This window comes from Schistocerca americana, chromosome 6, assembly GCF_021461395.2.
Source record: "Schistocerca americana isolate TAMUIC-IGC-003095 chromosome 6, iqSchAmer2.1, whole genome shotgun sequence".
In the NCBI taxonomy this organism is placed as follows: domain Eukaryota; kingdom Metazoa; phylum Arthropoda; class Insecta; order Orthoptera; family Acrididae; genus Schistocerca; species Schistocerca americana.
The window spans coordinates 631,463,801-631,607,979 of record NC_060124.1 but is presented as its reverse complement, the minus strand read 5'-3'; the positions used below and the strand labels follow the sequence as shown (position 1 = coordinate 631,607,979).

At 39.9% G+C, this 144,179-nt stretch overlaps 1 pseudogene; it reads right to left on the bottom strand.

Moving 5' to 3' along the window:
• Positions 1 to 33,196: 33,196 nt before the first annotated feature.
• On the bottom strand, positions 33,197 to 97,632 carry LOC124620350 (annotated as a pseudogene).
• Between the last annotated feature and the right edge of the window lie 46,547 nt (positions 97,633 to 144,179).

Sequence of the window (144,179 nt, the reverse complement as noted above, 5' to 3'; positions counted from 1 at the left end):
GATGAACCAGCTAAATCTGGACTTTGCTGCCACAAATCAAGAAGCAATGGCTCGGAGACAGCATGAGCTCATTGTCCAACTGACGGGTGGAAGCAACGCAACAGCAACAGCAACACCAACACCAGTCACACCACCAGTGAATATACTAGAGAGGCCCTCAATACCACCGCAGTAGTCCTCGAGCTGGAAGTGACAGCTCCGTGGAACAAAGATGGACCTTCGAAGCTGGTGGGTCCAAAATGCAATCAGCAGCAACATACACGAACAACTGAGCCTACTGACTCACACGGCAAATGCAGCGTGCTTTTACCAACACCAGTTCTGAGCATCGGTAATATGAGGGAGCATACAAACAATTCTGCAGCACCTCAACTACACAACACTACCCCAGCCGCTACGCAGAACACTACACCGACTGGCTTCCCACTGGTCATAATACACAATTACACTTGCCTCGGCAAGCTAAATAAGACATTTGTAGAATGTCACTCCCCACAATATACCAAACACAAAACTCACAAGGGACCATGTATCACTGTATGTATGCAACAAAACAGATTGCACAAATCTCCTGAAAATCGTCAAAGCTGGGGGAATTGAGTATCATAAATATAACACCCAAGGGGGGAAAACTCGAATGTACATCGTGAAAGGAGTTGACACCACAACCCTCAATGACATTCTTCATGGTATAATCACAGCTCTCAGCTGGGACTGTGAGAGCATGAGATGAATTCTTGGATTCGTGACACACAGATTGCAGCCAAACTATTTAGTGGAGTTCGATGACACAGCTTACTCCTGCAACTTTCTGACGCAGATGCTCCTGCTTCACATGGTCGTAGTAGAAATATACACACTTCCGTGTGTCCCCCAACAGTGCCACCACTGCCAGCAGTTTGGCCATGCGGCACCCGATGTGATCTGGCACACGGTGCCGCAAATGCACTGGTAACCGTGTAGCACGACACTTTAAACTTGGTACAACTATCAAATGTACCAAATGTGGAGGGGTCCATGTGCAAACTACAGATGGTGTGCAGCATACAAAGAAGCTCTAAGGTGCAAAAGTGCCAAAGACAGACAAGTGGTAACCAGAACAGCTCCAAGACACTCCCCACCCCCCAGCCAGTAAGGTGTGGAACCTCTTTTACTGGCATTGTCAGTGGAAGTGGATGAACTGAGGATGCACAGAGCTCCACAAACTCACGGCACACTCCCACAACAACAGAACCACAACCCACACCTGCAATGCTAGAAACTGCCCCTGTACTGATGACAATACTGCCGGTCCCAGACAACACCAAGTCAACTCTGTCTAGGCCAGATTGTGACACTTGTGATATCACAGAAGACACACCCAAACTAGGGCAACCACAAACACACGAAATAAAACAGAGGTACCCAAAAAACAAAAGAGGGGACACTATCACACCACAACAAATACACCAACAACAGACCAGACAAACATAGGAACACATTAAAAGGAACAATGTAACTGTAACTCACACTCTTGCCCCCCTCACCACAGCAATAACACAGGTGACCCCAGATGAAATACGAACCATGAATAACACACAAGCCAGCCCATCCAGTACACCAACATAAGGACCACCAGCCACCAACACCACCGCCAGCACCTTGGCTGACATAACAAACATTCTCACCACAATCAGAGGCATAGTGGAGACACTATACCCCACTCACATGGCTTAAGATCCTCTTGAGGCTCTTCATCGTAACACATGCACAAACTCATGACGGCTACACACAGCCAGTGCATGGCTGCTATACAAACTGCTATCACCACACTGCCCACACACTTCCATAGGTAATACACCACAAAACACAAACAACAGTACTTTGACCTAGATGCTGTTCTGGAATGCAGATGGGATTGGCAACAAAAGGGCAGAGCTAGCTGCATTTATGGAGGAGAAGGGAATCTGGAATGCTCTCATGAACGAAGCTGAGCTCCAGTCACACAAACAACTACTCTTCTCAAGATATTACATCTACTGTACTGACCACCTGAAGGCACAACTGTGGATGGAACAGCAATCTTCATATATTGAGACAAAGAATACACAAATATTAAGATCCCTGAACCTGAAAGACTAGAAGCCACAGCTGTTAGGGTCAAGTCAATTGAGTGAACACTACATTGATATCGATATACAATTGATCTGGTAATATCATAACAAGCGATATCAGCACAATACTCAACATAGCATAGTGACTAATAGCCACTGGTGATCTTAATGCTAAACACTCTGCTTGGAACTAACAAAGATCAAACACCAATAGCAAAAAAACTATGCGAACATGCACTGCGCCCAAACTACATTACACTAGTGCCAGCTGAGGTGACACTTAAAACAGGGAACAGAGACTAAATGTGATAGACATTAGATGTGATAGGCATTATAGTCACAATCAACATTGAAATTATACATGATTTGGCCTCATCAAACACCTGTAATACTTTACTCGCAAGAAACACAGCAGTATGATGAATCTCACAGGATACTGAGCTACAAGCGTGTGAATTGGGCATTGTTCAAGGAAATGCTTGAAAAGTCGTATCCCACAAATTCCCAAAATTACACAAAGCAGGAAACTTGTTGAAGCTGTCAAAGCCCTTACCACCGCAGTTCAGGATGCAATAGCAGGTACCATTACAGTACTTATACCACAAGAATGCTCAATGGCCCTGCTCCCAGAAATACAGGGGCCAATGTCAATGAGAGATCATCTCGGGAGATACTGGATGTACAAACAGCATATTAGCAGGCTCCAGGGGATCATACAGGCTAAATTAAAACTTTTAAAACCACAAACTGGGACAATAGACTCGCAGGGCTGCACACCACATGACCTGGAGTGTGGCAAATAGCTGTCCACTCCACCAAGAAGAAATACTACACACCAAGTTTACAAATACCTTACAGACCAGCATACTCCATGGAGGGGAAGCATGAGCTGATGACCAGAACACTAGCAACATCATTCACACTGAATCTGGCTCCTTCCAATCCAGCACTGCTACTTGAAATGGACCAGGAGGTTACATGGCCTGTAACCCAGCCCAAGTGCAATGTAACAATACATACTGCTACACATGAAATTACACAGGTTATTAAGCACAAAACAACTAGAAAAGCTCCTGGTCCCAATCACTTTCAAAACCATGTCACCCAGGAGTTCACGAATAAAGCTATAGAGCATCTCGCACATATGATGAATACCATTCTACAACATCAACACTTCCCTGTCCTGATGTTCAGGAAGCCAGGGAAATACCACTCCCTACCACAAAATTATGGAGCCATCAGCCTGCTGAGCTCCCTGAATAAGATTGTTGAGAAGATGATTCTCAAACATCTTACTATGCACTGCAACACCAATCACTCGCTGAGACTGGAGCAATTTGGATTCAGCAATCACCACTCCACAACACAACTCCTCCGTGTAGTAGAACATATTACACACACCCCCAACACCATAAAGCTACAGGAGCACTGTTCCTGGTCTTCAGTCATTTACGGAACAATCGTCTCATTCGCAAACTCTGCACTGCTAGTCTCTCCGACGAGCTCGTACACCTTACACACTCATATCTCACTCACAGAAGCTTCAACACCGACATTCAGGGCAAACAGTCAACACAACACAGTATACAAGTGAGAGTACTCCAAGGCAGCATCCAAGGGCCCCTCTTGTTTAATCTCTACGTCAATGACTTTCCAACTGAACAAAACACAATGGCAACCATCTACGCAGATGACACTACCATCCTAGTGCAAGACTGGAAACCATCAGGCATAATTCGCAACTGCAAACAAAACTGCCTAGCTGGAACGACAGTGTGTTAAAGCAAATGCTGACAAGTGTGAAGCAGTTCTGTTCACTGACAAACCATAACAACTGCACAATCATTAAGTGTTCTGGCATACCCACAAGCACTGGAATGAAAATTAAGATCGCAAGAGCAAAGAAGGCAGTGAACACACCGTCAGCGAATAGCCCACTGGCAAGGACCACACCACAATGGGACCAGGCCCCTAGACAAAGAGAATATAAGTGCCACTCCTGCCAGCCTCGGCCACTCAGTATTTGGACAGGATTAGGACAGTATACGGACAGGCCTAGCGCAGAATGCTACAATAACAGTTATTAGTGATCCACAAGCTGTGTGTGAAACTTGCACGAACATTGTATATAGCAAAGGACTCGGATTTATACTGCATGTCGCCTATTGCTTGCGACACCATTGTAAATTCCAGGTCAAGCATTGTCAAGCTTCTTATTTGTAATAAAAACTATTAATGTTGTTTGCTTGAATTGTTGTATAGCATTTTGAGAATGCAGCATCCTTTAGGCACCCTATATGAGATGAGTGGGTAGGACCCCACATTAAGACTGCAGACAAATAACACTACACACACGCCCAATACGTTTCAGTGTGAAAGTCAAATACTTCAGTGACAGGCCAACTGAGCAAATGCAAGGCTCAAACAGTGTTACTCTAAGCTCAACAGGTAAAGCACACTGAATAGGAGGATATCGAGGTCCGTGTACATGATACTGATTAGACCCATGATGATACATGCAGCTGCAGTCTGGGGTTACGTGGCTCTGACCGCCTGTGCCGCCTACAGGTGATACACAACGAAGTGCACCACAGTCCACACACACTGTCGACCTTCACAGAGAATACTGCCTTGAGACTCACACACAGATATTCAAAAAACTCACCACACTACTGTACAGGAACTTGAGACACTCTGACAATCACTTCATTCTTAACCTGGGAAACTACGACCACAACCACGGGTGAAAACACAACTGCTGAAAAACACTTCTATCTAGGGACAATTAATCACCTGTGGACAGCACAAACTCACAGACAAAATAAACACTGGTGAATCCCTGCATTACAGCAAAACTAAATGGCATTGCCAGCTGCAAATATCTAGCTGACCAACTGGCAATACGGGAAAGCAGTATTGCACACTAAACATAAACATATCCAACCAAACCTCTTTATGGCCAATTGACCACTCGTATAATGACCTTGGCATGTTACAAGTACAGATGCTGCAGGTGGCCCAGGAGAAACTCAGGTGCACAGCCCAGGAGTACCCCTCCTCAATAGGACTGACACCCGTAAAGAGCTTAGGGTTAAGAAAACTGTTTTATATTCAGGTGCAACACCCTTTTAACATCTCCCAGCCGAAATTAGGAGCAATCTGGAAATCCCCAAATATTCAAATTTAAAGTAAAAAATGTTTTATTAGCCAGTCCACCAATAATTTACCTGGATATGTGAATTTACCTACCTGTCCCACCTCAGATACACAACGCACAAACACTTTCTAACAGAAAACCATATTTAGCCATGCAACATATTCTCTAGGAGCAGACAGGAATGGTAGATGGTTTACTCCACAGAGGGAAGCTGGCAGCAGCTTTGGAATGCCTTTTGAAGTGGTGATTCCATCATAATAATAGCCTATGTGCAGGTACGGCTGGTTCTCCACGGAACAGAAACTACTGTACTGTTCCCAACGTGGCATTGACAGCATAAAGGACATTGCACAGGAAGGAAGTATATGAATTTATCAGAATAAGTTTAGATGACAGTGTCCTGTGTAGAATTAAATGCCCATTTAGCATGAAGTATTAAATCAAAATAGTGGCAGAGCAGTTTAAGTAGCAGAGCATTGGCTTTTTTCAAGTAGTTGCTTCTCTGCATATTTATAAAAATAAAATGATGTAGAACTGATCCCCTTGAATAATGATTAATGTGAGCAGATTAGTAGTAGATGAAAATGGTTGTTAGTAGTTCAGTGGCACTTCTCACTTACTCGTTTTACACCCCTGAAGGCTCTCATCGGTGATGGAGCTGTTGGAATATTACATGTGAATGAATGGCTGAACTCGATAATTTTCAAAGTATTCAATATTCTTGTACAGTGCATTCAAAACAAAGTTATATAAAAATGAAGAGGGATGTGTACTTCATAAACTGGCTTGACAACAAGCACTCAACAAAGCAGTGTGATGTAGCTTACTCAAGCACCTCAGTTTCGCAGGAGACCCTGAGGCAACAAGTACACGCATCATGTTTGTTCACTGTTTTTTATTGCCTGTGCTCGAGCACAGTATGAAATATATTAATTTCCTTCTCCAATCTGTGGCTGCTTCCCATCTCTAATTAATTTGTCGTTAACAGGATGTTAATTGTAATATTCCCTTTAATGAACTCATTTTCAGCAAATTGCTAAGCTGGTAATCTTCCTTTTTGTATTGAATAATAATAGTAACTCTGACATTTACATGAAGAGGCATACCAGCAGCAGCAGTTAGCTGTCTTTTAAACTTCATTTGATGCATCCAGAACATTGGAGATATACTGCAACGTCAGTAGGACATATTTACTGAGAAAAATCATACACGACACACTTGCCTCCACTGAACGCATCCACACCCATTAATGTACAGGCAAAAATCCACAAAACCTAACATTCTAGAAGTGGAACAAAATGAATAATATTTTTCAAATACAGTGCTTAAAAAAGTTTCACACTGCCCCCACAGCTTGCATACTTTGTCTTTAACCCATTTGTAGGCACATTTTTTGTAGCAGCCCTGTAAAGTTAATTGTTTTGGTATCATTTTAGAAGTTTCAACTAAATTTAATTTTTGATTATTTTATTTTTGTGATTTAGGAGCAAAAAACTATAGTAGTAAGTATACTTCCCACTGTCTTTAGTAAGCTGTTATGAGTTACTACTACATGTGAAAAAAAGGAATTTTCTGTTTTTATTTGACTATCTATTTTACAATCCTAGAAACTTCATTTAACACTGCTTAAAGAAACGAGCTGAGACAAGTCACAATAGCATATATTGCAGAATGAAACAATGTGTTCTGTTGTAACAAGTGACAACAGCACTGATGTCATGACAAACAGACACCAGTTGTTTAGCATATTATCACAAAAGGTCAACCACATCCAGAGGAGGTACAACATTTTCCCAAGAGCATAGTAAAACAACTAAATTAGTGGTAAGTATGGTCAGTTGGTGGTAAGTATCTTTTCTGCAGTCCAAAAAAGAAATTAATTTTGTGGTAAGTATATTCCCCTTGTATCACGGAAAAATTACTTTGGTAGTAAGCATACTTCCCAGTGGCCTTCAAAACAACATTATTTGGTGGCACGTATATTTGCAACTGCTTCTGAAAGGAACAAGTGACATTTAATGACAATTAAAAGCTACATTTCATAACAGACAGAAAGTTCAGCTGGTGCAGCAAACTAACATCAGGTGCCAGGTGCATACAGAGCTCGTATGATGTGTTCTCAGGAATACAGTAAAGAAATACAGTTGATGGGAAGTACACTTCCCACATCCTATGAAATGGTTAAATCAGGAACTTCTCTCAAAATATATCGAGCGAGGTGGCACAGTGGTGAGCTCACTGGACTCACATTCAGGGCAACTAACAGTTAAAGTCCATGCATTACTCTCCTGTGGCAACCTGTTCATCTCAGAGTAGCCCTTTCAACCTGAGACAATGTAGGTCGAATGAATGACGATACAGCTACAGTAGTTTGGTGCGTGTGGTAAACTTAGCAGTTAAGCTTTACCATGTAGTCATTGCTATGCGTTAGGCTCTCCATCCATATTTATACTAGAGAGCCTTTTTCACGTGCGTCGTCTGGTTTGAATTGATTGCTTATTTTTCTTTGATCTGATAAGTGCCGTTCTCTTTGTTATAGGTGTTTCCGTCACTCTAAGCTCAAAACGCATTATCATACTGTGCCGTGCATTGTTTGTCGCATTCTGATTATGCGTGTTTACGGCCTGTCGCCGCTCGCGGGATGGCTTGCTTTTGCGCACGCTACTGCCGCTTACAATTAAAAAAAAAAAAAAAAAAAGAGAGAGGAATCATCTCATCAGTGAAACAATGGCAAGAGACTGCTATTTGTTGTTACTTACACTGCTGGTTTCTTTGATAATGATCAACAAGAACCATATAATAGACTGCATATGATAGATGTTCCAAACGAAAGTTTAGCAAAAAATTTTATCCGTTTGAAAATTTTTGCAGACGCCTCTTTAGTGCATTACATTCTGCACAGAAATTAGAGCCATCTTAGGTTTAAAAATCTAGTCAGTTGCCGTGCTTCATTTCTGACTATATCACTATTCAGCATAGGAATAATACGAATATAAGCATGACATGATATATATATTCTTCCGCGTTTGCTGTTGTCTCACTCTAGTTTCATAGTTTATTAGGAAGACAGGATTTAAATGAGATAGCAGGAAACATGTAGGAATACATGGCAAAATGTTTACATTCGAATTATTCTTATGGTGAAGAGAATACTGGATGTGATTCACAATTCATAAAAGTTGCTATTAACAACCATCTCTTGTCACAGGTAGGACAAAAATTCAGAACGTAGACTTGGCCATATTGACAAACATCCCAAACAGTCTTCCAGTCGGATTTTCATAGTACATTGAAAGGCTGCAACATTCGGAGATGAAGAATACGAAATTTGTATTTACTTCGTTGGATAAAGTATGGAAATACAGTGGTTGAACCTTGGGGCAGAGAAAAAAGCTCATCTTCCACCCCCACCCCTGTTTTTTTTTAGTTTGTTTACTGACGCATAGGTTTTGGCGCCAGTATTTATCTTTGTGCCTGCAAAGCATGCCTGTGTAGTGCTACATATATTCGACGGCAGAAGTTAGTTGTGGCGGCACCTACCAACATCTTTCAGAACTTCCGCTTACTTTGCACTTGATTCTAAGCCGCAGGCAGTGTTTTGGATTACAAAAACCGGAAAAAAGTGCAGCTTAGATTCAAGTAAACACAATATGTCTTTTGTGAATCTCGGGAAGCATACTTGCCAACCACTTAGTGGTTTTACAAAGCTTTTGGGAATATATATTACCATCTGTAGATGTACCTGGTATCTTGTGATAGTACACTGTACCAGATGCATAAAAATTGCTACAACAAACAGTTTTTGTTTATTGTCAGATCACTACTATCGTCACTTGTGTAGTTGGAAAAAAAAATTGCCTCATTTTCACAGAGGAAAATACCAGCTCACAAAAGGGCTCTAGGAGAAATACACTACCACTACAGTTTTTGTACTAAACCACAAAAATAAAATTACAAAAATAAATAAATAAACAAACTGATCACATGTCCAATATAACATCAAAAAATTTGACGTTGCAAAGGGATTAAAGCGTTAATGCTTAAAGACTGCCCAGGCATTGTTACTTTACAGTAAGAATGCTTGTCAGCATGGAAAGTTACCACACAATTGGCAAACGCTACAGCGACATCAAATGAACATTCCACAGCCTTTGCAGTAACAAAATGTTAAAAATCAGCACTACAGAGATTGCTCAGAGCCAACAACAACTGATGACTGCTAACTTCAAATTATAGCTGACAGGTAATACCTCGGGAACTTACTGTAACTGCACTGTGACTTTTTTTGCAGATAATGGGGAGAGCTGTGTTGACTCACACGGTACACAACCATCTCGACACATTCAGTGGGGTCTCTAGGTGTCCATTATGTACTACAGTACAAACCCCCGAGGAATGTAGTGCACAAAGAATCGTGGTGTACATGGAAACCGGTGGATGGCAAGCGACAATCTTTTTAAGGAGCACTAGTGAGAAAATTTAGAGAAATGGCTGTTGACGCTGACTGCAGAACAATCTACTGTGACTAACAGGCATATAGACAAGTCATTTTGCCCTCACTCTGTTTGTGGTGCAATAGGAAAGGAAATTACTAGTGGTGATACAGGGTGTCCTCCAGCGGAACTTGGATCAGTGGTATTGTATTCCTTTCACAATAAGTGAAGCATTTCTTTGATACCTGATGATCCTTGTAGAAGGGTGCGGAAATGGCCAGGTACCAATGCATGTCTCAAGTGTGAAGACCCACAGATTCAGCACATAGTTGAGTCAGTCTGGTTTTGGTCTGGTGTCACCTATGGATATCAAATTCCTCTAACAACTAGTAAGTATAATTTGAGAGCTGTGCAGTATCAGAACTGAATCCTCCAACCTACTGTCTTGCCAACATAATGTCAAAATTTCAGCAATGGGTCTCTCGACTAATAGTGCACTATGGCATAGGTCCTGTTCTTAGCATGCATTTATTGTAATTTCCTGCTTAATGCAAAGTCCTAAGCAATTGGAAAAAAGCACGGTAATTCCTGTATATAAGAAGAGTAAAAAAATGGACCCACAACATTACAATCCAATATCCTTAACAATGGTTTGCTGCAGAATTCTTGAATGTATTTTCACTTTGATTTCCATGAGACAGAAAAGCTTCTGTTCACAAATCAGCACAGATTTAGAAATCATCGTTCGTGTGAAACTCGACTTGCTCCTTTCTCACAAGATATCCTGCAAATCAGCGATGAAGGGAACAGGCAGATTCCACATTGCTGTTTCCAGAAAGTGTTTGCCACAGTGCGCCACTGCAGACTGTTGATGAAGGTCTGAAATTACAGATTAGGTTTCAAGATATGTGAATGGCTCGAGATGACTTCTTGTGCAGTAGAAGCCAGAATGTCGTCCTTGATGGTGAGTGTTCATCAGAGGCAGGGGTATTGGGGTTATTCTCAGGAGTGCCCCGGGGAGGTATGATAGGATCACTCTCATTCTCTATACAGGATGTTACAAAAAGGTACGGCCAAACTTTCAGGAAACATTCCTCACACACAAATAAAGAAAATACGTTATGTGGACATGTGTCCGGAAATGCTTAATTTCCATGTTAGAGCTCATTTTAGTTTCGTCAGTATGTACTGTACTTCCTCGATTCACCGCCAGTTGGCCCAATTGAAGGAAGGTAATGTTGACTTCGGTGCTTGTGTTGACATGCGACTCATTGCTCTACAGTAACAGCATCAAGCACATCAATACGTAGCATCAACAGGTTAGTGTTTGTCAGGAACGTGGTTTTGCAGTCAGTGCAATGTTTACAAATGCAGAGTTGGCAGATGCCCATTTGATGTATGGATTAGCACTGGGCAATAGCCATGGCGCGGTACGTTTGTATCGAGACAAATTTCCAGAACGAAGGTGTCCCGACAGGAAGACGTTCGAAGAAATTGATCGGCATCTTATGGAGCACGGAACACTCCAGCCTATGACTAAGCAACTGGGAAAGACCTAGAATGACGAGGACACCTGCAATGGACGAGGCAATTCTTCGTGCAGTTGACGATAACCCTAATGTCAGTGTCAGAGAAGTTACTGCTGTACAAGATAACATTGACCACGTCACTGTATGGAGAGTGCTACGGGAGAACCAGTTGTTTCCATACCATGTACAGCGTGTGCAGGCACTATCAGCAGCTGATTGGCCTCCACGGGTACACTTGTGCAAATGGTTCTCCAACATTGTGTCAATCCTCATTTCAGTGCAAATGTTCTCTTTATGGATGAGGTTTCATTCCAACGTGATCAAATTGTAAATTTTCACTGTCAACTTGAGTGGGCTGACGAGAATCTGCACGCAATTGTGCAATCACGTCATCGACACATATTTTCTGTGAACGTTTGGGCAGGCATTGTTGGTGATGTCTTGATTGGGCCCCATGTTCTTCCACCTACACTCTATGGAGCATGTTATCATGATTTCATACCTGTGCTGCTAGAACATGTGCCTTTACAAGTACAACACAACATGTGGTTCATGCACGATGGAGCTCCTGCAGATTTCAGTCGAAGTGTTCGTACGCTTCTCAACAACAGATTCAGTGACCGATGGATTGGTAGAGGGCGACCAATAGCATGACCTCCACACACTCCCAACCTCAACCCTCTTGACTTTCATTTATGGGGGCATTTGAATACTCTTGTCTACGCATCCCCGGTACCAAATGTAGAGACTCTTCATGCTCATATTGTGGACGGCTGTGATACAATACGCCATTCTCCAGGGCTGCATCAGCGCATCAGGGATTCCATGCGACGGAGGGTGGATGCATGTATCCTCACTAATGGAAGACATTTTGAACATTTCCTGTAACAAAGTGTTTGAAGTCATGCTGGTACATTCTGTTGCTGTGTGTTTCCATTCCATGATTAATGTGATTTGAAGAAAAGTAATAAAATAAGCTCTAACATGGAAAGTAAGCGTTTTCGGACACATGACCACATAACATATTTTCTTTCTTTGTGTGTGAGGAATGTTTCCTGAAAGTTTGGCTGTACCTTTTTGTAATATTCTGTTTAGACTGGTGGTCCAAAACATTATGACCTGCTTAATAGCTTGTTTGTCCATCTTTGGGACAAAATACATCACTGATTCTGCATATCAGGAATCAGACAGCTTGTTGTTAGGTTTGAGGAGGTATGAAACATTAGATGTCTACACACAGGTCTTGTAATTCACGTAAATAACATATCACTGATTTGCATACGTGGTAATGATGCTTGATAGCGGCAAATTTGGCCACCAAGACATCAACATGACGTCACTATAATGCTTTTCAAACCTCTGTAGCATGATTCTGGCTCTGAGACACAGACATTTACACTGCTGAAAGATTACATCGCTGTCGGGGAAGACATCAAGCATGAAGGGACATAGGTGATTCACAGCTGTCAGCATGTCTTCGATTACTACATGCAAGTGCAGGAGAATGTCTCCCAAGCATAATGCTGCTCCCACCAGCCAGCATCCGTGGTGTGCTGCACATTTGGAGCTGCCATTCACCTCAATGATGGTTTTTGTGGAGACACCTACCAACCTAGTGTAGCAAAAATGGGATTCACCCAAAGAGCCAACATTTCCATTGATTGATGGTTTAATCCGAATGGTCCTGTGCCCACTGCAATCACAACTGATGATGTTGTTGGGTAGACATGTGAACATGTAGGAGTGGTCTGCTGCGGAGCTCCGTGTTCCAGAATTTACAATGAACAGTGTGCTATGGAACACTTGTGCGTGCACCAGCATTGTGCTACAAATCACCATCTATCCACATTGCAGCCAGACATGCCTCCAAACCCCAAGTACTGTGAAGAGTCATGTATGTCTAACCATTTAGCACCTAGTGATAGATAGCTCATGAACATTTGACCAGCACTGCTGCTTTTGAGATGTGTGTCACAGGCTCAGCATAATAATAATCTGCCATTTATCAAAATCACTTATCTCAACTGATTTCCCCATTTGCAGCCCATATCTTCCCTAAAGTGAGCCCCCATCTGCGTCTGCTCTATTTACATATTTTTGTTACTGCATCACATGCCCCCAATGCCACCAGGCAGCATCCAACTCGCAGTGGGCAGTGGTCATAATGTTTTGGCTAATAAGTGTACATTAAGGATCTGACAGCCAACGTGGCCAGCACTATGAGGCTGTTTGCTGATGACGCTATTGTGTATGAGCAAATGTCGCCATTGAGTGACTATAGGAGGATATAAGATGACTTGGACAAAATTTGTGATTGGTGAGATGAATGGAAGCTTACTGTAAATATAAAAAAATGTAGGTTAATGCAGATGAGAAGGAAAAAAAAATCCCATGATGTTTGAATACAGCATCAGTAGTATGCTGCTTGACAGTCATGTCAATTAAATATCTAGGCATAATGTTCCAAAGAAGTAAAACATGAAACAAGCAAAATTGGTTGTAGGGAAGGCAAATGGACAAATTGGTTTATTGCAAGAATTTTAGGAAAGTGTAGCTTATCTCTAAAGGACACAACACTAGTGTGACCCATTCTTTAGCATTGCTTGAGTGTTTGGAATCTGCACGACATTGGATTAAAGGAAGACATTGAACCAATTCAGAGATTTGTCACCAGTAAGTTTGACCAGCACATAAGTATTATAGAGATGCTTCATGAACTCAAATAGCAACCCCTGGAGGGAAGATGATATTCTTTTCACAAAACACTATTAAACTATTTAGGTACCTCGCACTTGAAGCTGACTTTAGGTCGATCCTACAGTGACCAATTTACAATTCATGTAAAGGCCACAAAGACAAGAGAAATTAGGGCTTGTACAGAGGTATATAGACTATCATTTTTCCTAGCACTATTTGTCAGTGGAACAGGGCAAGAAATTACTAAGGTGGCTTGTGGGGTATGTACGTAATTTTAATCAGCATGATAGATACATTTTTGTACATGTTTACTTTCAAGGAACTTTGTTGTGCTGTTCTTTTTTAATAAAAACAAATACAAAGCTCGTGTGGGGTATGTACGTAATTTTAATCAGCATGATGGATACATTTTTGTACATGTTTACTTTCAAGGAACTTTGTTGTGCTGTTCTTTTTTAATAAAAACAAATACGAAGCTCGTGCTTATTCACTCCATTCCTGGCTGATGAAAGTATCTATTGTAATTATCATCTTTCTCATGTTCCCAGTACCTCAGAAACTCTCTGTCAATTGCATTTCTTTTTATTTGGCATTTATGGTGTGGACATCTTGGAATTCACGAGCATCTATTCTGTTATCAGAAACATTACATTCTCTTCAGACCATTCTGCTGCTCAAAGATCTTGAGTTGAAGACAAAAGTTCACTGATGAAACACCAGAATTTAGCTCTTTCTCTCCTGCTCTCACCAATGCAGAGATGATGGAGACTTCGTTTGACAGTTCATCGAAGGACTGATAATGGGCAGAACACGAGTGAACACCTGTGAATGCTAACCAAATGCAACAGAATGGTGTCTGCTTGTGCTCAGCTACTGTTCAGAGCCACAGAGAATTCTTGTTCATTTGTGTCCGCTCCAGTGAAAAATGAGTTTCAGACCTGCAGTCCAGTCTTTTAAGTTTAGTAGGCAGATGGATCAGTCATGTTTTGGGCCAGTATGGTATACAGATGTCTGACACATATCATTTCTAATGAGGCTATTTGAGGGCTGTGCAATTTGATGACAGGATCCTCGAAACTACTGACCTGTCATATAGTCGACATTTGGATGATCATTGGTTGTGTTTCAAGATGACAATGCACAAGTACACCATGGGATATGAATGATGGAGGAAATCAAAGTCAAAATGAGGGCAGCTCAGTCTGTATTATTGTAAAATATTAGGAGAGAGAGAGTCACGGACATGATATGCGAGTTGAGATGGTAATCACAAAAAGAAATACTTTTTTGCTGTGGCAAGATCTTTTCACAAAATTCCAGTCTCCAACTTCATCCTCCAAATGCAAAAACATTTTAATTTTCATAGCACTCACCTTCATAGGGAAAAATGATCGTTATAATAAAACACAACAAATCAGAGATCACACAAAGCAATTTAAGTGTTACTTTTCCCCACACATTGTTCAAGAGTAGAACGGTAGAGAAACAGTATGAAAGTGGTTTGATAAATCCTCTGTCAGGCACTGATTTGTGAAATGCAGAGTAGTCATATAGATGCAGACATTTCATATCCCATAAGCACGGTGGTTGTGGTGGTCTAGTGGGTAGCGCACTAGACTCCAATCAGGAGGTCCTGGGCTCGATTCCCCATAAAACATAAAAGTGGGGATTTTTCCTTGTTCCAGTGACTGCAGGATCGCCCCAGGTGACACCAACCTGCTATCAGATGACTCCTGGGGATGTTTCCCAGGGGTAAAAGGAAGCTGGGGTGATAGGCCATAACCCTCTCCCTCCTAGTGCCACGGTGAACAAAGGCTGCACCCTACCTGCTGTCAGGACAACAGCCCAGTCACTGCCTGCCATCATAGACCTTACTTTAACTTTTATGTTGTATGCGTCTGAACAATTACTTTAACACAGAACAAATACAGAAATGAACAAGACCAGAATAATTAACATATTCTGTTGGATTTTCTGTTGCGGCTATATCATAAATTAAACAACAACAGAAAGACATCTTCAATCAATTTTCTAAAATTCATGACATAAAAGTATTGTATAAATCATTAAAACTCTACTGTACTCTATCGAAATTGTAATACTCCTGGGTAGACGCCAACGTTAGCATGCAGCTAGAGCCAGTGTTGACATGATTTTTAGGCTGTTGTCCACATCCAACTAGATGAATAGCAGACTGGTATGCACACCCCACATCAGTTACATGATCCTCAAACATTTTGAAAACATTCTCACGCTTTCACACACGATAATATTAGATACATACAGATACAGGGTACATACCTTTCACCCTGGTGTGGGTTGGAAGGTTGGGGGGGAGGGGGGAGGTGGCATGGAAAGGGCATCTGGCCACAATTTACCACTAATACTGCCAAATCCACATTAACATGCTGAGACTGTGATAGCAGGGGATAAAGACTAAGAAAAAGAAAAAGTAAAATGTATCAAAGTTGTGAGGTAAAAGTTTGTGCCCACTGCCAGAAGAAAATTCACTCCAGATTTAATGTTGCAACAGTGCATATGGAGTACATGAAATGATCACATTTACAGATCAATACTGCAAATGCTTCTCAGCTAGCATGTATCGACCCATGCCAAAACACACACATTAGTATGTGGTGTAGCCCTCACTGGTGACAATGCAGGCACTGACTATAGCATTCAGTCGATAGTACAGATGGCAAAAACTGTCCTGAGATAAATTATGTCACACATGCTCAATCTGTTCAGATAGTTATGTAAGAGTTGTTGGTTGACAAGTTGCACGAGTCACTTCTCATCCCATGTTCCCACATGTGCTCGGTTGGAGACAAACTCGTAGAACATGGTGGCCCGGGAAGTCACTGTTCATCTTTCTGAGAACACTGAGTTTCGTGGGCAGTGTGTGGGTCAACACTGTACTGTTGGAACAGTACATTACCTTCCAGTTGCAAGAATGCAAAAATAACAGGTGTAACATCATTCTGTATGTACCAAGTGCAGAAACACCACAGACGAATGAGAGTTGTAGTTTATCGCACCCCAGACCATAAGGCCTGGGGTGGGGCCACTGTATCTTGGACTAATGCACTCTACAAGAGAGTGCTCACCAGATTTATGTCATTTGCTGATACGACCATCACTTGTCTGCGAGCGGAATCTGCTTTCATCACTTACAACCATGGCGTGCCATGCCATCCTCAAAGAGATCCTCTGATGGCACCACTCGAACCATGCATGTCAGTGCTGAGGCACGATTGGAAGACGGGATAGATGTGTGCACGTCTGTAACGCAACTGGCAATAACTGCTTCGCAACAGTTTGTGTTGACACATCTGGGCCTCACAAGACCTTTTATCTGTGCTGTGGTAGCCGTACGATCTGCAACTGCTGCCCTTTCAGTACAACAATCCTAGTGAGCATCTGTGCTGTGTGGATGTCCAGAACCTCGACTATGTGTGTGAGAATGTTCACGTGACTACTGATACTAGCAATGTTGCATAACTGACGCAGCACATCCAACTTGTGTGGCAATTCCCCCGAAAGGACCATCCTGCCACTCGGAAGCCCACAATTTTACCCCTTTTTAAACTCACTCGTTGGCTATAAGAATCACGAGTGTGCCTTCCTGGCATGGTTGCCTGCTTGCTTCACATGTCTGCATCACACTGGCTGTGAGCATTTCCTATTAAAGGGTAGACACATATAGCACTCTGATAGCTATGCCATTACACTATCTGTTGGCGGATGACACTGAAACCATTGCCAGTACATCTACTATTCCCAGGTGACATGTGTTGTCATCAGAACAAAATTGACATTGTGTTTCCAGGTGTACAATATAAGCTGTATCAGCAGAAACATGTGACTAAAAAGATGCTAGCCTTACATTATTCTTGCACATTATCATTATCTTTGATGTTAATATGACAAGAAACATGAAAAATGCAATATTGAAAGTGAAGTTCATGGGAGAGATCTATGAACCGTTCAAAGTAAAGACAGGAGTGAGGCATGAGGATGGCCATCACCCACTCTATTTAACTCAGTTTTGGAGAAAATAATCAGGACATGGGACAAAAGAGACAGATGGGTGAAGACTGAACTGTCGCCCTCCAAGTGCCGTGCCAAACAAAGACTGCACTCTACGTGTAGTCAGATCATGTCACACACCACACCATGACTTTCGAAATATATATGCACATGTAGATAAAATGTCTGGCCTTTGCTGATGATATAGCCATCATAACAAATAACAGAAAAGAAGACAAAAAAGCTCTACAAACTCTTTATCAAATCTCAATCAAAACGGGACTACAAATCTCAAATGAAAAAAACTTGTACATTGACACAATGTAAAGAGACAGACACCCACTGGTAACAAAGTATGGGAAGATATCACATGAAGAAAGTTTCCAGTGCATGGAAGAGATTACACAGAAAATAAGACTGAACTCAACATCCAATGAAAAAAGAATCACAAAACTACATAAGGTATTCAGACTTATATGGAACAATTATAACAAAAGAAGTTTTTCCATCAATGCCAAATTAAGACACTGTAGTACAGTAGTTACCACAGGCCTTGTACACCTCAGAACAACAGCCATGAAGGGAAGAACAAAAATCAAAGAGATGGAAAAACAGAAGGAAAGATCTACAGGCCAGTTCAGAGAGAGGGGATCTGGATAAACATATTGACAAAAGAACTGTACAAATACAAACAGAGGATTAAAAACAGCACCAGGTAAAGAAGGACAAGGTTCTAGAGACACATACAAATTATGCACAAAAACAGACTTACCAAGAATATTTTTTATATAGTTATGACTAATAAAGTGAAAACCAACTGGGTATAGGAAACCATGGAGGACCTCAAGAAACAAAACATCTCCACAGAAGACATCACAGACAGGAAAAAATACAGAGTAAAAAACTGGAAAACAGAAATTTCAGCAGATATTGAAAGAGAAGAAAATGGGGAAGAACGGTACAGAAGAGAGGAAGAGGAATCACAATGAATATATGAGAAGTTTTTGAAAGACAAATGAAATAGACAGAAAAAAAGCCTTGAAAATTGATGGTGCTCTCCTTAAGGGGGTATTAATTAACAATAATTCAATATAATAATAATAATAATAATAATAATAACAATAACAATAATAAGAAGAACTAAAAGAAAAATATAGACAAAGACTAACAGAAATACTGAAAACAGAATTGACAGCAAGAAACAAGACAAAAGCTATAAATACTTATGCCATACCAATATTGACCTACTCATTTGGAGTAGTGAAATGGAGTAACACAGACCTAGAAGCACTCAATACACTTACACGATCACAATGCCACAAATATAGAATACATCACATACATTCAGCAACAGAAAGATTCACATTAAGCAGAAAGAAAGCAGGAAGGGGATTTATCGACAGAAAAAAACTACATTATGGACAATTAGACAATTTAAGAAATTTCTTTCTAGAATGAGCAGAAACTAGCAAAATACACAAAGCAATCACTCATATAAATACATCGGCTACACCACTGCAACTTCATAACCACTTCTACAACCCTTTAGATCACATAACATCAACAGATACGAAGAAAGTAAATTGGAAAAAGAAAACACTTCATGGCAAGCACCCGTATCATCTAACACAGCCACACATCGATCAAGACGCATCCAACACATGGCTAAGAAAAGGCAATATATACAGTGAGACAGAAGGATTCATGATTGCAATACAGGATCAAACAATAAACACCAGGTATTACAGCAAGCATATTATTAAAGATCCCAATACCACAACGGATAAATGCAGACTTTGTAAACAACAAATAGAAACAGTAGATCACATCACAAGCAGATGTACAATACTAGCAAATACAGAATACCCCAGAAGACATGACAATGTCGCAAAAATAATACATCAACAGCTTGCCTTACAACATAAACTTTTAAAACAACATGTTCCTACATACAAGTATACACCACAAAATGTACTGGAGAATGATGAATACAAATTATACTGGAACAGAACCATTATAACAGATAAAACAACGCCACATAACAAACCTGACATCATACTCACCAATAAAAAGAAGAAATTAACACAACTAATCGAAATATCCATACCCAATACAACAAATATACAAAAGAAAATAGGAGAAAAAATTGAAAAATACATCCAACTGGCTGAGGAAGTCAAAGACATGTGGCATCAGGATAAAGTTGACATTATACCAATTATACTATCAACTACAGGAGTCATACCACACAATATCCACCAGTACATCAATGCAATACAGCTACATCCAAACATATATATACAACTACAGAAATCAGTAATTATTGATACATGTTCAATTACCCGAAAGTTCCTAAATGCAATATAACACATACCATACAGTTGAAAGGAAGTGACGCTTTATCAAGGTCCACGTCACTTTCCATTTTTAACCAGACTTAACGTCTGAGGAAGTAAAGAATAACAATAATAATAATGACACTGTCTCTGTCTCAAGAAATTGATCTTCGAAGATCAGCTGAAGTTATCTCCCATGTCTTACTCTGCCTCTGTCCATGTGAATAACAGTAAAATTTAGGCTTATTTGGGAAAACAGCATCAAAGAAATTGTTTATTACAAATGGAACAACAGTATTATAGATTGCACATGACAAAGATTTATTGTCACAAATTGATGTTATCACCACTCTTGATAAATCCTGTTAATACAGTACAATAAAAATAACAACACCCGATAAATCTCTGTACACACGCCACATTACCACAAGTGAAAACTACATGGAGTGGAAACAGGGAGATACTACGATGCAAAATTGTTTCCATCTTATGACCTTTTTGTTGTTGCTGTGGTAGTCTGAAGATTGGATTGCTGCAGCTCTCAATACTAATCTATCCTGTGCAAGCCTCATCACCTCCACCTCTACATATCTATTACAACACCCACCCGTTTAAACCTGCTAGTTGTCGTGAAGTCTTGATCTATTTCTACAGTTTTTATACCCCTTCCCTTCCAACACACACACACACACACACACACACACACACACACACACACACTAGCCACCAAGGAAGAGCCTACAGCTTTGATTCAACCCCCTCTCCCCCCCCCCCCCCCCCCCGGTCGTACCCTCATACCTCCCTAACTATGCTTTGTTCGATACTCCATCTTCCACAATCGCAACGAATTCCTCCATCCTCCATGAGATATATACATCCTAAGCACCAATCCTGTAAAACTGTTGTCAACCTTTCTGCCACAACTCTTAGCCCTGCAGACGTCTTGGTACTTTCTAAAGGCCTCACCGTTAGCCCAAAACCTAAATTCAAGTGTGCTGGACTTGTAAAGGACCTTCTTTCCTTACCTAATCTCTGCAGCTGAAATTTCTTCAATGTGCGTTACGGAGGTATGAGGGTATGACTGGAAGAGGCGGGGGGGGGGGGGGGGGGGGGGGGTTGAATCAAAGCTGTAGGCTCTTCCTTGGTGGCTAGTGTGTGTGTGTTGGAAGGGAAGGGGTATAAAAACTGTTGAAATAGATCAAGACTATGCTCCAGACTGAATGCGGAAAGGCATAATCAGTCTTAAATGATGATGATGATGCATCCCACTAATAACAGCCAACAAAAACCTCACATAGAACCTTGCTTAAAACAGTTCCAGCCTCCCTCCCACCCTGAACCTCCCATTCCAGCCAGTCATCTCTTGGTTATCTTTCAGGAATTCATCACTTCTAACCCGGCCTTACTTTCCTTTCCTAAATCCTCCCTAGTGAGACCAACATCACTCCTATCTAACACACAGCTACCCATATCCTTAAAATCAATCCGTGCCTTATCATCTTTCCTACAGATAAAAGCTTCATCACAGTGTTCATGAATCATAGTGACTATGTGGCTGAGAGTCTTCACCAACTTTCTAACACCTCTGCATACAAACCTTACAACCATGATCACATCCGTGAATTCCAACAAGACTCCAGCAGCTCTCCAAGACCTTAAGTCCATCCCATAACCTGACTCCTGGATCTATCTCCCTCCTCACACCACTCCTTCCTTTTTACCTATTCGCCAACCCAACTACACAGGTCTCTCCACTTGCCCAACTGTGGCTGGGTACAATCCTCCCACTGAACATCACATGCAAACCATTGTCTGTAACCTCCCATCCTACAGTGAAGACAATGCTTACTTCCTTCACCGCCTTTCTGCAGTTCCTGTTTTGCTACCACATGACTCCTTGCTGGTTACTATGGATGCAACATCATTTTACAACATCCCCCATGCCCATGGCCTCACTTTCCAAACATCCTCCTGATACCAAACCCACCACCTCTTTCCAAATCCCCTTCCCCAAACACATCCTGACTCACAATTATTTCACTTTCAAAGACCAAGTCACAGGGTGAAATGCCTAAAGCTCGCACCACAAGTATGAAGTGCTATTGATTTGCGGCTTTGACTGAATGGATTGGTAGACAGGGACTCATTACTGTTACCCAATCAACAGATTGTAAAAATCCTTTCTTGCGCAGATGTACACTTTTTAAATGAAACTGTGCTTACTGACATTAACAAACTAAAAATATGGTAAATCAGAATGTCAGTGGGGTTTGTTGCAGGATTCTAGTACAGGTTGTCAATGAGATACAGTATTTTTAAAAGTTTCCACACCAATACTAGTTTGTGCCACTCAATCTGGGTAGTTGCTAGGTATGATGTTGTTTGCTTACAGTGTGTTTGTGTGTGTGTGTGGGTAGTTGCTAGGTATGATGTTGTTTGCTTACAGTGTGTTTGTGTGTGTGGGTAGTTGCTAGGCAACCTCTTCAACCAGTTATGTGGAAGTCATAGCCTAACTCTTAGCAACATAACAGATGAAACAAGTAGTTGATCCACATGTTACCTCTTGCACAATCGCATGTGGAAATGGCATTAATCGGGCAAGTGTCCTATGCATTCTCCATTGATATAGGTGTATCCCTTTCTATAAAGAGCTGCATGGAATTGATCAAGAGAATTGTGTTAACTTCCATACATGGGAATTAAGACAGGATACTCCAGCTGTATCATGTATCTTGTTTAGCGGTGAAGGAAATTTTAACAATCGTGGCCTGGTAAAGTGCTGAAATAAGCACAATTGGTCTGTTAACAATTGTCTTTGGCTGTGGCAGGTGGAATCTCAGCATCCTTGGAGTGTAAACGTGTGGTGTGAGGCAGTGAACCATCAGCTCATAGGCCCGTTTTTCTTAGAAAGAACACTGAATGCGCACAAGTATCACAGCCTCCTAACAAATCATCTTCCACGGATGCTAGAAGAGATTCCTCTGCAGACTAGGAGCAACTTGTGGTACCAATACGATGGCTGTACAACTCACAGTGCACGAAGTACAACATGGCTTCACAAACTGTTTACAAATCATTAGATTGGATGCAGAGGACCTGTATCTCGGTTGATCCATTCGCCAAATTTCATGCCTGGAGACTTTTTTTCTATGGGGAAAGCTGAAAGACTGTCTACAAGGGCATACCAACTACATCTGATGATATGCAATGATGTATTACTGCAGCCTGTCAGATTGTCCCTGCTGAAATACTGGTATGTGTGCAGCAGTCTTTCCATACCAGAATGGGAGCATATACTGGTGCTGCCAGTGGTCATTTTGAACACAGCCTGTGATGATCAATTGTCTCATTACTGGTCACAATCCACATAACTAGTGTATGGACTTGGACTGTTCTTTGGTGTGTGCTACCGCAGCTAATGTACAAGTGTTGGTGTGGGAACTTTACAGCTAATGTACAAGTGTTGGCGTGGGACCTTTTCAAAATATGATATCTCATGAATGGCTCACACTAGACTCCTGCAACAAACACCGCTGATAGACTAATTTACCCTACTTTTAGTTAATACCGATAGGCATAGTTTCATTTAAAAAAGTTTATGTTTGCACAAAAAATGCACTTTCTAATATCACTACAACCTGTTGGTTGGTTACTAGCATAAGCCCCCAACTACCAATCCATTCTGTGAAAACCACACATCAATAGCACTTTCCATTTCTGCAATGTTTGTAGTACTGCCATGGGTACTCGCATGGTGCCATCCTATACCAGCTTTTATATTGGCCATCAGGAGAAGTCCTTCCTATCCTGTCAACACCTAAAACCCATTGTCTGATTCAGAGTAATTGAGACATTTTCATGATCTGGACTCATGGTATAGACTGCTTCTTCCATAACCTAAAAACCTACTCCCAAATCATCTTAACCTGATTATTCTCAACTCAATGCGCCATATCACTAGACATCGATATCCATAAATACATGTCAAGTGGACCAACCACCAACAGTACCTCCCTCCACTTTGACAGCCGTCACCCATTCCATGTCAAAAAGGCTCTTCCATGCAGCCTTGTCACACGTGGACTCACTATCCCCAGTGGAAAGCAGGAGTTGTCTAAATATGGCAATAGCACTACCAGAGCCACAGTATCCTATCCGTCTCATTCATAAATAGATCTCCCGTGCCATCTCCTCATTTCACACCTGTAACCCTGCTAACCAGACAATGGTCAGCACTCATCTAATCACCCAGGCCTTGAAAAGCTCAACCACATCCTTCACTGGAGCTTTGGCTATCTCAGATGGGGTATACTGTACTCAAGATACTACCCTATTCCTGCAAAGTAATGTTCCACTGCCCACACAATCTAGAGAACATCCTTGTCCACCCCTAATCCTGTGAGTGACCCAGGTGCAAGACCTGTCCCACAGATCCACCCACCACCTCCTACAGCAGTCCAGTCGCAGGAATCTCCCACCATATAAAAGGCACGATCATGTGCAAAAGCAACCTGTTAAAAATCAGCTATGCTGCAATTACCATACAATTTTCCATGTAGGGATGACAAGTAACCAACTGTTCACTCGCAGTAATGTCCAGCACCAAACTGTGGCAAACCACAGACTTGACATTGCAGTTGCCAAGAGGCTGTACACCACTTCAACAACTGCTTCACTAGACATACCATTTGGATATTCCCTTCCAGTGCAAGTTTCTCTGACCTACGCAGGTGGAAATTGTCTCTCCAGCACATCTAGTGCCATCCACCTGACCTAAACCTCTGCTAATTTGTTTCCCACTGTATCACTTCACCTTTTCCCTTCTCTCTTCTGTACCCACCAATCTTTTCCCATTCAGACAATGTACTGTCTTCTCCAATCACTCTGCCCCCCCCTCCCCCCCCCCCCCCAACCCCCCCACCCCACCCCGTGCAGCTACTGCGGGTGTGTACATTTGGGTGTTTGTGTGGTTTCCAAACTAAACCATGTGCATTTTAGATATGTTAGATCCATATACTTTACCTGAAACTAATTCTCTGAGGTACTGAGACTACTGCTTCCTGGCTCTATTTTCAGCTAACACAGAAGTATTGTCTACAAACAAAAGTGTATGGGACAGGATATTTACCAGTGAATCATTCACACGGGACACCAAAAAGACTGTTGTGTGGCATGTAGACAACCCCCGAGATGGTCCACCAAGGCAGTGTGACTGCAGGAGCATACAGCAAAAACTCTACACAAAAGATGGTCCAGCACTTCTCAGAGCTTACAGTCAAAAATTATCAGGCAAGGTGTCCATATTATGCAAATTAACGTAGGATTAACAAGTGACAAATGCAGTTACCAAAGCAAATTAGATGATGAGCATGCCATCAGTATTATAGCTCTATAGGAAATGCATTTAGGTGATAATTCAGAAGCTACATGCAAGATTACGCAATATAAAGCAATATCAATACTCCTCTCAATTGTTAGGTGCTACCACAATAAATGAAAAAAGAAACAGCTCTTGGATTATGCTGGCTTAAGCTGTCAGAAAATTAGTGATGTAGAAGTAATTAGAATAAAACTCAAAGGCCTGGTTATTACATCAGTCCACAAATCACCTAACGGAAAGTGTCTGACACTAGTCTTACACACAGCAACTAGACAGCACGTATATGTTTAAGATTTTAATTCCAAAACACAACCCGGAGATACATAAATAGAGACAAACATAGAGAACCATTGTTCGAATGGATCAACACACAAGAAATTATCTAAGTTTGATGCCAAGGAATTTAAAACGTTTTGGGCAGGCAGATGGAAACTGATACAAAACCTTACCCATCCATCTTTTCCACTGATGAGAACAAATTACCACTGAATCACTCAATAGTGGGTACTGAAACATTTTTCAAGGAGTGTACATTGGCTCACAAAAGTTATCATTGGTGCTGAAATATCAGTTACAAAATACATTGATAAACCCACATGGAAATTTGAAAAAGCTAACTCGATACAATACACCCAGGAAGTGGCGTCGAGTATGCAAGCAGTAGTAAATCGTGCCGTAGAAAATCGTATTACATTTAGTTTAAAGTGCATAGTCTGCCAAAACAGTATTCATAGCGGTATTTGTTTGTGCTCTTTTTCACATATATGGATCCATCTATCGTGTATGAACAACAGAAAAGTGATAAATCCGAATTGTGTATGTGGCTTTGTTAAGTGCAGTGGTCGAAAAAGTGCAGTCAAGATGTATAATGCTGGTACTGAAGAACTCATCTCTGATGTGCTGAAAGAAGAACTTGCAATAGCTAAAAAATATATGAATGACATCGAATCGTTAATTAATTCTTTGAATGTCGATTTTAATCCTTTTGTGAAAAATGTACAAAGTGAAAACTACAACACTCTCAAAGAAACCGTTACTGAAATTCAAAGTGCTCCAATATCTGCTATAGTTACGAAAAACTCGTTTGCGCCCATTGCACAAGAGAAACACCGACAAATGAAATTATTGAGAGAAGACGAGACAAAACCAAAAGTTTATATCTTTGCAGACAGCCATGGATGAGATTTAGCCACTATTCTTACGAATATGCAATCTAAATTTTCCGTTACTGCCACAGTAAAACCCGGGGCTCCTTTCCAGCAAATAATTAAAGATTTAAGCCCTCAACCAAACGATGTTTGTGTAATTATTGCTGGAGCTAACGATGTTTATAAAAATGAGGCGAAAAATGCAATCACAGCATTGCGAAATGCACTGGAAAGAATCTCGCCAAGAAAAACAGTCATCGTTAGCATCCCATATAGACATGACCTAATAAACAGTTCATGTGTAAATAATGAAATCAAATTCACAAACAGAATGTTTCAAAAGGTATGCAAAGCATTCAAGGACGTGAAGTTTTTGGACAGTAATTCCGAAGAGAGAAACCATTTTACTCGGCATGGAATGCACAGGAACTGGCTAGGAAAACGTGTACTCGCTAAAGCATTATTAGCAGAAACATTCAAACTATTTGAAAACACCACTCCTCCAATCATTCTAAAAGCACCTGTGTCCATTGAAACTGTACCATTGGAAGAAACACATACAGTGTCGTCAAAATACTCCTTCAAACCTAATGGAACAGCTGAAGGGAAGACTTCATATGCAGCAGCACCTGTATGTGAATCAACACAAACAGGTCCTTTATACAAAAGCAAGACAGCACCAGCAGTTACAACTCAAGTGGGAAACGTTAGTCCACCGCCAACTTGTGAAGCAGCAGCATTTAAGGAGGAAGAACAGTCATCAATAGCAGAAACAGCAACACCAACCCCCACAGGATCAAGTGTATAAGCCGACAGTGTAGAAACCTCACCAACAGGAGATCCACCCTCTATGGCAAAAAGGATCACAGTAGTGACTGCAGCTGCTCCACATAGGATGTGCCTGAGATCAAGAAAGTCCTCAGCTGCAAATGGGGATTTTTTATGGTACTGGGGCAGAAGGGGGAAGGTTCCAATCAGAATGTAAGTAATGTAGTTAATAACAACAAATGTGGGTGTTACCAGCACAACAGCTCCCTCTTCCCTGCAGAAAACTGTTTCTGTAATACTGGTATGTCAAAAGTAATAAAACTCAGTCCTAGCAATGGTAACACCACAACTAATCATGTAATTAAAAATGAGCTCAAAATTTTTCACCAAAATATTCAAAGCCTGCTCTGTAAGTTAGACCAATTTATTGTAAATATTGATGAACCAACAGGCGCAAATTGTGCTCATATTTTCTGTCTGACAGAACACCATATCACTTTTGGCATTGAAATGCTCAATATACCAAATTATGGTTTAGCTACCTCATTTTGTAGAAAGCATATGTGCAAAGGTGGGGCAGTTATTTATGTGAAAAACAGCCTGTCCTTTGATACAATAAATGTAGAGAAATATTGTGTAGAGAAAGACTTTGAGGCATGTGTCACAGAAATAGTAGAAGGTAACAAGAAACTGGTAATCGTAGCAGTATACAGGGCTCCATCTGGTAATTTTAAAGTATTCATGAAACAATTAGATTCTGTGCTATTGTATCTCACAAGAAAAAATAGGGACATTATAGTGACTGGAGATTTTAATATAGATTTCCTAGGAAGCTCATCTTCTAAGACAGAGTTTGCAAACTTAATGCATACCTACAACCTTGTCTCCACTGTCAGTTTTCCCACAAGAACTACTGCCACTTCCAGCACTCTAATAGACAATATCTTTGTAGATATGAGTAAAACTAATCACATCAAAGTTGAAAAAGTCATAAATGGACTCTCTGATCATGATGGGCAAATACTCACAATTGACAACTTTAATACAAATCAGAACAAAGCTAGTGCACAGTGGAAAACCATTAGAAACATGAATGAGGAAAATATCCAAAAATTCAAATTATGCATTCGGGAGACTGACTGGAGGTATGTTTATCTTGCAAATGATGTTAATACAAAATATAATTTATTTACTGATGAATTATCAGATATATTTGAAAATGTCTTTCCAAAAAAGGTCTGTAGACTACAGAACAGGCAATCAAGCAAAAAACCATGGCTGACCAAGGGCATAAAAATATCATGCCAGAGAAAAAGGGAACTGTATATAATATCTAGACAATCCAATAATCCCCTGCAGATGAAATATTATAGGACATACTGCAAAATCTTAACTAAAGTCATTAAAAAATCTAAAAGTATGTGCATGCAATCTAAAATTAACTGTTCAAACAATAAAATCAGAACGATTTGGAATGTAATAAAGAGGGAAACAGGTACTTCACCATCTGACAATGAAAAATCTGCTGTCCTAAAAATTAACGATTTGGAAATAACTGATAGTAAACAGATAGCAGACACATTTAACAACCACTTTCTAAGTGTCACCTCTCAAATAGGTTCAGTGGTGACCTAAGAGAAGCTTTAGATATTCTGAAACTTAACCTCCCACAATGTTTTAATGATATAAATGTAACACCCATAACTGTTAATGAAATAAAAAAAATAATTCACTCATTGAAAAGTAAAGGATCTTCAGGTATAGATAACATCTCTAATAAACTATTGAAAGCCTGCAGTAATGATGTAAGTGTAGTACTTGCTCACATTTGCAACATGTCTCTTTATGAGGGAGTTGTTCCAGAGAGAATGAAATATGCCACTGTGAGACCTCTTTTCAAGTCTGGCGATGCTACAGATGTAAAAAATTATCGTCCTGTCTCTCTCTTAACAACATTCTCAAAGGTTCTTGAAAAGGCAGTGTATAACAGGATTGTGGCACATCTTGATAAACTTAATATTATTAACCACAGACAGTTTGGTTTTCAAAAAGGGGTTTCCACAGAGTGTGCCATATATTCACTCACAAATGATGTCTTGGAGCCTATTAATAGTAAGAAGTCACCAGTTAGTGTCTTCTGTGATATTTCCAAGGCCTTTGATTGTGTAAACCACAAGATACTCTTGGAGAAGGTCTATCATTACGGAATCAAAGGGCCTATAGGTAACTGGCTAAAATCATATCTTCAAGACAGGAAACAAAAGGTGGTTCTACATGGCTGCAACAAAGGATCTCCTAATCTAGTGGATTCTGAATGGGGCAAAATTCAGCATGGAGTTCCCCAGGGATCTGTCCTTGGACCCTTGCTGTTTTTAATATATGTTAATGATTTACCCCTGTCCATTAGTAAAAATTGTGAATTCACAATGTTTGCTGATGATACAAGCATTGTCGTTGATGGTCAGTCTACTGCTGATATGGAGACTGATGTTAATGATATACTCAGAGAAGTTACAGCTTGGTTTTCAATTAATTCTCTTTCAGTTAATATTAAAAAAACTAATTTTATACAGTTCCACACAAAAATAAAACTCTAGAAAGTATAGTAATTGCTCATGACAACCAGGAACTAGAACAGGTGCAATCCACTAAATTCCTGGGGGTTCACATTGACAGTAGGCTCAACTGGGAACAGCATGTGTCCCTTACTCTAAAAAGGCTTTCATCAGCAACTTTTGCTCTAAGAATAATTACTCATTTTGGGGACATCAACATTTTAAAATCGTCTTACTTTGGGTACTTTCACTCATTAATGGGTTACGGAATAATATTCTGGGGTAATTCACCAGCCTCAAAAAAAATCTTAAATGCTCAGAAGAGAGCAGTCAGAATCATGTGTGGGGTTCCTCCACGAACCTCATGTAGAAAACTTTTTATACAGTTAGGTATTCTGACCACAACATGTCAGTACATATACTCTCTGATGAATGTAGTTAATAAAGACTATGCTCAGTATGAAACAAATTGTTCATACTATAACTACAATACTAGAGGTAAAGATGATCTACATGTTGAACTAAAAAATTTAACACTTGTACAGAAGGGAGTAAAGTATGCGGCTATAAAGACTTTTAATGCATTGCCTAATTATATTAAATGTACAATAGAAAATGAAACGCTGTTCAAAGGTATGTTAAAAAAATACCTGCTCGACCATCCACTGTACTCGTTAGATGAATTCTTTTCCAGAAGTAATGCCCTCCCTTAATAATAGATGTATTTAGTCTCTTAGTTATTAGATGGATGATACAATATTATGTTAATGTTATAGTGTTAATGTTATAGTTATAATGTTATGTTGAGAATTGCTATACTAGTTTAATGACAGCTTGTAATATCTATATCATTGAATTATATTACTATTCTGTAGCATTAATTGTATTTGTACAATTGTATTGCCACGTTCCACATCCAGGCGAATCACTCGCATGTACGGATCTATGGAATACGCATATCAAATAAAAAATAAAAACAACCCGCACTGGACACCTCAAAAGGCAGAACATTGGGAATTATTGTAGATGTAGCTAAATGGAATATCTGAAGGGAGGTAACAAAATAATGTGTACTAGGATGGGACAAACCTGCCCAAGTCCTCTACAAAGGATACCAAGGGTCTAAATAATGTTTTGATAACATTTTGTATTTAAAAATATTTGTGTGTATAAATTGTTCATGTTGATGTAAATTTGACAATTTAAGAAATGGTCATGCTTAGGAACAATGTAAGAAATAGGTGTTATGTAAAAGCCAGTGTGCTTTTGTTTGAAACGAAAATAGCTGTGGGGAGTGGAAAAGGTGCGAAAGGCGAATTGGCGTGCTACCTTGAGCAAGTGTGGGAAGTAAGTCACACAGTCTGTAGGCAGCAGTGATTGAGGTAACTCCTTTGTGGAGCAGAAGCTTTGCCTGCAAATTTTCATAAAAATGCCTTGGTTGAAGACTGCAAACAGCTTACAGCATAGCTGCGAGTTGTTGAGCTACTGTATGTAAAACTGAATGAAGCCAAGAAGAGAAATTGAGCCCATACAGCAAGAAACTTGCAGGCCATAGTGTGGGTAGTGTAGCCGTCATAACTGTTCGCCAAACCCAAGCCTATAGCCACCAGATAAGATTTTTTTCTATTTTTACCTTTGTACAGCATGAACCATTAACTTAAACTGTGATTTAATAATCATTCTTGAAATTTACGGAAACTGGCTCACCCTGTCATTTCATCCTAATCATACATCTGTATAGGGTTCCTTCCTGGTGTTTGATTGATCCGAGTGTCCTGTTTTACAGACTTATGAAGTGCCAAGTTAATATAAAGAGGAACCATTTAAATTGCTTTAGTGTAAATAATAAAAATGTTTTCTTAACTATTGCAAAGTGTTATAGTTTGCTTACATAAAATTCAATCAGAGTGAAGTGCCAAGAGGGGACTGATGACCATAGATGTTAAGTCCCATAGTGCTCAGAGCCATTTTGAAGTGCCAAGTTAATATAAAGAGGCACCATTTAAATTGCTTTAGTGTAAATAATAAAAATGTTTTCTTAACTATTGCAAAGTGTTATAGTTTGCTTACATAAAATTCAATCAGAGTGAAGCCAAGTTACTAGAACCTGTTAGATGGCTATACAGAATTAGTTCAAAGAATAATAGCTTTTGAAAGTAAATTCCACCAAGAAAGAGGTTTTCTTTAAGTGAAATGTTCAGTTAAAAAGTGTGTGCTTTAGTGTCTAAGTATTTAAGTTTCTTGATTATGGAAAGTGCTTTTCTAAAGGTTGTTCCCCCCATCCCCGGCTAATTTTTTTTACCTTCCTTGAAGTTATCTACTGGGCTTTTTCTTTTTTTAAATCATAATGCATAAAGATGTAGCCCAAAATTGTTTAAGTGGGGTAATTTATTCGAAGAGCCAAACTAAACAGTAGCAAGAAAGTAGGCAAAATTCACATTTCTGCTTCTCCAATACTTCACTATTTCATTGCCAGGATAGGTTGGTGACCATTAAGTACATGTTTTAAACCACTAAATGAACTTGGAAATGAGTTGTCCTAGCTTCAGTATATTATTATTCATACTGTGTTTCTATCTAGCCACTGGGTAAGATCTTAGGAAAAGAAGTGAATAGTCCAATTTACTTATCCATTAGATGCAACACACGGTAAATCCTGTAAGAAGGATAACTCTATTGATTATCTTTTCCTATAAACAGGACTATCCGTCCACAGTGTATTTTATTTGGAAACTAAACTAAATTTTAGTAAGAGGGTTATACGTGGCAACATAGGGACAGGGTTTCTGTTATTTACATAAAAGCATACTAATATCATAATGGTAGTGTTACAAGGTCCTATTAATGTGTGGTCATCACATTTGTTAAATGTCTCACCACATTCCTATTGAAACTATTTACTCTTCTTGTAAATAACACCTATGACAAATTTATACAAATGTCCACTAAGACTTTGCTCGTCAACTTTCATTTAGGTAACAGCGATCTTTTAGATGTATTTAAATCAGTACTGTTAAGAAATACTGACTAGCTTTATTTTCAAGAATCTCAAGTTTAAGTTATACATACTGTTATCCTCCAATAAGAATCATTGGCCGATTCTTCATCTTTGACAGGTTCAGCATGCCTGCAATGCAAAACATTACCTTTTGTATTAACACATGAAATCCAATTTTTAAATTTAATAAATGCTTATACAAACATAAAGTTTCTTCAAAAAATGTATTTCTGACAACTTCCTGTCACAGATAATTTTCACTGAATGTTTCAACCCAGTTATATTGCTGATGAGAAGCAAATGTTGATCTTTTCCCTCTCTTCCTTCACCATCTCCTGTTTTGTTCACCTTGACATATTTCTACCAAAAAGACTACCCCAATGGATCCACTGCTTATATTTAACACACAGTAAATTCAGTGCAAATATTTCCTTAACACAGGATGTGCATTGACGAGCTTGAATTAATCAGAAAAATATAAACAGATACTAACCATTCCACAGCTCTTACAAAATACTTGCATTAAGTAATCATCAAAGCTACTTTTTGTACAGCAAGAGGACTAACAGTCAAAATGGTGCTACATGCTACAGGCAGTGCAATACAATTTATTTTACTCATTGCTACAGCAATAAATGTACTTATAAAAATATTCAGACTTAGACTATAATCAAATACAGAGAGAGAAAATATTCTAACTAAAGAGATATAGCAGCCATAGGCAGAAACAAATAAAAAAAAGTGATACTAATCTTAGCTTTGAGGACCAAAAGTTTCTTCATCTGGAAAATGTAAAAAGAGAAATGAGACTGTTCAAGAAATAAGGATGAAAATTTAGGATCTTGAGTCATGGAAGATGGATGGTTAAATGAATGAAAAAACTAGACTGGACATGATGAAATTCAGATGCGAAAGAGCAGCAGATGATGTAATTTTAAATGCTGAGAAATAAGATCTCTTCAAGAGGAGCCACCAAAAGGTCAAATAAGTGAAGAACAAGCTGAAAATACCGGTAAATGGGCTAAAATGGTGGCAAATAGATAAACGAAACAGAAAGATAGTGCTGAAGAACAGGCAACCAAACAACAACAACAACAACAACAATAACAATAACAGCACATTGTAGCAATATATAATAGCAGTCCCACAACATCTGGAGGAAGATTTTCCACTAACAGAACAATAAATTCATGAAGCCATCAAATCATTCCAAAACTTCAAAGCAACAAATGAAGACTCCACTACAGCAAAATTATTGAAATAGTCAGAACACACAAATGATCTACAACTGCTGTTTGAGAACATTTGGAAAGCTGAAGAGATTATTGAAAGCATTAATCCACAGCTATGAAAAAAAGGGGACACACAAAATGTCAACAATTGCAGAGATGCCTGACTTCTGCCAGTGGTATACAAAATATTATCAAAAATTCTCTGGACAGAGTTGTAGAAACTTTAGACAAATAACTGGGAGAATCTCAAGGAGCTCTAGAAAGGGAAGACCCTGCACAGAACAGATGTTTATTAGAAAATTGATAATTCTCCACAGACTGTTAATCACCAAACCAATAATAGTATCACATATTGGTTTCAAGAAAACATTTGATTTGGTAGGCAGAGAAATTATGGGTAAAATCATCAAAGAATTTTGTGTTAAAGCAAACATAATCCTCAAAACACTAGCAAATAGGGTGACTGAAGCTAAATTTATGGGAGAAGTATCTCAACCATTTGAAATAAAAACTGGTGTTAGACAAGGGGACAGTTTATCACCTTTACTGTAACACTACATTCTAGAAAAAATAGAAAGTTATTGGAATTTGGAGAAAAAAAATCACAAAATTGAACCAATAGTTTTAGGACGAAAAACAAATGGAATTAAGGTAAACTGCCTGGCTTCTGCAGATGATTCTGATATACTTTCAAAAAATCTGACAGACAGTTATTAAAAGAAATCTTTTGGAAGAAATAGCAAAGAGAGCTGGTCCCAAAATTTCAGACGAAAAAACAACATTGATGACAATTTCAAACAATGCATCAACATTCTTAGAAAAACAAAAATGTAAAATAGCATTAGTAAGTAAATTTAAATATATTGGACAAACTGTACAACAAAATGGACTAGAAGAATTAACAGTAGATGCAAGAGTCAGCAAACTGGAGAGAGCAAATCGTTTGACAAAGGATATTTACAACAAGAAATGTACAACTAAAAAAAACAAATTTAAACACTATCCCACAGTGGTATGACCAGGATGTTTACATGGATGAGGATGCCTAATGATGAACTATAAGCTGGACAGAACAGAGGTTCCACAAAGGAGCATTATTAGAAAATAATGGTTGCAATACAAGCTACAGATGGCTGGAAAATGAGAAGTAATGAGGAGATATACAAAAATTTTGAGAAAATATCAGAAGTAATGGCTAAAAGAAGATTAATCTTATTTTAGAGACCTCTACTGAATGAGTAGTTCTGGAAGAAGGAATCAATGATAGCATGGATTACAGAAATAAGAAAGAAACAACATCAAACAATCAGAAATAATAGAAAGAAACCTTTTTACAGATAACATACTGAATGTAAAAGGATCATCACCTCTACAAGATCAAAATTAATTTCATCCCTCTCAATAAGACTGTGAAAACCGGAAATAAATTTCATAAATATGATACTGCGAAGCTCAAAATCAATCAAAACGTAATGGAACAATGCCACCAGTAACTGACAGTTGAATCCCATAAATGGGCAGACATTGCCTCCATGATCCAACAAGCAGCTAATACTACAATCCTGACAGCTAAAAAGAGGAATCATACATGGTGGAATGAGGTTTGTGGTGAGGTGGTGGCCCAAACAGCAAGTGCATGGAAATAGTGGAACTCTACCAGGAGACCTGATGATTTTGATGTATTCCATGAAGTTCAAAAATATGCAGCCAGAACTCTACTGCATGAGAAACAGCAGTTAGAACAGATCGATCAGTGTTTCCAGATAAACAATGTCAGAGATTTCTATCAGACGTTCAAATCGAATTTGAAAGGATACCAAGCCCCTAGTTTTTGTTTTAGAGACGAAAATGGAAAGCTCAGTGTTGTGTACATAGTTCCGCATATTCAGCGCGTACACAAATTTCCCACTAGAGTGCGCCCCGCTAAGCACAACAGCGCAGGCGCAGCACTCGTCCATCTCCCCACTACGAGATGGTGCTGCCATAGAGACGGACCAAATTCTGCTTCCGCCGATCCGCGTATTAATATGTAACGCAGCCAATGAGATTGCTGCTAACATAGAACACTTTCTCCTCGCGCATCACACTCACGCAGTGATACATGAACGTGCGAGGTATTATAACGGGTGTAAAGACCTTCGATCAGTCAGTCTGCATTTGTCTGCACCAGTCTGCATTAGTCTGTACCAGTCTGCATTAGTCTGTACCAGTCTGTACGAGTTCTACAATTGTCTGTGCCAGTCCATAGTCAAGATCCAGTCTGCGCCTAATAAGATTACCATATTCCTGTACATAGCCATGAAGATAAATGTATAGACACTTTTGTCAAGTATCCGAGATATATGTAAGAATAAGATTAACGTACCAATACCAAAGGAACTTCAGATTGTCAATTGTAAATAGCATCCAGAACCAAGTTAAATAATTTTTATATTTGTTATTATTTTAATAAATGTGTGTGAAAATTAATCAAGTTCTATTTAAAGTTGGTCACCATCAATCTGCTACTCTAAGTGTGCAAGTGGCATTTCTATCGTCTGACCTAATGGCAGAAGATAAACATGCCATGATAAGACCACGAGACATATTGCTGACACTCGCTTACTTCGTTAGAGCAACAAGTCAAATAATCTGATGGTGTGTGTACTGAAGGTCTTACAGTACGCACACCACACTCGGCCTGACCAACAAAGAGAACTGCAAGATAATGTCTCGTTACTTTGAAAACCTACTTAATTGTGATGAACCGAAAGAAAGATTCCCTGTATGTGCCCCAATCCACAAACTACCCCTCATCTCCATCTAGTAAAGAGGAGACCAAAGAGATCATCAACAACTTTAAGAATAATAAGGCAGCTGGAGAGGATTCAATAGTGGTGGAACTACTGAAGCTGGCAAATAATGAAACTCTAGATATACTAGTCCAACTTTTTGAGGAGATCTGGAGAGCTGGGATGATACCAACTGAATGGCAGTCAGCTTTAATCCATCGTATACACAAAAAAGGTGATAAATAGAATGTCAATAACTATAAGGGTACCTCATTAGTATCTGTTCCATATAAGATTCTCTCCAAAGTGATACAGAATAGAATAGAAGATCATTGTAACCAACTGGTTGGGGACTATCAAGCTGGTTTCCGAAAGGGCGATTCTTGCACAGAACAGATCTTTAACCTGAAGAGCATGATCAGGTACAAAAAAAATTGGAAAAATAACTATGTGGTCATATTTGTTGATTTTCAGAAAGTATATGACTCCATCGACTGACAGGCAGTAATGAATATTTTGGAAAAGAAAGCTGATCAAACAAACTCTTACTAACACAGTGTCAAAAATTAAATTTATGGGTGAGGTATCTGAACCTTTTCAATTGTGTCTTGGAAAAGGTCATTCAAGAGTGGAGAAAGTTATTAGCCCAAGGAGAAACAAATGAAGAGTGGTTCAGACTTGGTCCTAAGAACAAAGGGGTGTGCATTGGCTGCTTAGATTTTGCGGCTGACCTAGCCATTTTTGCTAACAACATAGAGTCAGCAGTCAACAAGATAAATAGGCTGTCAGAAATTGCTGAAAAAAGTTAGACTCCAGATCTCTATTCAAAAGACAAAACATATGACGAACATCTGTGATGGACCTGAATGGATGATAACCAACCTGGGAAAAAATTGGATGAGTTAAGAATTTCAGGTATCTTGGTGAAGTCATCCACCTGGAGAATGGATTAAAAGAAGAAGCAATTGTCGGGATGAGGAAGTTAGACCAAGCATACCAACTGACAAAGAATACTTATAACAAAAAGTCTATGAGTATATGGGCCAAGTTCCAACATTATAATACAGTTGTAAAACCTGAGGGCTTATAAGCATCCAAATCTTTGACCACGAATAGACAAGGTAAGCTGAGCGGCTGGAAAAGCGTGAGTGTAGGATATTAAGGAAAATCCTAAGGTAATAGATGGGTCGATGGACAATGGCGAATGAGAGCAAATGAGGACTCGTGCAGCAAGACAGAACCTATCACAGCATCCATTACGAAGAAATGATTGTTATTTTATGGTATCTCATGAAAATGGACGGTGATCGACTAACAAAAAGAATATGGAGTTTCATCCCATCTAAGAAAACGAGGCCGAGATGGTTCAAAAAATGTGAAAAAGATCTTAAGCAGATTGGTATCTCAGAGAGAAATTCCTGAAAGGAACAAATTTAGAAGATTGGTGACCAACTACCAAGGTTTTAACATGGCATCAACATCCGAAAGACAGTGAGGACCATTATCTGAAGAGCATAAAAAGGCACTTCTTGCAGGGGCTCAGAAGATACTGGCAGGAAGTCAAAGCTGGAGCAAGAACAAGACCTGGACACTAGAGTGAAGTCGGTTGTTACCACGCAGTCCGTAGAGACTCACCTCAATAAAAAAAATAAGTAAATAAAAATAAAAGGCTTTCAATGCAGAAGAAATAGGGGATTGAGAACAACACGAATAGAATAAAGGGGGAAAAACATGAGGAGGAGATGGACGAGTACTGGAAAAACAGGAGACGACAAGGGAAGAAGAAGAAGTGAAGTTATTACATGATGAGAGATGGTGATTGGATTTGATTTGATTCAGTTTTCATTACATACACCGAAAAAATGAGATGATTCTCGAGGGTGTGGAACATGTCAGAATGTATAACACAAAACATTTTAATATAATGAATACTACCCTGATCATTTGTCATGAGATTGTCAAAATAGGTGAATACAATACAATAAACTGGAAAAGCTAATATTTACAGAATTAATACGCTGTCAGAATGAAACATTGTTATGCACTATTAATAAATTTATCATACACAAAATACCTAATTTTGACTGTTGCAACCAAGTGCTGTCAAAACTTAAATCTAACATATTTTTACTTAAGCTGGCCTTTCAGTCTCTGTTAGGATATTCATCTATAGAGTAGAAGGCATTGCCTATCAAAAAGTCATTCAAACTCTGTTTAAACTGTGCTTTATCTGAAACCAAGTTTTTAATGGTTGCTGGTAATTTATTGAAAATGTGTGTTCCTGAATATTGGACCCCCTTTTGGACCAACATAAGTGATTTTAGGTCTTTATGTAGATTTTTCTTATTCCTAGTATTGATAATATGTATTGAGCTACTTGTTGGAAATATAGATATATAACTTGCAACAAATTTCATTAAGGAGTAAGTATACTGAGAAGCAATGGTTGGAATTCAAAGTTCCTCGAATAGGTTCTACACGATGTTCTTCAAAGACTGGTCCCAGATACTCCATTGCACCATTCACCGAACCTGATAACCCCGAGCCGTCAGTAACAAAAATTAAGTCTTGCTTAAGAGATTTACAACACTACATGCACTTGTTACCAAAGTCTCATTTACTTTTAGAGCTATCTGTTCCACTTCCTTTTTGGCCCCACTTCTCTCTGTCTTCACTATATCTGAAACAGTTCTTATTTTGTTGCCCGATACAATTATCATTTTCTCTTAATAAAGCTACTTCGATTTCTGGATTACTTGATTCAATATTTTGCAGTATTCTTTGTAATGCATTACAATTCTAATATCAGAAACGTTCCTAGATAGTAGATACAGTCTCCTTTTTGCCCCACATGATATCTTTATTCCTTGTATAATCCATGGTTTATCTTTTGACTTCTGTGTGATCTGAGTTACCTTTAGGGGAAAACAATTTTCAAAAGAGGAGGTAACTTTATTAATAAATGCTTTGCATTTTCCATTTGAGTCAGGTAAACATCTCTCCAGTTCATGTCTTTGAGCAATTTCCTGAATTCCTCAATTTCTGGCTTATTTATTATCCTCCTGTACTCAGATTTAATATTTTTTTATCCTGACAAGTTTCAACATTTAACACAAGATGCTGCACGTCGTGATCAGATAGTCCATTTACTATTGGTTTTGTGATATGATGTTTTTCCCCTAGATTTGTTCATAAAGATATTATCAATAGCAGTCTCAGAGCATTTACATATCCTAGCTGCAAAGTTCACAATAGGAACTAAATTGAATGATAGTGTTAAAAACACCAGCAACCACTATTTCCCCTTCTTTTGTTTTTTACACAAGCTATTCCTTTCGCTTTGTGAAATGAAGCACTGCCTAGTTCCAAAACACAGGACTACTATGACAAGGTGAAATGTTCTCAGAGTGCTACATGTATGATAGTAAATGTAATCAGCACTATAGTTGTTTTCTGAGTAGTTATGCTGTGTGTGTTTCATTCAATCAGATGAAATGGAATAAAATCATCAATTTATTTATTTGGGCTCTTTATCACCAAGATACATTCAATGTTGGTTGAGGTTTATCTTTTGAATTCACTCCAGTGTAGTTTGTCAAAATTTTATCAGTTGTCAATGTACTTGTAACACAGTTTCCGAATTTACTGCCATCCAGGAAAGTATCGCACTCAAATTATTCTCAGAGACTGAGAGATGGCTGAAACCGAGAGCAGAAAGCTCTGACATATTTAGTGATTAATGGAATATATATCAGAAAGGCAGGTTAGACACTGTAGGAGAGGGAGTGTCCATTGTCTCTATTGAGGTCAAAGCTGATTGTGACAGTGAAGTTATCTGGTTGCGTATAACAAGTCTAGGTGAAATCACGTTAATTAATGGATAATCAGCCACCCAGTTCTGCTATGACAGTTTTGGAGCCATTCACAGAAAGTCTACAGACAGTAGCACATAAATACCTAGATCATGCAATACTAGTTGGAGGTGAATTTAGCCTACTGAGTATAGATGGTAGCCTATGGCTTCATTGCAGGGGGTGCAGTCAATCTTGTGAAGCACTTTTGAATGTGGTTTTCGAAAATTGTCTTGAGCACCTAGTTTGCCATGCCACATGCAATGGAAATATCTTAGACCTTGTAGTTACAAACAGGCCAGATATCATCAATGACTTCAGCATAGAGATGGGGATTAATAATCATGATAACATAATAACAACTAAGGTTACAAAAATTAATAAATCAGTCAAGAAGGCTAGGAAAATGTTCATGCCAGAAAGAGCAGATAAGCAGATGTTAGCATCTTACTTAGACAGAACTGACATCACTTAGTTCCATTAAGATGGACGTAGAGAGATTATGGTCAAAGCTTAAACAGATCGTGAATTGCACTCTCAACAAGTCTGTACCTAGTAAACGAATTAAGGATGCAAAAGAGCCACTGCGGTTTAACAATGAAATTTGGAAAATACTGAGGAAGGAAAAGCTACTGCACTCTTGGTTCAAAAGAGAATGCCAAATGGCAACAAGGAAAGGTTACTACCACTGTCATACCTCAGCAAAAGATCTGGCTGAGAAGCAGGGGAATTTATTGTCCTATGTAAAATCACTAAGTGAGTCAAAGAATTCCATCAAGTCACTTGACCAGTCTGGTGTGGCAGTAGGAGATAAATGTTTTAAATTTTGCATTTAAGAAATCATTCATGCAAGAGAATCATATAAACATACCGTCATTTGACAATAGCACAAAGACACCTAACAACAATCACCACAAGAGGCCAGCACTAGCACAAGTTGTTCACATGATATTCGTTGGACTGTTGCCTGTAAACCCGTCCCATGTCAGTGCTCTTGGAAGAGAGCTGTGGCAGTGACATGGCTCTGTTGTTGTTCCTGTGCAGTGATCTGCAAAGACGCGACGGTACGGGACGGGGGGTTGGGTCGAGATTCAAGCAGTGATTAAATACTTCATAAAGAAAGGTATGAAAGTGAAGGACATTCATGCCGATTTCCAGAAAACACCAGGGGACTCTGCTCCTTTGTCTTCAACTGTTGCCAAGTGGATAAATGAATTTCAATTTGGTCAGGAGAGCTTAGATGATGATCATCCATGAATAGGTCAGCCAAAATGTGTCACTACTCTAGAAATCATTGCAAAAGTCCGCATAATGATCAAGGAGGATCACCAATTTAGAGTGCATGAAATTGCTCACGCTTGCCAGATGTCATCTGAAAGGTATTCACAAGATGGGTGCCGCGACTCTTGACGCTGTGTCAAAAACGCATGAGAATGGACATATCACAACAATGTTTGGCCTGTTTTAGGAGAAACAAACAAGATCTTTTGTGCTGGTTTGTGACCACGAGGAAACTTTGGTTTACTACTATACCCCAGAGACAAAGCAACAATCAAGGCAGTGGAAACATGCTGAATCTCCGCCGCCAAACTCCTTCAGCGGGGAAGGACATGGCGTCAGTGTTCTGGGATGCGCCACCAAATTCCTTCAGCGGGGAAGAGCATGGCATCAGTGTTCTGGGATGAGAAGGGGATTCTGTTTGTACATTATCTCCCCACTGGGCAAACAATTACTGGAGAATACTATGCTAACCTTCTGGACAAATTGCAACAAATGATATGCGAAAAAGGCCAGGTTTAATAAGGAAGAAAGTCGTCTAGCATCAAGCAAATGCACGCTCGCATGCATGTACCATCGCCATGGTAAAATTACACAAACTAAGGTATGAATTGTTGCCACACGTGCCTCTTCCCTAAACTTAAAATTTTTCTTTGTGGATGAAGATTCACTTAAATGAAGAATTGATAGCCTGAGTTGACAACTATTTTATAGGCCTGGAGGAAAATCATTGTCGAGATGGGATCGAGGTATTGGAACACTGTTGGACCAAGTGAATTAATCTACAAGCAGGGTACATTGAAAAACAAAAAAGTTTCAGTGATATAAGTACATTTTTTCTATTCTGTTTCAAGAACTTTTCAAACCACCCTCGTAAGCATCCCCGACGCCTGAAATAATTAAAAACAAATAAGTCGCCAGTTGCAGATGGAATCTCAATTTGGTTTTACAAAGAGTGCTATATGGCACTGGACCCTTACTTAGCTTGTATTTATTGTGAATCTCTCACCCAGCAGAAAGACCTAGCAACTGGGGAAAAAAATACAGAGGCGTCTCCTGTATATACGAAGGGCGAAAGAACAGACCCGCGAAATTACAGACCAATACCCGTAACATCAGTTTGCTGCAGAATTCTTGAACATATTCTGGGTTTGAATCTAATCAGTTTCATAGAAACCAATAAGTTTATGTCCACAAATCAGTACAAAGCATCGCTCATGGGCAACTCAGCATGCCCTTTTGTCATACGACGTCTGTTCAAAAAATTCCAAAACTTTGTCCATAAAATTTTCTATGCTTATCTTTTAATTACTATGGATTGTCTCCTTCGAAATACTCTCCTCCACAATTGATACACTGCTCCCAATATCATTTCCACTTCCAGGAGCAGTCTTGACACACATCTTGCTGGGTCGCATAAAGTGCCGTCTGCGAATTTTCTTTTATCTCATCTACCATAGCAAAACTTCATCCTTTTCAACTTTGGAAATAAAAAGAAGTCTGCAGGGGTCATACTATTCTCGCAAGGAACATCTCATTCTCATTTGTGAGATCCAAAAGTTTTTTTGGTCTTGACTCATGAGCCGTGGAATGAACTTGGCGGCAACACAATGCATTCCAAGATGCTGTGTCATTTCATAACATGATCCAATTGAAATGTTACATTCTTCTACAATCTCTCAGACAGTGTATCTTCGACTGCCACACACAATTTCTTTGACGTTCCTGACACAAGCGTCATCAGGGGACATCTAAGAGCGTCCTGAACAAGGATTATTTTTGACTTTTGTAAAGCCATTTTAAAACGTGTGAATAATACATAACACCAAGTATGGCTTAAGCACTCATCGCTATAGGCTCCCTGCATCATTTGGTGTGTCTGTGTAAAGGTTTTCTTGAGTTTCACGCAAAATTTAATGCAGATGCATTGCTCCTCTAACTTTGCCATCACAAAATTCACAAACCCAGATTCCATATTTCTTGATTTCCGAGAAGCATTTGACATAGTGCCTCACTGCAGATTTTTAACAAAGGTACAAGCACATGGAATAGGTTCCCAGACATGTGAGTGGCTCAAAGACTTCTGAAGTAATAGAACCCACTACATTATCCCGACGGTGAGTGTCCATCAGTGACTAGGGTATCATTAGGATCATTCCAGGGATGTGTGATAGGAGCGCTATTACTCATATTTTCTATGTGCATAACTGATCTGATGGACAAAGTGGACAGTAATCTGTGGTTGTTTGCTGATGATGTTGTGGTGTATGGAAGGTGTCATCATTGAGTGATTTAGGAGGATAAAAGATGACTTGGGCAAAGTTCCCAGTTGGTGTGATAAATGACAGCTAACCCTAAATGTAGAAAAATATAAGTTACTGCAGATGAGTTGGAAAAACTAATCCATAATGCCAGAATCCAGCATTAGTAGTGTCATGAATGAAGTCACATTGTTTCAATATCTGGACATAACGTTGCAATGTGATATGAAATGGAACAAACTTGTGAGGGTCATGGTAGGGAGGGCGAATAATCATCTTTCGTTTGTTGGGTGGATTTTACTACAGTGTGGCTCAGCTGTGATGGACATCAGATATAGGATGCTAGTGTCTGGGATCCACAAGGGGTCGAATTAAAGCAGACATTGGGGTAATTCAGAGGCAGGATACTAGATTTGTTAACAGTAGGTCGAAACAACAACATACAAGTATTATGGAGATGTTTCTGGAACTCAAATGGGAATCCCTGGAGGGATTTTGAGGAACACTGTGCTGACTGCAGAACAATTCTGATTGCACCAACATACATTATGCGTAAGGACCACGAAGATAAGAGACGACAAATTAGGACTCATAGAGAGGCATATAGACATTCACTTTTTCCTCAATCGATTGGCAGATGGAACGGAAAAGGAACTGACTACAGTTGAAATAAAATTACTTGATAGTTGGCACTTCAAACGCCAATAAGAGTAGTCAGCGTCACACTTGAACTGTCTGCTGTTGCCAAACTCCACCAAAATTGGCCAGTCACTTCCAATTCCTGGTTCAGCATTCTTTCTTGATGTATTTGTATCCCGAATTACGAGCCCGACACTTTTATTATGTATTTCATGACACGCGATAGCTACACCAAAAACAACACACATTAACAATGCTAATGAAAGACACACATTTCATTCATAGCACTAACCAAACACTACCGAATAACTCAGCACAAGGTGTAATTCAGTATCATACATATAGTTATCATATTCACAGAGATCATCTTACATTAGATAAGCTTTTCACTACATTGTGTGAAACTGAAATTTTTAAGGTTGCAGTTCATAGTTGCAACTGGGTCACTACATTCACATATATAAATACTTCATGCAGTGCTGTGGCATAGCACAATGGTTGGCAGATTAATCTAATGTGTAGCATGTCGTAGGTTTGAATCTCATCAATGTAGCAAAATTTTTATTTCTAAATCTAACCAAAAGAGTGTGATTATTATTTTCATTCAATTAATTGGTTTAAATGTATTTTTTTATTTTTAATACTTTGCTGCATCATTTTTCATCATTGTTTTGACTGTTCTATTTGGTCTTATTTTTCTTCCTGTCACTATTTCTTCATTTGGAATCTGCCTCAGTCATCTATAATCCACGAACAAGTGCCCACATGGACTGTTCACTGGTTTCTAACATGGCAGCATGTGCAGCTAGAGTAAGGATAGTTACAGGTAACAAATGAAACGGAGAAATTTTAATTTGCTTTCAGCCCTGAAATTGAGTTTTTGTTGTCTTGAGTTTACCCTTAAGCGTTAGCTTTAATCGCCATGAACAAAGCGATCATGATATTAGTACTGCTGCAGACTGTTGACCACAATTTTCTCAGCTGGGTTAGGACACAAGTTTACAGTCAGGGATACAAAACGGGTCGTCTTCCCCAGTTCAGTCACTGGTCACTTTAAATCAATAGTCGACAGAGTATCCAACATTTCTGACATACCTTGCACCAGCCACTAGAAAAATTGCTCTGTGTTAAACGTTTAACATAATTTGTGAAGTGAGCCGCTTGTTTGTTGTCACCTGTAACCAAACGGTAGCTGGTAGCCAATGTGGCAACATTGTTGCGGCAAGTGATTGATGTCAACTATCAAGTAATTTTATTCAGACTATTGTAGTGAGACAGGGTACCTTCTGCCATGCACCATATGGTGGCTAGTGGAGTATGTATGTAGATGTGGAATCAGTCTTTCCTTCTCATCCCATCTGGAAAGTCTCCCCTGATCTGCAGTTCTGGGTAACTTTCTCAAAATCTACAATTTTTCCTAGACCTATCCTTCACCCCTCTTCCTTCCACTTCAACCCTTCTGCCTGAAGAATGAGCTACTGGCTCTGAAAGCTTGCCTAATTATAATCTTCTTTTATGTGTGTGTTCTGCCGCCACTTAGCAAGTAGATTGTTTATCTATCCAATTCAATTATCATGTAACCAAAAGCTGCATTTAACACACCAAGTCTCTTTTACCAATCACTTTTAATATGTCCTACAGAATGTACTGGCTATCCTGTCCTTTTTTGAGATTACTGTTTTGTTGTACTTTTCTACAGGCATCGTCTTACTTATTAGGAGTCAGTTCCTTCATGTTGTTGTTGTTGTGGTCTTCAGTCCTGAGACTGGTTTGATGCAGCTCTCCATGCTACTCTATCCTGTGCAAGCTTCTTCATCTCCCAGTACCTACTGCAACCTACATCCTTCTGAATCTGCTTAGTGTATTCATCTCTTGGTCTCCCTCTACGATTTTTACCCTCCACGCTGCCCTCCAATGCTAAATTTGTGATCCCTTGATGCCTCAAAACATGTCCTACCAACCGATCTCTTCTTCTAGTCAAGTTGTAGAGCTGCATGTACTCGGGAAAAATTACGGCTGTAGTTTCCCCTTGCTTTCAGCCGTTCGCAGTACCAGCACAGCAAGGCCGTTTTGGTTAATGTTACAAGGCCAGATCAGTCAATCATCCAGACTGTTGCCCCTGCAACTACTGAAAAGGCTGCTGCCCCTCTTCAGGAACCACATGTTTGTCTGGCCTCTCAACAGATACCCCTCCGTTGTGGTTGCACCTACGGTACGGCCATCTGTCTCGCTGAGGCACGCAAGCCTCCCCACCAATGGCAAGGTCCATGGTTCATGGGGGGAGTTCCTTCATAGTCAACAGTTAAGGAATGGGTGGCTGAATTCATATGTAGCATATGTCTCTGTAAGATGACTCATGAACAACTTCCTAGAATTACAATCAAATACGAAAATGCTGAGAAAGAACACAGTGTGATATTGCAAGATCAGTAATTAAAAAGATGTGCAAAACATTTGATGCCGTGGCCATACCAGAAAGTGAGTGGCATGTCTGTTGAAGCCTGACTACAACCTAATGTGAAAAACAATTTGGGACAATCTGACACACAACTGATTCTATGCACCAATCTGTTCCCGTGGATGAAATGAAACAGCAGTTGCACAAAAATAGCCAAGGTGACTTAATCGGAGAGAAAGAGTGGTCATTGTTTTCTAGGATGCAAAAGGGATTTCTATTTTAGATTAGCTTGCAAGACTGAAACAATACCTCACAAATACAATGCAAGTATTCTGACTCAACTGGATGAAAAAATATGGAGCCAAGACCCAGGGGGAAAAAAAAAGTTTATTGTCAGTGAAATGCATATGGTCACAAAGGCACTTTCACAATAGGAAAACTGGGAGTTTCAAGTGTGAAGTCTTCAAATATCTATTCCATTCTCCAATTTTTTCACATTCTGACTTTAGCTTCTTCTTCTTTTCTTTTTGTATGAATGATTCACTTAAGACTACATGCGTCACAGCTCAAAACCGTTTTGTGAGTCAACAACTGGATATGTTTTCACTGGTCTGTCTCTTGTAACTCCGTTGGACATGGAGGTAGCAAATGAGGATGTAGGATGTCCATGACATACTGCTGTGCTGTCAGAGTGACCTGAAGTCATATCCGATGCTGCCCCACACGCCCTCTCCCTATGTCGTTGTCATACTCACTGACAACTGTCATCGCGGGTCTTGCAGAATGTCTCACTGCTGGTCACATGACAGGTGCAGGTGTGAAAGGGTTACTATGTGCTCGGCGTACATTACAGCAATTCTCCCATGGGCTCGTCAGACACGGTAAACCGGAAGCTTGCTGACAAGCACACCACCCTTACGTTCCCAAGCAGTCCAACATGGGGCCACTACCACATCTGAATGACTCACAAATCTGCATATTGCATAATTCAATCAGCCTGGCAAATGGAGACACCCAATTAGGCCCCTTCAAATTTTGTTGCGTGCTGATAATGCTGACTCACAGAAGTACAGGGCATCTGTGTCCTTCACAGGGATCACTCAACATCTTACACTCTTCACATCTCTTATAGCTCCTACCATTCTTGGTAACAATCCGAGACACAAACAAAGCTAATGCAATCTGGTGGCCTTTGTATCCATTTCAGAGAGTTGCGACTCTCATAATTTACCACTGGTATGCACACTCGTGAAACTACGTTGCTTCAGGGAGCTTCCCTTTTTTTTCTTCAAGCTGTTTAGTTCTTTGAATCCATTTTTCTTGTAGCTCAGAATAATTATTTTATTGTGTAGCAAACTTACAGACTAGCATTCTGGTCTGAGCTGTCGGAGTTGGCGGTCATGTGTGTGTGAGGTGTGCTTGCTTGTGTGAATGAATGGTGTGTATTTCTATTTCTTTTTCTGATGAAGGTTGTGGCCAAAAGCTTATGTGTAAGTGTCTTAACTGTGCCTGTCTGCATTTTAACGTGCCATCTTTATGGTAATTAGCACTCTATCTTTTCCTACACTGCTGATATTCCAACCTGGAGTTTCCATTGTTTGAACTTACGGTCTACTGTTTTATGTTGCAGTGCACTTCTCCAAGTGTAATACACAAATGTTGCCTTAGGAAAGAGTCACAATAACATCCATGTCTACCGTTTGCTATTTTTTATGAAATAGCACATCACACTCGAAATTTAACTTAGCCAATGAAATAAGTTTGAAGATTTATTGTGTGTAAGAGACACGAGGGCCCACTGTGTGGGAAATGTGGGAAGTTCTGTGCAGAGATGGAGTTATCCACAGACGCAGTAAGTCTTGGGAGCTATACGGGTGTTTAAACATCGACACCTGCTGGGATGAGGGGCCACTTACTCTGAGGTGGCGCTGTGCCAGCAACGAGCTCGACCCATTGATTAGCACCACAGATGACAATGAGCAACCAGCTGCTTCTCTGTGCAGAGATATAAAATTTATCGATTTTGGACATCTTTTGACAATCTGTCACATGGAGAACAATGTTTACTCTGGCAATTTTAACACTAATCTACTGTTCTGCAACATATTAATGTGAAATGTTGTCTATGATGTTGAAGCGTGTAAGTTAAACTGATATCTGAGAATTTGTTGTTTTTGTGGCACTATCTGGAAAATGACCTCTCTTGCAGCTCCAAGCATAAATGTCAAGTGAAGAAGAATAATTAGCACAGCACACTGGAACCGAGTAGGGATCCGGTTTACTGCTCGGCCACTAAATTAGCATATTGTGAGTACACCAGAATAGACGCTGTACACACTTGCATATACTACATACACAAGTACAAGCATCGATCAAGCTACTGTGAAACTGCACTCTGTGTGACTCATCACTACATCAGAATACTGTAAATGTGGTGATTCCAATTTCTTAAGGTCTCTTCCTGTTTGTTTTCATCAGTAGGATCTTATTTTTCAAGTATGTGGGAATCCAATGAGCTGCCTGTTTGGATACATTCTTTCTGTATGTCCCACAAGTTGGATTCCTTGGAGACACATTGTAACAAGAGCTTTTAGGAATTTGCCTGGAGATTTCACACTGGGTTCTGTGTGATGTATCCCATCCTTTATTCTTGGACCTAAGATTTTTACTACAATTTTACATTCTTCTAATTCAGTTTGCTGTTTTCATGTCTTGTGTTGGACAAAGAGTCTCTCTCATGCATAAAGAAATTCTAATTTGATCACTGTTGTACAATGTTAGATTTTAGAGTTCCAGGAAAAATACTTTTAGTTAACTGAGAGACAGTTTGTACTTTCTGAAGTCTGGATTCTATGGCCTTCTTTTCATTATGATGTTCAGTGGTCTTTTTCACCAAATTATTTAAACTATTTAACACCGAATACTATGTCATTGCCTATATAAGTTCACCCAGTGCCATTTTGGTATCAGCCAAGAATTTTTTCTCCAGGTGAAATTAGTAGTCCAATTTTCCTAGCTTGCTCCCTTAATATTTCAAATTGCTTTAGCATATCAGTGATGTTTTTGTCAATTAGTATTATGTCATCGGTATAGGTTACACAATATAATTCTATCTTTAAGTTTACGTTCTAGTCAGTGTAATAGTGCACCTGCTCTTCTCCATTGTCTTACAATTTTCTTAGGGGCATAGTTGAATAGCAATGTGATATGCCATCCCATTTTCATATTCTTATGTCTGTCTTAAATTACACTGCTTGAAAAAAAGTGAGACACTCAGAAGGTGGGGAGAAAACAAATTGAAACATAGCTAATTTAGAGGGTATGTGATGTTATTTCAGTGATAACAAAACAGAGTCAAATTTACACAGAACTTATCAGTTTGAGCCCACTTATCAATACAGCAATGCACCCTGTCTGGCCTGGACAGTGCGGGAGGATGTCGTATAGCTGCTGTATACCCTCCTGAGAAAGGTGATCCACAACTGTTGTAACTGGACATTGCAATCATGGATACAGGCAGTGGGATGGAGTTGACGTCCATGTTGGTCCCATAATGTTATATCGGGGACAGATATGGGGATTTTGCTGGCCACAGGAGTATATCAACATCACACAGACAATTTAAAGAGACACACACTACATGTGGACAAGCACCGGCCTGTTGAAAAATAGCACCACAATACTATTACACACTGCTGTACCATCAGAGTTCCCACGGCCATTACAAGCCGTGACCTGAAGTCATACCCAATGGCTCCCCACACCATGGGACTCCTTTGTGACCCACCCCCCCCAAAATGTGGAAGAATGGGACCTCTCCCCATCTCCCCGGGTCACTGTCAAACTTCTCCACGATAGTCATTTGGAGCAGTGCAGGACTGGGACTCATCAGTGAACATAATGTGACGCCATTCATTAGCAGTCCATACTTCTTGATCATGGCACCACTTCACATGCAGTCATTTGCTTGGGTGTTAATGGCAGCCTATGCGCAGGACGGCAATTCCATAGTCTGGCTGCTCCTAGCTGTATGACACAGCATGTTGCAAGGAGACTATTACAGTGAACTCCTGTTTATCCGAAATGATCAGGACGGTGGTCAGTTCCGATAACGAAAATTCCAGATAAATCAAAGTCCCCCTGTTTTCACATGTGAACACTCCAAATTGCGTCAATATTGCGAAATACGATCGTAAAACGTGCGTAGGGTATGTAAAACATTACTGATATGGTTGCAAATAACCCTACACTTTTTTACTGAAAAAATTGTGTTGACATGTTAAAAAGGCACCAAACTATGATTGAAAACTCAAAGTTTTTAAATGCTGTATAACAAAGCTCGTTTATTTTGCATTCTTACAGAAAAAATCTCCCTTATTTGGCAGCAGGAAAAAACAGGAGTTTTAATTTTATTACCTACTCTTTTGAATAAAAAATAAACTACTGAACAAAATTATGAAACAAATCTAGAGATTACTCAAAGGAACGAAAAGTCTGTCCAGAGGAACTTTCAAGAAAAGTAAAAAAAAAAAAAAACTTTTTAAGTTATGGACATAGAAGTTCTAGGATGCTTCATTAGAGTTTATTTTTTGGTAACGAAGTCACGAATGTCTTTTTTTCTTTTTTTTTTTTTGCTTGAGAAACTATTGCTGCAACAATACATCTCCAACGTTGAAATCAAACTATTTCAGGATAAATCGTCTCCTCCTGTTGGCTGATGTACTCCAGGGCAGTTTGGATCACTTCGTAACAGAATGTGTGAGGAATATTTTTCTTTGATTCATCATCAGAAACATAGTCTTCTAACGCTTTATGATCGGTTACAATTTGGACGATTTCATCCTCAGTCACATGAAAAAATGCCATTTTCCATCCACTCTTCAATGTCTTCGAAGTGTGTGTCTTTACAACCAGCTTCTCCAGTAAATTCACCAAAATTATGTCAGCTTGAGTTTCGGTGTTGTCTCCTCCTTCCCACCACTTAGGTTGCCTTACGATCTAAGAGTTTTTTCCAAGACCTAACAAGAGGAACTGGAGGAATTAGATTCCAAGCTTCAGCAATCAATGAATGACACTTAAAACATCAATTTTTTTAAGAGCTTCCACAAAATCATCTGCAGCATCAATCACACCTATTAAGTATTCCAGCATCTTGTGTCTGTAATGTTTTTCCATCACCTCAAGAATACCTTGGTCCATCGGTTGACATAGAGATGTGACATTTTGTGGAAGAAATACAACTTTGATATCCCCATCTTGCAGATCACCTGGGTGAGAAGGAGCATTGTCCACAAGAAGTAGCGCTTTTCAAGGAAGTCCTTTTCCTTCCATGTAATTTACTACAGCTGAAACAAACTCTGCCTGGAACCACTCTCTGAAGATGGCACGGCACTGTTCATACATGCCTTAAGACTGATTCGTGTACCTCAGTGGGAAAGCTGGTTGGTTGGTGTCTAAATGCTCTTGGTGTTTTGGATTTGCCAATTAAAGTAAGACACAGTTTATGATTGCCAGTGGCATTACTGCAAGCGAGGACAGTAAATCTTTCTTTGATTTTTTTGTATCTGGAAGCCATTTCTTCTTCTTTAGAGGCAAGGGTTTTCGTTGGCAGCATTTTGTAATTCAACCCAGTTTCATCACATTTGTAAAGTTGATTGTCAGTATAACCTCCTTTGTCAATGATTGTGTGCAGTTTCTTCTTAAAATCAGCATAGCAGCTTCATCCCCAGATAATGATTTGGCACTGATGGCAATTTCATGGATGCCATGCTGCTTCTTGAAATGATCCTGCCAGCCATTACTTCCGAGGAATTCTTGCTTCTTTCCTTCTATCAGCTCATTAGCTCATTTTGACAAATTAGAGGACCTGAAACTGACACACCTTTGGCTCTTATTTATTCGTGCCACAAAAATAATGCCTCTTCTAACTGAGGATGTGCACCTTTTCTCATTGTTTTTCAAGATTTCACTGCGCTGCCCAATGCTTGGATGGAACAAAAATTTTTCAATTCCTGATCGATTTGTCTTCCGATCAGTAATTGTACTCCTACTCTGCAGCAACTTTTGTGGGTGGCTCACCAGCATCAATTCTCTGCAAAGTGTGATGATCTTTTTCCAACAAGATCACATTCATTTTATGTTACGTGCCCGTAGTCACGTTCAGTGTTCTTTTTACAGACACTCGACTGAGTCCTTTATGGTTTTTGGCCCCTTTTATCTCTGGACACTTTAAGGCACATAGTGGGAGCACAAAACCTCAAATCAGAAACACACAAATGCACAACTTGACAACACTCGAGATGCACTAGACAAACTTTTGATTTTTGAAACCAGGCTGTGGCAGCCATCAAATGAAAGCATTCGATACATCTATGCCATTTCCTCTGTTCTACCCAAGCCCACGTGGCAACACAACAGGGTGTTGTATGTTCACTGTTAAACACTCAGCTTTGATGTACCGACAACAAGTGGAAAGTGTTAGGTGGCGCACTCTAATTGTCAGTTTCGACAGGCCTACGTTGTGCTCCATAGAACAATACTGTATGTACTGTACTTCCAAGGAGTTCCAATAGATGGCAGTGGCATGAAACCATGCAATACGAATAAGAAACGCACTAGAGCTTCAACCAACACACGCACGAATTGACGATACTTGGACTTTTGACACGCACCAGTGCACTGATTAGCAGTAGATTGCCAAAAAACACCAGCAAATGCTTGGCTCCAGGTGCACGCAAATTGAAACTTGTCAAGTGTCAATCTAGCTAGCCAAAAGTGTAGCTGCACGAGAGTTTACTGTACTTGTTCTCAGATGGCAGTCACAGACGTGAACAGGTTACAATGTACTCAGTACACTACACAGTGATGCTCTCTTGTAGTGGTCTGATGTAGTCAACTGGAACATTGATGATGAGTAAGCCCTTACTTTCCAACATCAGGCCACTGTCAGATCCAAATACTCCAAAAATACAGATGTTGCAAGGTTTAACCAGGGGACCAAATGGACATCCACAATGAGGTTTCTTTCAAACTCTCATCAGATAATGCTGTCTCACACCAATATGCAGCACCTTCATATCCTCCAGAGTGATGATTCAACATCTGACGCTATTCACATCCCTTATATACCACACGATGCTTGCTAAACAGCAATAAAAAAAAAGAACACTAATGAATAATGAAGGAAAAGACAGACTGTTACTTACCATAAAGAAGATACCTTAGGCTGCAGATGGGAAGAATTAAAAGACACTTACATAAAGCTTTCAGCCACAGCCTTCATCAGTAAGTAGTAATCTGTCTTTTCCAACATTGTTGATATTCCTACTGGAGTTTCCATTGCTTCAAGGACACTGATGCTTTTCTGTGAGTGTTTGCTTTATGATGTTTTCTGCATTTTAGCTTTTTTTTTAAAAAATAAAAAAAAGAAAGAAAGAAAGAAAAAAAAAAAAAAAGATTTGTTGCTGGAAAACTTCTGAAGTCCAATAAAGGAGTTACAACAGCCATATATGGTTATCTGGTGGACCTTGCAGAACCAAATTCTAGGGCTGAAATATACTGTTGACCAATGGGCATTAATCAGAATGAATACTAAATAAAAAATTAAATCCAAGTTTACACAAAAAACACAGGTTCTATCACTGTTGCTTTTCATTCTATTTTGCTCTTATGTTTGCTATGACTTGTTAAGCAGAAATTTTCTTTCTATCTACAGAGTTACATTTGCTGTAATGTATCTTACCTCGATGTTGTTTCTTCTTTCTTCTCACTGCTGCCCCAATCATGGCAAGCAAGTCATCCTCACTGCATTTGCTTCGTATTGCATCTCTGAAACAACAGTTAAAACACCCGTTAAACAGTACCAGGCAATTACCACACAGTGAAATGTTGGTACACTAAAACGGAAGAAAAACTTTGCAGAAATCTTCAACAGTAATCTTGTAGTCTGCAGTAGGCAACAGCAGGATAACAAACCCACTGGACAAGAATGGGAAAGTCATGATAGAAGTTACTTTCATTTTTATAAATAAACAGGTATCTTACACAAATGCTCAAGAGTATACATAGGATCTCGGGCTGAAGAGGTGGAGCAGAAACTGACATTAGTTTTGTTGAAGAGGGAGTACTGGAACACAGCACAATTTCTTGCAAAATGAAGCCAAATTTATTGATAAACTCTTAATTAATTGCCAAGCTCACTAATGTGACCATTTTATAACAGGTACTTACTGCTTGGAGTATATGTGACTTTTCAGGCTTGCCTAATAGATCTGTTGCAAAAACACTTTGGGTTTCCCACCAGATAACATTATGCAAGTCCCTCCCTCAATATTTCAGTGACACAACATTTTGGCATCTTCAGGTGGTGGTGATTTCCACCATCACTGCTGCAAGATGCAACTGGCAATTTCCACGTGACAGCTTTGAAATTTATCATGTGGATGACTATGACCATCATATTTAGAATTCAGAGGATTTCATAGAATACCTGAAGATGCTTAAACTAGAACTTTCAGATCTTTTAGTTAGCTCAAATGTTATATCATTACTTACAAAAGTGCCCCTGCAGCCCTCATTAGAGGTTATTAGCAGCAAGTTTGAGAAAGAAATTGTGATGCTGTTTAAACATGTGCATACCTCATCCAACTTCTTATGTAACACCAACTACTTTAATCAAGTGGACAGTGTTCCCATGGGAGATCCTCTATTTCCCTTAGTAAATATCCAACATTCCTCCTTCTGGCAGAATGCTGAAGAGACATTTGTGGTGTGGCCCACATAATACAGACACTACCTATGTCCCTGCAGCATTTGCACTCGCTCCATCTGAATATTCAGTTCACTGTGGAAGTACAAAAAGATAGCAGCTTACCATTCCTGGATGTCACGGTTAGAAGAAAAGCTGACATAGCACTGGGGCTTAGTCTCTACTGCAAACTGATACACGCAGAGTTATATTTGAGGTCCAAAAGTTGCCGTCACCCTGCACAATGTGGTAGTGTCTTACACTCCCTGGCACATAGAGCACACGTGATTTCAGATACCGACAGTCTGCCTGGTGAACTGTAACACCTAAGAACAGTGTTCCAGCAGAATGTTTATTCTTGTAAACAGATTTGCAATGTGTTCTGAGCAAAGCAAGTTCAGTGTAGGGATGTAAATGAAGATACTTAGACAAGCACTGCAAATGGCTTTCTTGCCATATTTCAGTGGCATGTTTTCAAAATTAAAAGAATCGCTAAGAGAAACAGAATCAAGTGTATTTTTCGTCTACCAGCAAAACTAAGGAATTGTTTGTGTTCAGTTAAAGACAATCTTGACCTTAGAAAACACAGATCATATATAAGATCTGATGCCATTATGGGAAACCTTATATAGGGCAGATACCTCACATTGTGCAAGAACACTGTGTTCAACAGCGCTGACAAAAATGCCACCCAGTAAATTAATGGTAGTAGAGCACTGCCTGAATACAGGGCACCACACGTTTCCCAAGAGGACTGAAATTTTATCCTCAGCATCATCACTCTAGGACTGTGTTTTTAAGAATGAGGCATGTATCCATACGGTGGGCAATCTTACCAACAGGAATATGGAATTTTGACTAAGCACTGCCCAGAATCCAGCACTGACTGCCATGAAATTAAAACAGTAGAAACCAGATCCTCCGATGTATGACCTGATGCAGTACCTTGCAGAGAGTTAATTCAGCTCTTAACCACACGAGTGTCCAGAAGTGCAGTCATTGCCCACAACACATAAGCAGAAGGCTACTATGAATGGCATTTACATCCAACTGGGAGTGCCTGTCCACACATTCGTACTCCTGCTTCTAGCCTGACAAATTTCAATTCTGCTGTGCGAATATCACCAGCCACATCTTGCAGCAGTGATGACAGGACCCACCACTACCTGAAGATGACGAACAGTTGTGTTGGTGAAATATTGTGAGGCTTGGACAAAGTTATTCAGTGGCAAATCTGAGAAGATTTGTATACATTATTTTTCTGTGACGCAGGTAATGTGCAGCAAAATGTGATAACTTTCTGCATTTTCCTTTTTGTACATTTCAAAATACCCCAAAAATTGGTGAGAAACACTGAACATATGACATAACCAGATGACACACCCCACAGCATGTGCAGCAGTCGGGGTTGAGTGTAAATGAATTATTGAGCAGTGCAATACATTCATTTGAGCAAACAGAGCAAATTTCGAAAACATTTTGTAAATATGATCTGTTGTAAATGTAGATGTTAAAAATTATTGTCCCTGCTGTAATCAAGCAAAAGCAGTTCTGATTTTGTGTTTATTGCTTCTGTCCCTTCTCTTGTTAGTAAAGAAAACATAGGTCATTTAATGGCGAAGATGCTATTCTGAAGTTTATACTCATCTACTTGTTATGCAATATGGTAGGTTTTCATTGTACTGTACTTTGCAAGAAATCAAGGAAACTGCAAGACCGGTAAATAAAATAATAAACTTCTATATATAAAAATAAAGATGAGGTGACTTACCGAACGAAAGCGCTGGCAGGTCGATAGACACACAAACAAACACAAACATACACACAAAATTCAAGCTTTCGCAACAAACTGTTGCCTCATCAGGAAAGAGGGAAGGAGAGGGGAAGACGAAAGGAAGTGGGTTTTAAGGGAGAGGGTAAGGAGTCATTCCAATCCCGGGAGTGGAAAGACTTACCTTAAGGGGAAAAAAGGACAGGTATACACTCGCACACACGCACATATCCATCCACACATAAAGACACAAGCAGACATATATATATCTGCTTGTGTCTGCATGTGTGGATGGATATGTGCGTGTGTGCGAGTGTATACCTGTCCTTTTTCCCCCTAAGGTAATAAGGTAAGTCTTTCCGCTCCCGGGATTGGAATTTTACTATCATTACTTTTCTTTTTTTTTTTTTTTTTTTTTTTTTTTTTTTTTTTTTTTTTTTTTTACTTGTACCACACATATTCCACACGGTTCATGCTCACTCCTTCAATGATACTGCCCATCCTTCTCTAGTGTGTGAGTTGTCCATGCTTTCCTGCGTGTTTGTTGGTTTAAACACCCTTGTTTCAAAAGAGAGTGACAGCTTAGATACAGTCTTGTCAACATTTTGTATTTTTATTTAGCAATTATTGTTTGAGCCTTATAGGTGAATGTCACAAGATATTGTCAACCACTGCATTCACTAGATGGGAATGGGGTTCATGGGGTTCATTTTTTAAGTTGCTGTTATCTTTTTCATCCTATCTTGGACTAGCTTTTCCATACTCCCACTCTATTTTACGTAGCCAAACAGTTATCTGCCCTTGCAAACTTGCTCCTTTACTACCAAGTCAACTAATACTGGGCAGCATAACAGAAGTTCCAATATCCAGTCTTTCACCACAGTTCACCTACACACACTTTTCACTCACTGATTTTCTTTTTTCAATGTCATAAATATTTTGCTTTCACAGGCTGCTGTGCTTTGAACATAAAATTGTAGGAACATCTGCCTCACATGTCTTTTTTTTTTTTTTAATTAAAGAATATGTTCCTTGCTTATTCCTATTTGCTTCTGATACATTTCCATTCTCACTTTTATTTTGTTTTGATCCATTTCTTTTTTCTTTGATAGACAAGTCAAACAACAATGGCAATATGTTGCAGCCCCCTGTGTTTCACCCTACTTACTATGAACTTACTTTTCTTAGCTTCCAATTTTATTAGTCATTTGGTTTTTAAGATACTTAAATTAATTGTTTGACCCTGTATTTTTATATCTTATTTTACCTTCGGTTGATAAAGGATTTCTGGTATGCTCACAAAGAGAGAGCTGATTCTTCCCACACCTCACCCCCCTTACCATGTCCTGAAACAAACTTATCGCCAAGTCTTAGTCTAGTCATCAATTTAAAAGTGTCAGTTGTTGGTCCCATTGTCTAATAATTTGTACATTTATACACATGAAGTTCCAATTTTTATTTGGAACATATAGACTCTGATAATCATGAATCACAGTTCAAATGGCTCTGGGCACTATGGGACTTAACATCTGAGCCAAGGCAGGATTCAAACCTGCGACCGTAGCAGTCGCGCAGTTCTGGACTGAAGCACCTAGAACCGCTCGGCAACGGTGGCTGGCGAATCATAGTTACCATCACATGGACAGAAATACTATGTTAACTTTAATACAACACAGGGACATAGCCAAAAATGTCTTTACATAATTTCCAGTTCTGATTACTTTCCTTTAATTTAATCTCACAAATAGGTTAGTGTAACATGATGTTGACAGAGGCAAATTATATATACTCACAAATTATTTAGCTAGAGGTATCTGGTTTGTATGTCTGGGAGGGAGGAGGGTGCAAGCTGAAAACTTCAAGAAAAGATTACTCATTTCATACCTGCTGGATTTAACTGCAGTTTATCTCTTCCATATACCAACCACATACCTAATGTGCATGGCAAACAGTTTGAAAGTATTATTCTATACTCAGCATTTGGAACTATCAGTTCCTTCATGAGAGAGGAAAGAGGGATAAGTTTCTGAAGGTCTGAAAGGTCACTCGGACTCCACAACTAATGTGAGGACAAGAGGAACAAATGTGTCTATAAGAAGTTTTGGAATTTCACCTCCTGAAGGTAAAATACTGATCAGTCTGTCAGTCTTCTAGTAATTTTATGGTTTCCTCGCATGAATTTTCACTTGGACATGATTATTCTATGTTTCATCACTCACCTGAGAGATATCTCTGAATACCCAAAGAGTCACACCTCCAAATTGCCATCAGCTGTTATCTGTAAACGGTTGCACGTGCCACAGAAGTGTTCACTCATTGAGGTAATAAATCCCACACGTCCCTTGAAGCCCGGGACATGGTATGCCTGCAAAAAGAAATTGTAAGAAAATAGCTACTGCTGTTGTGTAAATACTATAAATGTGTTGCTCACCAAGTGGAGGAAGGAGAAAATGTGCATTAAGGGGAGTTTGAACGGCCTATCCTGACAATGTTAAATTTGGTGACTTAACTTCCCCGTATTTCAGGAACAACTGTAGCCATTGACAAGAAACTTTTACAGGACATTAAACTATATGTTCTGAGTCTTACAATAATTGCATTTCAGCCACTGCTTTTGGAAATGCAATTTTTTAATTACACAGTTAAAATTTTGTGTACTTTTTTGTATGTTATTCTAAATAATTTTATTTATGCATAATATTATGTTCTTCTTTTAGTTCAGAAGACTCAGAATACGTATGTTATTACTCCCTGAAAATTTTAATTCGCTACTCGAAGTAGTTTCTGAGATTTAGGGAAAAATGCAAGAGAAAATCTAAATTTTCAAGAAGAGTTTTTAAAGTTTTAATAGACTGTAACCCAATATATGCTTAACATTTTATTTTTAGTCACTCAGAAGCACCCTGCACCATACTGTATATCATCCTCTTGACCTTTTTTAAGTTTTTTCTTGTTTTCTTCTTTCTGGACTCCGTAGTGGCCAACTGTGCTGCATACAGTGCTTTACCATTGCAAACCTTGTCCATCCATTCAAATTCTCTGATGCAGTTTGCTCCAGAATTAATTCCCATATGTTGTAGCACTTTCACGCTACCAATGTTGCCATCATTAAAAGCAATAACAGCATGACTCACCCCCACTTTAGTGTCTTCATTACAAGAAAAACATTTTTTGGTCTACATCTACATCTACATCCATACTCCTCAAGCCACCTGACGGTGTAGGCTACCTTGAGTACCTCTCTTAGTTCTCCCTTCTATTCCAGTCTCGTATTGTTCGTGGAAAGAAGGATTGTTGGTATGCCTATGTGTGGGCTCTAATCTCTCTCATTTTATCCTCATCGTCTCTTCGCGAGATATACGTAGGAGGGAGCAATATACTGCTTGACTCCTCGGTGAAGGTATGTTCTCGAAACTTCAACAAAAGCCCGTACAGAGCTACTGAGCGTCTCTCCCGCAGAGTCTTCCACTGGAGTTTATCTAACATCTCCGTAATGCTTTCATGATTACTAAATGATCCTATAACGAAGCATGCTGCTCTCTGTTGGATCTTCTCTATCTCTTCTATCAACCCTATCTGGTACGGATCCCACACTGCTGAGCAGTATTCAAACAGTGGGCGAACAAGTGTACTGTAACCTAATTCCTTTGTTTTCGGATTGCATTTCCTTAGGATTCTTCCAATGAATCTCAGTCTGGCATCTGATTTACCGACGATCAACTTTATATGATCATTCCATTTTAAATCACTCCTAATGCGTACTCCCAGATAATTTATGGAATTAACTGCTTCCAATTGCTGACCTGTTATATTGTAGCTAAATGATATGGGATCTTTCTTTCTATGTATTCGCAGCACATTACTCTTGTCTACATTGAGATTCAATTGCCATTCCCTGCACCATGCATCAATTCGCTGCAGATCATCCTGCATTTCAGTACAATTTACCATTGTTGCAACCTCTTGATATACCACAGTATCATCCGCAAAAAGCCTCAGTGAACTTCCAATTTCATTCACAATGTCATTTATGTATATTGTGAATAGCAACAGTCCTACGACACTCCCCTGCAGTACACCTGAAATTACTCTTACTTCGGAAGACTTCTCTCCATTGAGAATGACATGCTGCATTCTGTTATCTAGCAACTCTTCAATCCAATCACATAATTGGTCTGACAGTCCATATGCTCTTAAATTGTTCATTAAACGATTGTGGGGAACTGTATCGAACGCCTTGCGGAAGTCAAGAAACACAGCATCTACCTGGGAACCCGTGTCTAAGGCCCTCTGAGTCTCGTGGACGAATAGCGCGAGCTGGGTTTCACACGATCGTCTTTTTCGAAACCCATGCTGATTCCTACAGAGTAGATTTCTAGTTTACAGAAAAGTCATAATACTCGAACATAATACATGTTCTAAAATTCTACAACTGATCGACGTTAGAGATATAGGTCTATAGTTCTGCACATATGTTCGACGTCCCTTCTTGAAAACGGGGATGACCTGTGCCCTTTTCCAATTCTTTGGAACGCTACGATCTTGTAGAGACCTAAGGTACACTGCTGCAATAATGGGGGCAAGTTCCTTCGCATACTCTGTGTAATATTGAACTGGTATCCCATCAGGTCCAGCGGCCTTTCCTCTTTTGAGTGATTTTAATTGTTTCTCTATCCCTCTGTCATCTATTTCAATATCTACCATTTTGTCATCTGTGCGACAATCTAGAGAAGGAACTACAGTGCAGTCTTCCTCTGTGAAACAGCTTTGGAAAAAGACATTTAGTATTTCGGCCTTTAGTCCATCATCCTCAATTTCAGTACCTTTTTGGTCACAGAGTGTCTGGACATTTTGTTCTGATTCACCTACCGCTTTGACATAGAAGCAAAATTTCTTAGGATTTTCTGCCAAGTCAGTACATAGAACTTTACTTTCGAATTCATTTAACGCCTCTCGCATGGCCCTCCTCACATTACATTTCGCTTTGCGTAATTTTTGTTTGTCTGCAAGGTGTTGGCTATGTTTATGTTTGCTGTGAAGTTCCCTTTGCTTCCGCAGCAGTTTTCTAACTCGGTTGTTGTACCACGCTGGCTCTTTTCCATCTCTTACGATCTTGCTTGGCACATACTCATCTGACGCATATTGTACGATGGTTTTGAACTTTGTCCACTGATCCTCAACACTATCTGTACTTAAAACAAATCTTTTGTGTTGAGCCGTCAGGTACTCTGAAATCTGATTTTTGTCACTTTTGCTAACCAGAAAAATCTTCGTACCTTTTTTAATATTTCTATTTACGGCTGAAATCATCGATGCAGTAACCGCTTTATGATCACTGATTCCCTGTTCTGCGTTAACTGTTTCAAATAGTTCAGGTCTGTTTGTCACTAGAAGGTCTAATATGTTATCGCCACGAGTCGGTTCTCTGTTTAACTGCTCAAGGTAGTTTTCAGATAAAGCTCTTAAAAAATTTCACTGGATTCTTTGTCCCCGCCACCCGTTATGAAAGTTTGAGTCTCCCAGTCTATATCCGGCAAATTAAAATCTCCACCCAGAACTATAACATGGTGGGCAAATCTACTCGAAATATTTTCCAAATTATCCTTCAGGTGCTCAGCCACAACAGCTGCTGAGCCAGGGGGCCTATAGAGACATCCCATTACCATGTCTGAGCCTGCTTTAACCGTGACCTTCACCCAAATTATTTCACATTTCGGATCTCCGTCAATTTCCTTCGATACTATTGCACTTCTTATTGCTTTAAACATGCCTCCCCCTTCACTGTCCAGCCTGTCTCTGCGGTATACACTCCAATCTGAGTTTAGAATTTCATTACTGTTTACATCTGGTTTCAGCCAACTTTCTGTCCCTAGTACTATGTGGGCATTGTGACCGCTTATTAATGAGAGCAGTTCTGGGACCTTTCTATAGACGCTCCTGCAGTTTACTATTAGCACATTAATATTGTTATTCCCTGTTGCATTTTGTCTACTCCTACCTTGCCGCATCTCAGGAGGTGTCTTGTCGGGCCTAGGGAGGGAATTCTCTAACCTAAAAAACCCACATGTGCACTCCACATATACTCCGCTATCCTTGTAGCCACTTCCTGCATGTAGTGCCTGCGTGACCTATTCAGGGGGACCCTACATTTCTCCACCCGATAGCGGAGGTCGAGAAATTTGCACCCCAGATCTCCGCAGAATCGTCTGAGTCCCTGGTTTAAGCCTTCCACTCGGCTCCCAACCAGAGGATCACTATCGGTTCTGGGAACGATACTACAAATAGCTAGCTCAGATTCCACCCCGCGAGGCTTTCCGCCTTCACCAACTCCGCTAACCGCCTGAACGAACTGAGGATGACCTCTGAACCCAGACGGCAGGAGTCATTGGTGCCGACATGAGCAACAATTTGCAGTCGGGTGCACCCAGTGCTCTCTATCACTGCCGGCGCGGTCTCCTCCACATCTCGGATGAGACCCCCGGCAAGCAGACAGAGTGAACACTGACCTTCTTCCCCGACCTTTCCGCTATTTCCCTAAGCGGCTCCATCACCCACCTAACGTTGGAGCTCCCAATAACTAATAAACCCCTCCCCCCATGTGCCTGCTCGGACCTTGCTGAAGGAGTGGCCACATGTCCACTCACAGGCAGAACGGGCGATGCCACACGGCCAGCCTCCACACTGACCCTCCACCTCGTGCGCCGCGAACGCCGCTGAACCCGCCACTCCCCTTGGGAAGAGGGTGGCACAACCGCGCCCGGTATCCGCAAAGATGTGTCGACAGCAGGGTCAGTGGGTGAAGCATGTAACACCTGGGGTGTACCATGCAACGCACAAGACTCACCACTGCCTGAAGACGGCTAACCGCGGCCATCAACACGTTCAGCTGTTTGCGAACAGTGGCCAGCTCCTCCTGTGTCCGTACACAGCAGTCTCACATCCTATCCATCTTAAGAAATCAATTTACTGTAGAGAGTTAATCAACTTATAACTAGACTGCTAATTCACTAAAGGCGGCTGATAGTTGACTAAACTGTGGTTACTAGACACTTCCTGTAGAAAACAATGAAAATAGCACTACCTGTCTCTGGACTGTATTGAAAACAAACACTAGCACTACTGGCACTATGGCTGACTAAACGGACTTTCTCTGACTGTATTCAAAACAAACACAAAATCTATGGAACACTATTAGTAGCACTCGACAATTAAAGCTTCCTAAAAGCAAAAACACACGGAAGAAGAAGTTACAAGTAAGAAAAATAGAGTTAATACTTAAATCAGCATAGCTCGCTGCACAGCAGACGTGACGCAGACGGCAGTTACGACGACACTGATGCTATAAGATTATTGAACGACTCATTGGGATTTTGAGTCTGACAATGCAGACACTTCTTCAATAATTCAGGATTGCCAGGTCTCTGTAAACAGGTTTTATGATATCCACAACTGCTGCTGGGATATAATGTTTATGGCTGTATGACCTGTTTGAGTACTGGGCATTGCGGTAATTGCACCATGAACCAGATCCAGGAGGGCATGACCAACACATTCCAGTTCTGTGATAAGCTTCTCACCATAAGGCTGAGTGGCTACTACACTGTTATATGCATTTGAGTCTGCACAACCAAAGAACTTAGTGTAACACACTCCCCTTTAGTTTACAGATCGATTATAAATTTCAACAGCTGCACAGGCCTCCGTACGACTAGTTGTCCTTCATAATTTCTGTCACAGATATGCCCTTCTTCATGCCCTGATTTATACTTATAACAATGTTTGGTTAAAATCTGGAAATCTATTAGCTTTCCAGTATCCACCACTGGTCACTGTAGCAACAGAATTCTTAGAACTTCAGCTGCGCTTCTACCAAGTGCCCCAAAAGCTACTGATATGTCAATCATACCATCGTTTATTTCAGCAGCTTCATTTGCAGCACCCTTAATTGACTCACATGCAGTGGATTTCACAGCAGCTCCAATAAATCCTGCATACTTGTCCATTTTACAAAGTGGGCGTGGCATATACATCACGACACACATTGTTTCTGCTGCAGTGTGTCCTTTGCCAATAGCTCTCAATCCATAAAACCACCTAACATTTATTTCAAAATAATTATCTTTACACTTATCAGAACTCCAAAATGAATGAGTATATTTACAACTGGCAGAACTAATGATAAGTTTCCTGGCTAGTCCATTTGATACCTCAATGTCTTCATGTAAACTAACTGGCCCACCACATACATACAGCACACACATTCACATAACACCCCTGTTACGATGTGTAGATGTATCAGAATATAACCTAACCTACCATTTACATGAGTTTTGTTTTGAGATAACTGTGTTATCACTATGTTTTATTTTAATCTTCGAAGCACTAATGGGTGTTTCTCTAGATACTCATGAGTTTGCGAGTATTTCATTGTCTGTAACTTCACACACCACATGCTGAACACAATGTTTCTCTTTATTCAAAAATTTATTACCATGAAACCCACATTTCTTAAAAACACTTCATTTTGGAGTCATACTTTTTGAGAGATTTACCAGTCTATTCGTCACTATTCCTCAGAAAAATGTTAGCACTTCGATATACAAAGCATGTTTATACTATGAAAAGATACGATACTATTTTTGACAGTGCTACCAATACAAACACATAATTTAACCTTTATAACACAGCAATCCACAGCTTTCTACAGGGTGGTCCATTGATAGTGACCGGGCCAAATATCTCACATAATAAGCATCAAATGAAAAAACTACAAAGAACGAAATTCGTCTAGCTTGAAGGGAGAAACCAGATGGCGCTATGGTTGGCCTGGTAGATGGCACTGCCATGGGTCAAACTCATATCAACTGCATTTTTTTAAAATAGGAACCCCCATTTTTTATTACATATTCATGTAGTACGTAAAGAAATATGAATGTTTTAGCTGGACCACTTTTTTCGCTTTGTGATAGATGGGGCTGTAATAGTCAAAAATGGTTCAAATGGCTCTGAGCACTATGGGACTTAACTTCTGAGGTCATCAGTCCCTTAGAACTTAGAACTACTTAAATCTAACTAACCTAAGGACATCACACACATCCATGCCCGAGGCAGGATCGAACCTGCGACCGTAGCGGTCGCGCGTTTCCAGACTGTAGCGCCTAGCACTGCTCTGCCACTCCAGCCAGCTGCTGTAATAGTCACAAACATATAAGTATGTGGTATCACATAACATTCCGCCAGTGCGGACGGTATTTGCTTCGTGATACATTACCTGTGTTAAAATGGACCGTTTACCAATTGCGGAAAAGGTCGATATCGTGTTGATGTATGGCTATTGTGATCAAAATGCCCAAGGGGCGTGTGCTATGTATGCTGCTTGGTATCCTGGACGATATCATTGAAGTGTCCAGACCATTCGCCGGATAGTTACATTATTTAAGGAAACAGGAAGTGTCCAGCCACATGTGAAACATCAACCACGACCTGCAACAAATGATGATGCCCTAGTAGGTGTTTTAGCTGCTGGGGCAGCTAATCCACACATCAGTAGCAGACAAAAAGCGTGAGAATTGGGAATCTCAAAAACGTCGGTGTTTAGAATGCTACATCAACATCGATTGCACCCGTACCATATTTCTATGCACCAGGAATTGCATGGCGATGACTTTAAACGTCATGTACAGTTCTGCCACTGGGCACAAGAGAAATTACAGGACGATGAAAGATTTTTTGCATGCATTCTATTTAGCGATGAGGCATCATTCACCAACAGCGGTAACCTAAACCGCCATAATATGCACTATTGGGCAACGGAAAATCTATGATGGCAGCAACAAGTGGAACAGCAGCGACCTAGGCAGGTTAATGTATGGTGTGGCATTAAGGGAGGAAGGATAATTGGCCCCCATTTTATCGATGGCAATCTAAATGGTGCAATGTATGCTGATTTCCTGCATAATGTTCAACCAATGTTACTACTACATGTTTCACTGCATGACAGAATGGCGATGTACTTCCAACATGATGGATGTCCGGCAAATAGTTTGCGTGCGGTTGAAGCAGTATTGAATAGCATATTTCATGACAGGTGGATTGGTTGTCAAAGCACCATACCATGGCCCGCACGTTCACCGGATCCGACGTCCCCGGATTTCTTTCTGTGGGGAAAGTTGAAGGATATTTGCTATCGTGATCCACCGACAATGCCTGACAACATGCGTCAGTGCATTGTCAATGCATGTGCGAACATTACGGAAGGCGAACTACTCACTGTTGAGAGGAATGTCGTTACACGTATTGCCAAAGGCATTGAGGTTGACAGACATCATTTTGAGCATTTATTGCATTAATGTCGTATTCACAGGTAATCACGCCGTAACAGCATGCGTTCTCAGAAATGATAAGTTCACAAAGGTACATGTATCACATATGGAACAACCAAAATAAAATGTTCAAATGTACCTATGTTCTGTATTTTAATTTAAAAAACCTTCCTGTTACCAACTGTTCGTCTAAAATTATGAGACATATGTTTGTGACTATTACAGCGCCATCTATCACAAAGCGAAAAAAGTGGTCCAACTAAAACATTCACATTTCTTTACGTATTACATGAATATGCAATAAAAAATGGGGTTCCTATTTAAAAAAACACAGTTGATATCAGTTTGAGCTATGGCAGCGCCTTATAGCAGGCCAACCATTGCGCCAGCTGGTTTCCCCCTTCGAGCTAGACAAATTTCGTTCTTTGTAGTTTTTTCGTTTGACACTTATTTCGTGAGATATATGGCCCGGTCACGATCAATGGACTACCCTGTATATAAAAAATTACCGATTTTATTAGGTCTTGAAGTAATGCGTGTAAAAATTTTAACATTTTCAACTAGTGTAGATTATATTTTAGAAAATAAAATATAATACTTCCCACGCAAGTTTATAAGTAATATACATATCATTTTATTTGGAAAATTGCAAATTTTATAATCAGGTAAAAACCCGAAAAAGTGAAAAAGAATGTTTTCCCCTTCTAACTCCCCTTAAAGTTATGGAAATGTGCAAGCTTTCGGAGCCAGTGGCTTCTTCTTCTGGCAGAAACAATAAGGGGACGGAAAAGGGAAGAAAGAAAAGGATTGTCAAGGTTTAGGAAATGGGGAGAGTTGTAGAAAAGCTGCAGAGAAACCCAGGCCAGGACAGACTTACTGAATGGGATGAGAAATATGTAACTAAACCAGTCCATCTCTCATACCACCAGCAGATGTGAAGTATTATTGTGATTGGTAGTAAGTCATAAACATTAAATTATTTTCAATGTATGTTCATATGTAATACTGGACGTACCTTTGAGGTATCATTGGGCCCATTGGGCAGAGGATCAAAATTAGGCCACTGCTTTCTAATAATTTGGACCATTTCACTAAATGAGACCATCTTCCCATCATTCCATTTGTTGCCGCTGAAAGGCATGTACTCGATAAATCTTACATCAACATTTTTCTCTTTTGTTAACTCCACAAAACTGCACACTTCATCTTCATTAAAACCTCGCATTACAACACAATTTATCTGTGGAAGAAAGACACCATTAAAAACTTGGTATCAGATAAAGCATGGTTTAAACAGAGTTTGAAAGACTTTTTGATAGGTAACTCATCCTACTCAATAGATGAATATCTTAACAGTGGCTGTTAGGCCAGCTTAAATAAGAATGTCTGTTAGATTTCAGTTCTGAGAGCACTTTGTCATAACAGTCAAGATTATGTACTTTTTGTTTGATAAATTTATTAATAGTGCATAACAATGTTTCAGTCTGACAGCGTATCAATTCTGAAAATATTAGCTGTTCCAGTTTGTATTGTATTCACCTAGTTTGACAATCTCCTGACAAATGATCAGGGTATTCAAATGTTTTATATTTTTTATGTTATACTTTCTGGCATGTTACTCACCCATGAGAATCATCTCATGTTTTGGGTCTTGGAACAAAAGCTGAATCTAATCTAATCTAACCTACAAAATAATGGTTCTACAAGTCTGTTGTTATATTTGTATACCTCACTGATTCTGTTAAATTAATCTTTTTCTCTCTTTTTAGAGAATGTCTGAATTTATCTTAGCATGCCAAGCTGTTAACCTTCTTAACAATTTATGAAAATTAAACTACATACATCTCCAATCTTTTTCCCCACTCCAACGCACAAATCTTTTGCTGAAAGTGTTATTTTAACAATTACATGAAACTGTGCTGCCATTTGTGAAACAAAGTTGAAAGTGTTCTCAAGATAAAAGGTCTTCAGAAAAGGAGCATTTAGTATCTGTGCAGGTGGTAATACTGACAGCCATCATATAAACAAGCCCAAATGGTAGAACATCCCGCTTTACACATACACGCAATGGCAGAAAAAAGGAAAAGAGCACACCTTTCATTCAAGCATTGAATATATAAACTGATGAGACAAAACACTATGACCTCCTGTTTGATAATGTGTTTGTCCACTGTTGGAACACAATACAGCAGTGATTTTGTGTGGGACAAGTTCAACAAATTTCAGGTATGTTCCCAGCATTATGTGAGGTATGTTCCCAGCATTATGCAGCACCGCATGTCTAAGCACAGGTCATGTAATTCCCATAAATTGGAGATCAGTGGTTTCTGGGTGCAGAACTGGTATCTGATAGCATCGCAGATGTATTCCATCAGATTCAGAAGGGGTGAATTTGATTCTGGCCTCGTGACACTGAAAGTCATATTGTTGAAACATGTCACCTTCATTAGGGACAGGGTGCGGACAGTGCACAATAATGTTCACACAGAACAAAGCTGTTATGGAGCCTTCAGTTACTACCACAGGACCCATAGAAGACCAGGTGAATGTCCTCCATAGCATAATATTGCTCCCACTGGCCTAAGTCTGTAGCAAAGTGCACCTTTCAAGCACCAATTCACTCTGTTGACAGTGTATGTGCACAAAACCGTCAAGTAGGTGTAATGCGAAACTCGAATGATTCAACCAGATGACACATTTCTATTGATTCACTGCCCAATCTCAATGCTCCTGAGCCACAGAAATTGTAATTCAACTGTGTTGTCAACATGGGAACATACAGGGGTTTTCTGCAGCAGAGCCCTATGTTTAACAATGTGCAATGAATGGTGTGCTCTGAAATACTCGTGCTTCCACCAGCACTGTGTCATCAGACATGCCACAGAAATTAACTTCCTCAGCCGAATGTCATCTTTTTCAAAGGAACCATCCCAGCATTTGTCTTAAATCATTTAGGGAAATCAAGGAAAACCCAAATTTTGATGGCCCGATGGGATTCGGGTCCGTTGTCCTCTGGAAGTCAAGTCCACTGTCTGACCACTGTGGTGGCATGACCTAGTCTTAATTAAGCCAGAAAATCCTGGGAAATGCTGACATACTTATTGATTTAAGATATAACAATTTAAAACAATCCTCTCATGAATTTCACTACAATTTTCCGCTCTTTTGAAAAAAAATTTCTTTCGACTGTTTTGATGTTGTTTAGTATGTTTAAATAATGATGGCAGTCTCTATAAAAGGGCAGTTTGACTTTTAAGTTTAGTTATACTGTTTTAAACTACATCCTTCATCTATTTGTCCACCCAGAAGTGCTATAGGATATAACTTGAAGACTATGGTGAGGTGGTGGGGGACAGTCATGTGTTGAGAAGGAGGTGCTGCCAGAAATGAAGTGTGTGAGGTGACGTTATTGACACTGCATACAGGGAGAATAAAAATACTCTATTCCATATTCATTTACAATCTACGTCTGGCCCCCATATGGTTTTACTTTTCTCCAATAAGAAAAAAGAAATTGTCAGTAACTGTCTTTATAAGGTCTTAAAAGGAAACAAACAATAGAAATCTAGGCTGGAGTAATGACCATATTATAAAAAAGATACATTGCTATTCACTGTATACAGGAGATGTTAGGTCACAGACAAGCACAACAAAAAGACTACTAAACACGTAAGTTTTCCATCAGAAAGACTTCTTCCAAAGTGGACAAAAAACACACACACACACACACACACACACACACACACACACACACACACACACCCAACCGTTGTTTCTCCCATGATGCACAGTTGCTCCCAGTCTGGCCCTAGCAGCCGGAGACAGTGGTCATGTATGTGTGATCTGCATTTGCGCGCATGTGTGTGCGTGTGCGTGTGTGTGTGTGTGTGTGTGTGTGTGTGTGTGTGTGTGAGGGAAGGGGGGGGGGGGGGGGTTTGCACCAAAAGCTTACGTGTTTAATAATAGGTGGTGTTCCTTTCCCCCCCCCCCCCCACCCCCCCACCCCCCTGCCAGCAACACATTTACACTATACAGTGAGTGCCAATCTATCCTTTTCATAATACTGTCATTACCACCTTGCCAAGAGGCATATTGTGGAGTAATCCAAAGGGCTCTACTAATTTGTACAAGAGGAAGGAGAGCACAATCTCAATGTAAGTTTTTAGAAAACTGGTATGTGCATTACTTCTGCAAACCTTTCAGAAAGGATACGGTATGCACTTCATTCAGCAAGATGAGTAATAAACAATATTAGCAATACTGCATCAAACTTGTTCACTTTCATCTTTGGATTAAACATTCGATTTCAGAGAGTACAGAATTTGGCAGAATCAAATTTTGGGGATATGTGGAACTGGGACAATGGCATATTTTTTACCCATTCAACAAACTAAGCACTGCTGATTGCTACTTTTATTGTGTCTGCTGCTGCAATGCATATATGAAACTATAAGTGCAGCATCTATGATGGAATAAAATGTTATACAAATGAAACATACAGGTACAGTGAAATAGAGTAGTATGGCTCATCATTTCGGTCTCACAGATTAGCAGGTGTTGACTTGAAATATAATACTTAAGAAGTTGAATCCAAAGGAGAGGATGTACCGTATTTACTCAAATCTAAGCCGCACTTTTTTTCTGGTTTTTGTAATCCAAAAAACCGCATGCGGCTTGGAATCGAGTGCAAAGCAAGTGGAAGTTCTGAAAAATGTCAGTAGGTGCTGAAACAACTAATTTCTGCCATCGAATATATGTAGCGCTACACAGGCATGCTTCATAGGCACAAAGATAAATACTGGCGGAAAAACCTCTGCGTCAGTAAATAAATTAAAAAAAAAAAGGTGGAAGACAATTTTCATACATTATCCAACGAAGTAAATACAAATTCCGTATTGTTCATCTTCGAATGTAGCAGAACTTCAATGTATTACGAAAATCCGACCGGCAAGACTGTTTGGGATGTTTGTCAATATGGCCAACTCAATGTTCCGAATTTTTTCCTACCTGTGAGAAGAGACGGTTGCTAATAGGAACCTGATGAAATGTGAATCACATGCAGTATTCTCTTCATCATAAGAGTAATACGAATATAAACATTTTGCCACGTATTCTTTCGTGTTTGCTGCTATCTTATTTAAATCCTGTCTGCCTAATAAACTACAAAACTAGAGTGAGACAACAGCAAACGCGGAAGAATATACGTATCGTGTCATGTTTATATTCATATTATTCTTATGCCTAATAGTGATACAGTCAGAAATGAAGCACGGCAACTGACTAGATTTTTATATCCAAGATGACTCTAATTTCTGTGCAGAATTTGATGTACTAAAGAAGCGGCCGCAAAGATTTTCAAATGGAGAAAAATTTTCACCTAACTCTCGTTCAGAACATGTTCTATCATACGCAGTCTATTATTTGGTTCTTGTTGATCATTATCAAAGAAAGCAGCAGTGTAAGGAACAACAAATAGTAGTCTCTTGCCATTGTTTCGCTAATGAGATGATTTCTCTCTCTTCTTTTTTTTTTTTTTTTTTCTTTTTTTTTTTTTTTTTTTTTTTAATTGTAGGCAGCGGTAGCGTGTACAAAAGCAAGCCATGCCACGAGTGACGACAGGCCGCAAACACGCACTATCAGAATGCGACAAACAATGCATGACACAGTACAGTAATGCATTTTCAGCTTAGAGTGACATAAACGCCTATAACAAGGAAAACGGCACTTATCAGATCAAAGCAAAATAAGCAATTGATTCAAACCAGATGAAGCACATGAAAAAGGAAGGGTACCAGTATAAATACGGATGGAGCGCCTGACGCATAGCAAAGGCTACCTGGTAAAGCTTAACTGCTAAGCTTACGACTCGAACCAAACTACTGTAGCTGTATCGTCATTCATTCGACCTAAATTGTGTCTCATATTACAACGGACCAACTTTGTTTCGATTTGGAGGTGCGGCCTAAAACTTTTCTCTCCCCTTGAACTTCGAGTCTCAAATTTCAGGTGTGGCTTAGATTCGGGAATTTTTTTTTTTTTCTTTCCTTTATTTCGAGTCTCATTTTTCAGGTTTGAGTGCGGCTTAGATTTGGGTAAATACGGTAGGTGGTATTTCAACTAATTCTGACTATGAAATAAAACAAAGTACAGCAGGGAGCTCTGACGAATCAAAGAGCAGCGATGAAGATTCTGATGAATAGTAAAGTATGAGTTAAGAAATAAGATGCTACTGAGATCATAAATTTTTGTTGTGTTGATGAATCTGTTAACAAACATATTCAAAAATGCACTGAAACATTGGCACATGTAGTGTTGGGAGGTGATAAACTGTCATTACTGTTAGAGGAGCTACGTATTTCTTGCTGTTCTACTCCTAAATGACACTGTATCTGAAGGTATAGAATGAATCTTCACTGGCTAGAGAAATGGGTAACACAATTTTACAAGTCTCTGCTGTCATGTAATCTCTTCAGGGAAATCATGACTGTACTAAGATTCAGTTTGTGGTTGACAAGGTCAGAGTCATTAAGAAATGCAAGGCAGCTACCATGTCAGTCCTAGAAGAGAGAGACGTAGCAAACTGTCAAAGCATGTACAGTCCCGGTCCATATGTTTGTGGTGATGTACTAACCAAGTAATACTGTGTGTCAGGCAGCGCATTACTCAAGAACCATCATGGAAAAAGGTGGAGTGGTAATTTATGTAAAAAACAACATATTTTACAATGCATTAGATTTAAAGAGCCATTGTATAGAGCAACAAATTGAAGTATGTGGTGTTGAGATTACTGTAAATGACTTCACGGCTGTAGTGTTAGCACTGTATAGATCTCCCTCAGGGAATTTGAATGTATTTCTTAAGCACTTAGATTCTTTATTATCCATACTGTACTCAAAGTCCAAGAACTTGATAATTACTGGTGACTTTAATGTTGATTTCCTAAATGAGAGCAATAGTAAAGCTGATTTAGTACATTTAATGGAGTCTTATAATCTGATGACAATAGTAGATTTCCCAACTAGGGTTGCTGTTAACAGTAAAAGTCTGATAGATAATATATTTATAGGTAAGTCTACATGGAATGAGATCATTGTACATCCAATCCTTGGCCTTTCTGATCATGGTGGTCAATTGCTTAGGCTCAATTACATCAGTGTGTGCAACAGTTCCGAGCATTCTTGGAAATCTTTTAGGATAATAAATGAACAGGGCCTTAAAAAATTCAGTGATAGCCTAAAAGAGATAGACTGGAGCCGAGTTGATAGGGAAACAGATGTAAACAAAAAGTACAATTCATTTTTAAATGAATTCATGTCTGTATTTGAGTCCATCTTTCCCAAAAAAAAGTAGTTAGAAATAGTCATATAGGCAATGCCAAGAAGTCTTGGATCACTACAGGGATAACAACATCTTGTAGAACAAAAAGGATGTTATACAGTTCTCTCAGGACTTGTAATGATCCAAAGAAATGACAACACTACAAACTTTACTGTAGCATTCTCAAGAAGGTTATAAATAAATCTAAAAGTATGTGCATAAAATCAGAAATTGAAAGCTCAGAAAATAAAATTAAAACTATAAGGAATGTAATAAAGAGGTAAACTGGCAGGACAACAGGGAACATGTCTCAGGTAGAGATTAAAACAGGGGACAGTATCATAAAGAAACCTGAGTTGGTTGCAGAAATATTTAATAACCACTTTTTGAGAGCAGCAGAGAAGACAAGCTGTAATGGTTCTATGGAAGAATCATTGTCCCTCCTACAGAAAGCTATTAGCAACAGAATCCCACAGTTATCCTTATCTCCATTTACTGTAAGCGAAGTCATAAGAGTAATTAGATCATTAAAAAACAAAAATTCTGCTGGTGTGGACAATATTTCTAGTAAAATACTGAAACACTGTTATAAATTTGTTAGTCCCACCTTATGCAACATATACAATGCATCCCTACAAGATGGGATTGTCCCTGACAGACTTAAGTTGGCTGTAGTGATTCCTCTCTTTAAAAAAAGGGGATAAAAGCATTGTTACAAACTATCGCCCAATATCCCTATTAACTACCTTCTCGAAAATTCTAGAAAAACTCATGCACAGGAGGATTGTAGACCATCTCAAATTCCATAGTATCTTAAGCAAAAATCAGTTTGGTTTTCGTGCCGGTCTTTGTACTGAACAGGCAATATTCTCTTTCAGCAACCAAGTTTTGGAAGCCATTAACAAAAAAATGTCTCCAGTGGGTATTTTTTGCGATCTTACGAAAGCCTTTGACTGTGTAAACCACCAAATTCTTTGGAAAAAGGCAGAATACTATGGTTTAGGTGGTACTGTTGGCTTGTGGCTACAATCATATCTACAGGATCAGAAGCAGACTGTAATGCTAAATGGCTCTTCTGGAGAACCTGCCTCGTCTGAATGGGGCATGATAACGTGTGGTGTGCCTCAAGGCTCCGTTTTGGGCCCACTGATTTTCCTCATCTTTATTAATGATCTTCCTCTTTGTTCTGAGACAAACAGCTAATTTACCCTGTTTGCCGATGATACCACAATTCTAATTGACGATTTGACTGATCATGATCTTGAAAAAACTACAACTACTGTTTTTAATGACATCTTAAATTGTTTCTCCTCAAATGGTCTCTCACTCAATGCAGATAAAACTCATTATATGAGGTTCCATACATCACAAAGTAATCCCAATGAAATTGACATAAAATGTAGAGATCAACCAATACAGAAAGTTGAAGAAACAAAATTCCTGGGTGCTTACATAGACAGTAAATGTAATTGGTCAGTTCACATTCTTCATCTATGTAAAAAACTTAGCTCGGCAACATTTTCACTACCGGTAATTTCTTCAGTGGCTGAAGTTGACACTATTAAGGTTGCCTACTTTGGCTACTTCCACTCATTGATGTCATATGCTATCATATTCTGGGGGAACCAACCACTTGCAAAACAAGTTTTCACCATCCAAAAAAAAAGCAATCAGAATAACGTGTGGGGTTAATCAAAGACACTCTTGCAGGCACTTGTTTCGGAAGATAGGTATCCTAACAACTGCCTCACAGTATATTTTTTCCTTGCTGACCTTTGTGTGCAAAAATTATTCCATCTACCAAGACAACAGTAAATTCCATGGTTATAACACCAGAAACAAAAACAATCTACATTTAGAAATGAAACATCTCACTCTGGTACAAAAAGGAGTTTACTACTCCAGCATTAAGCTGTTCAATGCTCTACCACTACATATCAAATGTGTTCATACAGAACTGCCAAAATTTAAACGAGTTCTCAAAGATTACCTGACAGAGAAATCTTATTATACTGTGGATGAATACCTGAAAGAAAATGTATACCATCACTAAACTTATTGCGTCTAGAAGTAGTTCAATTGATTTTATTGTGCATTTGGGAATTAGCTCACTTTTTGTAACAACAGATTGGCTATACATGTATTTACTCTTGTAGGCCTAATATCTGATTTAACTTTGTGCTCTTGCCTTTAACCTTTATTTGAAACTCCTTTTTCTGTCAAATGGTTGTTATGTTATCTAGCTGATATTGTATCTGTTACTTTATTTATAGTATGTCTTACTTAAACTATGTACAATTTGCCATTGAATTGCCCTTGTATAGTTTAAATTGAAACCTGTACAATTTGACACGTTCCATATCCTTGGAATTGACTCACTAACTGGATCTATGGAACAAGAAATAAATAAATAAATAAATAAATACTGAAGTGTGATCCAAGTCGCACAAATATGGCTTTAATAATAACCTCCGAACAATGTGCCTCTAAGGACTCAACAAGACACAGAACACTGATGTGCACATTACAAACTAGAATCACACAGAGAGTCAGTCAGCACTGTTCCACACTAATATATGTGCGAGTCACCAGCAGATGGCACGGCAGGGACCGCACGGCACGCTTGGCTCCCAGAGACGGCCTCCAGCAGCCAGCCTGCAATGATCAGTCGGTGACCAATTGAAAGACGCATGTACGGCAACACCACTCTCGGTGCACTCACGCTGACATGTACTAGTAGCACGATACAGCAGTGATGAGTAGTAGTACCCCTCCTGTCTTGTGCGCCTTTTATCTGGCTCTACAATTTACTTTCCTAGACCCACACAAATGCCTGATCCTCCTAATTCAATTTGCTCTGCAGACTATTTAAAACTTTTAAAGAAAAAGGAGCCACAATTGCACTTTGTGTGCCAGTTACTTTCCAATACATTGGCACCAGCTGATCTTATTTAAGAATACTCAACTTTCGTAGCCATACTTACAGCACATCCTTTGCTTCCTGGCCTAAATCCAAGTTAACTCCCAGCCCCCCCCCACACACACACCCCTCTCTCCCCCCTCGCAAATCAGCTAGTTGTGTGCTGTTATCTCACGTCACACCCTAGTCTATGAGTGCCCAGCTGTCTGTCACCTGACCCCTCTACCTGCACCCCTAGCTAGCCCACAGATGGCTCCCCACTCTCCCACGAGCCACTAAATGCTTCCCTCCAAACCCCTCCCATCTCTCTCCATCTCTCACATTGCCTCAACCCACCCCATCCTACCCCACTCTAAAGCCCCACCTCACTCCAGAACACTCACCATGGGCCAGTAAAGAGCTGGCAGTTGAGCGACCACAGCATAAGGAGACATGCATGCGCATGTGAGAGAGAGAGTGTGTGTGTGTGTGTGTGTGTGTGTGTGTGTGTGTGTGTGTGTGGGCGAGCGCACATGTTTTCCCTACAGCTAGAAAAAGAAAGTGCATTCTGGAAGCTCGCCAAGTAACGTACCTTTTAGTTTGGAAGGTAGAAGACGAGGTACTGGTGGAAGTAAAGCTGTGAGGATGGGTCGTGAGTCGTGCAAGGATAGCTCAGCACTTGCCCACGAAAGGCAAAGGTCCCAAGTTTGACTCTTGGTCCGGCACACAGTTTTAATCTGCCAGGAAGTTTCATATCAGTGCACACTCCACTGCACGGTGAAAATCTCATTCTACATACCTTTTGTTCGTGTGCCTATCGATGAGACAGTGCTTCTGCCTTTTGGTGAGCCATCTCCTTTATTCCTAAATAATTCGTAATTTTCAACAGAAACTTTCTGTACCTTATTGTTGCATCCTACATTACAATATGCAATGTCCACAATATGTGGTCATCTGTGAATATAATGGGGGTAACAACTGTAGGAGACCAAAAACTGACTGCAGTAAGCAAGTTCAAGTTATTGTACGCTGCAGTAGTTACCCAGAGGTGAAGAGGGTCACAGAGGATAAGCTAGCATGGGCAACTCCATGAAACCAATCTTCAGATGGAAGATCACAACAATAAAAACATTTGATTCAGCATACAACAGGCTCCAAACAGCATACACAACCTGTATGCTCAGAAACACAGAAAATCATATTGGTTCCATCAGCAGGAAACTTCAGCCCGTAATTGTTATGGAACACTGCGGTGATTTTGTTCATTAATAAAACCCAAAACTGGGGAGTAATAAGAGAGTATTGTTGTAACTTCTTATCAACCGGGTTACCAAAATACATATTAAGAAGACTGGTAAAGTGTTATTTTGAAGGGGTCACTCCAAAGCCCCACGAAAGTATTTGAGCAATGTATAAAATTAGAGAATCAGTGCACAATATTGAAAGCCTATCTACATTATCTATATCTGCATGACTAGTCTGTAATTCACAATTAATTGCTGGCAGAGGGTTCAGAGAACCACCCTCAACCTATTTATCTACCATTCCACTCCCCTACAGCATTTGAGGAAAACCAAACACTTCAATATTTCCGTACAAGCTCTGATTTCTCTTATTTTATTACAATGATCATTTCTCCCTATGTAAGAGGGCTCTAACAAAATATTTTCACATTCGGAGGAGAAAATTGATGATTGAAATTTTAAGAACCTGCTCCAGCAAAATGCTTTTGCTTTAATGACTGCCACCCCAATTCACATGCGATATCTGTGGCATGCACTTTCCTGTTTCCCAATAATACAAAATGAGCTGCCCTTCTTTGAACTTTTAAATGATGTCCTTTGTCAGTCCTATCTGGTAAGGATCTCACACCATGCAGAATACTCCAAAAGAGGACAGACAAGTATAGTTGTAGATAGTCTCTTTAGTAATCCTAACCTTCTAAATGTTTTACTATTAAATCACAGTCTTTTGTTTGCTTTCCCACCGCGTTATCTATGTGGGCATTCCAATTTAAGTTATTTGTAAATGTAATTCCTAAGTATTCAATAGACTTCACAGCCTTTAGATCTGCGTGAATTATCATGTAACCAAAATTTAGTAGATACCTTCTACTACTCATGCGGATGACAACAATTTTTATTATTTAAGGTCAGTTACCACTTTTTGCATCATATGGATAGGTAGCCTAAATCATTTTGCAGTTCGTTTTGATCATCTGATCACTTTACAAGACAGTAAATGATTTGCAAGACTGTAAATGATATCATCATCTAAGAGGACTGCTCAGATTCTCTCTTAAATTGTTAATGTAGATCGGCAACAGCAGGTGGTCTATAACACTTCCTTGAGGAATGTCAGATATCACTTTTGTTTTACTTGACGATTTTCCATCAATTACTATGAACTGTGACCTTTCTGACAGGAAACCACACATCCAGTTGCACAACTGAGACAATACACCATAGGCACACAAGATGATTAGAAAATACTTGTGAGGAACTGTTTCAAAAAGTCTTCTGGAAATCTACAAATATGGAATCAATTTGAGAGCCCCAGTCGACAGCACTTATTACTTTGTGTGACTAAAGAGCTAGCTGTGTTTTAAAAGGTCAATATTTCTGAATCTATCTTGGCTATTTATCAATGAATCATTATCTTTGAGATAATTCATAATATTCAAACACAATATATGTTCCAAAATCCTAATGCAAATCAACATTAGTGATATGAGTCTGTTATTTAGTAGATTACTCCTCTTTTCTTTCTTGAGCATTGGTGTGACCTGAGCAACTTTTCAGTCTCTAGGTATGGATCTTTATCAAATGAGTGGCTATATGTTGTTGTTGTGGTCTTCAGTCCTGAGACTGGTTTGATGCAGCTCTCCATGCTACTCTATCCAGTGCAAGCTTCTTCATGTCCCAGTACCTACTGCAACCTACATCCTTCTGAATCTGCTTAGTGTATTCATCTCTTGGTCTCCCCCTACTATTTTTACCCTCCACGCTGCCCTCCAATACTAAATTGGTGATCCCTTGATACCTCAGAACATGTCCTACCAACCGATCCCTTCTTCTGGTCAAGTTGTGCCACAAACTTCTTTTCTCCCCAATCCTATTCAATACTTCCTCATTAGTTATGTGATCTACCCATCTAATCTTTAGCATTCTTCTGTAGCACCACATTTTGAAAGCTTCTATTCTCTTCTTGTCCAAACTATTTACCATCCATGTTTCACTTCCATACATGGCTACACTCCATACAAATACTTTCAGAAATGACTTCCTGACACTTACATCTATGCTCGATGTTAACAAATTTCTCTTCTTCAGAAACGCTTTCCTTGCCATTGCCAGTCTACATTTTATATCCTCTCTACTTCGACCAACATCAGTTATTTTGCTCCCCAAATAGCAAAACTCCTTTACTACTTTAAGTGTCTCATTTCCTAACCTAATTCCCTCAGCATCACCTTACTTCATTCGACTACATTCCATTACACTCGTTTTGCTTTTGTTGATGTTCATCTTATATCCTCCCTTCAAGACACCATCCATTCCGTTCATCTGCTCTTCCAAGTCCTTTGCTGTCTCTGACAGAATTACAATGTCATCGGCGAACCTCAACATTTTTATTTCTTCTCCATGGATTTTAATACCTACTCCGAATTTTTCTTTTATTTCTTTTACTGCTTGCTCAATATACAGATTGAATATCATCGGGGAGAGGCTATAACCCTGTCTTACTCCCTTCCCAACCACTGCTTCCCTTTCATGTCCCTCGACTCTTATAACTGCCATTTGGTTTCTGTACAAATTGTAAATAGCCTTTCGCTCCCTGTATTTTACCCCTGCCACCTTTAGAATTTGAAAGAGAGTATTCCAGTCAACATTGTTAAAAGATTTCCCTAAGTCTACAAATGCTAGAAACGTAGGTTTGCCTTTCCTTAATCTTTCTTCCAAGATAAGTCGTAAGGTCAGTAATGCCTCACATGTTCCAGTATTTCTACGGAATCCAAACTGATCTTCCCTGAGGTCGGCTTCTACTAGTTTTTCCATTCGTCTGTAAAGAATTCGTGTTAGTATTTTGCAGCTGTGGCTTATTAAACTGATTGTTCGGTAATTTTCACATCTGTCAACACCTGCTTTCTTTGGGATTGGAATTATTATATTCTTCTTGAAGTCTGATGGTATTTCGCCTGTTTCATACATCTTGCTCACCAGATGGTAGAGTTTTGTCTGGACTGGCTCTCCCAAGGCCGTCAGTAGTTCCAATGGAATGTTGTCTACTCCAGGGGCCTTGTTTCGACTCAGGTCTTTCAGTGCTCTGTCAAACTCTTCACGCAGTATTGTATCTCCCATTTCATCTTCATCTACATCCTCTTCCATTTCCATAATATTGTCCTCAAGTGTATCGCCCTTGTATAGACCCTCTATATACTCCTTCCACCTTTCTGCTTTCCCTTCTTTGCTTAGAACTGGGTTTCCATCTGAGCTCTTGATGTTCATGCAAGTGGTTCTCTTATCTCCAAAGGTCTCTCTAATTTTCCTGTAGGCAGTACCTATCTTACCCCTAGTGAGATAAGCCTCTACATCCCTACATTTGTCCTCTAGCCCTCCCTGCTTAGCCATTTTGCACTTCCTGTCGATCTCATTTTTGAGACATTTGTATTCCTTTTTGCCTGCTTCATTTACTGCATTTTTATATTTTCTCCTTTCATCAATTAAATTCAATATTTCTTCTGTTACCCAAGGATTTCTACTAGCCCTCGTCTTTTTACGTACTTGATCCTCTGCTGCCTTCACTACTTCATCCATCACAGTTACCCATTATTCTTCTACTGCATTTCTTTCCCCCATTCCTGTCAATTGTTCCCTTATGCTCTCCCTGAAACTCTGTACAACCTATGATTCTTTCAGTTTATCCAGGTCCCATCTCCTTAAATTCCCACCTTTTTGCAGTTTCTTCAGTTTTAATCTACAGGTCATAACCAATAGATTGTGGTCAGAGTCCACATCTGCCCCTGGAAATGTCTTACAATTTAAAACCTGGTTCCTAAATCTCTGTCTTACCATTATATAATCTATCTGATACCTTTTAGAATCTCCAGGGCTATATATGATTTCTAATGGAGCTATTGTATCAGCATTCTCTGAAAGAAACATAACTGCTTTATGACACTGAGGAGAGCTACTACTAAGTTACTCACAGTTGCAGTTGTTCTTGATTTGAATACTGCAATAATAACTTTGTTGTCTTTGGTGAAGAAATTTCAGAAATCCGTGTTTAGTAACCCTGCTTTAGTAGCACTGTCATCAGTAATATTACCACAGCTATTGCGCAGTGAAGGTATTGGTTGTGTCTTGCCATTGGTGTACTACACATGCAACCAGAACCTCTTTGGATTTTCTTCCAGATTTCAAAACAAAGTTTCACTATGGGAACTATTAAACACATCTTGCACTGAAACCCACCCTAAGTTTCGAGCTTCAGTAAAACATCGCTAATCTTGGAGATTTTGCATTCTTTTAAATTTTGACATGCTTTTTTTCATTGCTTCTGCAGCTGAGTTTTGACATATTTTGTGCACCACCCTTTTAATTTATTTGGTATCCTTTCAATTTATTTGGTATATATCTCTTAATTGATGTCGATACTATTTCTCTGAATTTAAGCCATGTCTGGTCTACACTTACAAAGTCAGGCTTGAAGGAGTAGAGACTAAGTAGAGACCATCTCCTTGGAAGGCATCAAGTTAATTTTTATATGCTTTCTCATTAAATGCCCTATTGTGTAGGGCTGAAAATTAATAGGGATAAGGTAAACAGAATGTGCAAAGTAAGTGGAAATTACTCGTCTCTTCCCCGATTACAGTGCAATAGAAGATAATACAAGATGTTGACAGATTGCCATATCTCGGTAGCTTTGTATGTAATAATGAGGTCACAGATGCAGAAATCACCAGCAGAACTGGAAAATCAGTCCATATGGCAATTAGGTCTGTAATATGCCAACAAAGCTTTGACTGCACTCCTTTATCGTTTATATGTGTGAGACTTGGAAAATGTCAGTAAAATCAGCACACAGTCTCCATGTTTTTCACCAACAATGCTAGAGATGAATTCTGAAGATGTTAACCCAACCAAGTTACAAACGATGAAGTGCTGAGAATAAGAGGTCTACACAGCCTGCACAAAATTATTGTTGAAAGAAGACTGAGGATTGCAGGTTATGTTCTACGCATGTAAGGTGGAAGAATCCCAAAATCAACACTGTTGTTGAAATCAATGGACAGATACAGATGTACAGGAAGACCTTTTAACACCTGGAACTTTTGCAATGAATCTTCAATCCATGGACACAAACTTGGAGGAAGGTGAGAACTTGGCAGCTGATCAAGTGAACTAGTGGAAACCAGTTCCTTGTATGGTACACAGCAAATCTGAGTAAGTTAGTAAGTAAGTAAGTAAGTAAAGTACAACTGGGGATTTTGCAAAACTGTTGGATGATTGATATTATTGTCTAGATTTGACACTCTTGGACTTCTACCTTTTCCTTGATGTGTATTCTTCAAATTGTGAGTTTTACGAGAAAGCTGATAGATACTTACCAATCAACCTTCCCTGACACGAACTGACATTGTCTCTTTATAAATTCTACTGTGCTAACAATTATCTACTGAGAATCCTCGACTAGGTCTCCGCAGCTCAAATGAGCCAGTTTCTTTTAAATTTCTGTCTTTGGCTATAATTGTCTTCCAAGTATGGTGACACAACATCCTGTCATGAAACTTTTGCCTTTACACTTGTTTACTTTTCTGGACACTGCCTTTTTCTGCACTGTGCACTAAATACACTATGTGAGTAATGTCCAATCTCCAACAACCAATCGTGAACTGTAAACAGCTGTAAACTCTACCAGGGCACATAACAAACAATTAACATTTGTGTTTTAGTGTTCTAAGCTGTGAGGTCATCAGCGGACAAATAATTTAGTACCTATTCCTGGACAGCCAGAGTGGCCGTGTGGTTCTAGGCGCTACAGTCTGGAACCGAATGACCGCTACATTCGCAGGTTCGAATCCTGCCTCGGGCATGGATGTGTGTGATGTCCTTAGGTTAGTTAGGTTTAATTAGTTCTAAGTTCTAGGCGACTGATGACCTCAGAAGTTAAGTCGCATAGTGCTCAGAGCCATTTGAACCTATTCCTGACGTGCTGTTGTTTGGAACAACAACTGACATGATCCAAAATATTACTTTCTTTTATTATAGCTTCACTTTTATTTTGTCTAATGATTACTAATTTCAGTATCAAATTCCATCATAAAGCCACTATATGATCAGAAAGCATAGTGTATCGTTAAAATATTGTTTAATAAACAGATTACCATTATATCATCATTCCTTAAAGTAATGTCCAAAGTGGAAGGACAGATGATTAATTTTGAGTATATACTAAAGTCAGAGTACTGAACCGGATATGAAAGAAGGAAAACCAGAAGGGCAGTGAGATACGGGTGCCTTCTATCACCTTACTTCCTTAATATGTTCATCTAGGAAGTAATAACAACAACAAAGAAAAGATGACCAGAATCAAAAGGTAATTTCTGGAATACGCCATGGAAATGTGATAGGACCATTACATTTACAATGTATATAAATGATCCAGTAGAAAGTGTCAGAGGCTCCTTAATATTGTTCACAGGTACTACACTTGTCCATCAGAAAGTAGCAATAACAGAAGACAGTATCAATTTGCACAATGACCTGCAGAGGATTGGTGAATGATGTAGGCTCTGGCAGTTGACCCTGCACATAAATAAATGTAACATATCACACACACACACACACACACACACACACACACACACACAGGAAAAGAAATCCAATACTGTACAACTACACTATTAATGACAAATTGCTGGAAACAGAATCTACCATAAAATATCTAGAAGTAACTATCCAGAGCAACCTTAAAGTGGAATGACCACATAAAACAGCAATAGAAAAGCAGATGCCAGACTAAGATTCACAGGAAGAATCTTAAGTGAATGTAAATTACCCCTGTGTCCTTACCCAGTAAGACTGACAGAAGAGAGAAAGAAGATCCAATGAAATGCGGAGTGTTTTGTCACAGGATCATTTAGTCGCTGTGAGATCATTACAGAGATGCTCAGCAACTCCAGTGGTAGATGCCATAAGAGAGCAGTTGTGCATCACGGAAAGATTTACTACCCAAATTTCGAGAGAGTAGTTTCCGAGAAGAGTCTGACAACATAATAGTTTCTCTCATATACAATTCACGAAATGATCACGAGAAGAAAATTTGAGAAGTTAGAGATAATACAGAAGTGTACTGACAGTCATTCTTCCCAAGCACTGTTCACAAGTGGAACAAGGCAGAGGGGATCAGTTGGTGGCATGAGACGTACCCCCTGCCACACACAGTTAGGTGGTTTTTGGAGCATGATGTCGATATGGAAACTTAATTGCATGCATATACACTGCAGATTGATGACATCACAATAGTAAATCAGAGTAGGAACTAAATAAAATGTTTCAGGCCTTAAATCAAGAAGTGGTAAAACTAAAGCTAAAAATGAATACAAAGAAGACAAAAGTTATGGCTACAGACAAGAAAGGAGGAGGAGGTAGGACTGACACAAGAACAGGCAATGAGCAACTCAAGAAAGGAACTGAAATTCAATATCTCAGTAGCATTTTGCAAGAAAACAATCAATATTTCAAGGCATTCAAGAAAAGAATAGCACAGGTGAAGAGTTCCTTCCAAAATAAGAAGAAGCTGCAACTGAATAAACATATCAGCTTCCACATTAAGAAAATATTTGTAAAGACCTTTGTGTGGAGTGTTCTGACACACAGATGCAAAATCTGTACATTAGAAAAGCCAAAGGAAGCTCGCCTCAGACCTGCTGAAATGTGGTTCTGGAGGAGAAGTACAAGAACTATCTGCATTGACAGAAAAATTAAAGGAAATAGGAGAGAAGAAAGAACCACTGAAAGTTATAGGCCAGGGCAAAGCAAAATACACTGGACACTTAACTGGAGACGATAATCTTTTAAAAAACATTTCTGAAGGCAAGATCGTAGGTAAGAAAACAAGGGGATGACTGAGAACATCCTACTTAAACAATATGATCAATGAATGGGATTTTCTTCACACATGGAGATGAAGACAACTGCTGAAGAGAGGAAGCTGCGGCTGCAGAGACAAGGTTTAACCTTTTGGAAGAGTAAGGACAAACTAATACAAAATATGAGTCTGCATGGTAGCTACATATGGAATAAATGACAACTTCTTGTGTGCAGTCATCAAGTCACTTACCTCAGTAGGTGTCTTATCTACTAAAAGTAAAGGTCACTGTTGTGCTTTCAATAGATGTGAACTGCACCCTGAAAATGGTATGTCTAGTTTGCAGTTGTACAGAAGCTTTTTATTTTGCAAAATGGTTCAAATGGCTCTAAGCACTATGGGACTTAACATCTGAGGTCATCAGTCCCCCAGACTTAGAACTACTTAAACCTAACTAACCTAAGGACATCCCTGCCTGAGGCAGGATTCGAACCCGCGACCATAGCAGCAGCACGGTTCTGGACTGAAGTGCCTAGAACCGCTCGGCCACAGTGGTCAGCTTTTATTTTGCACAGAAATGTTTGATAATAAGATGAACTGATGCTGGCACTTGCTACTGAAACCAGTAGTACTTAGACACAACAAAAATGTGACTACAGAATTAAGAATAATTTTTCCAAACAATCGAGTATTTTTACCAAAACAACACCACAATAGTGGAAACTTATTTTAAACTAAAGACACAAAAGAAAAAAAGAGAAACTGTAAAGATCTTGAGTCTCATAAGACTCTCTTGGGAGGAAAATATAAGATTTTTAATTGGTAAACTTGCAAGGCATCCTTTTTATGTTGTATAAACTACGAAACTGTTAGCATCGTCAGCTAAAATTTACTTCTTCTGTCTTAATATACCTTCCTTCACTTACAGCTGCAGTGTGGAGACAGCGGTGAGGGTGGGAGCGGGGATGGGGGCGAGGGTGTGGGCATACTGCTTTAAAATGGTGATTCTTGTATTGATATTCTTAACAACAGATTTATATATTTTGTTTATGAAAGTCTGCATGCGATGACAGCTGCACTAGTAATACCTTCACAGGGTCGTATTCAAGTTGCAAGGCTAGATTTATGCCAACCATGACACGCTCCCAGCCTTTCCTCCTCGTGATCTGGTTGTAGCGTTGGGACTGCAGGGTGTCTAAGCTGATGTTCAGACCGTCAAGCCCTGCCCTCTGCAAGGCAACCAGCTGTCTTGTCAACATGAGGCCATCGGTTGTCATTAAGACACTTTCGAGATCTTTTATTTCCTTCAAGGCACCCATGAAACAGCAAATTATTGTAAAGAAACTGAAACAAATAATTTGTAACATTGCTGCTGCATATGAAACAAAACTCCAGTTGATAAATTGAAAATACAAATTCCTCAAAAGTTAACTGTACATTTGCCCTAATACAAAGAGATAAGAAGGGTTAATAAACTGAATTGAAGAATGCAAGTTAAGATGGCAATGAAAAAATAATTAAAGGCATAAGATCACCTACTGCAACAGGGAAATGGGAATCAATATGAACCATTACCCAGCTACTGTCAACTGATTCCATGTCTCCATGCACACTGTATAAACCACTGTGGGTTTGTCCGACAAAGTACATTGTTGTACCACACATTATGGTTTTTCCCCATTCAATGCTCATGTGGAGTGTGGGAAGAATGATTCTTTAAATGGTTCTGTGCATGCTGTAATTAATCTTGCCTTCATGGTCCCTATAGGAGTGATACATATGCGGTTATTGTATAATCCCTAAATACCTCACTTAATACAGGTTCCTGAAATTTCATAAATTAGGTTTTGTCATATATTTGGCGTCTATCTTCACTTGTCTGGCATTTCCAATTTTTAGTAGCTTCTTGATGCTCTCCCATGCATCAAATAAATCTATGATCAATCATGCTACACTATTTTGTATACATTCAATGTCTGCCATTAGCCTTATTTGTTATGGGTCATACTTAAGCAATATTCTAGAATGGGCCACACAAGTATTTTGTAAGCAATGTCCTCTATAGACTGATTGCATTTTCCAGTATCTGCATTCTGCTTTGCCTACAAGTGAGTCTATGTCACCATTTCATTTCATCCAGATATTTGTATGAGTTGACCAATTAAAACTGTGATTATTTGATAATGTAGTCATACAATACTGTCTTTTTTTTGTTTTGTGATGTGCTCCAATTTACATTTCTGAAAACTTAAACTCAGTTGCCTATCTTTGGACCAAATTGAAATGTTATGATCTGACTCAAATTTGTGCAGATTTTTTTCAGGCAATAATTCATTATAGACAACTCTATCATCCAGGAAAAGTATGAGGTTCCTTATAATATCGTCTTCCAGAACATTAAGGTACAACATAAATGCAATGGTATAAATTACTATAACTGTATAAATAAGTTTATAAGTGTGTAAAATACATTGAACTATTTGTTACAACAAAATATTGTACCGGTATACTCAGCAAGATGTTAAATCAGCAGATAGCTACATTTTATGTTCAACATTTTGTGTACAGCATATATGCTGGAAAGGATTTATACCCAAATTAAATAAATCTGAAGAAATGGTAGTGTGTGTCTGGAAAAAAAATCCGTAAAAACTTATACAGTCCAATTTGCTATTATGTCACTGTTACTGAAATATAATACAAAGTAACTGAATTCGATGAACATTCTCAGAGTGCAATATGCCTCAGAGTGAAATGCACAGTAATGTCAACATTATTTTTTAGGCTATGTTTGTGAAAATGGATGAAAGCAAACCACACATTTTGTTCTCAATCTGCGGAAGCATTATGCACTGTGAAACACTGTACTGCTGTTATACATAAAAGCTGTCTCATTGCCAACATCTTTCCCCTGCTGGCTGTTCTACACTTCTCATAACTAATTCAACACGTTGTAAGATATTTTATGCTGTATGACACCACAGTCCAATCTGGTTAGGATAGCATAAAAATAATATATGAATTTCAGTATTGAAACTGGAAAAGCAGAACAGCTCTCATCACACTGGATATCAAATCGAGGTTGGATTACAGCCATGGGTACATCATTTCATGCTACTCAACTGAATGTCATATGTCAGAGTTCTTCAACTGTAGTGGCTGGCGACTGGTGGCTGGCGGCTGGTGGCATACCCATCTCTTGGCATCCTGTGAACAGATGTTCTCCACAGGTGACAGATTTGAAGAAAATGCTGGATACGGCAACAGTGGAACACTCTCTGTATCGAGGTAGCTCAGTACAGCTCAGGTGATGTGTAGTCTTGCATTATCTTGTTAAAAGATAACATCAAAGAAAGACTTGTAAGGGATAGAACAATTTATCAGCTTCCTGAACATCCTTCCAACAGCGAGGAAAACAAAATAAACAAGAAAGAAGAACAAAAATACAACGCTGCTGACATTCCTAATTTAAACTAGAGGTATGTGATGCTGTAAATATGATTCCCAATTACCAAATTGTGAATACGCCCGATTTAAAAATTTATCACCATAATGTGCAATCCCTGCGTAATAAGATCGATGAAATTAACGTTCTATTAACACATGAACTTAATGATATCTCAGTGTTATGCATTTCTGAGCACTGGCTTAACCCAGAATTAATCCAGAATACTAAAATAAACAAATTTGTCTTGGGTGCTTACTACTGCAGGAAAAACAGCAAACAGTGTGGGGTAGCAATTTACACAAAGGATAATGTAGATTTTATTACACTACCTGACTTAACTAGGGCAAATGTCGAAAAGGATTATGAAATTGCAGCTATAAAAATTACTCAGTTCAACCTGGTTATTGCTACAGTTTACTGATCACCGTCTGGGAATTTTGAACTTTTCTTAAACAAAATGGAGTCATTGCTAAATAAAGTAAATAAAATGGATTGTGAATTTATAATCTGTGGTGACTTCAATATTGACTTCCTCACGAATAGTGGAAATAGGGAGACCATTTTGAACCTTGCAACGTCCTTCAATTTAAAGGCTGAAGTAAAAGCAGCTACCCGAGTATCAGAAACTTGTCAAACAGCTCTTGATCAGTTTCTAGTAAATAAGAGTTTACACAACACCTCACTAAAAATTTTCAATGCAGGTTTTAGTGATCATCTTGCTCAAATATTAAGCATAAAAGTACAAGGCAGTATTATTAACAACATGTCTTTTAGAACAGCATATCGAAGCTATAATCAGCATAATGTGAACTACTTCAACAACTTATTACACAAAGAAAAATGGCTAGGAGTGTACAAAATGAATGATATAAATGAAAAATTCGACACTTTCATTGATACATTAACCCATTTCTTTGAACTTGCATTCCCACTGAAAACATTAACCATACGGGGAAACTCTAGAACAAACAGCTGGATCACAAAGGGAATAAGGGTTTCATGCCAGAAGAGAAGACTACTTCATGAAATATGTAACTCGAAAAATTCCTCACCTGTAGTACGCGCATACTATAAAAAATACTCCAAAATATTAAGAAAAGTAATAAAAGCAGCAAAAATAATGCATAATGATGAAATCATTTATAATTCAGCTAATAAATCAAAGGCTATGTGGAGTGTTATAAAAAAAGAATGTGGAGAATACAGACAACCTTGGAAAAATATAACACTATCACATAAAAATAAAAAAGTAACAAACCCCTTAGAAGTAGCTAACACATTTAACAACTTTTTCACAGGTGTTGCTGAAAATATGTTACAATCAAACTTTAAGAGCATCCAGGCAAATGAATATAAAATAAGTACATGTAGAGGATCAATGTACATCGGTTCTGTTTCACAAGATGAAGTAGCTAAAGCAATAAAAGGAATAAAAAATTCCAAATCGGCAGGTATTGATGGTATACCTGCAACAGTGTTAAAGGAGAGCGCATCAAACCTAACTGAAGTACTCACACATTTATGCGACTGCTCACTTCAGGCAGGCACTTTCCCTGATGTGTTAAAAACATCAAAAGTTATTCCTGTATATAAAAAAGGGGATAAAGACAATGTAAATAACTACAGACCCATCACAATTTCCTCCTGCATCTCTAAAGTACTGGAAAAAGTTATGTATGAGAAACTTATGAAATTTATAAATAAAAACAGCATCCTATGTAATGAACAACATGGATTCAGAAATAAGAGGTCAACGACAACTGCTGTCTATGAGTGCATCAATTTCATCCTAAAACTGATGGACAAAAAACAGGAAACAATAGGAGTCTTTATTGACTTGTCAAAAGCTTTTGACATGGTGGACCATAAAATTCCGCTATCAAAGCTAGAAAGATATGGTATTCGAGGTCTGTCCAACAAGTGGATCAGTTCCTGCCTGACAAATCGTATGCAGGCAGTGTGCGTCAAGCACACAAATATTGAACTAAAAACTGTATCTAATCACTTATCTGACTATAAACAAATAAAATGTGGTGTACCCCAAGGATCTGTATTGGGACCCCTTCTGTTTCTTCTGTACATAAATGATCTAAGCTTAAATATTGATGCACACAAATGAATCATATTTGCAGATGACACCACGATTCTACTAAAAGGAGACGACGATGAACAGTTACAGCAGACAGTAAACACAGTCACAAAACAACTTAGCAGCTGGGCACAGAGTAATCGGCTTGTAATAAACAGTAAGAAAACTGTTGCTCTAAAATTCCACAATGTTCCTAACAAGGACATGTTTATCCCATCAGTCTCTATCAATGACGAACCAGTTGGTAACAGTACTGAAACCAAATTCTTAGGACTTTGGCTGCAGAGTAACATCAGATGGAACAAGCATATTGAATGTCTCAATGCAGAACTGACCAAAACACGTTATCTTCTTTGTTCATTAAAATCATGCTGTAGTGAGAAAACAGTATTGAATGCATATCATGCGTACTTTCATTCTCGTCTTAGATATGGGGTCACCTTCTGGGGAAACTCTAAAATAGCTAATAGCACTTTTAAACTACAAAAAAAGGGCCATTAGAATCTTGTTTGGGTGCAAGCCTAGAGACTCTTGTAAACCCCTGTTTAAGAAATCTGGTATTCTCCCATTACCGTGTGTATACATTATGGAAACCCTTTTGTTCTTTAAATTAAATGTAATAGGCAAGGACCAGAGGCTAAAAAAAACTGTGATATACATGAGCACTTTACCAGACAAAACAGGAACTTACATATGACTCAAATCAGCATAGCACTGTGCCAAAAAGGTACTTTTCACATGGGAGTTAAGCTTTATAACAAACTTCCTGAAAACATAAAAGCTATCACTGAGGTCAATACATTTGGAAAATCTCTAAAGTCATATTTACAGCATCACTGCTTTTATTCCATTGAAGAATATTTAAATTTATGAAATGTGTTATATAAATACTTGTGTGTAAAGTGTATTATTGTAAGCTTAAATATGTATGCTTTGAAATTACTTTCAGCCTGTATATTTATAACTTGACTTGTCCAATGTCTTATGCATAAGCTGCTATGTAGACAACAGGACCAATAAAATACAATCTACAATCACGGAGTCCTTGAAAATAGGGCACAGCGATAGGCCTTAACAAAACACAAATGCAATGACTGCTGTCCAAATTACTGGATATGTGAACCAGAAGTTGTGACATGTATCCAGTTGCACCCCATACCATCACATCACATGCTGGACCCGCATGAGAATGACAGGTACAATCTGGCCAGGTCTGTTGGCATCAGAGCCTCCAAACACAAGTACATCAATTGTGACGATGTTGCAGAACCGAGACTCGTCTGACACGATGACACAGTGCCATTCCTGTGTCTGGCATTGTTGTCAGTTGCACCGCTGTCAGTTCACCTCTCTCTAGAGCTGCATTAAGGGCTTGACAGTCTGTGCTGCTCCAGATGCCATCACATTGTCTGTGTGGATATCTGTCTCACTGTATACAAGCCCACTTCCTGACTAAATGTACACAACTTCACTGCAGGATCACGTACGCATGAGCGAACACTTGTCTGCCCTCTCAGGTGCTAGTTGGGTGGCACTACTGAGGCCCTGCAAGGCATTTAGCATGGCCCTCCTGAACCTACCAATTCTATGTTGGCACAAAATGAGATTCTGAGCAATGCAAGCAGCAATATAGTGAAACAATAAACCAGAGTCTCAGCAGACCATGAGCCTGCCACTGCCAAATCTGGAATGCTGATAAACATTTCTCCTTCTTCCATTATGCTTAACACGGTCATCGTGTAAACAACCAACACTGAAATAGAATTTCTGAATGAGAAACCTGCTCTATAAGCTTTTCTTGCATACAGAATATGCATGGGAGTGCTGAAAAGTAATGCCTCTGAATTTTTTATTCTGTTCTCAATATCGGTCGGGGTATGACACATCACGCATATTACTTGGTCAACTTTCCCACTTCACTGACTTGTGGCACACCTCCCTTCCGCAAACAGATGGTGTCGCAATAGGCAGCCCACTCTGACCAGAGATTGTGAATATGTTTATGGTGCGCTTCGAAGAAGAGGCCCTGATGTCATCCAAATGGAAATCCATCTTCTTCTTCTTCTTCTGTTATGTGGATAACACACTTGTCATCTGGCCTCATGGAAGAGACAAACTTCTTGACTTCTTTGTACATCTGAACTCCACACGCCACAAAATCAAATTCACTATGGAGACCAAAGAAGAGGGAAGACTACCATAGCTGGACATCATAGTCAGGAGAATAATGGACAGCACCCTGTGCCACAGCGTGTATCTGACTCTATAAAACACATAAACTCAGTTCTCCCTATGGCACTGTGAATAATTTCAATAACAAAAAGTGAGATGAATGTTGCAGCTTACAATTAATTTCCACTTTGGCTTTGTATTCAAGATCAGTCTTACCTGAGAGTGCAACATTACATCTTTAGTTAATTTAATTATATGTTCATTAGATTTTGGTTATAAGGCACGTTTTGCTGCCTAATGTTTCATCTCCAAATACTGGAAACAATCCATGGAGGAGAAGGTATTGACGCAGTGCTTAAACCAAACAGAAGACCACAACTGCAGCCATACTCAAGCAAATTGCTATGCAGTAGTTTCAGTGAATTTGATAATGATGTGGCTGCTTTCATAGTGGCCCAGTCATATTGTGGGGTACGGAATGCCAGTGACAGGGCTGGAATTGTAGGTGACAGATGGGTTTTTGGCAAAGCCTTGTATCAATACCTACTTAATTATTGAGCTGAAAAACTGTAAAAAACATTCATGCAGTAAAATCACACAAAAAAATTTCCTATTTCTGCAGGTATTGTGCCTTCTGTTACTTTTTCATTACAAAAACATATTGATTCAAGTTTATAAAGTCACAACTATGTCACTGTGATTTGTGTAACACACATTCTGGAACATGTTCCAGGAATGTCATGAAACAGACAGCTTAAAATAATTACTCTAGCTCATCTTTCAAGACTTGCATGCCAACAACAACACCATCTATCCAATCTCTTTTTATTTCACTTTCATGAAAAGATTTCTCCACAAAGGATATCATCTGCCATGTAGGTAGTGCAAGAGGAAATTCCACACTAACATTTGGGTAATCAAGTGGATTCTGTGTCTTGTCAGAACCAAGTACAATCAACCCAATTTCATCTTTACCACTGGTAAATATCTGGAAACATATTAAATGGTAAAAATAAGTTTTGTTTATAACAAGTTGTATACCAATAAAACATCACACACAGATAATCTTTATAAAATTATTTAATTGGATAGATAAAAAATCTACTCACCAAGCAGTGGCAGAACACACACATAAAAGACTGTTGTGATAGGCAAGCGTTTGGAGCCAGTGACTCCTTCTTCAGGCTGAAGGGTTGCAGGGGAAGCAAGAAGGATGAAGGAAAAGGACTGAAGAGGTCTAAGAAAAGGGGTAGATTTTGGGAAAGTCACCCAGAACCATGGGTCATGGGTGACTTACCGTACAGGATGAGAAGGAAAGACTAATTGTTGGGGACTACATCGGGCAAGATTCGGAAACCTGAGAGCTTAAAGGTGGAAGACAGGGTAATATGCAAGACAGAGATTACTACTAAAACTGTATATGGTTAATAAGAGTGAGAAGGTAAGTGTATTGTATGCAACAGTTGTGGGAGGGGGCAGTGAAAATAGACGGGAAAGACAATGAAAGATGTAGAAAGCTAAAACGGAGTGAAGCAAAGAGTAATTACAGTGAAGAAAAGCTGAGACAGGAGAAATTAACGTAAATTAAGGCGAGGTGGGTGGTGAGAACCAAGGACACGTTGTAGTGCTAGTTCCCACCTGCGGAGTTCTGAGAAACTGGTGTCTGGTGGAAGAATCCAGGTGGCATGTGTGGTGAAACAAGTGCCGAGGTCACGTATGCCATGTTGTAGAGCATGCTCTGCAACAGGATATTGTGAGTTTCCAGTATATACACTATGCCTATGCCCACTTATCCTAACTGATAATTTGGTGGTAGTCATGCAGATGTAGAAAGCTGAACAGTTTTTACATAATAGCTGGTATATGACATGTGTCGTTTCTATTTTTCGCCTAATCCGAAGTTCTGGGTGACTTTTCCAAAATCTACACCTTTTCCTGGAACTCTCCAGGCCTTTTCCTTTACCCTTCTTCCTTCCCCTTCAACGCTTCTGTCTGGAGGAGCCACTGGCTCCGAAAGCTTGCCAATCACAAATAATTTATTGTTTTTGTTGTTATAGTTACTCTTTATAACCTACTTAAAATACATCACATACCCTCCTCTCCACAATTCTTCGAACACATAGTTTTGCCTTTTGCAAAAAATCACTGCGTTTCTGTATAACATACTTGGAGTCAAAGTGTCCAACATCTATTACAATTATAAACAGAAGAAAGAAAGTCATTGTATTTATTGGCAGTATTATGCAATCAAATATTTTGAAAGAGTTCCAGTGGTATAAATTTACAAAATCTTACAAATAAATATATACGTTTATTCTTTAAATCAATTCTTAGCAATAACATAATAGTATAAATTGCAGAATCAATATAGCCAATTTTAATGTAATGACTGCAATACAAATACAATATAACAGCGATAAGTTATAACAAATGAGAGAGAGAGAGAGAGAGAGAGAGAGAGAGAGAGAGAGAGAGAGAAAGAGAGGCATTTAGACAATGTTTCATTACAGTGTGAAACTTATTAGAATTAAAATGAAGCCATAGTGAATTATTACATTCCAAAACTAGTAATTATTGTGTTCTTTCACCCCAAAATAATACATTCATTAGGCAATGTATACTTTTAATTTCAGAAATTTTTACAGCTCTGAACTTCACTGCTTCGATGAATTTATTACATGTGTCAATGAATGAGGGTTGATAACACTGATTTAGTCATTCAATTGTTCGTCATGTGATATTCGCAATGTTCTTAATAACTTCTTATGTAAAGTTCTATCATCAAAAAGATAATCTACGTAAGTTTTAAAAGTCGCGAATCTTTAAACAACAACTTGAAAATGGGTATATCAGTATTTTGTATACATTCTAGCATTGCTAGATTTACTTTCAAATTTTAAAGTATATGAGCAGATTGAGCGACTTTCCATCCAGAAAATTTGCTGTTGGCAAGACCACACTACAAAGAAAAATGGTCTTTCCGGAGTCAAATGCTAAAAAATTCATAAATACCAGCATTATAAGTGATACAAACAGGTATTAAGCACCGGGCATAAATATCATTCTGCTTGACGAGAAAAAAAGTAGGTAGATGAAAGAGTAAATTGGGCGCAAGGATTGAACATAAACTAACCCAAATTGCACAAAAAAAAAAACATGAGGGTCACTGCTCAAGAATTGAGAACTGCCCCCCCCCCCCCCCCCCTTTCTTTTACAGGCTTGTTTCACATTTCAGATGAGACCATGTCCCCCATATGTGAAGAAAATAGCCAATATGTAAAGAGAATTACAGATAAAGAGTTTTCTAGAATGAGATTTTCACTCTGCAGCATAGTGTGCACTGATATGAAACTTCCTGGCAGATTAAAACTGTGTGCTTGACCAAGACTCAAACTTGGTGATCGTAGCCCCAGACCTGTGTTGCCGTTTTGGGAGGTAGATCTCATATCTGGAAAGAGGAGATGACAGTTAGGGTACTATGGGCGAGCAGCTGCCATCAATTTTTGATGGTGCAGAATCCAAAATAGTGGAACTGCTCCCTAGTCCAAAGGCACCTGTTACCAGTCTTACCCCACAATAGTGTATCGAATCCAGACGTAATGTCGAAGCTGATAAAAAGTCATATGAGAGATTCCTGTAATCTAGGTGTGACTGCACCAATGCTGCATACAGCCATATCAAAGTAGAGTGGACCACACCGCTGAGGCATAGAAGAGCATTCAGGTGCGACCTACATGTCTGCTTTAGTTGGCAAAGACGGGGAAGCCATGTCAACTAGGCATCAAAGACCAGTCCTAAAAAACACAATGACAGAAATGCATAACGTAGGTCATGGCAGCCAAAAAAGGGATGCTATGAGTCAAAGCCCAGGATTGTGCTTGGTGTATTGCTCCCTGCATTCTGCCTCCAGCAATAGCCGTCGCGGACGAACAAAAATGATGGGGACAAAATATGTCATGCAGCTGCCGCCAGATCATTGATAGCCACAACAAGGAGAGTGACACTCAAAACAGAACCTTGTGCAAGCCCCTTCTCCTGCAGGGGGGGGATGCTACAGGAGGCACCAACCTGTACCCAAAAAGTGTGACATGGAAGAAAGTTCTGGATAAAAATCAGGAGTGGGCCATGGAGGCCCCACTCCTTTAAGGTGGCAAGGACGTTATGGCACCATGTGGTATCATAAGATATACACGCAGATCAATGAAAACTGCAACAAGGAACTGATGCTGAGCAAAAGCTGTTCAGATAGCACACTTCAAGTGGACTAAATTATCTTCAGTAGAGCGCCCTTGGCGAAAAGCACCCTGGATCGAAGCCAAAAGATCCGGGGATTCAAGGACACAATACAGCCTTCAACTAACCATATGTTCAAGTAACTTGCAGGACACTGAGTAAACAATCTGGACGACAGCTGTCCGTTTGAAGAGGCAATTTATGTGATTTCAAAATTGGAATAACGGCATTTTCTCGCTACTGGGAAGAGAATTCTGCATTGCCCCAGGGATGGTTAAAGAAAGGCCAGGTACACTGACGGAAAAATTTGCAACACCAAAAAATAATTAATGTAGAGTAATGAAATACCAGGAATATATTTGTTGAGGCAACGTATGTAAAGTGATTAACGTTGCAGGATCAATGGGAGTGTGAGACAAGCCACTGCAAATGTAAATGCAAATGCTGGTACGCTATTGTACACGTGTCATGTGTCAGTTTGTGGGATGGAGTTCCATGCCTGTTGCACTTGGTTGGCCAATATAAGGACAGTTAATGATGTTTGTGGATGGGTTGAAGCTGTCATCAGATGATGTCCAATACGTGCTCGATGGGAGGTAGAGCTGGTTATCGAGCAAGCCAAGGCAATATGTTGACACACTATAGCATGTTGGCTTACAACAGCAGTATGTGAGCAAGTGTTATCCTGTAGGAAAACACCTCCTGGAATGCTGTTTGTGAATGGCAGCACAACAGGTCAAATAACCAGACGGACATACAAACTTCCAGTCAGCGTTCGTGGGATTCATACAGACAGTTTTGTCAGTGGAAAAGCGAAAGCCATTGTTGATGCTCCACGAGTAAAGACAATCAAGACATTGCTGAAGATGCCACTAAGTGAGACAGGTTCATAGAGAATTGCAATAGAAGGCAAAATCGTCAAAAAAAAAGAGAGCCGGAGATGCCCAGTGGGAGACAGGCCATTATAGGGTTTATGGTGATAGCAAAGAGAATGACACTCAGAATGGAACCCTGAGACACACCATTTTCCTGGATAAAGGTGTCCGACAAGGCAGACCCTTCATGCACCTCGAAAACTCGGTCTTTTAAAAATGTCTGAAGGAAACAGGGTAGGTGGCCACGGAAGCCCCACATGTGAAGAGTATGGACGTTACTAGCTCTCTAGCAGGTGTCATAGGCCTTCTCCAAATCGAAAAACACAGCGACAATCTGGGATTTCTGCAGAAGACCATTCATGACATGGGTGGGCAAAATAATGAGACGGTCCACTGCAGAATGCCGTGTTGAAAGCCACACTGTGCATTCATAAAAAGTTGTGAGACTCGAGCCACCATATCATCCGGGCATGAATCATATGTCCCATCACCTTGAGAACACACTGGTAAGAGAGATGGAGTGGTAGCTAGAAGGAAGAGTGTGTGTGTGTGTGTGTGTGTGTCAGAAAGAGAGAGAGAGAGAGAGAGAGCTAATTTCGGCAAGAGCTAGATTTCCATCAATAAACTGAGTTGAAGCTGCTGTTGTGGTCTTCATCCAACTACTGCTTTGGTGCAACTCACCAGCCTATTCCTGCCTTTGTAAGCCTCTTCATCTCTGCATAGTATTTCAATCTAAATCCACTTAGAATGGTGAACCACCATTCAGAGAATAACTTTTTAACAACACAGTTTGACTTCTGTAAAGGCTTCTATACTGAGAATCCAACATAATATCTCACAAATTCAATTCCAGTAGAATTAAATAGTGGAAATTATCCCCTCTGTCATCTTGCCAAAGCCTTTGACTGTTTAGATTAAAAAATTCTGTGAGGGGGAGCAAAAAAAGTATGGCATTAAAAGTCTTCCCCTTGCATGGATTGAGTTGTACTTTAACTACAGAAAATGGAAGGTCACATTAACAAATGATAAGACAGGAATAAGATTAAACTCAAAAAGGGAGAACATAAAATATGGTGTGGCACACAGTGTTTGCTGCCAAGTCCACAAAAATGATTTACTTGGGGCACTGGAGGGCTTTGGAAAAACTCTAATGTTTTGCAGTGTCACAAACTTATTGATACAAGATCTAAACTCATCCATACCAGAAACATCCAGGAGAATAACAGAACAGGCTTGTACTGATCAACAGATACCAGCTTAATGCCTAAAAACTTGTATTGTGCAGTTCTAAAGAAATAAAAGCAACTTACAGATACGAATATCAAAAGTAGGGATAAATGGGCAATTAGGCTCCCGTGTTCTAAGTTCCTGGGAATGCAGATACCAATCACGTGTGAGACCAGCATGTGGGTCAGTTAACCGAGAAGCTCAGTTCCGCCCATTTTGTGCTTAGAAATCTCTTACTGTATCAAACTGGACAAAGGATTGCTAACACACTTTCACTCAGTTTACTCATATGGCTTAATCTTCTGAGGTACTTCAGCTAAGCGGAAAAAAATTATTTATTCTACATCTTGAAAAAGCTTCTTCAGGGACCCATGGATTCTCACACTTACATGCCTATAGAAGTTATATTCCCTAATGGTATATGTGATTAATAACAAGATTTAGTTTAAGATGAACTCAACAATTCAGAACTGCAATACTAGAAGCAAAAATAATTTCCATATATAAAAACCTAAAATCAGGTTTGCCACAAGTTTCTCCAAGTGAAATTCCCTGATATTTCTCTGATTCCACAGACACGTTTTAGAATTTTTCCCCGACAAATTTTGAGGTCTCAAGGGGAGGTAAAGACATAAGTCGACAAAAGAATGTAAGGGCTTTGTATTTCTCCCCCATTTTGTTTTAGGGCGCAAAAACAACTAGGGTCATATGTGTCCATGCCAAAACTGTGAAACACAAAGATGAAGAGAGGAGTTAAAAATGATTACATGTCAACGTTTAATGACGGAAGATAGGACAGCTAGAAACAGGGACGTGGAGAAAGCTCTATGAAGTACGCAATAGGGAAATGGAGGCCCAGAACTAAAAATTAAATGGCCTTCACTATATTGCTACAACTGATAAAAAGTAAAACAGAGTCGACAGCCCACGCATTGTTCACTAAAATGGCCAATAACTCAGATGGCAAACCCAAAAGGGAATGTAAACTCTAAAAAAAAAAAGGGCATCCCCTCAGGAAACGGCAGACAGTTAAAAGTTGGGTGCAATGTGCACAAAGTAGTAGGGGAGCACCACTTAACAAATGGTGATGGCTAAAAAGGCAGTGCCCAATATGCAACCTAGTTAAAATGACCTCCTCGCCACAGGAGGACTGAGAGGAGGTTGTCCAAGCCACTGGGAGAGGCTTAATAACCAAGAGCTTATTCCTATGAATGGAGGACCAGTGCCGATGCCAAAGTGACACCACCTCTTGACAGAAAGTAACAAGAGATCATCAGAGGGAATGCAAGAATTATTGGGCTGAAGTACGAGGAATGCAGCTTTGGCAGCAGTGTCAGCAACCTCTTGGACCGATATGACCTGGAACACACATAAACATCACAGTGGCTCCATAAAAAGTGAGCAAGTGGAAGCTTTCCTGGAACCGGTGCACTAAGGGATGGACAGTCTACACTGCACAGAGGCTTTGAAGGGTGCCAAGAGAGTGTGAGCAGTGACACAGTGAAAAGAGTATGTCAGCAGATGTACTCGATGATCTGATACAGGGTGAAGAGCTCTGCTGTAGATACTGAGCAATGTGCCGGACGTCAGTACCAAAAAATGTTGGTTGACGTTGAAGGCACACCCGACACCATGGTCAGTCCAAGAGCCATCAGTGTACACAAAGATACTACTGCAAAATTCCATGCATAGGTCGTGAAACTGAAGGCAATAGACCGAGCCTAGTGCAGTGTCTTTAGAAAGTGAATGAAGGTCAAGGTGAAGATGGGCTGCCGCACGAAGCCAAGATGGTGAAGGGTTCACACCCATCGAAAAAGCTGCAGGGAGCATGAAGTGGGAGGACCAAGATAGTTTTGTATAAAGCAGGAGCCTCAGGAATTTTGTAGTTTCAATGAATGGAAGAGCAACAGGCCCAAGATGTAAAAATGGTGGGAGAAACCAGCTGTGCTGCCAGAAATTCATACAAATGTTTTTGTCAGTAGAAAAACTTAAGCCACTGTCCATGCTCCATAAGTAAAGACGATCAAGACATTGCTGAAGTCACCACTCAATGAGACAGGTTCATGAAGAGCAACAGTAGATAGCAAAATTATCAACAAAAAGAGAGCCGGAGATGCCCGGCAGGAGACAGGCCATTGTAGGGTTAATGGCGACAGCAAAGACGACGACACTCAGGACAGAACCCTGAGGTACACCATTTTCCTGGATAAAGGTGTCCGAGGAGGCAGACCCCATACGTACATCGAAAACTCGTCTTTTAAAAATTCCTCAAGGAGATGGCGCAGTTGGCCACATGTGTAGAGAGTACAAACGATACCAGTCCTCCAACAAATGTCGTAGGCTTTCTCCAAATTGAGAAACAAAGCCAGTCTGGGATTTCCACAGAAAACCATTCATGACATGGGTAAACAAAGTGGGTGATAGCCAGAAGGAAGTTGTTTGTCCTTACCGGGCTTAGGTGTGGGTATGACAGTGCCTTCACAACAGTGGCTGGAAAACATGCCCTCTGCCCAGGTCCGGTTGTATGTATTAAGCAAAAAGTGCTTGCCCACAAGAGAAAGGTGCTGCAACACTTGAAAGTTAACAGTGTCTGGTCCAGGGCGGAGGATTGAGATGAAGTGAGAGCGTGGTCTAGCATCCTCATAGTAAAGGCAGCACAGTAACACTCAGGATTCTGAGAAGAGATGTTATTGCCCGAGTCTTCTCTGCTCATCTCCTATAGAGGTAGGCAGGATGATAGTGGGAGAAGCTCAAAATTTCTGCAAAATGGCGATCCAAGGTGTTGGAGATAGCAATAGGGTACACGATGATATTGTCTGCTACTGTCAGGGTGAAAATTGGGGAATGGATCTTGCTCCCAGAGAACCGTCGGAGGTTGGTGCACACGATGGAAGAGGGGGGTGAAACTGTTAAAAGAACTAGTGAATGAAGTTCAGCTGCCTGTTTGGTTATCCCAAAGAATGCGAATTACATCACAGCAGGCTTCAGTCCACCAAAGGACTGGGACACAGCATGGTAAAGAGGAAGTGTGAGGAATGGAATGTTCTGCGACGGTAAGGATAATGTTTGTAAGAAATTCCACCTGGTCATGACAACTGAGGAAATCGTGTTCGTTGAAGGTCGCCAGGGAGGAGTAAAGTCTCCAGTCAGCCTTAGTCAGCTGCCATTTCGATGTGCACGGAGGTGGGGTAGGAGTTAGCAAATGGATAGCACACAGGAAATGGTCGCTCGAGTAGGTGTCAGAAAGAACGGACCGTTCAAGATGATGTGCAGCACAGGCAGTGAAGAAGGAAAGGTCCAAATGGGAATAGGTGTGTGACGAGTCTGAAAGCAACATGGGTGCTTCTGTGCTAAAGAAGAAAAGGTTAAGTTGATTAAGAATGGCAGCGAAGAGGGCACCTCTCAGATAGGTTCTGGAAGAGCCCCAAATGGGATGGTGTGCATTAAAGTCCCCAAGCAGCAGAAATCAGCAAGGAAGCTGTCCAATAAGCTGGAGGAAGTCGAACCTGGTGACATCGAATGACGGAGGGATGTAAATGGTAGAAAGGGAAAAGCTCAAGTGAGGAAGGAATAGACAAACTGCAACAGCTTGATGACAGGTAGTCAGGAAGATGGATGGGTTGACTATGAATGTCATCCCATAAGAGCAGCATGACTCCCCCATGAGACAGAATGCCAACCTCGAGCGGAAGGTCAAAACAGACCAGGAAGAAATGTGAAAGCTCAAAGCAGTCGTGAGGATGAATTTTGTTTCCTGAAGGCAGAGTACAAGTAGAAGCTGCAATTCTAAAAGCAGTCATAAATCCTCTTTGTTGGATCAAAGGCTGCAAAAGTTCCATTGGAGGACAGTCACGATGAGGACAATAGGAAGGGGTGTCACCTCGGCAGCTGCCGAGTGCCAGTCTGCGAAAACTCACTGCTACAGGGCACAGAGGCAAGAGGATCCTGCTCCATGTGGTCCTACAGAAGTGTCGGCTTTCTTCTGCTGTCGACATGAGGAATCCAGGGCACAAGAAAGGTTGGTGGGGCACACTGGCGAAATGGTGGCCGGCCAGGAGAAGGTATCACATGGCGACACCGTCAAAGAGGATCTTTGGGTCAGCGAAACAGAAGACCATTTGCATTTGTTGGACTTTTTCGAGCCTTTCCAGTTGGCAGAGGGAGACTCATGTGTTGATTGGCTGGAGGGATGTAGCAAGTCTTCAAGGGAGTCTTCCTTCTGTCCTTTCCGGCCTGCCGGTTGTGTAGCTGGTGAGTTGCACAAATACTCTGAGAATCAACGCTAATGAGGATAGTAGCAACTCACGGTAAAGATGATTGCTGAGCCACATCCAGGCATGTAAAAAAGACAATAACATTCTCACAACTAAACTTCCGCCATACCCTTTGTCAGAAAACAAGAGCACACAGATATTCAGACAGTCACCCAGACACAACTCATGTATACGTGATCACCACCTCTGGCTGCTGCGTCAACAATCTCTGAGAATCAGATTCAAATAACCACTCCTCCTGCCTCCCTGTCTCTTGTCGATAGCTGCTAGGCTAGTGGCAAGAAGTGGTGGTGGTACTGATTGCAATTCGAGGGGAGTGGTATAAAGGGGAGAAGCAGTAAGAATAAGGGAGTACAGAAGTTACGCACGTACTCAGCTGCACCCAGCCAGTGATGACACATGACATCTCAGTAAACAAACCATTTCATCTACTGAGACAAAAACAAGATTTTTCCAGTGCTCTTTTCAAAATTCCCTGATACATTTGAAATTCCCTGATTTCCAGGACATGTGGCAACCCTGGAAATACACATGATTGATGTGCCATAATAATATTTATTTCATATTAATAACCATCTAAGCTGTATTATTACACATTTATTGTGTTATGACCAGATTTGTTCACTAAACATATTCAGGTGGCCTACATGTGTAAAGTCATGAGACAAATGGGCAATTTGAAGATGTTCAATCAGTGAAACCAACTGCAACATGATAAATATGTAATAACACATATAATCATTAATATTGGTCTCAGCTGTGGTGCTCAGCATGATCAAAGTCATTTATTTTACAGTTTGTTATGAATCAGATTTTGGCTTTTTTGGACATCATCAGAAATTGTCTGAGGATGACACAGAATGCCAAAAGCTGGTTTATAACTGACTATAAAACAAATACTATTGTGGAAAATCAATGATGTGAATTTAAGCATTAATATATCTATGTTCCCTCAAGTACCAATGGCATATTTCCATGTAGACTGTGCACCTCTCCGTACGGTTCAGATTACAGCTTTATATTCTGCTAGAAAAGTGTAACAGTATGACAAGAGACGGACAGGCAAACAAAAATACCCAAATCCTTAAAAATGAAGTAAAAAAATACCCCATGAGACAAGGTGTCCATAATTTATAAGAATACCTGGGCTCCAGAACGTAAATTCTGCATACTAATACTATTATATAGATCCTGACTTTACCCATATATAGAGAGCTGACAGTAGTCTGCGTCCCATTACATGAATGTTTTGTTTGAAGTATTATATAAAAATAGCAGCTAAATAGTATAGGACGAGCAGTGGATATTTTCAAAATCGCTGTTTTACCCCTGACATAACAAATCTACAAGTAATTTCATAATTATCAATTTGAGCAGAGTAGCACTAGCCATAATTTGTTGTTAGCATATTTTACAGACATAGGCAGCAGGGGATTACCAAAAGTTCTTGTTCTCTTATTTGCTTTAACCCGTGGCATCTTCAAGATGGTGACACTCCTATTTCAAGCGTTTTCAATATGGAGACCACGACATCTATCACTACACCCATGAACAAACATAAACAGGCCCTAACAAGTGGAATATTTAACACCAGAAATAAAGTGAAACTAATGGGGGAACCGCTCGAAGTAGGGGTCTTGGGCAGTGTCAATCACCACACACAACAATAAGGATGATGACACCATTCCAAAATAAATATCAAACCAAAAATTATGCACACAAAATCCTCAACAAACCCTCAACAATCATCCCACCCCAAAACTGCGAATAACAGCTATTGGTATCATACATTTTGCCTGAACTAAACAGCTCCAATGAAGACAGTGATACTAGAAACCCACACATACACTGAAACTTTCACTTGGTCTATACGGCTCAAACATAGCCAGAGATACCATGAAACCAGACACAAAAACCTGGTACTGCAAATTTCACTTGACCTATATAGCTCAACCAAGGTGCACAATACTACCAACTGCCACAAATCAACAACACCAGACCACACTCCATAAAACCCACCAATATAAGCAAATAAATACCCCCAAAAAATAATACCAAATTAATCAAACATAAATTACCTCAATGAACCGTAAACAAATCCACTACATTACAAAAAGGAAAAAGGTCTTACCAACCACAGTTTCCCCCCCTCCACTCTCTCTCTCTCTCTCTCTCTCTCTCTCTCTCTCTCTCTCTCTCTCTCTCTCACACACACACACACTCACACACACACCTAAGCACCACTTACCAAACAACTGATGCCCATCCCATACATACATACATACATACACACACACATCAAAAAACGTTTTGCATCCCCTCGGTTCCTGAACCTGTGCAGAAATTTGCAATAGAGATCAACATCGTTTCCGCCCTTTCTATTGATCATGAAAACCACACAGTGCATGTTGTACCACCATACAGCGAGACTCTCAGAGGTGTTGGTCCAGACTGCTGTACACACGGGTACCTCTGATACCCAGTAGCACGTCCTCTTGGATTGATGCATGCCTGTGTTCGTCGTGCCATACTATCCACAAGTTCATCAAGGCACTGTCAGTCCTGATTGTCCCACTCCTCAACGGCGATTCGGCGTACATCCCTCAGAGTGGTTGGCAAGTCACATGCCCATAAACAGCCCTTTTCAATCTATCCCAGGCATGGTCGATAGGGTTCATGTCTGGAGAACATGCTGGCCACTCTAGTCGAGTGATGTAATTATCTTGAAGGAAGTCATTCACAAGATGTGCACAATGGGGATGCGAAATGTCATCCACAAAGACGAATGCCTCGCCAATATGTTGCCAATATGACTGCACTATTGGTCGGAGGATGGCATTCATAAAACTTTGAACATAGCTGCTAAGGTTCAGTGCCCATGTCAGAATTATATTAGAACAAATAAGCCCTCGGTCACAAATATTAAGTCAAAATTGACCAGGTTTCGATGCTACTATGAGCGTCGTCTTCAGAATTAGCCTGACTGTTCTAAAACATATTAGGTATATAATACATTCATAAAATTAAAGTTTGTACTTCATCTTTTCCAGTCAGTACAAACTTTAATTTTATTAATGTATTATATACATAATATGTTCTAGAACAGTTAGTGTAATTCTGAAGACGACACTCATAGTAGCGTCGAAACCTGGTCAATTTTGACTTAATATTTGTGACCGAGGGCTTATTTGTTCTAATATAAGGATGGTATTCACTTATAGCACAGCTGTCATGGTGCCTACCATGACCACCAACAGTGTGCATCAGCCCCCCATAATCCCACCCAAAACAGCAGGGAACCTCCACCTTGCTTCACTCATTTGACAGTGTGTCTAAGAATCATTCCATGTAGGCTTTCACGGCCGGCGTCTTTATCAGTAAACTCTTCCGGGCTAAGTTGCCGTGGTCGATCTATAGAACTTCTTCTCCCTAAGAAGTTCTATAGATCGACCACGGCAACTTAGCCCGGAAGAGTTTACTGATAAAGTGTGTCTAAGAGTTCAACGTGACCGGGTTGCCTCCAAACACATCTCTGACAATCGTCGGAAGGCATATGTGACACTCATTGGTGCAGAGAACGTGATGCCAATCCTGAGCAGTCCAATTCAGCTTGTTATTGGGTTCATCTGTACCGTGCTGCACGGTGTTGCAGTTGCAAAGATGGACCTCGCCATGGATGTGTGGAGTGAAACTGCACATAATGCAGCCCATTGCACACAGTTTGAGTCGTAATGTGATGTAAGGTGGCTGCACGAAAAGCATTATTCGACACAGCGGCATTGCCGTCAGGATTCCTCAGAGCCATAATCCGTTGGTAGCGTCACCCACTGCAGTAGTAGCCCTCGGGTGGCCTGAGCAAGGTATGTCACCGACAGTTCCTGTCTCTCTGTTTCTCCTCCATGTCCGAACAACATTGCCATGGTTCACTCCACGATGCCTGGACACTACCCTTGTTGAGAGCCCTTCTTGGCACAGTGTAATAATGCAGATGTAATCGAACTGCAGTACTGATCATCTAGGCATTGTTGAACTACAGACAACATGCCCTGGATTCCTCATGTCGACAGCAGAAGAAAGCCGACACTTCTGTAGGACCTCATGGAGCAGGATCCTCTTGCCTCTGTGCCCTGTAGCAGCGAGTTTTCGCAGACTGGCACTCGGCAGCTGCCGAGGTGACACCCCTTCCTATTGTCCTCATCGTGACTGTCCTCCAATGGAACTTTTGCAGCCTTTGATCCAACAAAGAGGATTTATGACTGCTTTTAGAATCGCAGCTTCTATTTGTACTCTGTCTTCAGGAAACAAAATTCATCCTCACGACTGCTTTGAGCTTTCACATTTCTTCCTGGTCTGTTTTGACCTTCCGCTCGAGGTTGGAATTCTGTCTCATGGGGGACTCATGCCGCTCTTATGGGATGACATTCATAGTCAACCCATCCATCTCCCTGACTACCTGTCATCAAGCTGTTGCAGTTTGTCTTTTCCTTCCTCACTTGAGCATTTCCCTTTCTACCATTTACATCCCTCCGTCATTCGATGTCACCAGGTTCGACTTCCTCCAGCTTATTGGACAGCTTCCTCGGCGATTTCTGCTGCTTGGGGACTTTAATGCACACCATCACATTTGGGGCTCTTCCAGAACCTATCCGAGAGGTGCCCTCTTCGCTGCCATTCTTAATCAACTTAACTTTTTCTTCTTTAGCACAGAAGCACCCATGTTGCTTTCAGACTCGTCACACACCTATTCCCATTTGGACCTTTCCTTCTTCACTGCCCGTCCTGCACATAATCTTGAACGGTCCGTTCTTTCTGACACCTACTCGAGCGACCATTTCCTGTGTGCTATCCATTTGCTAACTCCTACCGCACCTCCGTGTACATCGAAATGGCAGCTCACTAAGGCTGACTGAAGACTTTACTCCTCCCTGGTGACCTTCAACGAACACAATTTCCGCAGTTGTCATGACCAGGTGGAATTTCTTACAAACATTATCCTTACCATCGCAGAACATTCCATTCATCACACTTCCTCTTTACCATGCTGTGTCCCAGTCCTTTGGTGGACTGAAGCCAGCTGCAATGCAATTCGCATTCTTCGGGATAACCAAAAAGGCAGCTGAACTTCATTCACTAGTTCTTTTAACAGTTTCACCCCCCTCTTCCATCGTGTGCACCAACCTCCGACGGTTCTCTGGGAGCAAGATCCATTCCCCAATTTTCGACCTGACAGTAGCAGACACTATCATCGTGTACCCTATTGCTATCTCCAACACCTTGGGTCGCCATTTTGCAGAAATTTTGAGCTCCTCCCACTATCGTCCTGCCTACCTCTATTGGAAATGAGCAGAAAAGACTCGAACAATGCCTTTCTCTTCTCAGAATCGTGAGTGTTACTGTGCTGCCTTTACTATGAGGAAGCTAGATCATGCTCTCACTTCATCTCAATCCTCCGCCCTGGACCAGACACTGTTAACTTTCAAAAGTTGCAGCACCTTTCTCTTGTGGGCAAACACTTTTTGCTTAATACGTACAACCGGATCTGGGCAGAGGGCATGTTTCCCAGCCACTGTCGTGAAGCCACTGTCATACCCACACCTAAGCCCGGTAAGGACAAACAACTTCCTTCTGGCTATCACCCACTTTGTTTACCCATGTCATGAATGGTTTTCTGTGGAAATCCCAGACTGGCTGTGTCTTTCAATTTGGAGAAAGCCTATGACATGTCCATCCCTTAGTGCACCCGTTCCAGGAAAGCTTCCACTTGCTCACTTTTTATGGAGCCACTGTGATGTTTATGTGGGTTCCAGGTCATATCGGTCCAAGAGGTTGCTGACACTGCTGCCAAAGCTGCATTCCTCATACTTCAGCCCAATAATTCTTGCATTCCCTCTGATGATCTCTTGTTGCTTTCTGTCAGGAGGTGGTGTCACTTTGGCATCGCCACTGGTCCTCCATTCATAGGAATAAACTCTGGGTTATTATGCCTCTCCCAGTGGCTTGGACAACCTCCTCTCAGTCCTCATGCGGCAAGGAGGTCATTTTAACTAGGTTGCATATTGGGCACTGCTTTTTTAGCCATCACCATTTGTTAAGTGGTGCTCCCCTACTACTTTGTGCACATTGCACCCAACTTTTAACTGTCTGCCGTTTCCTGATGGGATGTCCTTTTTTTTTTTACCGTTCACATTCCCGTTTGTGTTTGCCATCTGAGTTATTGGCCATTTTAGTGAACAATGCGTGGGCTGTCGACCGTGTTTTACTTTTTATCAGTTGTAGCAATATAGTGAAGGCCATTTAATTTTTAGTTCTGGGCCTCCATTTCCCTATTGCTTACTTCATAGAGCTTTCTCCACGTCCCTGTTTGTAGCTGTCCTATCTTCTGTCATTAAACGTTGACATGTAATCATTTTTAACTCCTCATTTCATCTCTGTGTTTCACAGTTTTGGCATGGACACTTATGACCCTAGTTGTTTTTGCGCCCTAAAACAAAATGGGGGAGAAATACAAAGCCCTTACATTCCTTTGTCGACTTATGTCTTTACCTCCCTTTGAGACCTCAAAATTTGTCGGGGAAAAATTCTAAAACGTGTCTGTCGAATCAGAGAAATATCAGGGAATTTCACTTGGAGAAACTTGTGGCAACCCTGATTTTAGGTTTTTTTATATGGAAATTATTTTTGCTTCTAGTATTGCAGTTCTGAATTGCTGAGTTCATCTTAAACTAACTCTTGTTATTAATCACAAATACATTCTTTTGTCGACTTATGTCTTTACCTCCCCTTGAGACCTCAAAATTTGTCAGGAAAAAATTCTAAAACGTGCCTGTGGAATCAGAGAAATATCAGGGAATTTCACTTGGAGAAACTTGTGGCAACCCTGATTTTAGGTTTTTATATATGGAAATTATTTTTGCTTCTAGTATTGCAGTTCTGAATTGCTGAGTTCATCTTAAACTAACTCTTGTTATTAATCACAAATACCATTAGGGAATATAACTTCTATAGGCATGTAAGTGTGAGAATCCATGGGTCCCTGAAGAAGCTTTTTCAAGATGTAGAATAAATATTTTTTTCCGCTTAGCTGAAGTACCTCAGAAGATTATGCCATATGAGTAAACTGAGTGAAAGTGTGTTAGCAATCCTTTGTCCAGTTTGATACAGTAAGAGATTTCTAAGCACAAAATGGGCAGAACTGAGCTTCTCGGTTAACTGACTCACATGCTGGTCTCACATGTGAGTGGTATCTGCATTTCCAGGAACTTAGAACACGGGAGCCTAGTTACCCATTTATCCCTACTTTTGATATTCGTATCTGTAAGTCACTTTTATTTCTTTAGAACTGCACAATACAAGTTTTTAGGCATTAAGCTGGTATCTGTTGATCAGTACAAGCCTGTTCTGTTATTCTCCTGGATGTTTCTGGTATGGATGAGTTTAGATCTTGTATCAATAAGTTTGTGACACTGCAAAACATTAGAGTTTTTCCAAAGCCCTCCAGTGCCCCAAGTAAATCATTTTTGTGGACTTGGCAGCAAACACTGTGTGCCACACCATATTTTATGTTCTCCCTTTTTGAGTTTAATCTTATTCCTGTCTTATCATTTGTTAATGTGACCTTCCATTTTCTGTAGTTAAAGTACAACTCAATCCATGCAAGGGGAAGACTTTTAATGCCATACTTTTTTTGCTCCCCCTCACAGAATTTTTTAATCTAAACAGTCAAAGGCTTTGGCAAGATGACAGAGGGGATAATTTCCACTATTTAATTCTACTGGAATTGAATTTGTGAGATATTATGTTGGATTCTCAGTATAGAAGCCTTTACAGAAGTCAAACTGTGTTGTTAAAAAGTTATTCTCTGAATGGTGGTTCACCATTCTAAGTGGATTTAGGTTGAAATACTATGCAGAGATGAAGAGGCTTACAAAGGCAGGAATAGGCTGGTGAGTTGCACCAAAGCAGTAGTTGGATGAAGACCACAACAGCAGCTTCAACTCAGTTTATTGATGGAAATCTAGCTCTTGCCGAAATTAGCTCTCTCTCTCTCTCTCTCTCTCTCTTTCTGACACACACACACACACACACACACTCTTCCTTCTAGCTACCACTCCATCTCTCTTACCAGTGTGTTCTCAAGGTGATGGGACATATGATTCATGCCCGGATGATATGGTGGCTCGAGTCTCACAACTTTTTATGAATGCACAGTGTGGCTTTCAACACGGCATTCTGCAGTGGACCGTCTCATTATTTTGCCCACCCATGTCATGAATGGTTTTCTGCAGAAATCCCAGATTGTCGCTGTGTTTTTCGATTTGGAAAAGGCCTATGACACCTGCTAGAGAGCTAGTACCCTCCATACTCTTCACATGTGGAGCTTCCGTGGCCACCTACCCTGTTTCCTTCAGACATTTTTAAAAGACCGAGTTTTTGAGGTGCATGAAGGGTCTGCCTTGTCGGACACCTTTATCCAGGAAAATGGTGTGTCTCAGGGTTCCATTCTGAGTGTCATTCTCTTTGCTATCACCATAAACCCTATAATGGCCTGTCTCCCACTGGGCATCTCCGGCTCCCTTTTTTTTGACGATTTTGCCTTCTATTGCAATTCTCTATGAACTTGTCTCACTTAGTGGCATCTTCAGCAATGTCTTGCAGTGGCTTATCTCACACTCACATTGATCCTGCAACATTAATCACTTTACATACGTTGTCTCAACAAATATATTCCTGGTATTTCATTACTCTACATTAATTACTTTTTGGTGTTGCAAATTTTTCCATCAGTGTACCTGGCCTTTCTTTAACCATCCCTGGTGCAATGCAGAATTCTCTTCCCAGTAGCGAGAAAATGCTGTTATTCCAATTTTGAAATCAGATAAATTGCCTCTTCAAACGGACAGCTGTCGTCCAGATTGTTTACTCAGTGTCCTGCAAGTTACTTGAACATATGGTTAGTCGAAGGCTGTATTGTGTCCTTGAATCCCCGGATCTTTTGGCTTCGATCCAGGGTGCTTTTCGCCAAGGGCGCTCTACTGAAGATAATTTAGTCCACTTGAAGTGTGCTATCTGAACAGCTTTTGCTCAGCATCAGTTCCTTGTTGCAGTTTTCATTGATCTGCGTGTATATCTTATGATACCACATGGTGCCATAATGTCCTTGCCACCTTAAAGGAGTGGGGCCTCCATGGCCCACTCCCGATTTTTATCCAGAACTTTCTTCCATGTCACACTTTTTGGGTACAGGTTGGTGCCTCCTGTAGCATCTCCCCCTGCAGGAGAAGGGGCTTGCACAAGGTTCTGTTTTGAGTGTCACTCTCCTTTTTGTGGCTATCAATGATCTGGCGGCAGCTGCATGACATATGGTGTCCCCATCGTTTTTGTTCATCCGTGATGGCTATTGCTGGAGGCAGAATGCAGGGAGCAATACACCAAGCACAATCCTGGGCTTTCACTCATAGCATCCATTTTTTGGCTGCCATTACCTACGTTATGCATTTCTGTCATTGTGTTTTTTAGGACTGGTCTTTGATGCCTAGTTGACATGGCTTCCCCGTCTTTGCCAACTAAAGCAGACATGTAGGTCGCACCTGAATGCTCTTCTATGCCTCAGCGGTGTGGTCCACTCTACTTTGATATGGCTGTATGCAGCATTGGTGCAGTCACACCTAGATTACAGGAATCTCTCATATGACTTTTTATCAGCTTCGACATTACTTCTGGATTCGATACACTATTGTGGGGTAAGACTGGTAATAGGTGCCTTTGGACTAGGCAGCAGTTCCACTATTGTGGGTTCTGCACCATCAAAAATTGATGGCAGCTGCTCGCCCATAGTATCCTAACTGTCATCACCTCTTTCCAGATACAAGATCTACCTCCCAAAACGGCAACACAGGTCTGGGGTTACGATCACCAAGTTTGAGTCTTGGTCCAGCACACAGTTTTAATCTGCCAGGAAGTTTCATATCAGTGCACACTATGCTGCAGAGGGAAAATCTCATTCTAGAAAACTCTTTATCTGTAATTCTCTTTACATATTGGCTATTTTCTTCACATATGGGGGACATGGTCTCATCTGAAAAGTGAAAGTAAGCCTGTAAAAGAAAGGGGGGGGGGGGCAGTTCTCAATTCTTGAGCAGTGACCCTCTTTTTTTTTTTTTTTTTTAACCTTTGCAGTTTATGTTCAATCCTTGCACCCAATTTACTCTTTCATGTACCTACTTTTTTTCTCATCAAGCAGAACGATATTTATGCCCGATGCTTAATACCTGTTTGTATCACTTACAATGCTGGTATTTATGAAGTTTTTAGCATTTGACTCCGGAAAGACCATTTTTCTTTGTAGTGAGGTCTTGCCAACAGTAAATTTTCTGGATGGAAAGTAGCTCAATCTGCTCATATACTTTAAAATTTAAAAGTAAATCTAGCAATGCTAGAATGTATACAAAATACTGATACACCCATTTTCAAGTTGTTGTTTAAAGATTCGCAACTTTTAAAACTTATGTAGATTATCTTTTTGATGATAGAACTTTACATAAGAAGTTATTAAGAACATTGCGAATATCACATGACGAACAATTGAATGACTAAAGCAGTGTTATCAACCCTCATTCATTGTCACATGTAATAAATTCATCGAAGCAGTGAAGTTCAGAGCTGTAAAAATTTCTGAAATTAAAAGTATATATTACCTAATGAATGTATTATTTTGGGGTGAAAGAACACAATAATTATTATTTTTGGAATGTAATAATTCACTATGGCTTCATTTTAATTCTAATAAGTTTCACACTGTAATGAAACATTGTCTAAATGCCTCTCTCTCTCTCTCTCTCTCTCTCTCTCTCTCTCTCTCTCTCTCTCATTTGTTATAACTTACCACTGTTATATTGTATATGTATTGCAGTCATTACATTAAACTTGGCTATATTGATTCTGCAATTTATACTATTATGTTATTGCTAAGAATTGATTTAAAGAATAAACGTATATATTTATTTGTAAGATTTTGTAAATTTATACCACTGGAACTCTTTCAAAATATTTGATTGCGTAATACTGCCAATAAATACAATGACTTTCTTTCTTCTGTTTATAATTGTAATAGATGTTGGACACTTTGACTCCAAGTATGTTATACAGAAACGCAGTGATTTTTTGCAAAAGGCAAAACTATGTGTTCGAAGAATTGTGGAGAGGAGGGTACGTGATGTACTTTAAGTAGGTTATAATGAGTAACTATAACAACAAAAACAATAAATTATTGATAAAATTATTTAATTGAATAGATAAAAAATCTACTCACCAAGCGGCAGCAGAACATACACATAAAAGACTGTTGTGATTGGCAAGCTTTCGGAGCCAATGGCTCCTCCAGACAGAAGCGTTGAAGGGGAAGGAAGAAGGGTAAAGGAAAAGGCCTGGAGAGTTCCAGGAAAAGGTGTAGATTTTGGAAAAGTCACCCAGAACTGCGGATCAGGCGAAAAATAGAAATGACACATCTCATATACCAGCTATTATGTAAACACTGTTCAGCTTTCTACATCTGCATGACTACCACCAAATTATCAGTTAGGATAAATGGGCATAGGCATAGTGTATATACTGGAAACTCGCAATATCCTGTTGCAGAGCATGCTCTACAACATGGCATACGTGACCTCGGCACTTGTTTCACCACACATGCCACCTGTATTCTTCCGCCAGACACCAGTTTCTCAGAACTCCGCATCTGGGAACTAGCACTACAACGTGTCCTTGATTCTCACCACCCACCTCGCCATAATTTACGTTATTTTCTCCTGTCTCAGCTTTTCTTCACTGTAATTACTCTTTGCTTCACTCAGTTTTAGCTTTTTACATATGTCATTGTCTTTATCGTCTATTTTCACTGCCCCCTCCCACAGCTATTGCATACAATACACTTAGCTTCTCACTCTTATGAACTCATGTACAGTTTTAGAAGTAATCTCTGTCTTGCATATTACCCTGTCTTCCACCTTTAAGCTCTCAGGTTTCCGAATCTTGCCCGATGCAGTCCCTAACAATTAGTCTTTCCTTCTCATCCTGTACGGTAAGTCACCCATGACCCACGGTTCTGGGTAACTTTCTCAAAATCTACCCCTTTTCTTAGACCTCTCCAGTCCTTTTCCTTCACCCTTCTTGCTTCCCCTGCAACCCTTCAGCCAGAAGAAGGAGTCACTGGCTCCAAACGCTTGCCTATCACAACAGTCTTTTATGTGTGTATTCTGCCACTGCTTGATGAGTAGATTTTTTATCTATCCAATTAAATAATTTTATTAAGAGTATCTGTGTGTGATGTTTTTATTGGTATACAACTTGTTATAAACAAAACTTATTTTTACCATTTAATATGTTTCCAGATATTTACCAGTGGTAAAGATGAAATTGGGTTGATTGTACTTGGTTCTGACAAGACACAGAATCCACTTGATTACCCAAATGTTAGTGTGGAATTTCCTCTTGCACTGCCTACATGGCAGATGATATCCTTTGTGGAGAAATCTTTACATGAAAGTAAAATAAAAACAGATTGGATAGATGGTGTTGTTGTTGGCATGCAAGTCTTGAAAGATGAGCTAGAGTAAGTATTTAAAGCTGTCTGTTTCATGACATTCCTGGAACATGTTCTAGAATGTGTGTTACACAAATCACAGTGACATAGTTGTGACTTTATAAACATGAATCAATATGTTTTTGTAATGAAAAAGAACCAGAAGGCACAATACCTGCAGAAATAGGAAATTTTTTTGTGTGATTTTACTGTATGAATGTTTTTTACAGTTTTTCAGCTCAATAATTAAGGAGGTATTGATACAAGGCTTTGCCAAAAATCCATGTGTCACCTACAATTCCAGCCCTGTCACTGGCATTCCCTACCCCACAATATGACTGGGCCACCATGAAAGCAGCCACATCATTGTCAAATTCACTGAAACTACTGCATAGCAATTTACTTGAGTATGGCTGCTGTTGTGGTCTTCAGTTTGGTTTAAGCACTGCGTCAATACCTTCTCTTCATAGCACTCGGAGGTCACGATCTGCGACAGTTTTTACAAATGGCAAGAGAACTTTTCCTCTAGTTGCTTGTTTTTCAGTGACAGATGCAAATATTTTAGAATGTAGTGCCTTATGTATATCTGTTAGAATAGCCACAAGGTCTGAAAGTTATTTTCAAATGATTGAGCTCTTCTACAGAGTATTGAAATTCACAGATTCTTCCAACCTGGTCCACCAATGTCTTACATACTCCTCTTCCTCCATGGATTGTTTCCAGCATTTGGAGATGAAACATTAGGCACCAAAACGTGCCTTATAACCAAAATCTAATGAACATATAATTAAATTAACCAAAGATGTAATGTTGCACTCTCAGGTAAGACTGATCTTGAATGCAAAGCCACAGAGGAAATTAAATATCCGCTGCAACATTCATCTCACTTTTTGTTATTGAAATTATTCACAGTGCCATAGGGAGAACTGAGTTTATGTGTTTTATAGAGTCAGATACACACTGTGGCACAGGGTGCTGTCCGTTATTCTCCTGACTATGATGTCCAGGAATGGTAGTCTTCCTTCTTCTTTGGTCTCCATAGTGAATTTGATTTTGTGGCGTGTGGAGTTCAGATGTACAAAGAAGTCAAGAAGTTTGTCTCTTCCATGAGGCCAGATGACAAGTGTGTTATCCACATAACAGAAGAAGAAGAAGAAGAAGAAGAAGAAGAAGAAGATGGATTTCCATTTGGATGACATCAGGGCCTCTTCCTCGAAGTGCACCGTAAACATATTCACAATCTCTGGTCAGAGTGGGCTGCCTATTGCGACTCCATCTGTTTGCGGGAGGGGGGTGTGCCACGAGTCAGTGAAGTGGAAAAGCTGACCAAGTAATATGTGTGACGTGTCATACCTCGACCGATATTGAGAACAGAATAAAAAATTCAGAGGCATTACTTTTCAGCACTCCCATGCATATTCTGTATGCAAGAAAAGCATATGGAGCAGGTTTCTCATTCAGAAATTCTATTTCAGTGTTGGTTGTTTACACGAAGACCGTGTTAAGCATAATGGAAGAAGGAGAAATGTTTATCAGCATTCCAGATTTGGCAGTGGCAGGCTCATGGTCTGCTGAGAATCTGGTTTATTGTTTCACTATATTGCCGCTTGCATTGCTCAGAATCTCATTTTGTGCGAACATAGAATTGGTAGGTTCAGGAGGGCCATGCTAAATGCCTTGCAGGGCCTCAGTAGTGCCACCCAACTAGCACCTGAGAGGGCAGACAAGTGTTCGCTCATGCGTACGTGATCCTGCAGTGAAGTTGTGTACATTTAGTCAGGAAGTGGGCTTGTATACAGTGAGACAGATATCCACACAGACAATGTGATGGCATCTGGAGCAGAACAGACTGTCAAGCCCTTAATGCAGCTCTAGAGAGAGGTGAACTGACAGCGGTGCAACTGACAACAATGCCAGGCACAGGAATGGCACTGTGTCATCGTATCGGATGAGTCTCGGTTCTGCAACATTGTCACAATTGGTGTACATGTGTGTGGAGGCTCTGATGCCAACAGACCTGGCCAGATTGTATCTGTCATTCTCATGTGAGTCCAGCATGTGATGTGATGGTATGGGGTGCAACTGGATTCATGTCACAACCTCTGGTTCACATAGCCAGTAATTTGGACAGCAGCCATTGCATTTGTGTTTTGTTAAGGCCTATCGCTGTGCCCTATTTTCAAGGGCTCCGTGATGTTATCTTTTAACAAGATAATGCAAGACTACACATCACCTGAGCTACCTCGATACAGAGAGTGTTCCACTGTTGCCGTATCCAGCATTTCCTTCAAATCTGTCACCTGTGGAGAACGTCTGTTCACAGGATGCCAAGAGATGGGTATGCCACCAGTCGCCAGCCACTACAGTTGATGAACTCTGACATATGACATACAGTTGAGTAGCATGAAATGATGTACCCATGGCTGTAATCCAACCTCGATTTGATATCCAGTGTGATGAGAGCTGTTCTGCTGTTCCAGTTCCAATACTGAAATTCATATATTATTTTTATGCTATCCTAACCAGATTGGACTGTGGTGTCATACAGCATAAAATATCTTACAATGTGTTGAATCAGTGATGAGAAGTGTAGAACAGCCAGCAGGGGAAAGATGTTGGCAATGAGACAGCTTTTATGTATAACAACAGTACAGTGTTTCACAGTGCATAATGCTTCCGCAGATTGAGAACAAAATGTGTGGTTTGCTTTCATCCATTTTCACAAACACAGCCTTGAAAAATAATGTTGACATTACTGTGCATTTCACTCTGAGGCATATTGCACTCTGAGAATGTTCATCGAATTCAGTTACTTTGTATTATATTTCAGTAACAGTGACATAATAGCAAATTGGACTGTATGAGTTTTTACAGATTTTTTTTCCAGATACACACTACCATTTCTTCAGATTTATTTAATTTGGGTATAAATCCTTTCCAGCATATATGCTGTACACAAAATGTTGAACATAAAATGTAGCTATCTGCTGATTTAACATCTTGCTGAGTATACCGGTACAATATTTTGTTGTAACAAATAGTTCAATGTATTTTACACACTTATAAACTTATTTATACAGTTATAGTAATTTATACCATTACATTAATGTTGTACCTTAATGTTCTGGAAGACGATATTATAAGGAACCTCATACTTTTCCTGGATGATAGAGTTGTCTATAATGAATTATTACCCGAAAAATATCTGCACAAATTTGAGTCAGATCATAACATCCAAAGATATGTAAATTGGAGCACATCACAAAACAAATAAAAGACAGTATTGTATGACTACATTATCAAATAATCACAGTTTTAATTGGTCAACTCATTCAAATATCAGGATGAAATGAAATGGTGACATAGACTCACTTGTAGGCAAAGCAGAATGCAGACTTCAATTCATTGGTAAGATACTGGAAAATGCAATCAGTCTATAGAGGACATTGCTTACAAAATACTTGTGTGGCCCATTCTAGAATATTGCTTAAGTATGACCCATAACAAATAAGGCTAATGGCAGACATTGAATGTATACAAAATAGTGTAGCATGATTGATCATAGATTTATTTGATGCATGGGAGAGCATCAAGAAGCTACTAAAAATTGGAAATGCCAGACAAGTGAAGATAGACGCCAAATATATGACAAAACCTAACTTATGAAATTTCAGGAACCTGTATTAAGTGAGGTATTTAGGGATTATACAATAACCGCATATGTATCACTCCTATAGGGACCATGAAGGCAAGATTAATTACAGCATGCACAGAACCATTTAAAGAATCATTCTTCCCACACTCCACATGAGCATTGAATGGGGAAAAACCATAATGTGTGGTACAACAATGTACTGCGGTAGCACACACTAAAGAACAGTCCAAGTCCATACACTAGTTATGTGGATTGCGACCAGTAATGAGACAATTGACCATCACAGGCTGTGTTCAAAATGAGCACTGGCAGCACCAGTATATGCTCCCATTCTGGTATGGAAAGACTGCTGCACACAAACCAGTATTTCAGCAGGGACAATCCGACAGGCTGCAGTAATATATCATTGCATATCATCAGATGTAGTTGGTATGCCCTTGTAGACAGTCTTTCAGCTTTCCCCATAGAAAAATGTCTGCAGGCATGAAATTTGGCGAATGGATCAACCGAGATACAGGTCCTCTACATCCAATCTAATGATTTGTAAACAGTTTGTGAAGCCATGTTGTACTTCGTGCACTGTGGGTTGTACAGCCATCGTATTGGTACCACAAGTTGCTCCTAGTCTGCAGAGGAATCTCTTCTAGCATCCGTGGAAGATGATTTGTTAGGAGGCTGTGATACTCATGCACATCCAGTGTTCTTTCTAAGAAAAACGGGCCTATGAGCTGATGGTTCACTGCCCCACACCACACGTTTACACTCCAAGGATGCTGACATTCCACCTGCCACAGCCAAAGAGAATTTTTAACAGACCAATTGTGCTTATTTCAGCACTTTACCACGCCACGATTGTTAATATTTCCTTCACCACTAAACAAGATACATGATACATCTGGAGTATCCTGTCTTAATGGCCATGTATGGAAGTTAACACAATTCTCTTGATCAATTCCATGCATCTCTTTATAGAAAGGGATAAACCTATATCAATGGAGAATGCATAGGACACTTGCCCCATTAATGCCATTTCCACATGCGATTGTGCAAGAGGTAACATGTGGATCAACTACTTGTTTCATCTGTTATGTTGCTAAGAGTTAGGCTATGACTTCCGCATAACTGGTTGAAGAGGTTGATAACATCATACCTAGCAACTACCCAGATTGAGTGGCACAAACTAGTATTGGTGTGGAAACTTTTAAAAATACTGTATCTCATTGACAACTTGTACTAGAATCCTGCAACAAACCCCACTGACATTCTGATTTACCATATTTTTAGTTTGTTAATGTCAGTAAGCACAGTTTCATTTAAAAAGTGTACATCTGCACAAGAAAGGATTTTTACAATCTGTTGATTGGGTAACAATAATGAGTCCCTGACAACCAATCCATTCTGTCAAAGCCGCAAATCAATAGCACTTCATACTTGTGGTGCGAGCTTTAGGCATTTCACCCTGTGACTTGGTCTTCAAAAGTGAAATAATTGTGGGCCAGGATGTGATTGGGTAGGGGGATTAGGAAAGAGGTGGTGGGTTTGGTATCAGGAGGATGTTTGGAAAGTGAGGCCACGGGCATGGGGGATGTTGTAAAATGATGTTGCATCCATAGTAACCAGCAAGGAGTCATGTGGTAGCAAAACAGGAAATGCAGAAAGGCGGTGAAGGAAGTGAGCATTGTCTTCACTGTAGGATGGGAGGTTACAGACAATGGTTTGCATGTGATGTTCAGTGGGAGGCTTGTACCCAGCCACAGTTGGACAAGTGGAGAGACCTGTGTAGTTGGGTTTGTGTAGTTTGGCGAATAGGTAAAAAGGAAGGAGTGGTGTGAGGAGGGAGATAGATCCAGGAGTCAGGTTATGGGATGGACTTAAGGTCTTGGAGAGCTGCTGGAGTCTTGTTGGAATTCAAGGATGTGATCATGGTTGTAAGGTTTGTATGCAGAGGTGTTAGAAAGTTGGTGAAGACTCTCAGCCACATAGTCACTATGATTCATGAACACTGTGATGAAGCTTTTATCTGTAGGGAAGATGATAAGGCACGGATTGATTTTCAGGATATGGGTAGGTGTGTGTTACATAGGAGTGATGTTGGTCTCACTAGGGAGAATTTAGGAAAGGAAAGTAAGGCCGGGTTAGAAGTGACGAATTCCTGAAAGATAACCAAGAGATGACTGGCTGGAATGGGAGGTTCAGGGTGGGAGGGAGGCTGGAACTGTTTTAAGCAAGGTTCTATGTGAGGTTTTTGTTGGCTGTTATTAGTGGGATGCATCATCATCATCATTTAAGACTGATTATGCCTTTCCGCATTCAGTCTGGAGCATAGTCTTGATCTATTTCAACAGTTTTTATACCCCTTCCCTTCCAACACACACACACTAGCCACCAAGGAAGAGCCTACAGCTTTGATTCACCCCCCCCCCCCCTCTTCCAGTCATACCCTCATACCTCTCTAATGCACATTGAAGAAATTTCAGCTGCAGAGATTAGGTAAGGAAAGAAGGTCCTTTACAAGTCCAGCACACTTGAATTTAGGTTTTGGGCTAAAGGTGGGCCTTTAGAAAGTACCAAGACTTCTGCAGGGCTAAGAGTTGTGGCAGAAAGGTTGACAACAGTTTTACAGGATTGGTGCTTAGGATGTATATATCTCGTGGAGGATGGAGGAATTCGTAGTGATTGTGGAAGATGGAGTAATGAACAAAGCATAGTTAGGGAGGTATGAGGGTATGACTGGGGGGAGGTTGAATCAAAGCTGTAGGCTCTTCCTTGGTGGCTTGTGTGTGTGTGTGTGTGTGTGTGTGTGTGTGTGTGTGTGTGTGTGTTGGAAGGGAAGGGGTATAAAAACTGTAGAAATAGATCAAGACTTCACGACAACTAGCAGGTTTAAATGGGTGGGTGTTGTAATAGATATGTAGAGGTGGAGGTGATGAGGCTTGCACAGGATAGATTAGTATTGAGAGCTGCAGCAAACCAATCTTCAGACTACCACAGCAATAACAAGAAGGTCATAAGATGGAAACAATTTTGCGTCGTAGTATCTCCCTCTGTTTCCACTCCATGTAGTTTTCACTTGTGGTAATGTGGCGTGTGTACAGAGATTTATCGGGTGTTGTTATTTTTTATTGGACTGTATTAACAGGATTTATCAAGAGTGGTGATAACATCAATTTGTGACAATAAATCTTTGTCATGTGCAATCTATAATACTGTTGTTCCATTTGTAATAAACAATTTCTTTGATGCTGTTTTCCCAAATAAGCCTAAATTTTACTGTTATTCACATGGACAGAGGCAGAGTAAGACATGGGAGATAACTTCAGCTGATCTTTGAAGATCAATTTCTTGAGACAGAGACAGTGTCATTATTATTATTGTTATTCTTTACTTCCTCAGACGTTAAGTCTGGTTAAAAATGGAAAGTGACGTGGACCTTGATAAAGCGTCACTTCCTTTCAACTGTATGGTATGTGTTATATTGCATTTAGGAACTTTCGGGTAATTGAACATGTATCAATAATTACTGATTTCTGTAGTTGTATATATATGTTTGGATGTAGCTGTATTGCATTGATGTACTGGTGGATATTGTGTGGTATGACTCCTGTAGTTGATAGTATAATTGGTATAATGTCAACTTTATCCTGATGCCACATATCCTTGACTTCCTCAGCCAGTTGGATGTATTTTTCAATTTTTCTCCTGTTTTCTTCTGTATATTTGTTGTATTGGATATGGATATTTCGATTAGTTGAGTTAATTTCTTCTTTTTATTGGTGAGTATGATGTCAGGTTTGTTATGTGGTGTTGTTTTATCTGTTATAATGGTTCTGTTCCAGTATAATTTGTATTCATCATTCTCCAGTACATTTTGTGGTGCATACTTGTATGTGGGACTGTGTTGTTTTATAACTTTATGTTGTAAGGCAAGCTGTTGATGTATTATTTTTGCTACAATGTCATGTCTTCTGGGGTATTCTGTATTTGCTAGTATTGTACATCCGCTTGAGATGTGATCTACTGTTTCTATTTGTTGTTTGCAAAGTCTGCATTTATCTGTTGTGGTATTGGGATCTTTAATAATATGCTTGCTGTAATATCTGGTGTTTTTTGTTTGATCCTGTATTGCAATCTCGAATCCTTCCATCTCACTGTATATATTGCCTTTTCTTAGCCATGTGTTGGATGCGTCTTAATCGATGTGTGGCTGTGTTAAATGATACGGGTGCTTGCCATGTAGTGTTTTCTTTTTCCAATTTATTTTCTTCGTGTCTGTTGATGTTATGTGATCTAAGGGGTTGTAGAAGTGGTTATGAAATTGCAATGGTGTAGCCGATGTATTTATATGAGTGATTGCTTTGTGTATTTTGCTAGTTTCTGCTCGTTCTATAAAGAATTTTCTTAAATTGTCTACCTGTCCATAATGCAGGTTTTTTATGTCGATAAATCCCCTTCCTCCTTCCTTTCTGCTTAATGTGAATCTTTCTGTTGCTGAATGTATGTGATGTATTCTATATTTGTGGCATTGTGATCGTGTAAGTGTATTGAGCGCTTCTAGGTCTGTGTTACTCCATTTCACTACTCCAAATGAGTAGGTCAATATTGGTATAGCATAAGTATTTATATCTTTTGTCTTGTTTCTTGCTGTCAATTCTGTTTTTAGTATTTTTGTTAGTCTTTGTCTATATTTTTCTTTTAGTTCTTCTTTAATATTTGTATTATCTATTCCTATTTTTTGTCTGTATCCTAGATATTTATAGGCATCTGTTTTTTCCATCGCTTCTATGCAGTCGCTGTGGTTATGCAGTATGTAATCTTCTTGTTTAGTGTGTTTTCCCTTGACTATGCTATTTTTCTTACATTTGTCTGTTCCAAAAGCCATATTTATATCATTGCTGAATACTTCTGTAATCTTTAGTAATTGGTTGAGTTCTTGATTTGTTGCTGCCAGTAGTTTTAGATCATCCATGTATAGCAAATGTGTGATTTTGTGTGGGTATGTTCCAGTAATATTGTATCCACAATTTGTATTATTTAGGATGTTGGATAGTGGGTTCAGGGCAAGGCAGAACCAGATAGGACTTAATGAGTCTCCTTGGTATATTCCACGCTTAATCTGTATTGGCTGTGATGTGATATTATTTGAATTTGTTTGGATATTAAGTGTGGTTTTCCAATTTTCCATTACTATGTTCAGGAACTGTATCAATTTAGGATCTACTTTGTAAATTTCCAATATTTGTAGTAACCATGAGTGGGGTACACTATCAAAAGCTTTTTGGTAATCAATGTATGCGTAGTGTAGCGACCTTTGTTTAGTTTTAGCTTGATATGTCACCTCTGCATCTATTATCAGTTGCTCTTTACATCCTCGTGCTCCTTTGCAACAGCCTTTTTGTTCTTCATTTATAATTTTGTTCTGTGTTGTATGTGTCATTAATTTCTGTGTAATGACTGAAGTTAATATTTTGTATATTGTTGGTAGGCATGTTATGGGGCGATATTTTGCTGTGTTTGCTTGATCTTTAGGTTTCAGACAAGTTATTCCACGTGTAAGTGTATCAGGGAATGTGTATGGGTCTGCAATGTAACTGTTAAATAATTTAGTTAGATGTGAATGTGTTGAGGTGAACTTCTTTAGCCAGAAATTTGCTATTTTATCTTTTCCAGGGGCTTTCCAATTGTGAGTAGAATTAATTGCTTGGGTGACTTCATGTTGCAAAATTATCACTTCAGGCATTTGTGGTATCATCTTGTATGTGTCTGTTTCTGCTTGTATCCACCGTGCATGCCTGTTATGTTGTACCGGGTTTGACCATATGTTGCTCCAGAAGTGTTCCATGTCTGTTATGTTTGGTGGATTGTCTATTTTAATGTGTTTGTTATCTATTGTCTGGTAAAATTTCTTTTGGTTTGTGTTGAATGTTTGGTTTTGTTTCCTCCTATTTTCACTTTTTTTGTATCTTCTGAGTCGTTTGGCTAATGCTTGTAATTTCTGCTTCTTTTCGTCTAATTGCTCTGTCGCTTCTTGTTGTGAGATTTTACCCAACCTTTTTCGTTTTCTTTCCGAGATTTCATTTCTTATAAATTGTGTTAGCTGTCCGATGTCTTTTCTCAGTTTTTCTATTTTGATCTGTAGCCTGTGTTGCCATGCTGGTTTTGTGGGTTTCTTGTGTGTGTTGGTTGGTTCTGATCTCTGCCTAGTGTGTATATTTAGTGTAGTGAGTGCTCCTGTATAAACCAGTAGTTGTAACTCTTCCATAGTTGTGTTTTCATCTATTTTGTTGTGTATGATTGTGTTAATAGTTTTTAACGTTGTTTCGACTTGTGGGTTATTTGGCGGTCTTTGCAAGAATGGTCTAATGTCTGTATTTGTGTCTTTGTATTCTATATATGTCAGCTGAAAGTTTTCTTCTATATCTAACATGTGTGTCACTTCATGTTCTATTTGTGCTTGTTCTGGTGGCTGTCTTAAGATTTCGTTTTCCTCTGATTGTTTAATTGATGCGTGTTGTACTTTGTTTGTTTGCTCTGGGATGTTTGAGTCCATTACTGTATTTTCTTCTTCTTCTTCTGATTGCACATTATTTTGTTCCAGTATTTTTTGTACTTGTTGTTTGATGTTTTCTAAAGTACAACAAATATTATTATTATTATATTGAATTATTGTTAATTAATACCCCCTTTAGGAGAGCAGTAAAGCACCATCAATTTTCAAGGTTTTTTTCTGTCTCTTTCATTTGTCTTTCAAAAACTTCTCATATATTCATTGTGATTCTTCTTCCTCTCTTCTGTACCGTTCTTCCCCGTTTCCTTCTTTCAATATCTGCTGAAATTTCTGTTTTCCAGTTATTTACTCTGTATTTTTTCCTGTCTGTGATGTCTTCTGCGGAGATGTTTAGTTTCTTGAGGTCCTCCATGGTTTCCTATACCCAGTTGGTTTTCACTTTATTAGTCATAACTATATTAAAAATATTCTTGGTAAGTCTGTTTTTGTGCATAATTTGTATGTGTCTCTAGAACTTTGTCCTTCTTTACCTGGTGTTGTTTTTAATCCTCTGTTTGTATTTGTACAGTTCTTTTGTCAATATGTTTATCCAGATCCCCTCTCTCTGAACTGGCCTGTAGATCTTTCCTTCTGTTTTTCCATCTCTTTGATTTTTGTTCTTCCCTTCATGGCTGTTGTTCTGAGGTGTACAAGGCCTGTGGTAACTACTGTACTACAGTGTCTTAATTTGGCATTGATGGAAAAACTTCTTTTGTTATAATTGTTCCATATAAGTCTGAATACCTTATGTAGTTTTGTGATTCTTTTTTCATTGGATGTTGAGTTCAGTCCCATTTTCTGTGTAATCTCTTCCAGGCACTGGAAACTTTCTTCATGTGATATCGTTCCATACTTTGTTACTAGTGGGTGTCTGTCTCTTCACATTGTGTCAATGTACAAGTTTTTTTCATGTAAGATTTGTAGTCCCGTTTTGACTGAGATTTGATAAGTAGTTTGTAGAGCTTTTTTGTCTTCTTTTCTGTTATTTGTTATGATGGCTATATCATCAGCAAAGGCCAGACATTTTATCTACATGTGCATATATATTCCGCAAGCCATGGTGTGGTGTGTGACATGATCTGACTACACGTAGAGTGCAGTCTTTGTTTGGCACGGCACTTGGAGGGCGACGGTTCAGTCTTCACCCATCTGTCTCTTTTGTCCCATGTCCTGATTATTTTCTCCTCATGCCTCACTCCTGTCTTTACTTTGAACGGTTCATAGATCTCTCCCATGAACTTCACTTTCGATATTGCATTTTTCATGTTTCTTGTCATATTAACATCAAAGATAATGATAATGTGCAAGAATAATGTAAGGCTAGCATCTTTTTAGTCACATGTTTCTGCTGATACAGCTTATATTGTACACCTGGCAATACAATGTCAATTTTGTTCTGATGACAACACATGTCACCTGGGAATAGTAGATGTACTGGCAATGGTTTCAGTGTCATCCGCCAACAGATAGTGTAATGGCATAGCTATCAGAGTGCTATATGTGTCTACCCTTTAATATGAAATGCTCACAGCCAGTGTGATGCAGACATGTGAAGCAAGCAGGCAACCATGCCAGGAAGGCACACTTGTGATTCTTATAGCCAACGAGTGAGTTTAAAAAGTGGTCAAATTGTGGGCTTCCGAGTGGCAGGATGGTCCTTTCGGGGGAATTGCCACACAAGTTGGATGTGCTGCGTCAATTATGCAACATTGCTAGTATCAGTAGTCACGTGAACATTCTCACACACGTAGTCGAGGTTCTGGACATCCACACAGCACAGATGCTCACTAGGATTGTTGTACTGAAAGGGCAGCAGTTGCAGATCGTACGGCTACCACAGCACAGATAAAAGGTCTTGTGAGCCCCAGATGTGTCAACACAAACTGTTGCGAAGCAGTTATTGCCAGTTGCGTTACGGACGTGCACACATCTATCCCGTCTTCCAATCGTGCCTCAGCACTGACATGCATGGCTCGAGTGGTGCCATCAGAGGATCTCTTTGAGGATAGCATGGCACGCCATGGTTGTAAGTGATGAAAGCAGATTCTGCTCCCACACAAGTGATGGTCGTATCAGCAAATGACATAAATCTGGTGAGCACTCTCTTGTAGAGTGCATTCGTCCAAGATACAGTGGCCCCACCCCAGGCCTTATGGTCTGGGGTGCGATAAACTACAACTCTCATTCGTCTGTTGTGTTTCTGCACTTGGTACATGCAGAATGATGTTACACCCGTTATTTTTGCATTCTTGCAACTGGAAGGTAATGTACTGTTCCAACAGTACAGTGCTGACCCACACGCTGCCCACGAATCTCAGTGTTCTCCGAAAGATGAGCAGTGACTTCCTGGGCCAGCATGTTCTACGAGTTTGTCTCCAACCGAGCACATGTGGGAACATGGGATGAGAAGTGACTCGTGCAACTTGTCAACCAACAACTCTTACATGACTATGTGAACAGATTGAGCATGTGTGACATAATTTATCTCAGGACAGTATTTGCCATCTGTACTATCGACTGCATGCCACAGTCAGTGCCTGCATTGTCACCAGTGAGGGCTACACCACATACTAATGTGTGTGTTTTAGCACGGGTCGATACATGCTAGCTGAGAAGCATTTGCAGTATTGATCTGTAAATGTGATCATTTCATGTACTCCATATGCACTGTTACAACATTAAATCTGGAGTGAATTTTCTTCTGGCAGTGGGCACAGACTTTTACCTCACAACTTTGATACATTTTACTTTTTCTTAGTCTTTATCCCCTGCTATCACAGTCTCAGCATGTTAATGTGGATTTGGTAGTATTAGTGGTAAATTGTGGCCAGATGCCCTTTCCGTGCCACCTCCCCCCCCCCCCCCTTCCAACCCACACCAGGATGAAAGTTATGTACCCTGTATCTGTATGTATCTAATATTATCGTGTGTGAAAGTGTGAGAATGTTTTCAAAATGTTTGAGGATCATGTAACTGATGTGGGGTGTGCATACCAGTCTGCTATTCATCTAGTCGGATGTGGACAACAACCTAAAAACTATGTCCACACTGGCTCTAGCTGCATGCTAACGTTGGCATCTACCCAGGAGTATTACAATTTCGATAGAGTACAGTAGAGTTTTAATGATTTATACAATACTTTTATGTCATGAATTTTAGAAAATTGATTGAAGATGTCTTTCTGTTGTTGTTTAATTTATGATATAGCCGCAACAGAAAATCCAACAGAATATGTTAATTATTCTGGTCTTGTTCATTTCCGTATTTGTTCTGTGTTAAAGTAATTGTTCAGATGCATACAACATAGAAGTTAAAGTAAGGTCTATGATGGCAGGCAGTGACTGGGCTGTTGTCCTGACAGCAGGTAGGGTGCAGCCTTTGTTCACCGTGGCACTAGGAGGGAGAGGGTTATGGCCTATCACCCCAGCTTCCTTTTACCCCTGGGAAATATCCCCAGGAGTCATCTGATAACAGGTTGGCGTCACCTGGGGCCACCCTGCAGTCACTGGAACAAGGAAAAATCCCCACCTTTTATGTTTTATTGGGAATTGAGCCCAGGACCCCCTGATTGGAGACTAGTGCGCTACCCACTAGACCACCACAACCACCGTGCTTATGGGATATGAAATGTCTGCATCTATATGACTACTCTGCATTTCACAGCTCAGTGCCTGACAGAGGATTTATCAAACCACTTTCATACTTTTTCTCCACCGTTCCACTCTTGAACAATGTGTGGGGAAAAGGAACACTTTAATTGCTCTGTGTGATCTCTGATTTGTTGTGTTTTATTATAACGATCATATTTCCCTATGAAGGTGAGTGCTATGAAAATGAAAATGTTTTTGCATTTGGAGGATGAAGTTGGAGACTGGAATTTTGTGAAAAGATCTTGCCACAGCAAAAAAGTATTTCTTATTGTGATTACCATCTCAACTTGCATATCATGTCCGTGACTCTCTCTCTCCTAATATTTTACAATAATAAAGACTGAGCTGCCCTCATTTTGACTTTGATTTCCTCCATCATTCGTATCCCATGGTGTACTTGTGCATTGTCATCTTGTAACACAACCAACGATCATCCAAACGTCGACTATATGACAGGACAGTAGGTTCGAGGATCCTATCATCACATTGCACAGCCCTCAAATAGCCTCATTCGAAATGAGATGTGTCAGACATCTGTATACCATACTGGCCCAAAATATGACAGATCCATCTGCCTGCTAAACTTAAAAGACTGGACTGCAGGTCTGAAACTCATTTTTCACTGGAGCGGACACAAATGAACAAGAATTCTCTGTGGCTCTGAACAGTAGCTGAGCACAAGCAGACACCATTCTGTTGCATTTGGTTAGCATTCACAGGTGTTCACTCGTGTTCTGCCCATTATCAGTCTTTCGATGAACTGTCAAACGAAGTCTCCATTATCTCTGCATTGGTGAGAGCAGGAGAGAAAGAGCTAAATTCTGGTGTTTCATCAGTGAACTTTTGTCTTCAACTCAAGATCTTTGAGCAGCATAATGGTCTGAAGAGAATGTAATGTTTCTGATAACAGAATAGATGCTCGTGAATTCCAAGATGTCTACACCATAAATGCCAAATAAAAAGAAATACAATTGACAGAGAGTTTCCGAGGTACTGGGAACATGAGAAAGATGATAATTGCAATAGACACTTTCATCAGCCAGGAATGGAGTGAATAAGCACGTGCTTCGTATTTGTTTTTATTAAAAAAGAACAGCACAACAAAGTTCCTTGAAAGTAAACATGTACAAAAATGTATCTATCGTGCTGATTAAAATTACGTACATACCCCACAAGCCACCTTAGTAATTTCTTGTCCTGTTCCACTGACAAATAGTGCTAGGAAAAACGACAGTCTATATGCCTCTGTACAAGCCCTAATTTCTCTTGTCTTTGTGGCCTTTAAATGAATTGTAAATTGGTGGCTGTAGGATCGTCCTGCAGTCAGCTTCAAGTACGAGGTACCTAAATAGTTTAATAGTGTTTTGTGAAAAGAATATCATCTTCCCTCCAGGGGTTACTATTTGAGTTCATGAAGCATCTCTATAATACTTATGTGCTGGTCAAACTTACTGGTGATAAATCTCTGAATTGGTTCAATGTCTTCCTTTAATCCTATGTCATGCAGATCCCAAACACTCAAGCAATGCTAAAGAATGGGTCACACTAGTGTTGTGTCCTTTACAGATAAGCTACACTTTCCTAAAATTCTTGCAATAAACCAGTTTGGCCATTTGCCTTCCCTACAACCAAATTTGCTTGTTTCATGTCTTACTGCTTTGCAACATTATGCCTAGGTATTTAATTGACATGACTGTCAAGCAGCATACTACTGATGCTGTATTCAAACATCATGGGATTTTTTTTCCTTCTCATCTGCATTAAGCTACATTTTTTTTTATATTTACAATAAGCTTCCATTCATCTCACCAATCACAAATTTTGTCTAAGTCATCTTATATCCTCCTATAGTCACTCAATGGCGACATTTGCTCATACACAATAGCGTCATCAGCAAACAGCCTCATAGTGCTGGCCACGTTGGCTGTCAGATCCTTAATGTACACTTATTAGCCAAAACATTATGACCACTGCCCACTGCGAGTTGGATGCTGCCTGGTGGCATTGCGGGCATGTGATGCGGTAACAAAAATATGTAAATAGAGCAGACACAGATGGGGGCTCACTTTAGGGAAGATATGGGCTGCAAATGGGAAAATCAGTTGAGATAAGTGATTATGATAAATGGCAGATTATTATTATGCTGAGCCTGTGACACACATCTCAAAAGCAGCAATGCTGGTCAAATGTTCATGTGCTATCTATCACTAGGTGCTAAATGGTTAGACATCCATGACGCTTCACAGTACTTGGGGTTTGAGGGCATGTCTGTCTGCAATGTAGGATAGACGGTGATTTGTAGCAACTCTGCTGAAAGAGCACAATGCTGGTGCACGCACAAGTGTTCCATAGCACACTGTTCATTGTAAATTCTGGAACACGGAGCTCCACAGCAGACCACTCCTACATGTTCACATGTCTACCCAACAACATCATCAGTTGTGATTGCAATGGGCACAGGACCATTCGGATTAAACCATCAATCAATGGAATTGTTGGCTCTTTGCTACACCAGGTTGATAGGTGTCTCCACAAAAACCATCATTGAGGAGAATGGCGGCTCCAAATGTGCAGCACACCACGGATGCCGGCTGGTGGGAGCAGCATTATGCTTGGAAGACATTCTCCTGCACTTGCATGTAGTAATCGAAGACATGCCGACAGCTGTGAATCACCTGTGTCCCTTCATGCTTGATGTCTTCCCCGACAGCGATGTCATCTTTCAGCAGTGTAAATGTCTGTGTCTCAGAGCCAGAATCATGCTACAGAGGTTTGAAAAGCATTATAGTGACGTCACATTGATGTCTTGGTGGCCAAATTTGCATGATGTAAACCTAAAGAACCCATCTGGATCACTATCGAGCGTCATTACCACGTATGCAAATCAGTGAAATGTTATTTACGTGAATTACAAGACCTGTGTGCAGACATCTAATGCTTCATACCTCCTCAAACCTAACAACAAGCCGTCTGATCCCTCATACGCAACATCAGTGATGTATTTTGTCCCAAAGATGGACAAACAAGCTATTAAGCAGGTCATAATGTCTTGGACCACCAGTCTATACAGGATGTTACAAAAAGATACGGCCAAATTTTCAGGAAACATTCCTCACACGCAAAGAAAGAATGTATGTTATGTGGATGTGTCCGAAAACGCTTACTTTCCATGTTAGAGCGTATTTTATTACTTTTCTTCAAATCACATTAATCATGGAATGGAAACACACAGCAACAGAATGTACCAGCATGACTTCAAACACTTTGTTACAGGAAATGTTCAAAATGTCCTCCGTTAGCGAGGATACATGCATCCACCCTCCATCGCATGGAATCCCTGATGCGCTGATGCAGCCCTGGAGAATGGCGTATTGTATCACAGCCGTCCACAATATGAGCACGAAGAGTCTCTACATTTGGTACCGGGGTTGCGTAGACAAGAGCATTCAAATGCCCCCATAAATGAAAGTCAAGAGGGTTGAGGTCGGGAGAGTGTGGAGGCCATGGAATTGGTATGCCTCTACCAATCCATCAGTCACCAAATTTGTTGTTGAGAAGCATACGAACACTTCGACTGAAATGTGCAGGAGCTCCATCGTGCATGAACCACATGTTGTGTTGTACTTGTAAAGGCACATGTTCTAGCTGCACAGGTATGAAATCATGATAACAAGCTCCATAGAGCGTAGGTGGAAGAACATGGGGACCAATCAACACATCACCAACAATGCCTGCCCAAACGTTCACAGAAAATATGTGTCGATAACGTGATTGCACAATTGCGTGCGGATTCTCGTCAGCCCATTCATGTTGACTGTGAAAATTTACAATTTGATCACGTTGGAATGAAGCCTCATCTGTAAAGAGAACATTTGCACTGTAATGAGGATTGACACAATGTTGGAGAACCATTCGCAGAAGTGTACCCGTGGAGGCCAATCAGCTGCTGATAGTGCCTGCACACGCTGTACATGGTACGGAAACAACTGGTTCTCCCGTAGCACTCTCCATACAGTGACGTGGTCTACGTTACCTTGTACAGCAGCAACTTCTCTGATGCTGACATCAGGGTTATCGTCAACTGCACGAAGAATTGCCTCGTCCATTGCAGGTGTCCTCGTCGTTCTAGGTCTTCCCCAGTCGCTTAGTCGTAGGCTGGAATGTTCCGTGCTCCCTAAGATGCCGGTCAATTTCTTCGAACGTCTTGCTGTCGGGACACCTTCGTTCTGTAAATTTGTCTCGATACAAACGTACCACGCCATGGCTATTGCCCCGTGCTAATCCATACATCAAATGGGCATCTGCCAACTCTGCATTTGTAAACATTGCACCGACTGCAAAACCATGTTCCTGACAAACACTAACCTGTTGATGCTGCGTATTGATGTGCTTGATGCTATTACTGTAGAGCAATGAGTCGCATGTCAACACAAGCACCGAAGTAAACATTACCTTCCTTCAATTGGGCCAACTGGCGGTGAATCGAGGAAGTATAGTACATACTGACGAAACTAAAATGAGCTCTAACATGGAAATTAAGCATTTCTGGACACATGTCCACATAACGTATTTTCTTTATTTGTGTGTGAGGAATGTTTCCTGAAAGTTTGGCCGTACCTTTTTGTAACACCCTGTATAGAGAATGAGAGTGGTCCTATCATACTTCCCCGGGGCACTCCTGAGAATAACCCCAATACCCCTGCCTCTGATGAACACTCACCATCAAGGATGACATTCTGGCTTCTACTACACAAGAAGTCATCTCGAGCCATTCACATATCTTGAAACCTAATCTGTAATTTCAGACCTTCATCAACAGTCTGCAGTGGCGCACTGTGCCAAACACTTTCTGGAAATAACAATGTGGAATCTGCCTGTTCCCTTCATCCGTGATTTGCAGGATATCTTGTGAGAAAGGGGCAAGTCAAGTTTCACACGAACGATGATTTCTAAATCTGTGCTGATTTGTGAACAGAAGCTTTTCTGTCTCATGGAAATCAAAGTGAAAATACATTCAAGAATTCTGCAGCAAACCAATGTTAAGGATATTGGTTTGTAATGTTGTGGGTCCATTTTTTTACTCTTCTTATATACAGGAATTACCGTGCTTTTTCCAATTGCTTAGGACTTTGTATTAAGCAGGAAATTACAATAAATGCATGCTAAGAACAGGACCTATGCCTTAGTGCACTATTTGTCGAGAGACCCATTGCTGAAATTTTGACATTATGTTGGCTAGACAGTAGGCTGGAGGATTCAGTTCTGATACTGCACAGCTCTCAAATTATACTTACTAGTTATTAGAGGCATTTGATATCCATAGGTGACACCAGACCAAAACCAGGCTGACTCAACTATGTGCTGAATCTGTGGGTCTTCACACTTCAGACATGCATTGGTACCTGGTCATTTCCGCACCCTTCTACAAGGATCATCAGGTATCAAAGAAATGCTTCACTTATTGTGAAAGGAATACAATACCACTGATCCAAGTTCCGCTGGAGGTCACCCTGTATCACCACTAGTAATTTCCTTTCCTGTTGTACCACAAACAGAGTGAGGGCAAAATGACTTGTCTATATGCCTCTGAATGAGCCCTAATCTCACTAAACTTGTCTTCATGGCCCTTACATGGAATGTACATTAGTTGCAGTAGATTGTTCTGCAGTCAGCGTCAACAGCCATTTCTCTAAATTTTCTCACTAGTGCTCCTTAAAAAGAATGTCGCTTTCCATCCATCGGTTTCCATGTACACCACGATTCTTTGTGCACTACATTGCCCGGGGGTTTGTACTGTAGTACATAATGGACACGTAGAGACCCCACTCAATGGGTCGAGATGGTTGTGTACCGTGTGAGTCAACACAGCTCTCCCCATTAGCTGCAAAAAAAGTCACAGTGCAGTTACATTAATTTCCCGAGGTACTACCTGTCAGCTATAATTTGAAGTTAGCAGTCGTCAGTTGTTGTTGGCTCTGAGCAATCTCTGTAGTGCCGATTTTTAACATTTTGTTACTGCAAAGGCTGTGGAATGTTCATATGACGTCGCTGTAGTGTTTGCCAATTGTGTGGTAACTTTCCATGCTGACAAACATTCTTACTGTAAAGTAACGATGCTTGGGCAGTCTTTAAGCGTTAACGCTTTAATCCCTTTGCAAAGTCAAATTTTTTGATGTTATATTGGAGATGTGATCAGTTTGTTTATTTATTTATTTTTGTAATTTTATTTTGTGGTTTAGGACAAAAACTGTAGTGGTAGTGTATTTCTCCTAAAGCCCTTTTGTGAGCTGCTATTTCCCACTGTGAAAATGAGGCAATTTTTTTTCCAACTACACAGGTGACGATAGTAGTGATCAGACAACAAACAAAAACTATTTGTTGTAGCAATTTTTATGCATCTGGTACAGTGTACTATCACAAGATACCAGGTACATCTACAGATGGTAATATATATTCCCAAAAGCTTCGTAAAACCACTAAGTGGTTGGCAAGTATGCTTCCCGAGATTCACAAAAGACATAATTGTGTAATACCGTGTTTACTCGAATCTAAGCTGCACTTTCTTCCGGTTTTTGTAATCCAAAACACCGCCTGTGGCTTAGAATCAAGTGCAAAGTAAGCGGAAGTTCTGAAAAATGTTGGTAGGTGCCGCCACAACTAACTTCTGCCATCGAATATTTGTAGCACTACACAGGCATGCTTTGCAGGCACAAAGATAAATACTGGCGCCAAAACCTCTGCGTCAGTAAACAAATTAAAAAAAAACGGGGGTGGGGGGGTGGAAGACGAGCTTTTTTCTCTGCCCCAAGTTTCGACCACTGCATTTTCATACTTTATCCAATGAAGTAAATACAAATTCCGTATTCTTCATCTCCGAATGTTGCAGCCTTTCAATGTACTACGAAAATCCAACTGGAAGAGTGTTTGGGATGTTTGTCAATATGGCCAAGTCTACGTTCTGAATTTTTGTCCCACCTGTGACAAGAGATGGTTGTTAATAGCAATTTTTATGAATTGTGAATCACATGCAGTATTCTCTTCACCATAAGAATAATTCGAATGTAAACATTTTGCCATGTATTCCTACGTGTTTCCTGCTATCTCATTTAAATCCTGTCTTCCTAATAAACTACAAAACTAGAGAGAGACAACAGCAAACGCGGAAGAATATATATATCATGTCATGTTTATATTCGTATTATTCCTATGCTGAATAGTGATACAGTCGGAAATGAAGCATGGCAACTGACTAGATTTTTAAACCTAAGATGGATCTAATTTCTGTGCAGAATGTAATGCACTAAAGAGGCGTCTGCAAAAATTTTCAAACGGAGAAAATTTTTCGCTAAACTTTCGTTTGGAACATCTATCATATGCAGTCTATTATATGGTTCTTGTTGATCATTATCAAAGAAAGTGGCAGTGTAAGTAACAACAAATAGCAGTCTCTTCCCATTGTTTTGCTGATGAGACGATTCCTCTCTTTTTTTTTTTTTTAATTGTAAGCGGCGGTAGCGTGCGCAAAAGCAAGCCATCCCGCGAGCGGTGACAGGCTGTAAACACGCATAATCAGAATGCGACAAACAATGCATGGCACAGTATGATAATGCATTTTGAGCTTAGACTGACGGAAACACCTATAACAGAGAGAACGGCACTTATCAGATCAAAGAAAAATAAGCAATCAATTCAAACCAGACGAAGCACGTGAAAAAGGCTCTCTAGTATAAATACGGACAGAGAGCCTGACACATAGCAATGACTACGTGGTAAAGCTTAACTGCTAAGTTTACCACACGCACCAAACTACTGTAGCTGTATCATCATTCATTCGACCTAAATTGTCTCATATTACAATGGACCAACTTTGTTTCGGTTTGGAGATGTGGTCTAAAACGTTTCTCCCCCTTGAATTTCGAGGCACAAATTTCAAGTGCGGCTTAGATTCCAGAAAATTTTTTTTCCTTGATTTCTAGTCTCATTTTTCAGGTGCGGCTTAGATTCGAGTGCGGCTTAGATTCGGGTAAATACAGTAAGTGTACTTCCCAAACCATTTTGAGAAACTATTTTGATGGAAAGCATATTTTCCAAGAGCCATTAAAACACTGTTATTTGGTGGGCTGTATACTTCTCACAGCCCTAAAAGCTATGTTTCATAACAAAAAGAAAGTAAACTGGTGCAGCGGACTATCACTGGATGCCAGGAGCATGCAGAGTGGTTCAATGTATTCCCATAAATGCAGTAAAGAAACACAGCTACTGCTAAGTATATCTCTCATGACCAGTAAAAGCCTTAAGTGATTCTTTGCAGCAGGTCGACAGACTGTACGGCCCACGTGAGTCACACTGTCCCATTAACGAATGGAGACACAGTGCACTCTGCTAAGGTAAATGAGAGTGCAGGTTCGCTTTCACCTACATTACACAGTCAGTTGTACTTAGTGATTTCTGGTAGACAAAAGAATATTGAGAAAGGAGAAATGAAGGAAGATAAGTGTTTAATGTCCCATAAACATTGAGGTCTTTAGTGTCTGAGCACAAACTCTGATTGTTTCAAGGATGGGAAGGCTATTTATTGTGCCCTTTCAGAGAAACCATCTCGGCATTTGCCTATACTGATTTAGAGAAAGCTCAGGAAACCCAAGTCTGGGTGGACTAGATGGAGCTGTAGAGAGCAAAAACTGTAGAGGAAAACAGAGACTGGAATACATCCAGCAGATAATTGAGGCTGTAGGTCGAAAGGGCTACTCTGAGATGAACAGGTTGCCACAGGAGAGTAATGCATGGACTTTAACTGTTAGTCGCCCTGAATGTGAGTCCAGTGAGCTCACCACTGTGCCACCTTGCTCGATATATTGTGAGAGAAGTTCCTGAGCTCTGTATGCACCTGGCACCTGATGTTAGTTTGCTGCACCAGCTGAACTCTCTGTCTGTTATGAAATGTAGCTTTTAATTGTCATTAAATGTCACTTGTTCCTTTCAGAAGCAGTTGCAACTATATGTGCCACCAAATAATGTTGTTTTGAAGGCCACTGGGAAGTATGCTTATTACCAAAGTAATTTTTCCATGATACAAGGGGAATATACTTACCACAAAATTAATTTCTTTTTTGGACAGCGGAAAGGATACTTACCACCAACTGACCATACTTACCACTAATTTAGTTGTTTTACTATGCTCTTGGGAAAATGTTGTACCTCCTCTGGATGTGGTTGACCTTTTGTGATAATATGCTAAACAACTGGTGTCTGTTTGTCATGACATCAGTGCTTTTGTCACTTGTTACAACAGAACACATTGTTTCATTCTGCAATATATGCTATTGTGACTTGTCTCAGCTCGTTTCTTTACGTAGTGTTGAATGAAGTTTCTAGGATTGTAAAATAGATAGTCAAATAAAAACAGAAAATTCCTTTTTTTCACATGTAGTAGTAACTCATAACAGCTTACTAAAGACAGTGGGAAATATACTTACCACTATAGTTTTCTGCTCCTAAATCACAAAAATAAAATAATCAAAAATGAAATGTAGTTGACACTTCTAAAATGATACCAAAACAATTAACTTTACAGGGCTGCTGCCCTTTATGCTGTCAATGCCACGTTGGGACCAGTACAGTAGTTTCTGTTCCGTGGAGAACCAACCGTACCTGCACATAGGCTATTACTAAGGTGGAATCACCACTTCAAAAGGCATTCCAAAGCTGCTGCCAGCTTCCCTCTGTGGAATAAACCATCTGCCATTCCTGTCTGCTCCTAGAGAATATGTTGCATGGCTAAATATGGTTTCTGTTAGAAAGTGTTTGTGCGTTGTGTATCTGAGGTGGGACAGGTAGGTAAATTCACATATCCAGGTAAATTATTGGTGGACTGGCTAATAAAACATTTTTTACTTTAATTTTGAATATTTGGGGATTTCCAGATTGCTCCTAATGTCGGCTGGCAGATGTTAAAAGGGTGTTGCACCTGAATATAAAACAGTTTTCTTAACCCTAAGCTTCAATGCATATTCTCTATGGAAATTATTTATATTGTGATTGTTATGGTTGCAAACTTTGCAATTAATGCTAAATTCTCTCTTGTCCATTTGAGCAGCTCAGAGGTCAGCATATCTTGCTGCTATGTGGAGGACCCAGGTCCAATTCGTGGTAATGCCTTTTTCTTTAAAGGGCGAAGCTACTCCACACCCACACTGACATGGTGACCATCACCAAAGTTCTACCATCACCTCCGTTTGCTTCGTTACAATTGAGAAGTGCACAGGATGTGGGGTCATGATGCTGTCCGTAGGATTACCCACTAATACAGGTACTTTGAGGCGATAGAAGTGGTCAAGAAGTGAGCAGAACGTAGCAGTTTTAAGGGCAGAGGGAGAAAAGTGCTGAGGCAAGCACCAAAGGAAAAGAACTTCTGCAATAGTCTGGACAGATAGTAAGAGCAATAGCAGTTTCTTTCTGTCTGCAAGGGTGAGGTTGTCGTTAGTTTTGGGTATCGTGCGATGCTCAATACCACTGTCGCAGCTTAAAACACTCTTTACGAGTGTCAGTCCTATTGAGGAGGGGTACTCCTGGGCTGTGCACCTGAGTGTCTCCTGGGCCACCTGCAGCATCTGTACTTGTAACATGCCAAGGTCATTATACAAGTGGTCAATTGGCCATAAAGAGGTTTGGTTGGATATGTTTATGTTTAGTGTGCAATACTGCTTTCCCGTATTGCCAGTTCGTCAGCTAGATATTTGCAGCTGGCAATGCCATTTAGTTTTGCTGTAATGCAGGGATTCACCAGTGTTTATTTTGTCTGTGAGCTTGTGCTGTCCACAGGTGATTAATTGTCCCTAGATAGATGTGTTTTTCAGCAGTTGTGTTTTCACCCATGGTTGTGGTCGTAGTTTCCCAGGTTAAGAATGAAGTGATTGTCAGAGTGTCTCAAGTTCCTGTACAGTCATGTGGTGAGTTTTTTGAATATCTGTGTGTGAGTCTCAAGGCAGTATTCTCTGTGAAGGTCGACAGTGTGTGTGTGGACTGTGGTGCACTTCGTTCTGTATCACCTGTAGGCAGCACAGGCGGTCAGAGCCACGTAACCCCAGACTGCAGCTGCATGTATCATCATGGGTCTAATCAGTATCATGTACACGGACCTCGATACCCTCCTATTCAGTGTGCTTTACCTGCTGAGCTTAGAGTAACACTGTTTGAGCCTTGCATTTGCTCAGTTGGCCTGTCACTGAAGTGTTTGACTTTCACACTGAAACGTATCGGACGTGTGTGTAGTGTTATTCGTCTGCAGTCTTAATGTGGGGTCCTGCCCACTCATCTCGTATAGGGTGCCTAAAGGATGCTGCATTCTCAAAATGCTATACAACAATTCAAGCAAACAACATTAATAGTTTTTATTACAAATAAGAAGCTTGACAATGCTTAACCTGGAATTTACAATGGTGTCGCAAGCAATAGGCGACATGCAGTATAAATCAGAGTCCTTTGCTATATACAATGTTCGTGCAAGTTTGACACACAGTTTGTGGATCACTAATAACTGTTATTGTAGCATTCTGCGCTAGGCCTGTCCGTATACTGTCCTAATCCTGTCCAAATACTGAGTGGCCGAGGCTGGCAGGAGCGGCACTTATATTCCCTTGGTCTAGGGGCCTGCTCCCGTCGTGGTGTGGTCCTTGCCAATGGGCTATTGGCTGCCTTCTTTGCTCTTGCGATCTTAATTTTCATTCCAGAGCTT